The sequence below is a fragment of the Gopherus flavomarginatus genome, chromosome 5 (assembly GCF_025201925.1).
Source record: "Gopherus flavomarginatus isolate rGopFla2 chromosome 5, rGopFla2.mat.asm, whole genome shotgun sequence".
NCBI classification, from domain to species: Eukaryota; Metazoa; Chordata; order Testudines; family Testudinidae; genus Gopherus; species Gopherus flavomarginatus.
This window is the reverse complement of record NC_066621.1, coordinates 58,769,977-58,891,872: the sequence shown is the minus strand read 5'-3', so window position 1 is coordinate 58,891,872 and position 121,896 is coordinate 58,769,977. Positions and strand designations below refer to the sequence as shown.

At 40.3% G+C, this 121,896-nt stretch overlaps 1 protein-coding gene across 7 annotated transcripts; it reads left to right on the top strand.

Moving 5' to 3' along the window:
- The first annotated feature begins 436 nt into the window (after window positions 1-436).
- On the top strand, window positions 437-92,195 carry STK33 (serine/threonine kinase 33). 7 transcript variants are annotated; one of them, XM_050954551.1, is made up of 15 exons: window positions 437-485; window positions 33,624-33,711; window positions 45,784-46,061; window positions 51,551-51,667; window positions 53,512-53,625; window positions 55,111-55,215; window positions 56,315-56,453; window positions 57,927-58,015; window positions 65,072-65,156; window positions 68,673-68,748; window positions 72,207-72,319; window positions 72,588-72,673; window positions 88,251-88,496; window positions 90,040-90,123; window positions 91,364-92,195. In XM_050954551.1, the coding sequence occupies exons 3-15, from the start codon at window positions 45,852-45,854 to the stop codon at window positions 91,529-91,531; spliced, it is 1,632 nt and encodes a 543-aa protein (XP_050810508.1). In that variant the 5' UTR covers window positions 437-485; window positions 33,624-33,711; window positions 45,784-45,851; the 3' UTR covers window positions 91,532-92,195. The 7 variants fall into 7 exon arrangements, with proteins under 7 accessions (XP_050810508.1, XP_050810507.1, XP_050810505.1 ...); XM_050954550.1 differs by lacking the exon at window positions 437-485 and adding an exon at window positions 866-929; XM_050954548.1 differs by lacking the exon at window positions 437-485 and adding an exon at window positions 1,131-1,143.
- Window positions 92,196-121,896: the final 29,701 nt, after the last annotated feature.

Sequence of the window (121,896 nt, the reverse complement as noted above, 5' to 3'; positions counted from 1 at the left end):
TGTGTGTATGTGTATATATAATGATTCATTAATTCATACAAAGGCAGTACAGCAAATGCCAAATATACACATTTTTGTTCTATAAGAAAGTGCTTTTGGACATAGAAAATAGAATCCAAGACAAGTTTACTTTCTTACAGTGCTTTAATAAATGTCTAATATTTCAGGACTCTTGAAATATGCTGATAATTCAGTCTAATGTACACCTCTTTTACTTTTAAAAACTAGATTGTTTGATAATGTACTAAACTAATACAGATTACACTGTAAGGATGACCCTACAATTTCTGCTTAAGTGTCCAGTCACCTCACCTTTGATAAGATTGTGTGTGTGACTTCCTGTTACAACATCAGGAATTTGCACAAGTTCTCAAACACAGCACCGGCACGTATTGCATTTGCTAAGCAAAAGCAAGTATTGCAAGGTGTTCAGCACCGGGAGCTGGCTCACACCGATCTGGCGGCCAGATCTGACGCTAGGACAGGTGGGGCCTGGTCTCAAACTCTTAAGAGTTTTAGAGTTTTGACAGTGACTTGAATTAGGCCGAATCAAGCTCATAATGTCAATTTCGGATGCATTTTAGGAATTAACTTCGTACAGCTGGGGGGGGTCAGTACCGGGGGGGGGGGGGGCTCCAGTCCTTCCCAGGAGTGCGGGGCTGGGAGGGGGCAGTAGCTATGCGGGGAGTTCCCCTGGCTCCACAGTCTGGGGGGGGGGTGTCTGTGGCTCCGAGGGGGTCTCTCCTCCCTCCCCACCCCGCCGCGAGGCGCTGTCCGGCCCCGGTGGGGGAGGTGCGGCTCCGCGCTCTGTTGCGGCTGTCCCCGCGCGGCCCCTGTACCCTGCGCAGTTCCCAGGCAGGGGGCCGGGGCGAAAAGTTTCTGAAGTGTCTGTGCGGCGCGGCCCGAGGGCAGGCGAACGGGGCCGGCGGGTAAGTGTCCGGCCCAGGTCTGCGGCCAGGGCCGAGTTCCCCGCGGCTGGAGCCGCCAGTGCCGCAGCTCGCAAGTTGTCTGGTTGCTATGGCAACGCGACGCAGGCGGAGGCGGGCCCAGCCCCCTGCAGCGCCCCGGTCCCTGCCCGGGCGGCACCCGCCTGCCAGCGCGGGGGCAGCTGCACCTGAGCCCCGACGGTGCGTGCGCGGAGAGGTAAGCGCAGCTCGGGCTCGCTCAGGCTCGCGCCCTTTCCCGCCCGCACCACAGCAGCTGGCCGAGGGGTTTCCACCCCCGCCCGCGCAGTGTGGGCTAGAAAGCGGCGTGCGGGCCCCGCTCTGGGATCGGATCGCAGCGGCCTCCTCTGCCCGCGGGGCTCTGCTCCGTCCGGCGGCCGCGGCTGCCTGGGCACGTCCGCGAGGCATGTGGCCGAGACTCGCGCTCGGGGTCGTGTGGTCCAGCCGGGCTCGGGTGCGGCGCCGCCTCCTCTCGGGAGTTCGGCAGCGCCCGGGCAATGCTCGGCCCGCGGCGCGGTCTGCCCCCATCGGCGCGGGGAGCGGGGGTCCGCGAGAGAGCCTTATTCCCTGTTTGTGCCGTTAACTTTTTGGGGGCGGCTGTTTTCAGTTAACCGGCGCTAGTTGTGGGAAGCGGGACTGCGATTTCCTGGCTTGATCGTAATCTGTAAACCTAGAAAGTGAGGTTGGTTTTGGCACGTCCCTCTCCTTAGTGCTGTGTTTTTAAATGGGGATACACCTGTAGTCTTCGTAGTTAAAAGTTAGTCTGCATTAAAAATGCAGCTCGGGAAGCACCATTGCTTCATTCTGGTTGTTGGGAGTGACTGACAGTGTTGTTGCCAGTGCAGTCCTGCGTCTGTACAGGTATTGTGAAGGGCAAATCATCAGCTTCCCGCTCTTAACTCATTTACCTTCAGCTCCTTCTACCAATAAAATTGGTAAATTCCATTGCACTATTAAAACTATTTTTAAGTGATCTGGAAAGCAGACTTCAAAACAGATATAAGTGCTGAAGATGATACTGCCGTCACCTGGAGGTATTGGGAAATCAGTTGAGTGGTATAAAGACTATTACTCGGTATCTGTTTTGAAATAAGGTTAACGTAAAAAAAATCGTGAAAGCAGTGTACTCAGCTGAGAGATGTGCAATATTTTAATTATGCTAGAAGTCATCTTCAAAACAGTTGTGCAGAATGCATAATAAGTCTTCAGAGAAACGAGGCAAGTATATTGTATGTTAAAGGGACACTTGAAAGTTTTGTGCAAAATGGCCCTTCCTTAAAAGAACTTAATGGAGCAAATCATCTGTTTTATAAATATCTAATTTAAAATCTGCCATTCTTTTGTCATTGAACTAAAAACAAAGATACCCCCCCAAATCTAATTGACTGTGAAGCCATAAAGTTTTGTGCTCTTCTGCAAACTCACTTAACTGTCAAAAACAGCAGAGCTATGTTGAGCTCCCAGATGTTGTGAAAACTCCTTCACTAGCAAGACACAGTGCAGAGAGTTATATTGTTAAAGGAGGATTGCGGTAAGAGACAAAAATCTAAACTTGCAAATTTTTGCTGATGTAAAGCGTTATAGGAACTTTTAAACATACTCTTAGCAAAAATAATTCCTTTCAGTTTTTCACGGTGAGTCTCCTCCCACCATCCCTCCACATCAAAGAAACACTATTTCTGTTGTCACCCTAGTAGCAGCAAAGAGGCTAAGGATTGAGTTAGCATGGAGACTTTTTAGACATGGTATAGGCCAAGGCTAGGACACATTGATAAATTGATCTGGTAAACTATTGCTGCCGTTGCTTTACCTGTTTGTGAGGGATATCATTTTCCAGAATTCAATCTAGTATCTTAGGCAAACACTAAATTCAGTTAAATATACTAAAAACATTTATTGCTGATTTAAAACAGACATTTGAAATATTTCCTAAAGCTGTAAAAATTCAGCTAAGGCTACAATGGGAGTGAAGGCTTGCATGTGTGTGTTTTATGCCACCAAGACTGTAGCAGGATCCTCAAAATTGAAATAATTTTTCTAAAATTCATCATTCAAAAAACACAGAGATTAGTGAATTTTAAGTGGTAGTTATTATGTAAACAAAAATAGCTATTAATTTCTGATCCTTACCAAAAAAGAATTAGTTGGAAAAGGACAAATTCAATAGAAGTTAGAAAATGTCCTGGTTGCCAAGATGATGGGCAGTTCAAAAGCAATTAAATGAAGTTGGTATAGTTAGTAGGTGTTTGTAAAATTAAAGTTACATTTGAAAATGACTGCCTTCCAGCAGGGCTCACTAGTCTGCAGTTTTTTGACTTTGTCCCACCCACCCCAAGATCATCTCTTCCTCATCCTTTTTCTGTTTAATTTGAAATGCTTGTTTACATGTGCCTTGGTCAGCATGCCATTTGGTTATTGTAGACAACCTGGAAGTTGTACTCGCCTATTACACTAGTTGAGTACAGCTTTCCTCCAGCAATTTATTGAACTGTGTAACTCTGATTATTAAATCCTTTCTGAAATATTAAATTAAAATAATTTCATAACTGCAGTTTTAGAACGTAAGGGACAATAAAGTAATATAATTAATTATTATATCATTGCTGTAGAATAATTAACTAATTTTTTTCCTAATTTTCAATTACTTATTTTATATCTCACAGGTAATACAGCATTGTATAAAAAGGCAACAAGAAAGAATCAACTAGAAACAAATAGTATACAAATAGTATATTTAGCTGTTGTTTCATAATTTTAAGGGTGTGTGCAAAATATGTTCTAGTATTATGAAGGCATTGGTTGTGACTTCCTAGTTAAATTTATTTGAATTTTTCACTTAACGTGGGGATCCAAATTCTTCGTTTTGTATGAAGAATACATTGTATTTCCCCAGATTTACACAATGTATTATGTTCTTAAAGATGGAATTTTTGGAACATTTTCAAGTACATTTTGTTTGGGTTAAACCTAATCAGAAATAGGCCCTATAAGAAGGCCCCTCTTTTTTAAAACTCATCTGGGGGAAAAGACAGTCCCACAATTACTAAAATTCACTTAACCATCATTCTGAGAATCTGTCCCACCCAAGCCACTTTTCATATTTTCAAAATATCTTTAATGAATCATTTCCAATTACATTTTATAATGGAAAGTTTGTGCGCTAGCAGAGACTGGCGAATAGAATGCTTTTTTACAGAAACTCCACCATTGTTCTTGATAGGACATAGACCACAGTCTCCCCTCAATTAAGGCCTGGTCTACACTGGGGGTGAGTGGATGGAAATCGATCTAAATTGTGCAACTTCAGATACGTGAATAACGTGGCTGAAGTCGACGTACTTAGATCTACTTACTGGGATATCTTCACTGTGGTAAGTCGAGTGCTGACGCTCCCCCGTCGACTCTGCCTGCACCTCTTGTGGAGTACCGGAGTCGAAGGGAGAGCGCTTGGCGGTCAATTTATCGCGTCTTTACTAGACGCGATAAATTGACTCCTGCTGGATCGATCGCTCCAGAGGTAAGTGTAGACATGCCCTAAGCTAGCTGCCCTCTCCCTATAGCCTTTGCAGATGAACTTTTAGGTTACCTGTAGTAAAGTTGGCCAATACCTCCTATTGTTCCCAATAGGAGTGAATCCATGCTGTCCTTCTGTTTTTAGGAGGCAGGGAGGGACCCCATGAGGAGCCGGTGAATATGAGGAAGGAACAGTGTGGTAAGCAGGTTAATAGGCAGATAAGGAGGCTAAGGGAACAGGGATGATCAAATAAGGAGGCTGTGGAGATGTAGGTGAATGTGGAGGGATATGAGGGAGAAGTAGGTGTGCTATGCAGTAGGAGAGAGAAATTGATAAGAAGGGGAAAGCCAATATTTGGGGCTGTTGAGAGGCAGGAGATGATAGAACAGAGAAAGGAACAGGAAGGGTCAGATGGTGGCAGCAGGATAGCGATAGTTACTAATCAACTATCCCCCTCTTCTACTCTAGGTTTTAATAGAGGGGAAGTGGAGTACTCTTTCAAGCAGCCAGTTGGAAGGCTTATATGTTTGTGCATTCAAAGTTGAATTTTGAACAAGAAATGACTGCATACAAATTGAAGCCGGGCAGTTTCTCCGTAATGGCTCAAACATCAGATGTCAGATGGAAAATAATGTAGACTTACTTATTGCTCTTAAGTAACATGATTTTAAAATGTCTCATTTCTTGAGCTCTGATTCATGATTTTTGAACCTTTGTGGTTGGCAATACTCCTTCCTCTGTTCCCCAATGCAATCTCATTTTTCCTGACCTGGTATCTCCCATCCTTAGAAGGCAAATCAATGGCAGTCTTTGGACCAGCAAACTTCTCATGGTTTGTTGCAGAGGATCTTCTGCCACGATGAACCATGGGAACCCTGGGGCTGTCCCAGGAACGCTGCTCAGAGCTCATCTTGTCAGGAGTTCTCACTGTTGTTTTCTTCTCCATGTCTCAGTCTCTAAAAGCTATAAGTCAGAGAACTAACTGGGAGGAGAACTAACTCACTCCCCCTGCCAAACAGAGTTCTGAGCTGTCTTCCAGTGCTTAACCAGCTCTTGTGTCTGATCATGATTCAACACACAAGGAAAGCCACTTCGATAAACTGGTGAAAATTAGTTGGCCCAAGATTGCCTCTAGCCACATTCTGAGCTGAGGGGAACCTAGGAGAAGAGAGAAACAGATTTGCATGTGTGTGACATCAAATGCTTAAAACATTAAAAAAATACCTATAAAAATATGCAGTTGTCAATATTGCTCCACACAGAATATGTTGAGAGAATGTAGCATTAGATAGCTTAACTATTCGTAGATTTGCTTTTGTGCCAGTTATGTTGTAATATAGCAACTTTAACTGGTGCACAAGAAAACTTTTTGTGTATGAATTCATATTTTGATTTATTGTACGTTACTTGACCTGATCATCTGGTGTCAAATGCCCTTTCTGGAATTTAAGAATAGCCTAAAAGATTTGACTAACTTTCTGATCTCAATGTTTTGTTGAACATAGTTAAAAGTTATGAAGAGTTGGTATGTATCTCAATGCAATGCTTGTCTGAAATGACACTGATAGCCTGCTGTGAGGAAAATCAATTTGCAATCAAAAAACTCAGTGTACTTGATGTTCAATTTAGTTCACCCTAAGTATTTCACATTCTCTCTCTATAGTAAACCAAAAGGATCTTAAGAATTAATTAAAGTGTTAGCATCTGCTCTTTGCAGCTTTGCTCAAATACTCAGTGGAATAGTACAGTTAAAGCCTGCCTGAGAAGGAGTGTGAAATTTCTACTGCCACTTTTCGTTATGCAAATAGTTTTCAAATGGCAAACTTTTTTTTTCTTTCACTCCTACACCTACCTTGTTGGTGTTCATGGCAGTTTGTGTTTTCCTCTTTGTACAGAATATGCAACTGTGGATATAAAAATTAAAAGTACGATAGCTTCCAAATTATTTCTATTGAGCCTCTTTTCTGAGATGCGTATTTATGGTGTCTATTTTTTACTCTGCAGTGGAACCTCAGTTACCTAAACCCTTTAATCAAAAATCTTCATTTAAAACAACATTGAAGCTTTTTGTGGGTCACTAGAGAATTGAGTCATTCTTTGAGATTATAATTAAATTTGCATTAGGCTTCCTGATGTTGAATCCTCTGTTAATATCAATACAACCTCCCCCTCCCCAATCCTTTAACTGTTTCTTTTTTAAACTATTTTTTAAACTTAATATTTATATTACAGTAGAACCGCAAAGTTACAAACACCTCGGGAATAGAGGTTGTTCATAACTCTGAACAAAACATTATGGTTGTTCTTTCAGAAGTTTATAACTGGACATTGACTTAATACAGCTTTGAAACTTTACTATGCAGAAGAAAAAGGTTGCTTTAAACCATCCTAATTTAAATGAAACAAGCACAGAAACAGTTTCCTTATCTTGTCAAATCTTTTTTTAAACGTTCCCTTTTATTTTTAAGTAGTTTATGTTTAATGTAATACTTTACTGCATTTGGTTTGTTTGATTTTTTGTCTCTGCTGTTGCCTAACTGAGTGCTTCCAGCTCCAAAGGAGGTGTGTGGTTGACTGGTCAGTTTGTTACTCTGGTTTGTAACTCTGAGATTCTACTGTATGTTAGTTCCATTATGTGAGGCTGGACTAGGGTTTTGTATTTTGAAATTTGTATTGTTTTGATCTAATGCAGTAGTTGAGGAAAGTAAATCCCCGTTCACTTCAATAGGAGTAGGATGAGATTATGTATTAGGTTTCTGGTTTGGTAGTTTCTCTCTGTCCAGGGACTCAAAGATAGCAAGTGTCTTTCCTGGATTGTCTTAAAAAAATTAGCTTTCCCCGATCACTAGAGAAACTAACCAAAATCGTAGGGTATGTCTGCGTTGCAAGTGAAGGTGTGATTGTAGCATGGCTAGGTGTACGCATACTAGTTTTACTCTAGCTAGAGTCAGTAACACTAGCAATGAAGACATGGTGGCATGGGCTTCCACTGGGGTTAGTTGCCCCTGTAAGTATCTGTTGGGGACCCTGGGTATGTACCTGGGTTGCTAGCCCACGCTGAAGCCTATGTCACCATGTCTTCTCTACTATTGTTACTCATGCTAGCTAGATTAAAGATAGCGTAGGGTACACTTACCTGTGCTACAATCGTACCTTCATTTTCACTGTACACATTCTGGAGTTTTGGTCTTGTCTGATGTTCTGGAGATGAGAATATGTCCATAGTGAGAAAAGGTGAGTGAGGTAATATCTTTTATTGGACCAACTTCTTCACCAACCACCTTGTCTTTCTAATATCCTGCGACCAACATGACTCCAACAATAGTACAGACAGAATATGTCCGGGCACATGAGCATATGGGCACTTTTCAAATTACTGCAGTGTTGAAGACAGTTGGTTCAGCCCTTATCTGTATTACAAAATTTCCCCCCACTTTGAAGGATTCCTGGAGCCATATTCAGTATAAATGGATTAGTATAAATGGATTCAATTCCATTGGAGGAATTAAGTTAGTCATTCTGAAATAGATTTTAGACTCTGTTTGTTGAACTTGCCTTTTATTGAAACCTTGTGGAAAACACTTCAGCTGGAGAGTTGGAAGTAGCATTATAGTTTTAGTTTTTAAAATAAATTATTATAATTCTGACTTGAGGAAAACTGATTTTAGTGAGATAAGAATGAAGTTTAAGAACTTGTTTGAAATAAATGCAAATGACTTGAATTTCTAAAATATCTTTATTGCCTATAAAACACATTTAGAGCTAAATTCTACACTAATACATGTCTTAAGTCAATATGGGAAAATGACAGTGAATATGTGGGAATTACTTCTGAATATTTGAAGGTGGATTATGGCCTTTGGCTCTCAGAAAATTTTCCCCTGGCCTTTATTAGTTAATAGATTTCTAGTGCATTTCAAATGAACTGGGTTATATTTCATTGGATTCATATGTGTAAGGAGAACAGGGACAAGTTTTATACCTTTTTCTCCAAAGACCATTCTTTTTTCCTTCATGAAGGCATCCGAGTGTTCTTTATGGTATCATTTGTTAATTTTCACATTTTTTTAGATATACAAAATTATCTTTAGTTTTAAGATTCAGTCCACGGTTTCCAGTAGGCAAATAATGTATCTGGCTCGTCTTCTTGTGATATAAATTAGTTGTTATCTACTACAAAACCTGTTTAACTCTTTAAATTGTGCAGAAAATTGAAGAAATGCTGGACACTATTCAGATGCAATTTGAAAATGGTCCAGTGTGCGTTTCATAGATTGGTATGTTTGTGATACCATCGTATCATATTAGGATGTTTAGTGCCCTCATTCTTTGCTTCTCTCCTCAACTGAAATTGTAGGTGAACAAGGAGTTGAAGGAGTGGGCCTTAGCATTCTAATGGGTGGAAAAACCTTTCTGTATCCTGTGGACAAGGCATTAAATTTAATCACAAATATACATATAATACAGTATTGGAAAGAATGTGTGGTTTTGATGATCTTCCATTCTGCAAAGTACAAGCATGTTCTTTAAACAATACCTACTCTGGAAAATACTTGGAAGGACTCTTGAGTATATGTAGAGAATTTTTATTAGTTAGCTAGTGAAGTAGAGAAATATGCATTGCAGTCTTCTGAAAGGATTCTCTCTCTCTTTCTCTTTTAAAAGAAAATAAAGCATATTTAATTTGGAAATAGTATAAATTATATCATTTATAATTGTGGACAAAATAATACCTTTTAATTATACCTCTTTGCATCCCCAGACCTCTCAAGTGTTTCACAGTGTAAGAATTGTTCCATGTCATTAACCAAAATATTTAACTGTTCCATCTAGGAAATGAACTTATCCTTCATAAATCAGAATGTCTGTTGATTTTGTTTATTTACTGTATTAAAATAGATTACCATTTTGAAATATTTCCAATAGTATCCTTTCTTTCTTTGTAAAATTAGCTGTCCTGGCCTGCTGCGGTATATTTAGTGTAACTGTTTGACTCAAAATCAGCAGGTTAAAAGAGGCCAGCATCCTTTTTGCACAGCTTTGTGGTGTTCTCTTTCTCTCGTCATTATAATTTTATTCATATTAGGAAAACAAGCAAGAAGTTGGGAAAATGTAGTCCCTCACTTATTAGTCGTCTTTATAAAAATAAAATGATCATTTACAAAGGTGATGTGGAATGCTCTCTGTACTTTTTAAGAACTTCTAGGCTTCCTTTGACAGGGAATGGTGGTAGGAGCAACATCTTAATGTTTTTCAAAAAGTTGTTGCTTCTCTTTGCATAGATACAGGCAAGACGTATAATATATGGTATAACAAAGTTAGAGGAGTAAATAACAATAACAGCATACTTGCCCATACTAGAATATATATCAAGATATGTGCTCTTCTCTCTTGGCATATTAAAAGTATTGCCTTGCAAGAAGGTAGAGTGCACTTCTAAATGCTGTATATAACATTTCAAAATCTACTTTTTATGTGAGACTTGGTTTGGAAATATGCAAAATTCTATATTTGTAGTTGTCATTAAGTAATAGATCTTTTCCCAAAGGAACAAAGATTTGCATGCAATATATGCTCTATGACTCAGATTTTACGTAGGGATGTGTTTAGTAAACTTTTATTATTATTATTTATTGACAGTCTCACAATCAGTACATTTGTCAGGAAAAGGCACATTTCTCAGTGCAACTTACTACATTCTCTCCTGGAACTGAAATACTTTAAAAATATTATAAAAATGTATTACCAGAGACAGATTTTTCTGGTGTATAGGTGCGTACTATGGGGAAGTCATAGCTGTAATAATACCTGGTCTATAATTTTTTAAAATAACTCTGACATTAGCAATCTGGGTAAGTAGTCTCTGTTAGCATTGGTGCCTTCTTTTGACCTCAAAAGACCTCATTCATCAATATTTTTACCGTGGATCTGTTTTTCAGAGAGCAACCATAACTCCTGTTGACTTCAGTTGGCATTGTGGGTGCTCAACATTTGTGAAAATCGAACCCCTAATATGTTCAAATTTATACATATACGCTCTACCATTAAACCACTGCATTTTCTGCATGGAATTCTAAAGAAGTCTGGTAAATAATGCATGTGCCTGTGATTTCTGATATGACTAGAGGAACTTAATCATGCTTTTGTTAATAATGTAACAATATACATTTTCTTATTCCAAATATAATTTACACTGTATGTATCATAATAAAAGCATGTGTCTTCAAAGGAACTGTTTTCAGAGTTTACTTCAGTTGATACTTCAGCAGCTGCAATGTTTGATGTGCAAGGAGAACCTCCTGTGTCTGCTGTTTGTGCCACTTGACGCATCTGGATAATGCGTTATGTGGCAACCTCAGGATTCTTCTTTTGTGATATGAAGAAAAAACCTAACTTCAGTACAAGGTAAAGCTGCTGGTTACCCAAAACTACTCATTCTTGTGCTAAACTAGAGCCTTGAGATGTCGTAATGGGGAATACAGATGCAAACAAACTTTTATGCTGCAAATGCTTTGCCTCTAGCCTGGAATGTATTCCTAGTAGATGAGAAATGGTGAAACTTGTTCACCAGTGCATGGTGAGAAATAATTCACATTTGCCTTAATATATTCAACTCAAGAAAATTGGTGGTGCAAGGAAGAAGAAAGCTACCTGATGTAAAATTAAGCTATGCTTGTAGCTAAAATGATATAGAAAGTAACTGAAGACACCAGGTTTGTGAAAGAAGTTCCTTCAAACTCTAGAACTAATATTTTTGATAATCTGTGTCGAGAATTGCTCTGGTTTGCTCATTTGACACTCCTGTTTATTTATTCATAAGTTCTTTTTACATTCCTGCTGGTGCAGTTCCTTTTTTCATGCAGTGTCCTTTTGTCAAGCTGTGAACTGAAGATCATGTTCTGGATTAGCTTTCATTATGTACTGTATAACTAATGTTGGTGGACAGAGGTTTTGTATATTTTACATTAGAGAAGCAGATGGCTTGACCTTTGTGCTTAATACAAAGGAGTGTAAATGATATGTGAATCATAGGAATCCAAATATATTACAGATAGTAAACAGGCCATTTAAAAAAGATTTTAGAACTTAGAGTTTCCAGAAATTCAGAATATTCCTTGCTGTATTCTGCGGCAGTGGTTCTCAAACTCTTTTTTTTTTTTCCCACGGACCACTTGAAAATTGCTGGGGGTCTCGGAAGACCATTTAATGATCTTTCCAAATGTTGTTTGTACCATTAGCTAAGTATTGTAAAGCACTTTGGATAAAAGCGCTATATTAAAAAAACCCTTAATAATTAACTTTTTTTGTTCTACAAATAAAAGCGCACAGCTCATATTTCCATATCAGTAGTTTTACCTTTCTAATGCGACGGATGTATCCTCTTCCCCGCTGCAGCAGCCCCCAAGCTGGGGCTGGGAAAGAAGGCCGTCTCTCATCGGCAGCCACAGACCTGGAGCTGGGGAAAGTTGCCTCTTTCTCTGGCTGCTGCAGCCCTACGTGTCCCAAATTTCCCCACCCCCTCTTCTCACCCCACTACCCCCTCCCACCTACCCCATATTCCCCCCAAGGCCACCACCTCAACGTACATGTGTGTCTTCTTCAGGCACCTAATTAGTGCCCAGGCGCGCACCTTAGAGGGAACAATGTGGACCACTTGAATGTAACTCGTGGACCACTGGTGGTCCACTGACCACAGTTTGAGAACCTCTGTTCTGTGGAGTTAATGCAGAAAAGCCAGGTTGTAGGAGAGTGAAATTTCATTATAGGAGGAGTGAAAATCCACTGAAATGTACTGAAGTAATTCAAGACCATCAAGTATCTGTATCAGAAACAAGAAAAAGGCATGCAGTCCAACATGCATGTCAAATGTGAATTTACGTTAAGCCCACCATCCTGGGTTTTTTTTCACTATTCTTTTCTACCCAGTCCTTTTCCAGAAAAAACAGAGCACCTCAAGCCTGCCATCTCTTGGATTTAAAATTTAAATACATGATTTTTAAGGTAAATCTTACACAAACATGTAGGTTTTTAATGACAGAATATCCAAAGAGCTTATTTCTTCAGCCACTTAGAAAGCAGTTTGCCTTTTCACATTTAGTAGTTAAATAGAAATGGAGAAATTTTGAGATTAAAGTCGTAACTTGCAAATTGGTTCATTTCTGAAATGTGGAATCAGTAAGTGATTTTTAGATATAATTTTAGAGATAATTGCTAACTGCTGAATATAAACTCTGATTTATGTCCTTATAAATTGACCTCCAAGAACAATTTTTGTTTGAGGAGAGACAGTATTTTTTTTTATAAATAATAGGTCAATTCCATCCATGCTGTTATAGAAAGAAAATGTGGAACAAAGATGCCACCTTGTGGGAGATAATTTAGTTGGTATTGTTGGCTGCTTGTTAAGTTTTATGTTGTTTTCATCGTAAGCACTTATAGTTGCATTTCAGTTTTATTTTACACTCAGCTTTTTGGATGATGTATCTCTATATAATAACTGCAGTTGTGTCTTTCTGGTCTCATATATTACATGAATGACCAAAATCTTTAAATGTAATTTCTTCTGTGCTCCCTGCTCACCACATAATTTTGGCATCAAAATCCTTAAGCTTTTGCTTTTCTGTGTTAAACTGCAATTGTCTGACTTCTTCATATTATCTGTTTTATAAATGTTTAGAAAGTATAGGCCAACAGAGAGTTGTGCTCCAAGTTAAACACATCAGGGCTTTCAGATAAAGGCATGAATTCTACTTGCATGTCCTAAACCTGGAGTTTGGGAATAGCCCTTAAGTCTTTGAGCCTTTTATTTATTAATTTAAAATAGAACGAAGTGGTCCCAGCGAATTTGGAATAGCATGTATTGGGAGAATAGGGGGCTATCTGTTTCTTTCACTTGCTGAGAAACACAGGTAGGCAGTGAGGGTCCATGCAAGGGAAAATTTGTGGAAAAGCCTGTCAAACTGTCCGGAGTGGCTCACAAATGTGGGTGCCAACCTCATGGAAGACTGTCAAGAAGCAAGGTATGAACTCCAAATTGATTGTATGTTCTATAATTAGATTTCACTAACCAAGTGGCAAAAGTGAACTCCATAAGCGCTATAACAGTTTTACCATGGAACCCTGTCTGGAAACAGACCATCTACTTGGCCACTCCGGTCTGTCTTGCCATCCAGGCAAGCCTGCCTTTGTGATAGATGGTCCCTTACACCAAAAATCACAACAATGTTCTGGTTATTCCCAGTCCCAAAGGACCAGTCACTTACCCCAGGTCAGTTGCACGCTAAGTCTCTCACTGCAGACAATTCTTGCAGCCAGTCCTGTAATAAGCTAAAGGTTTATCTTAAAAAAAGAGATGAGAGTTATTTACAAGGTTAGAGCAGGTAACATGCACACACAAATGAATTACAGTCTTAGATTCCAAAAGATAATAGAATCTTCTATAATAAGCAAACTCCATATGTCCTTTAGGGCGAACCCAGGAAAAACAATTGGGGACCTTTAGCTTATGTTTGGTGATTCTTGCCCCTGTAGAGTCCATGCAGAAAAAAGAACCCAGTTTCTTCTTCCCAGAGTCCAAGCTGATGTGATGAGTTCATGTGCACATTTCCTTTTCCTGGAATGGGTGAGGAATGCAATTAACAAGTCTTTGGGTGTGAGACATCAAGGAACAATGTGGACACAAGAACAAATGGATATAAACTGGCCATCAGGAAGTTTAGACTTGAAATTAGACAAAGATTTCTAACCATCAGAGGAGTAAAGTTCTGGAATAGCCTTCCAAGGGGTGCAGTGGAGGCAAAAGATATATCTGGCTTCAAGACTAAGCTTGATAGAATGGTATGATGAGAGAACCTAATTTTGGCAATTAATTGATCTTTGACTATTAGCAGTAAATATGCCCAGTGGCCTGGGATGGGGATAGGGTGGGATCTGAGTTACTACAGAGAATTCTTTCCTGGGTGTCTGGCTGGTGAGTCTTGCCCACATGCTCAGGGTTTATCTGATTGCCATATTTGAGGCCGGGAAGGAATTTTCCTCCAGAGCAGATTGGCAGAGGCCCTATGGAGTTTTCGCCTTCCTCTGCAGCATGGGGCATGGGTCACTTGCTGGAGGATTCTCTGCACCTTGAAGTCTTTAAACCATGATTTGAGGACTTCAGTAGCTCAGACATATAGGTTAGGGGTTTGATACAGGCGTCGGTGGGTGAGATTCTGTGGCCTGCGTTGTGCAGGAGGTCAGACTAGAAGATCATCATGGTCCCTTCTGACCTTAAAGTCTATGAGTCTATGTCTCAGTTGGTTTCAAAGGTCTTCTGGTTGAGCAGGATGACCTAGCATCTTCTCTAATGAAAATGCAGACTTCTTACAGAAGGCTTCTCTTCTGTTTGATGAGTTACGGAGGTTTACAATATAAAAATTCAATGTAACCTTATGCCATGGGCTACAGATATTATAAGTGAGATCAATACATGCAGCATCATAAAATCATTTAATCAAGTCTAAACACATTCTTATCAACTTAACATCTGTTTTAACAATGCTGACACACAGATGAACCAGACAGGTTTCCAGCTATGCATTTGTCAGTGCTCAGTAAGGCCTAGAGGCTTTGGCATAAGCTGGCATCTGGTCTGCCAGTATCACAAAACCCTCTCCCTCTTCCCTCACATGCTGTTTACCCAAGGGAATAGAACAGTAGCAGAGATGCTCCATGGAAATAACTGCAGCCTTAGCATCCAACTCCTAGATGGGATGGAGTCAAAGTGAAATGGCACCAGTATTGCTAACACCAAAAATTGAGAGTCGAACCCTCAAAAACCTTTATATTGGCCCCCAAATCATGATACTGAGTTTTTATGGTCTGCCTTCTGACTTCTGAACTCCCCATGCTCGCTACCCCAATGAGAGTTAGTAATACCATAATTGTCACACTCACTCAAATATTTAGTGAATAATATGACTTTGAGCTGTCATAAACAGATAAGTAAGAGTTAATAGAACAAAAGTGCTTCATAACCCTTTCCAGGCAAAAGAGATAACAAGAACAGTGAGCCTGGCTGTCACCTGAGTAGAGGACCAATCAGAGGACAGGATACTTTCAAATCTTGAGAGAGGGAAGTTTTTGTGTGTGCTGTTAGTGTTTGGTTGTTGTTTACTCTGAGGGCTCAGAGGGACTAGACGTGCAACCAGGTTTCTCTCCAATCTCCCTGATACTGGTTCTTATAGATCCAGAATAGTGAGTACTAGGTAGATAAAGCGAGTTAGGCTTATGGTTGTTTTCTTTATTTGCAAATGTGTATTTGGTTGGAAGGAGTTCAAATGTGTATTTGTCTGAAAGGAGTTCAAATTGGTATTTTGCTGAAAAGATTTTAATTTGTACTTGTATACTTAGGCTGGGAGGGTATTCCCAGTGGCTATAGCTGAAAGACCCTGTACCTATTCCATTTTTTAAATTTACAAAGATAATTTTTACTGTTTTTCTCTCTTTAATTAAAAGCTTTTCTTGTTTAAGAACCTGATTGTTTTTTTTAAATTCTGGTGAGACCCCAGGGGACTGGGTCTGGATCCACCAGGGAATTGGTGGGGAGAAAGGAGGGAAGGGGGAGAGAGAGGTTAATTTTCTCTCTGTGTTAGGATTACTTTCTCTCTCAGGGAGAATCTGGGAGGGGGAGAGAGAAAGAGGGGGGAAGGTGAATTTTCCTCTCTGTTTTAAGATTCAAGGAGATTGAATCACAGTGATCTTCCAGGGTAACCCAGGGAGGGGAAGCCTGGGAGAGGCAATGGTGAGGGAAAGGGTTTCCTTTCCTTGTGTTAAGATCCAGAGGGACTGGGTCTTGGGGTCCTCGGGCAAGGTTTTGAGGGGACCAGAGTGTACCAGGCACTGGAATTCCTGGTTGGCGGCAGCACTACAAGTACTAAGCTGGTAATTGAGCTTAGAGGAATTCATGCTGGTACCCCATCTTTTGGATGCTAAGGTTCAGAGTGGGGAATTATACCATGACATGAGCCTACAAACTTTTAGGTTCACAGATGGACGACATCATTACTAGTTTCTAACTCTCTTCTTCAAGTTTGCATCTGCCTCCAGAATTTCCAGAAACATTGGGAGCCACAAGATGTAATGTGAGGTGGGAGTGGAGAAATGCATGCTTTTTCCCTAAATAGGTAACTTTGTTTGTAATGTGCAGCAACGCTATCTTATGGTGTGATCCCATCAAATCTCACAAGTTCAGTAGAGTGGGCCAGATCAGTATTTCAATAATTGAACTATGCACTAACGTTGGGTAGGCCAATACTAAATAGTGTTATAGTAGGTGACAGCCTTAGAAAGTTAATCTTAGTCCTTTAGTTCAAAAGGTCGCTTTTCTCGCTTTTGCCCTTGAAAACTGAAGCACAGTGTCAGAGAAATCCAAAGACTGGCCAAAAGCATTTTCAAGTGTTAAAATAGCAAGCAAGGTCAGTTTCTTATTGACCACTATCAATCAAAGATATGTTTTTAATGAGCCTGAGCTTCAAAAAGCTGTGCTCATGACTGTGACAGACAGTGTGAGCAGAATCCTCAAAGCTATCCACACATTAGGAAGAGTGTCCTTCAGCTCTACCTCATGACTGAATGAATTGGAGAACTTGGAATGGATTGTGCTTCCCGTATTGTAAAATATGACCTGCTGTCCAATTCGACATAAAGGTCTTTATCATTAACATTTGAACATTCCCTGTGTGTCAACACCCAGCGAAGGTCTATACAATTGTTCAAGTGCCAGCAGTTTACTAAGGTCATATAAAAAAACAAGTCTTGTGGTGCTTCATTTGTCCAAACCTTTCTTCAATGGACACTTGAGCAGTGTCAATAAGCGAGCAAAAAAACCTCTCTTGAATTTTTCTTCCAAGCTTCTCATCACCTGAACTCTTTCCTCGTAACCAAACTGTCTTTTCTTCCAATTAATATGAGCTTCCTTGAAAAGAAGCTCAACTCCTAAGTTTTCTGCCATTTCTTTGGCAGCAGTGATGTTATCTTCAAATCTGTTGTCTCTGTAGGCCACAATGAAATCGAGGCAGCTTCTCATCAAAGTAGCATGGTAGTGATGTCCATTGACTGAGTTTGTAATGCGTTGCTTACAATGTTTACTTGGAAAAGGATACGTGCCAATCCACAACTGAGACCGTACGTTTGACATCAATGATCTGGTTTGCCAGGCTTTGTGTCTCCTGTCGGAATCTGGCCTCAGCTTTACTCAAGTGCAACAGTTCAATCAGGACATTGTAAACTTCAGTCACTTGGTATCTAACTGACCTTACGCTATTAATGCGGCTCTTCCAGTGAGTGTCCTTTAATGGCTTCACAGCCAGATTTGTAACATTGTCCATGAGGATCTTCCACCTGGTAGTTGATGCTGAAAACAGAATGTATATCCTTTGCAGTACTCCGGACAGCACTCTGGGCCTGGTGCCCCCCAAGCCCGTCAGCCCAGGTGGCTGCCTGAATTGCTTGCCCTGAAATCCAGCCCTATCACATGCATCCGATGAAGTGGGTATTCACCCACGTAAGTTCATGCTCCAATACGTCTGTTAGTTTATAAGGTGCCACAGGACTCTTTGCTGCTCTTGAAGTGATGTTGGTGATTCACAGTAAGGGGTTGTTCTTTTCTCTGAGTCACTATTAAACACAGTTCTTTTGTCTTTTGGATGAGGTATTAAATTGAGGTTGTCATGATGTGTTATAAATCACATGGGAATATGTATAAGAGCAGAGGTGGGAACCTGGGTATCCTGGCCAAATTCCAACTCGGTATGTAGAATGTAATTCACCAAAATTCCCGTTGCAGTTTCAGTTAGAAATTGACTGTCAGTTCCTTTCCTAAACTATTATGTGGTGTTTACTATTTAAATAGTTTCTATTGCTTCAACTCTTTATATAGTTTGTAAAGCACTTTGGGATGAAAGGCTCCATATAAAATGTAAGCTATGCTTATTGTGTCCAACTTGCCTGAACATATCGTGAATCCCTTGTCTCTTCGTTCTGTCATTGGTTCTTGGGAATTGATTCATTTGAGGTCTATTGTTTTGGAAAAAGGCATGCTGTTCCGTAAATACAGGGCCTTTGAGTTTATTTGACTCCACCTATGATAAACTCTTTTTTTAGTATATGCTTACTTAGTTTTTAGTGTTTGTGCTAGATTATTGCCTGCATCATCTTGGGTCTTTTTGTGCTTCCACTGGAGGGGGAGTGTCTTCTTACCTTGGTTGTAAATGTGATTTTAAAAAAAGTAATTGTATAGATAAACATTTCAACAATATACATTCTTTTATATTTTACACTATTGTAGCTTTTCAAAGGAATGATGAGAGCTTTGATTAACTTGCCTTTGAGGGAGAAAGATAATCCTTAGGGAGGTAGAGAAGTCCCAGTTTTTGTATGTGTAGCTGGGAATTTGCTCTTTCCTGCAATTTGATATTCCACCTTCAAACGAATATTTGCATCACTGTGACCTAGGTAAACAAACTGATATACAAACTGTCATCAAGGGATAGGTGTTTTTCTGTTTTCTCTGTCATTCTGTCTGGAGTGGCTCATGATCATGAGTGTCAAAAACAGGGTAGCCACCTCAGATTGGTGGTGCGTTCTACCATTAGATTTCACCAATCCACTAACAAATGTGAACTCCTGGATCACTATATCAGTGCGAATATAGAGCCACAGACAGTCCCCTTGGACTCTCCAGTCTATCTTACGACCCAGGCAAGCTGGACTTAGTGATAAATGGTCACTTACACCAAAAATCACACAATATTCAGGGTGATTGCAGTCCCAACAGGCCAGTCGCTTGCCTCAGATCAATCGGTATCCTAGATCTCATACCAAAGACAACTCCTGTAGCCAATTCTGTAATAAACTAACTGAAGGTTTATTAACTAGGAAAGAAATACAAGAGTAATTTACATGTTAAAGTAAGCAAGCATATAACACAAACATATTGCAATTTAAATCCAAAGAGTGACAAAGTTGTAGTGATCTGTCCATTCAAAAAGTATTTCAGTGCAAACCCAGGGATAATCCATATGCATAGCTTCTTTTTATAAAACAAAGCTGAAAGTCCCGTCATGGATGGGAGAGAATAATGTACTTTGAGACTTTGATCTCACAGGCAATGACCATTTGCTTTCTATGCTCAGGAATTAGCATTTTCCTGTTACAGTTCATTATTTGCACTACGCAAGGCTTCTTTTGATGGGTTACTTAGTTACAGGGGTATATACAATGCAAATGTTTGCTATTACTTTATAACAGGGGGTATAGCTGAGTGAGAACAGCACATGCAGCATCCTGTAAAGAACTACACACATTCTTTTTCACATTTAATATTTATTTTGATAATGCTAACACAGGTAAACAAGACTGCTTTCTAGCTATGCATTTATTTGTAAGTGTTCAGTGAGGCCTGGTGCCTGGACATGAGCTGGCACTGGTCTACCAGCGTCACACTGTACCCTGAATTATAAAAGAAAGAGACCAAGAATGACATCCCTTGATTTTTTTTCTGTAAATTCTATGACATTTTAAACAATTTTTTTAACTTACTCAGTGAAAATGATAAGTAATATATCACACTGTAAATGTTCACAGTACCATCTACTAGTAGGCTAGTGCCAAAAAGATATTAGGTTCTTGCCTTGACGAGTTTATAGTCTAAATGCACAAAGAAAAATAGTTTGCACAAGAACACAACATTTGACAGAGCGGGGTATGGCCCCTGCAGCTTCATGAAATAGACTGTTATTTAATTTTCATGAAGGATGTTGTACACTTTTTCTGCACTAGTCCTGTTAACTCTAAAGGTTTTATGTATTATGACCTAGACTCTTCTTCAAGTGAGATCTTGCCTTCCCAGTTAACCCCTGACCTTATACAGGTGCTCAAAATGGAAAAGCCAGTTTTCTCGTGGTTCTCCTTATGTTTGTCTTTCATCTCCTGCTATGCTCTGGTGTCCCTTTGCTGTTCAGGTGTGAATAATATGTTAAATAGCAGGCCAGTTTTCTAATACTGACATCCATAGATAATTAGCATTCACAACACAATTTTTAAATCTTCCGATAACCCAGTCAATGAGCAGTGCCATTCCACTCTAGAAAATTCTTGCCAATTACACTGCTCTACAGTCAAAATGCTTCTGAAATAAATGTAGTCCAACTTTACTAATGCTGGGTCAGTTAGAACGAAAATGATGCTTGAAATTGTTGATTGGCTCTAGTTTTCAAGATATGCTATTGGGTCAGTATATACGACCCTTGACTTGGGAATGGCGGAAGATAAGTGAGTTATAAAGGGAAAGGATCTCAATTTAAACCAGAAATGACTAAAATACATCTTTGTCTGGATCTATGAATAAATCTATGACTGGGTTTGGACAGTACTTGCTTTTTAGGCAAAACAATGAATGATGCAATCTGAAGCTAGTATTGCGTCATACATGATATGAATTGCATCATGTTATTCCTTGACGTCATGGATGATGCAATCATAACGAAGCTTACATCACTCTGTTGAACAAATTGCCCTATATCAGCTCTAGAAATCATACAGTGTCGTGCTCTCTTCTTTGTCAGTGTTTGATTTTGCAAAGGGACACATTTCTGTTTAGCCAGAGTGAGCAGAGATGCCTCGTACTTGTGTGAATAGTGCAGACAACTTCTGCTATGTTTGTGGTGAAGTGACTTTTGCATCACAAAAGCGCTGTATAACCACTATGGTTAAGAGAGCCTATCACCTATATTTTGGCTGCAAAATTGGAGATCAGGACAAGAGGTGGGCCCCACACATCTGCTGCAACACTTGTGCAACAAATCTTCGCCAGTGGTTGAAGAGGAAAAGGAGGAAATCTATGCCTTTTGCAGTGCCAATGATTTGGAGAGAGCCAACAGATCATACCAGCAATTGTTACTTCTGCATGGTGCCTCCAGTTGGGAAAGGTGTGTCAAAGAAGAAAAAGTGGACTGTGCATTATCCAAACATTCCATCAGCTTATCCAAACATTCCATCAGCTATACGCCCAATACCCCACGGAGAAGGACTGCCGATTCCTGATGCACCAGAATCATTCTCACTTGAGTCAGATGAGGAAGAGGAAGAGGATGAAACTTCTGGTCCTGAACCATCAATGTCACAGGACCCACATTTTCTCCCATCCTTCTCCTCTGAACCACACCTCATAACACAAGGTGAACTGAATGACCTTGTCAGGGATTTGGAACTACCCACGAGTAAGGCAGAGCTGTTGGTCTCCAGACTACAGCAGTGGAATCTCCTGGCAGGCTATCAGGGCAAATGGAGCCCATCAATGCTTGCAGACTATTGCTGGACAGTGACAAGAGATTCTCCATTTAATGAATACAAGAGACAAGCCAAGAAGCGCCGAGTAGACACTGAATAGGACTAAACTATGTACAGAATAGTTTTTTGCCTTTTGTTTCATAATAAATTTATTTATGTAACCCTTTTGCTAATTTTTAAAGTGTCACATAAACAGGACAGGTGAAATATTATCATGTAAAGCAACCATAAACACATGAAAAGACCTAGGTTTACAATTTATGACTAAAACTCTACTATCTACACAATATACATAGACATAAAATGTAAAAACTTAAATATCTTAGAAACAGTAGCTAATCAGTTGTTTTAATTGTCATATTTGAATTCAGCACATCAAAATACATAATAAATATCACATTTTATCTCTGAAGCAGATGACTTCTCAAAAATTGTAGACCAGTGTTTCCAGTGGTGAGGAATTAACCAGAAAGAACCCAGTCTGACTTTAGGATCCCAGGTTGAGCTTGCAGGGCTGGCAGTTGGTACTGAAGAGTTAATTTTTTTAATCCAAGTGTATGAGTGAATATACAATTTTTGTTTTCCTCCTAGGTTTAATTTGGATTTAAAACCCAAAATCTGAAATTCTTTTCAGATGCTAGTCTTAGAATAGGTGGATTCCTTGTTTCTTTGACTGTAATGATGCCTGGGATTCTATATGCAATATTAAATGTACTATATACATCTGTAACTGGACCATCAGTCATCCTGAAGGCTAGGGCTGTGGGCTCTTTAGGTCAAGTACCTAACAAAAAAATGAATTAAAATCAAATTCCAGGCTCAGCCAAAGGAAAATGAAACAGTCGTGGGGCTGCATCCTTTAGCCACAGCTCCAAATAAAACAAAACTAGCACAGGGTAGCTTCTTTCCACCTAGATGTAGTGCCACAAATCACATAATGCCACAAGCCACTAATCCAGTTCTTACTGTGATTAGTTTTTGAGTGTCAGTAAAATCCTTAATTTAAGTGATGGAAATAATTTCCCCATTTTCTCCTTTCCCTTAGCTGGGTCTTCATTCAGGAGTCTTCTGGGTTAGGCAGAAAGCTATCTTATCCACCCAATCTATTTTCTTTGTATGACTTGCCTGACTTAGGAGGCAAGGAGACTTAGCAGTCTATTCCACCTCTCAACAGCCTAACCAGCCATGCTGCCAGCTGCTTTCTCCATGTCTGGCAGCTCAGAAAGTCTTTTTAAAGACCAATTTCCACTTTTCTGTGCCATGAAGGGGTTTAACCTGTTTGCCTGATACAGAGTATAAACACCCTGTTCACAATATCTAATAATTACTGTCCTGAATGGTGGTTCATGACCTATATTGTTGCACTGCATATGTGCAAAGTGGCAGGATAACATTGCTGTAGGAACCTTGTGTCCAGTACTACTCTTGCATGTGCATGTAATCCCCTTTGACTATAACAGAAGTTGTGTGAATGTATGGTATCTGAGAGCCACAATTTAAGAATGTGGCTTTCTTTGTATTTGGATTTGCACAATCATTAAGTGTGCTGTCGTCTTTTTTATAGTCCACTGTACATGGTGGTCTTTGGTTCTATGTTCCTTGCACATATTTAAAACATTTAATAAATACAGCAAGACAAATTTACAATTATAGTTATACCTTATTTCTTGATTTAAAATGTTCAGTTGTGTGTATCTGTTTTTGAAGGCATATGTGAATGTGTTTGGTATTTGGCTTTACTATTGAAGCTTGGTATTCTATGCTTACTACTTCTCTAGACCCTGCTCAGAAGTAACACGATATGGGAAGTGTACTCTGAAAAGTCATTCAGAGCTTCAAAGCTTATTATGTCCAGGGAGAGACAGATTTAAGATTGCTGCTTGAAGTACTTCTGCTTGAAGTACTTCGAACAGAGATCTGTTTGTGTCAAAATCACTTTGGAGAAGAAAGGCAACGAAGGCTCCACAGGGATAGTGCTTGTGGTCTGTTACAGACATCCCCTTCCCCCACCAGGATCCGATTTGGATATTGATAAGAGACCTCTTTAGTATTTTTAGTGAAATAAATACTACTGGGAATTGTGCGATTAGGGGAGACTTTAAGTTCCCAGATACAGATTGGAGGACAAGTACTACTAATAATGATAGGGACCAGATAGTTCTGGTTGTGATACCTGACAGATTTCTTAACCAAATAGTCACTGAACCAACAAGAGGTGATATCATTTTAGATTTAATACTAGTAAGCAATGAGGACCTCACGGAAGAACTGGTTGTCGACAACAATCTTGGTTTGAGACTGAATGATAGTAAATTAATTCAGTTAAATTGAATGGAAGGATAAACAAAAATAGGTCCTTGATTCCAAAAGAGCAAACTTAAAAAAATTAACGGAATTAGTTAGGGAAGGGGATTGAACTGAGGAATTCAAGGACCTGAATGTGGAGGAGGTCTGGAATTACAAAATTGCAGAAACTGTCTGAAGCCTGCATCCCAAGCAAGGGGAAAAAAATTGTAGGGAAGGGTTGCAGACCAAATTGGATTAGCAAGCATCTCAATCAGGTTATCCAGAGAAAGAAGAGAGCTCAAAAGGAAGGGATGGGTCAGAGAGTGTAGGGGAAAAGTGAGAACTGTGAAAGCCAAGCAGAGTTGTACCTTACAAAGGAAACTAAAATAGTAAAAGGTTGTTTAGCCATATATATAAAAAGAAAACAAGGGAAGAAGAAGTGGGACTGCTAAACACCTGAGGATGAGGTGGAGATTAAAGACATCTAGGCATGGCCCAACATGTTACTTTGCCCCAGTTTTTAATAACAGTAATGAGGAGCTTGGGGACAGTGGCATGTAGCTAATGAGAACAAGGATATGGAAATAAAAAGTACCACATTGAAAGTGGAAATCAAACTCAGACAGCTTAATGGACCAAACTGGGGGTCCTGGATTATCTCCATCAAAAAATATTAAAGGAACTGGCACATTAAATTGCAGGCTGAATAGCAAGAATATTTTAATGAATCTGTGAATTTAGGGGTCATACCCTGTGGCTGAAGGATTGCAAATATAGTACCTATATTTAAGAAAGGGTAGAAAAGTGATCTGGGAAACTGCAGGCTCTTTTGTTTGAACTCAGTTGTTTGCAAACTCTTAGAATAAATTTTGAAAGATGTAAATGGTAACTGGGGTAAAATACAGTATGGTTTTACAAAAGTCTAGATTTTGCTAGACCAACTTGATCTCTTTCTTTGAGAAGATAACCAATTTTCTTGACAAAGGAAATGCAATAGATCTAATCTGCCTGGATTTCAGTAAGACGGTTGATGCAGCTCCACGTGGGAGAAGATGGAGATTAGCACAAAAATCAAAAGGTGGGTATGGAACTGATATAGAGAGAGACTGCAATGGCTCATGCTGCACCATGAACTGTCAGGCTGGAGGCAAGTTACTAATGGAGTTCCTCAGGGATTGGTCTTGGGGCCAGTGTTATTTAACAGTGTCATTAATGACCTTGGCACAAAAAATGGGAGTGTGCTAATCAAAACTGCAGATGACACAAAATTGAGAGGTAATTGCTAATACAGAGAAGGCCCAGAATATCATACAAGATAATTTGGATGACACTGAAAACTGGAGTAATAGAAAAGGGATGAAGTTTACTAGTCAAAATGACAGGTCATGTACTTAGGGACGAACAACACAAATATTACTATAAACTATGGATATATCACTTGGAAGGGACAGAGGAGAAGAAAGACCTGGGTGTATGGTCGATCACAGGATGAATGTGAGCTGCCAATGGGATGCAGCCATGAAAAAGGGTAGTGCATAGGATGCATCAGGTAGGTATTTCTAGTTAAGATATGGAAGTGTTATTACCACGATAAAAGGCACAGGTAATGGTAATACTCATCTGAAATATGTGTGAAGTTCTAGTCTCTCAAGTTTAGGAAAGATTATTTCAAACTGGAACAGGTGCAGAGAAGGGCTACTAGGACGATGAGAGGAATGGAGAAGCTACCTTACAAGAGGAGACTTGAGGAGTCTCAGCTTGTTTAGCCTAACCAAACAAAGACACGGAGGAGATCGGATTGCTTTCTACAAATAAGGGAGAGTGAGGAGTTATTTAAGTGAAGGGCCAATGTTGGCACAAGAACAAATGTACATAAACTGGCCATCAATAAGTTAAGGCTTAAAATTAGACAAAGGTTTCTAATTATCAGAAGAATGAGGTTCTGAAACAACCTTCCAAGGGGAGTACTGGGAGCAAAAACCATATTGTTTTTTCATGACTATGCTTGATAAGTTTATGGAGTGGATGGTATGATGAGATTGCCTACCATGGCATATGGCTTATCTGTGACTGATATTCACAAATATCCCTAGCAGCTGAAGTTAGAACACTAGATGGGGAGGGCCGAATATCCTTTTTACAGGCTCATGTGATTTTAGTTAAACACAGAATACATTCCATGAATATTATAATGTCAAACCTTGGGATGTGAGTTTGCAATAATGAGGCAGGAAGCCAGTGTTTAGTCTCAGCCTGAGGTTAAGGCATTCTGGTTAATCAGTGCACCAAGTTTTTTTAAGCACTAGTCTGTACTAGGCAGTAAGTAAGTACATTTCAGTTGTCCAGGCTGGGTATTTTTTGTTATCCTTGGCTGCCAAACAATAGGATTCTTTCATGTTCTAACATGATTCTATTAGTTTGTTGCCTATTCCCTTGGGAGTATGTGCTTTTGTGTTTTTTAATATGCTTCACTGATTATTTCTAATGTGTTGGTTAGTAGCCACTAAGGATGTTATTGTTATTGTCTGATACTGTTTTAATGTCATAATAACTTTTTCTTCATAGATACAAGTTTATGCTCTGATTTTTAAGAATAAGAGGGTTGCTTTAACATTTACTTTGGTTTGAGTGCCTACTCTATGTGCACACCAAAACTGAGGGTGTGGCCAGATAGAGATGTGTGAAAGTAGCCACGCATCTTAGACATCCCTGCGAAAAAAGCAGCCCTTTGTGTCTGTGCCTTCATAGTAGGGCACTTTCTGATTTGACTCACTGTTGCTAAATTTTGTGAGAATGGGAAAGTGCATATTATATATCTTGAATTCATCTTGTGTTTATATAATTTGAATTTGATGAACTACATGTTTTAAATAACTTTTAATAAACATCTCTGTGAGCATTATCCTGCTTGCTTTGATAGTTGATTAACTCTTCATTATACAAATTTTTAGCTGTTCGTTCTTCTGTTCTCTAGAACATTAAAATAACTGCAATAACTGGAATTTTCACTACTATGTATATGTTACAATATTGGCACCTGCTTTTGTGTTTTTGTAGTCAACATTCAATTGTAAACCTTTTATTTTTTTTAAGATATTATAATTATAACTGAACTATAAAATATTGCCGTGGGCAAAATACATGTTTAAATTTGTTAGGCTTTCTTTTTTAAACACATTCAAAAATCAAAAGTATGGCTGTTTAAGTAACACTGATGGAAAAAATATACATTTCAGGTGCTTTTGGTAATAACTCATTTTTAAATATTGCTAACGGGTAGCTCATCAAGTGAAGTAGGATAAAAAATACTGTATTTCCCCCCGCCATACAAACACTATGCTCATCACAATTCTGATACTACTGTACAGAGTGACAGTAAACCAGTTCAGTAAATAATACATCTATTAAAATGGCTTTAATACATAGTCCATAATAAAACATTACTGAAGAGGGAAATGACCAGAGAGAAGGGTTCAAAGATCCAGACTAATGTGGGCTCAACACAGGGGAAATACTGACTTTTTTGCAGCAATTCTGTCACATTTGAGGAAAGACAGGAAACTAATGCTGGAGGAGTGGAGTGGATGTATGTAAGACTGGGAAGTCAGATTGAACAACTTGATATAAAGATTTGAAAACCAGGGGGAAATTTTGAATTGAATTCAGAGCTGGCTAGGAAGTTGTGAATACAGTTGTAAGTGGTCTTGTCTAATTGCCTGGAACAAGAGTATTATCTGGCCACAGCATCCTAGACCTTTGAAATTTAGAGAGTTAGGATTTAGGAGGATCAGAGAAAAGGGAATTGCATTAGTCAAAATATGAAAATATTAGAATGTGAGTAAGGTTTTCTAAGGAAAGGACAATTTCTAGCAATGCTTTAGTGAAGGTTTCGTGTCAAGAGAGTTAGAAGGAAAAGAAAGTTTGATGTGAAGAATGACCTCCAAGGAGTCTGGGCTTGGTTAGGTCTGAATTAATGTTGTTATATATGAATGTAAAAGTTGATTAAAAAAATCGTGACGGTCATCTTCAAAATAAGATTGGCTTCCCAGGCTTGGTACCGGAAACGGCCCTGGAATCTTCAGCTCTTCTCTTAGCCCAGAGTCTGGTCTCAAGATCACAACCTGTATAGTTGGAGTGGGAAACAGTGAATATTCTATGTGTGCCACCAGCCACTTCACCTGGTTCACTGGCCGTGTTGGACTTGCTCCTCCTGACTGAGCTGGAATTCATGAGAGAGGCGGAGATCTCTATCAAAATAACCTTTAGCTTAGAGGAGCTTGGAGTCAGGAAACCATGACTTAAAATCACACCTCTTTCGCTCATTTTTGTTTACTCATTACATACTCTACATCACCCATATTATTGATCAAGGCTTCATACCTAACTTTAGGAAATAAGTTGATTGAGAGGTTGCACATGGTCACTTCTGCTGAAATAGGGAATAAAAATCATGTCTAATTTGGCAGACTAAGTTTTAGCCACACAGCATTTCAAACTGTGCGATCTATGAGCTTGTCTATCCTAGCTATAACTACTACTCTAAGTCACTTGCATTTCAGGAGTCAGGAACAGAAAGTAGGAATCTTTATCCCCAAGATTCTATTGCAGTTTAACAAAAATTGGTGTAAGCAACCGGCTAAGTACATGTCATGGCCCCTTCTAGTATTTGCTCCACACAATAGATAAATTACTCCTTTAGTTTAGTTTATGTGGTAGGTTCATACCCTGCCAAAATCCACATATGTCCCAGTGATTACACATGATAGAATTTTTTGTTTCTCCAGTTTTCCCTGTAAATAACACAAACAAAACAAAACAAAACTAGTTTCTTTGATTCACACAGTGAGACTATGTAACGACATACATTTTTTAGTTAAAAGCCATTATAATTTGTTAATTACAGTGCAACAAAAAATAAAATCCAATTGTTCTCAGGGTGTATTTGATTTAAATCAAATTGATTTAAATCCATGATTTAAATCACTAGTCAGGAAAACTCGATTTAATTATGGATTACTTGTGTTCTTGTTGGTTGTTATAACCTTAATACATATTCTTCACAACTCAGAGATAGATGTAGGTTTCATTTTTAGAAGGTGTACACTATACATTTTTAAGTGATTTATTTTGAAAACTTTTCAGATTAGTTTTACAGCTATATCAGAAAATGAATGATTGTTTGATTATTTCATTTACGAAAGGTAATTGAAGCACGTATTTATTAAGTTATTGGGAGGTGAATTATCTCCAGTTCAACAGGCTAATCATAAATATTTGGAGGATTTTCTTGCCATGCTGTATTAGGAGGAGAACATCACCAGAGAGACATGTAAATTGTTTTATTTAACTAAAACAACATTATGTATTTTGAATTTTTTTCTTCAACACAAACATATAATATTTTAACAAAACAAGCATATGAATTTTTGAATTTAGTTAAACATTCAAGTTTTTTAAAATCAAGTTTGTTTTTTGTTAAAATTGTTTTTAACTAAAATAGTTAAATGAAATATATTTTTTAAAAAACAAAAATTAAATTGACTATGTCAGCCAGGTCAACATAAGAAACTTAAAAAATTGGCTTCTGAGGCTAACTCAGTCATCTTCACCTTCATTCTCGTGTTTGTTCATAATCTGGAAAAGAAAAACAAGCTTTCCTGCTTTTTCAGGTCCCAAATGATTTCTCAAGTTGGAATGAATTAGTCCAAAGGAAGGAAATATTGTTTCTACATCAGCAGAAGAAGCTACCGGTGTTAAGTGAGATTATCACTTCAAGAATCTCTGAATCCAAGTGCTTAAGTGACTTCCACCAGCTCACTGGTGTGACTTTCTTTAAAACATCATCAGCAAACATATATTTTTTGAATGGTTCACCCTTAGCTCTGAAGTTTATTATAGTTGGCATTATGGAGGGATGATTGCTGGATGTCCATGCATAGCCAACTCCTCTTCTTCAGCAGTTAAGTTTGACCCTGGTACTGACTATTGAGAATATTTGCCAAAAAATGAGCTGATGGTAGTGTTTGTCCCATTCGTTTTTTTAATGCTCGTTATTTAACTCTGTCATTGCATATTTCTCTTTTTAAGATCTCACTCAGTTCCTTCCAGATGTCAGCAGCGTCAGCAATAAAACAGCTATTCCCCTGCATTTTGTTCATGGCTACAGAAATAGGCTTCAGGGTATTTGGCATGTATTCAACTTTTCACTTAAGCCCAATGTTGAGAACTTTGACTGTGACAGTGTCATCTATTTTTTCATGATTTTGTTCACAAATGGTCATCAGATTAGGCCAGTTCTTGATATAGTGCTCAAAACAGTCCACCACTGAGTTCCATCGCGTGTCTTGTGGGAGAGTTAGCTTGGTTCCGCCCACTTTTTTCAGAGCAGCTGCTGCAAAGTGGTTGTTAGGAAGTGTTTTGCAATTTCAACATTAGCCTTTATTTCTGGAACACTGAAGTCTTTGGCTAGGAGGTGCATCAAATGACCACTGCAACCGAATATTATTAGCTTGGGACTCTCTTCTAAATAATTTCTTCTCATCTTGGATACATTTGCAGCATTGTCTATGACTAAGATGAGTACTAGACATTTAATTTTTTTTTCAGTTTGTTATAGCTTTTATTGCTGCTACTTGTAAGTATTCTGCTGTGTGTTCATTTCCTGATATCTAAATTGTTTCTGTAATGAAGACATTCCCTTCTCCTGTTGTCACAGCAGCACATACAACTGGATCATTGTGGACATTGCTCCACCCATCAAGACTCAGATTAACAATTTCACCCACTAGACCTTTTGCACACTGATCAATTTCTCTTTCATACACTTCATCCAGCAATTTGCCTGTGATATCTGTTCTGTTGGGTGGACTGTCTCCTGGTCTTAATGACTGAACCATGTTAATGAAGTGTGGGTTCTCAATCATACGGAAAGGAGAGTTTGTTGCAAACAAACTGGGAAATTTTTTCATCAGTTACTTCTTTTTGTAATCTGCTGGTTCTTCTCAGAAACTTATCTATGGTTGTTTCTGGATGATGGAGATTTTTTTTTTCTTTTTGCTACAGGTAATATACTGTGGCTATGTGACATACATGATGTGACTGAAACACTATCATTGGCAGGTAACTCTGAAATTATAAAAGCAGCAAAGAATCCTGTGGCACCTTATAGACTAACAGACGTTTTGGAGCATGAGCTTTCGTGGGTGAATACCCATTTCATCAGATGTCATGCATCTGACGAAGTGGGTATTCACCCACGAAAGCTCATGCTCCAAAATGTCTGTTAGTCTATAAGGTGCCACAGGATTCTTTGCTGCTTTTACAGATCCAGACTAACGCGGCTACCCCTCTGATATCTGAAATTATAGAAAATGATGGTGATCTTGAAGGTGGATAGTCTTCAGAATCCTGTATGTTGAGGATGGATTCTCCTAAATAAAATAAGTCAATGCAGATATTTAATTATTATTACCATACTGCTCATTTAGTATTACTCATTGCATTCACTGACACTCAGTACTACTTTAAAGGTGAAATTGTAAAAGGAAGATCTGCCAATTTCAGCTATTTATTTTTGATCACAACTACATCTCAAATGATAGTACCATAGAATAACAAGGATATATTTTGCTCAAACATGAGAATTCAAGAATAATCCAGAAGGAAGACAGGCAGTCCTTAAGAAAGAAGTGTGAAATAAAAAAGCTTACCAACCTGAAGATCCTATATGTTCCTTTCATCATCTTCAGCGCAGCTTCCTCATGAGAAGGAACACTTCTCATAATGGTGTTTCATTCGGGCAACCAGGCCTTGCATTTCTTTGTTGCACTGTTTGCATTATGCATGCATGCCTGTCTTATCCACAAGGAGAGGAACTTCATTAAAATATTCCCAAACTGGGTCTCTTTTATGGCCTGCTGCCATTATAGGTTTTCCATTCTAGTGAGAGAATGGTATGGTAGATCTCAAATCAATGAATGCTACACTCAGAAAGACCTCAAGACTTCTGGAATATGCTGCTCAAACAGTTTCACTTTTGTTTCTATTGCCTGTCCCTCCCTTCTCATATTTATCTCCAGACTTCTTTTCCTTGTCCAGATCTATTCTGCCCTCAACAATCTTCTATTCATTGAACTTTTTGAAACTTTGCATTTTTAGTGAGAGGTAAGGGATTGACTCTGTGAACACAAATTTGCGGAGTGACAATAGGGTTGAGGTCTGTTATTTCTCACCTCTATATATTATTTATTTATTTAAAATATTTTTGCTGTTAGCAAGCATGTTATCTCTGGAGACACAAATCTGCAGTTTGAGAACTTCAAAACTAAGCATCTCTGATGGTATCTTCTAGACTGAGCGCTGAGTGCCATTGGGTAGATAGAAAGATTAATCTATACAGAAGCCCCTGGCACCCCATAAGATTGGGTCCCTAATCCATGAACTACTGGAGCTCATTTACAAAACTTTTCATAAACATTACATGAATATATTGTCTTATACTATAGAATTAGGATTTATAATTCCTATTCCATAATGAGATATCTTTGAGCTGCAATGTATCTTTATTAAAACTATCTTTTTAGATAGGTTTTTTCATCTAAAATCATTTTATCAAAAAATCCAATTTTTAAAATTTTTTTTTTAAATCATCAATTTTTATCCACCCTAGTTGTTCCATATTTTGGTCAATTTTCATGTATTGGTTGCTTGTGCTGAATAGCAGCGGGTAAGAAGATTTAGAGATATGTATAAATTCTACGGAAGACAATGGAAAATGACAGACAACTTTATGAGGGGCAGCCTTACTTGGAGGAAGGGAGGTTTTATTGAAATCGTGGCCATGTTTCCTGAGAGTAGCTAGTGACTTTAGGTCTACCACAAGAATGGGATATGGTACCATCTTTATTAAGGGCTTACTACCCTTCTCCCTCAGCAAAATCTTTACTGAGGATATAAGTAGATTCAAGCTTACTAGGTCACTTCAGTACCAATGTAAGCTATGGGAAATGGTGGCCTTTTTGAGTAAGGGAAAATGGTGAATATAAGGGAAATAAACTATTATTAATTTTAACTGCATCCTAATGTCTACAAATGTGCATAAATCACTAGTTAGCAATGAGTTTTAACTATATGGAAAGTATGAATAGTAATGAATCACTCATTAGTAAGCAGCGGAATTCTGCAAAAGGTGAGACAACTGAGAAAGTTATCTTAAAGGGCTCATTTTAAATTAATTTTAACTTATAAACTAAATTACGTTATATTTTCGAGGAAATGTCTTTAGCCATAGATTGTGCTGTAAATATACACTGTATTCCTCATGCAAAACAAAGAGGTTGAAACCCCATTTCAGTGCAAAAACAAGACCTAATCTCAATATATAGCCACTGTTCTACTTCTGTAATAAGTCCATTACTCTTTACTCAGTCAAAACTCTACTAAAATCAGAGTGAGCAACATGATATTTGACTTATTATCACTGAGAAATGTAAATAAAATCATGGACACTGTTTCTATGGGATGCACTAAAACAATGCTTTGTCTTTTGTCAGTTGCCTCAGCAAAACCTATTAACAGTTACCACACCTGTGATGGTATTATCAATGTTGCTGGTTTCTGTGGATATTTTTGCATGATAAGGTACTGTACTTTATTCTTAAACAAAAATCCCTTGTCAGCTATATTCTAACCACAGTTAAAAAAGAAAATGTTTTTGGGGGGAAATACAGGGAGAAAATGTTATTGTCAAGCTCCTTAGAAACAAAGGACAGAACTTTTTTAACTTTGAAGAAACGACACAATGGTGTCCTTTTTAATTGAGGAAGAAGATCCTTTGCCTGTGAAAAATGAAATTCTCCACACTTCTCAACTACCTTTTAAACCCTTCAACCTGTCAGTGAAATTGTGTAATCTAGTAATAGCATGCCTGAGGCTTCTTGCCTTTTCCTGGGCAAGGGTATCAGCAAATGATGCGCTCTACTAATTTTAATCATATTGGGCCAGACCTTAATTTTGGTTATGTTGATGTAAATCCAGAGTAATTCTATTGTCTTCAGTGCGGTTACTCTAGGTTTATATTAGTGTAAATGAAATCAGAATCTAGCTTCATTTTTTTATGGTTCCATTGTAAGATTTTTAGAAAGTCACCAAAGAAATTTATGGGTGAATTTTCACATCTTTTAATGAAAATCACTTATTGAATTAGCATTCCTCTTTGGGTAATGGTTAAAATTGTCATGTAGCTATCAGCATTTTGGTAGAGAGGATTCAAGGTCATTGCTGTGCTAAATGCACACAGTAGTTGATTTTTCATTACATCATAACCAATCTTAGTTGCTTGTCGTTTCTTGGACTTTGTTACTAGAATTTCTGATTATTCATTAGCTGTAGTGCTGAATTTAGAGTCAGTTTGAATCAGATACCAACATATTTTACATGTATTTGAATATGTAGACTAATTGGAAGCGATCTAGGGTTATGGCTACACTTAGAGCTGCACAGTGCTGCCGCGGGAGCGCTTTGAAATGTGAGTGTGGTCGCAGCGCCAGCGCTGGGAGAGAGTTCTTCTAGCGCTGCACGTACTCCACCTCCCTGTGGGCATTAGTTTACAGCGCTAGGAGCTGTGCTCCCAGTGCTGGGGCACTGTTTACACTGGCACTTTGCAGCGCTGTAACTTGCTGCGCTCAGGGGGGTGTTTTTTCACACCCTTGAGCGAGAAAGTTGCAGCGCTGTAAAGCGTCAGTGTAGCCAAGCCCTTAAATACAGTTTATAAGTAACAAGACACAAGAATAAACTGTACTGAAACTTGGGGTGCAGTAATTCATATTGCAGTCAACAAAAGTTTTGCGTTTGTAGTTACTCCAGGATGGGTTTTTACAAACCATCAATTCAGTAATTTTGTGTTTACTAATCAACTCTGCTATGAATTAGTTATATCATCCTAATTGTTATGTGTATCAGAGGACTCTACCATGTCTGTGTAATGTAGATTTTTTTTCTCCAGTATAGTAAATTTGTTTTTGAAAACAGTTAGATACTCCAAAGTGTAACCAGCCAAAAACTTTCACCTGTAAATTATTATTTTTTTAATTGACTGAGATGAGAACTATTAAAACATGCCGTTAACTTGGTGCCATCCCTGAAATGTCTTTCCCTCTCTTAGTGTTGGTATTACAATGCTTGCCAATGTCAAATGCTTTCCCAAATTTGCAGAATGTGTGTAATCTGTAAAATATTCTTCAATTTTGTCCAGACATAGAATACAATTACCTAACTATAATCACTAAATAAAAATACTTTTGCTAAATAAATAGTTATGTTCTGAAATATAGTAATTTTTTGGTATTCTAGTTAAATATATCATACACTACTGTATCCCGATATGTGCGAATTACAAATAAAAGAAAATCTTATTGCATTACATTTATGAATATTGCTGTAATTTTGTAATCTAGGAACAGCATAGCTTCACTCTACATAATAGGGCTGTAATTCTAGTGAAGAATTCTGGTGACAAACTGAAAAAATAAGTGTGAGTGGTTTGATTTGGCAAACAGGATCCCTACATGGAAAAACGGCCTTAATTTATTAACATTTCGGGCTACATTTTTAAATATAACTCATGGATAAAGAAAAATAACCTATTTACATAGTTTGCCTCTTGCCCACTTTTTCCATATCTCAGTTTTCTTTTTTATTCTTCTTTCCCTACCTTTTCAATCCACTTCTGCCTAGTGAGGTTTGACAATTTGGTTTTTAAAGCTGTCCCTAAGATCATCTGATAAAAGTTCATGATGTACTTTTCTGAGATTATTTGCTTATGCATGTTTTCTGATGTTACTTTTTTATATCAGGAGGAAATAAACTCTCTATTTTTGTTTTTTACAAGAACTGTGTAGAAATCCATAGATTATAAAATGGCTTTATAAACCTTATTTGTTTTTTCCTGACAAAGTGACTGTAAATTTAATATTATATGAACAGCTTGAAGGCAGGATCCAAAGCCCCCTTAAATCAATACGTTTCCCTTTACTTCAGTGGGCTTTAGATCAGGCCTGCAGTAATTAATATTTAGTCTCCATTCTGCATTTTGAACCACTTAGGCTCAGTAGAATTGGGATTGAAGAGACATTTTTGAAAGTTGCTTTGCTCTGGCCTGTAGTATTTTGCCCACAGTCATTTGTCTATGCAAAACTCGAACTTGCACACACTAAGTGAATTGTTGGAATTTTGCAGATTGAAAAAATGCATTGGTGAAATTTCTGAGATAAATTTGGAGACCACTTGTGAAAATATGGCCAGAAGAAAAAAAGATGATTTACTGACTGCTAAGCAGTGACTGGGAACAATTTCACATTTGTGCCTTTGAAAATCTCTCCTTTTGGTTTTTTGAGATGCTTGAATAAAATGTACTACTGTACAAAAATGTAAAGTAGTTGTATATTCTAATAGTTTTGTGAATAAGTTGATCTTATTAATTTTGAATCCATCTTTAGAGGAGGGAGGGGCACCAGGGGAGGATAGCTGAGTGGTTTGAGCATTGGCCTACTAAACCCAGGATTGTGAGTTCAATCCTTGAGGGGGCCAGTTAAGCATCTGGGACAAAAAATCAGTACTTGATCCTGCTAGTTAAGGCAGAGGGCTGGACTCAATGACCTTTCAGAGTACCTTCCAGTTCTATGAGATAGGTATAACTCCATTTAAAAAACAAAACAAAAACAGAGATGTAAAACAAAGCAACAACAACAAAAGAGGGATAAAGAATAACTGCTTTTAAGTGCATTTTTATATTTAAAGTACCTTCTACTAAAACACTGTAACAAACTTTTAATGACAAACCCTTCCAGATTTGCATTGTTATAAACTTGTCCCTCAGTTCTATTTAATCTCCTTAATTTTCAGGCACTTAACAGTGACTGCGTAAAAACTGTTAATGTATGCAGTGTGGTTGTAGCTGTGTTGGCCCCCAAATATTAGAGAGACAAAGTGGATGAGGTAATATCTTTTATTAGACCAACTTCTGTTGGTGAGAGAGACAAGCTTTTGAACTTACACAGAGCTCTTCTTCAGGTCTGGGAAATGTACTCAAGAGTGTCACAGCTAAATACAAGGTAGAACAGATTGTTTAGCATAAGTAGTTAATACATATTTCAAGGAGCCATTCAAGGTGAAGTGTCCCGTTAACACTCTTCAAGTGGGGGGGGGCAGAAAGGGAGAGAAGTCAGCTGTAGGGGATTGTTAGTGGTTACAGGTTGTTGTAGTAAGCCATAAATCCAGTATCTAGTCAGTCCATGATTTTTAGTGTCTAGCAAAGTTATGAATTTAAGCTTCCAGGCTTGTCTTTTGAAAGTGTTGTGCAGGTTTCCTTTGAGGACAGAGACCGATAGGTCAGATATAGATATGTCTGTTCCACCTTGTATTTAGTTGTGATGCTCTGAGTATGTCTACACTGTAATTAAAAACCCACTGTTGGTCTGTGCCAGCTGACTCAGGTCTCAGGCGAAGAAGCTGTTTAATTTCAGTATAGATGTTTTGGCTTTGGCTGGAGCCTGAGCTCTAGGACCCTGTGAGATGGAAGAGTCCCAGAGCTCAGGCTGCTGTCCAGCTCAAAACCTACACTGCAGTTAAACAGCTCCTACACCCAAGCCTCATGAGTCCAAGTCGGCTGACATGGGTCAGCCGTGGGTGTCTAATTGCAGAGTAGACATACCCTCTGAGTATGTTTTCCAGACCTGAAGAAGAGCTCTGTGTAAGCTCAAAAGTTTTGTCTCTCTCACCAACAGAAACTAGTCCAATAAAAGATATTACCTCATCCACTTTGTCTCTCTAAAAACAATTAAATCTGCCCAGAAGAGACGGTCAGTTCTCTGTGTTGCTCTATTGTCTAGATGATGGCTTTCATTTTTGGCTGGACTGCCAGGTTATTCTTCTTCTCTGGATATTTAGGGAATGCTTAACATTGCACCCTAAAATGTTTGATCTCTGCAGACAAAAAATTGACATGATTATGCACTTTAAATAAAACTACAGACAGCAACACTTTATAGGAGAAAAGTTATTAGTTGAAGTCTCTGAGTTAATTATTCATTTGTGCCTGTGTGGTCGATCCACTCTATTGCTTTGTATGGCTGAGTGTTGCATTCTGTATATTTAAGTTTGAGTTAAAATATTGTCATTTTTGGACAGTAACAAGCACACTTGCAAGCATATTTAATAAGTAGGTGCTCAAGAGAAATATTTCCATATCTAGCATGTATGTGAAAAGTGGTACGCTAATAAGATAAAATTAGTTTCTGGTAGGTTTAGTTGTTTTGGCTTGCTGTGGCTAATCATTTCCCCCCTTTTTGGGTTTTCTTCTTTGTTTTTCTCTCTAGCTGTAGATGGTGAGGCCAATGATTTCCTTCTCCCCAAAGTGTTGGTCCTATCCCCTTCCATAATAGTATCGCCTATATTGTTAGGTTACTCACTACAGGAGGGTGGAATGCATAGCCTCTGCTAAGGCTGCGGATAATGCTGCTTCAGCAGTCATCTTGGGCTGCAGTTAATACTGCTTCAACAATCACTTTGTAAGCAGCACTTAGACAATGGTCTTTTGTCTTTTGAAATCCAAAGATATCATGGTCACAGAGACCAAGTGGTGGTGGCTTGTAAAGAAAACGGGGTGCTCCAGAAAAGAAAATAGATTTTTGTAATCTATTTCTATCTCACCATAGAGGAATGAACCAAAACCAAAATGTTCCCAGACACAACAAAGATTACCCTAAATAATGAAAAAGGGATCTTAGCCCAAAATAATTTCATGGCCACTAGTTAGCTCTGAACTAAAGCTTTTATTGCTAGTTTCCTTTCCCCAGGGCTAGTACCCCAGGGCTTGGCTGATATGGCTGTTCCAGTCATTAGCAACTTGACCAACAGCATTAGCTTTTACACAGGAGGATGTATTTGCCTATTTGCCATTTTTCCTTATTTTTTGAGAAGGAGAAGAGACGAACACTGCAGTGACTAATGAGAGAAAAAAACCCTGTCTGCATTGCACACTTCATATCACCCTCACACCACACAAAACAAAAAACAGGAAAGAACAGAATTCCAATGGGACAACATAAAAAAAGGGAGACTGTTAAAGAGCAAAACCATCCTGTCACGTACATCAACAATTTGCCTGGTTTCTCTGGTTTTGTGAACTTGGAGCCAAAGTGTTGCTCCCAAACCTAACCTTTTACTTGGCAGTACAGTGCATTTCATTTCAAAACCAGTCATACAGATTTGTGGGTGCAGCTACCTGAGCCACTTGTTTGGCTCAGTTAACAACTTTTTAAACAAAATTGTGATGACATCAAAATAGTCAAATTAACAACAAAGGGTTGCACTATAAGTAGACAATCTTCGCTTGCACTATAAGTAGACAATAAGTATATTACACTATAAGTAGACAATCTTCCAGTTCAAGAGTCATGTCCTGACTGTTTGTTACAGGTCAGGGGAATCAATGACAAGATTTGTCTGTGGTTATTTTTATTTGGCTTTTGTTGCCCTAGAAAAATTGGTTGTGAATAGTAACAGCACCTAAAAGGGCTTTGGCATATCTCTTAAGTATGATAATTTAACCTGCTTGATTAAAAAGATTGGATGGCCTACTTTCACCGGTTTTAATGGTATTTTTACACGTACTTTTACGGCTGTGAATTACTGATAGTGAACCTGTTTAAAGATTTTGTACAATGTAATATAGAAGTGCTTCATCTTCTTGGTCTAACATTCTACCTGTGCTGCCTACAAAGGAGCCAAGATGAAAGAGGAAAATTGCAAGCCTCTAAGAAAAATGGCTAGTAAGTAAGGGAGAAGTTACTTTGGTGTCTATTATAAAAATGCCACTTTCACATTTATTTTAAAACAGAGTTGGACAGTCTTTTCTGTAGGTGTACATACAGTGTGTGTCACTAGGCACCCCAATAGCTACTCATGAATGCAAATATTCCTCCATGCATGGTTATATATTACTTTTATTAATTGGCAGGATCAGCTATTGCAGTGCATGATAACACACTGATAAACAAATGCTACTAGATGCATTTTTTTTTCCAGTTCAGTGCTTCAGATAAGATTTTTGTCAACTTCCCTGTTGCCTTGGATCAGCCTGCTGAGAGAATGCTAGTTCTATGATTATTGCTAGCTTTATTTTGAACATCTGATAGGTTTTTCATTAGCAAGGGACAAGGATTCAGTTTTTCTCTTTTTAATGAATGCCCCAGTACCAGAGTTTAGAAAAATATATTGAACCTAAAAGTATTTGCAAGTTTACTAGAATGTGTCTTAGTAAGTACTTTGGGTTTCCTAGGTGCTGTCATATTACATTTAAAATAACAATAGCAGGTTAAAATAATAATATAGAGCACCAGTATTGTACTTTCTGTTTAAAGTATTTTGCAGACATTAACATTTACCAAACATTGACAACAACATAGTATGGGAAGTAGAATTATTTTAATTTAGCAGATAAAGAAAATGAGGCAGAGAAGTGAAATGACTTTCTTGAGGCCACAGAGGAAGTCAGTTATTGATGAGTTCACAGTTGTGAGGTTTAGAAGCAGATCTGCTCAGATTAGAGATTAATAAGCAATAACATTGAAAATCTCAGTTCTGAGTACCATAGCTGCTAAAATCATGTTTGAATTGAAGTAAAAGAAAATACATATTCATGAGACGCATATTTAAGATCCAATATTTCATGGCCTGTGAGAACTAGAAGTTAATACTTTTACCCACCAGAAAGCTGAAATTTCAAGTGTGTGAACATTCCTCTTTTCACAAACAGAAAAAGTGGCCATTAATATACCTGTGTCATAAACAGATGGTTAAGGGTTAATGTCTCTTTTACCTGTAAAGGGTTAAGAAGCTCAGTGAACCTGGCTGACACTTGACCAGAGGACCAATGGGGGGACAAGATACTTTCAAATCTTGGTGGAGGGAAGTCTTTGTGCTGTTCGTTTTGTTCGTTGTTTGCTCTTGGGGCTAAGAGGGACCAGACGTACACCCAGGTTTCCTCCAATCTTTCTGAATCAGTCTCTCATGTTTCAAAATAGTAAGCACTAGCCAGGAAAGGCGGATTAGTCTTATGTTTGTTTTCTTAACGTGTAAATGTGTATTTTGCTGGAAGGATTTTTACCTCTGTTTGCTGTAACTTTGAATCTCAGGCTAGTGGAGGGGAACTCCCTCTCGTCTATATGAATCTGAATACCCTGTAAGCATTTACCATCCTGATTTTACAGAGATAATTTTTACTTTTTCTTTCTTTAATTAAAAACTTTCTGTTTAAGAACCTGATTGATTTTTCCTTGTTTTGGAATCCAAGGGATTGAGTCTAAACTCACCAGGGATTGGTGGAGGGGAAAAGGAAGAGAATGGTTAATTTCTCTTTGTTTTAAGATCCAAGGAGTTTGGATCTGTATAGCTTCCCAAGGCAACCCAGGGAGGGGAAAGTCTAGAGGGGGAAAGGAGAGGGAATGGTTTATTTCTCCTTGTTTTAAGACCCAAGGGGTTTGGGTCTTGGGTTCCCCAGGGAAAGTTTTTGGGGTTACAGGAAGTGTGCCAAACACTATATTTTGGCTGGTGGCAGCCTACTAAATTTAAGCTAGTAATTTAAGCTTAAAAGTGATCATGCAGGTCCCCACTTTTTGGACGCTAAAGTTCAAAGTGGGGAAAAAACCTTGACGACCTGCCTTGTCAAATAACAATTGTATGTATCTCTGAGTTCCAGTCTCTCCTGGATCCCTCACAGTTGTTAACTTTGATCGAAAGCACTTAAAAACACTTTTGAGTTGTAAAGGAAAAGTAATTTCAGATTGTGCTTTGATCACACTTTTAATTCACAGTGGCAAAAATAGATGGCTACAAGTATGTGAGAAAAACATTCCTTATGCTTCTAGGTAGGGTGACCAGATAGCAACTGTGAAAAAACGGGACGGATGGGAGATAATAGGCGCCTACTTAAGAAAAAGTCCCAAAAAACGGAACTGTCCCTATAAAAATGGGACATCTGGTCACCCTACTTCTAGGTGCCCATTGCTAGCATACTCAAACATGAATTATTTACTTTTTCTTCTCCCTCTGCTGTTTCCCTGTTTGCACCACATGTACCCCATTGCCCTGCTATATTTTAAAAAAATACACCAAATTTCTCTCCTTGCTCCACAAAAACCTTTTCAGTTATATAAAACTTACATTTTTCATGATTTGATAGAAACAGGAGCGGATATTAATGCCAGGAATTGTGTGTTATAATATTTGAGGACTTGATTACATTATATTTTTAAATTAGGAGTTTGGATCTTAAATCCTCATGTTTTGTTTTTATTGGTAAGAGTAGAGAATAGATAAATCTAACAAATACCCTGTGTGACGGCTTGCCCACCTTCGAGATGCAACCTGATGTGACACAGATACTGAGATCAGCTCTGGGAAGACTCTGCTTTAGGGACTTGCCCCAGCACTCAGGTGTCCACCTCCCTTGGAATGCAGACCCAAAGATATATTATGAAATCTGCCTCCTCCCTCAGTGTGGAGGAAGGTATGCACAATTATGAATTGCACAAATGGGGTTATATTATAAACAAGAAATAAGTTTATTAACTACAAAAGGTGAATTTTAAGTGGTTAAAACAGAGGTGGGCAAACTATGGCCCGTGGGCCACATCCGGCCTGCGGGACTGTCCTGCCTGGGCCCTGAGCTCCTGTCTGGGGAGACTAGCCCCTGGCTCCTCCCCCGCAGCCTCAGCTCGCCCCACCACCGGCGCAATGCTCTGGGCGGTGGGGCTGCAAGCTGTTGCCCGGCCTGACCCGATGCTCAGTGCTGCGCAGTGGCATGGCTGGCTCCAGCTGGGCGGCGCTGCTGCCTGTCCTGGTGTTCTGGGAGGCACAGCTGTAGCGCCGCCAGCTGCTGATGCTCCAGGCAGCGTGGTAAGGGAGCAGGGGGCGTTGGATAGAGGGCAAGGGAGTTCGGTGTGGTGGTCAGGGGGCAGAGGTGTGGATAGGTGTCAAAGGGAGGGGAACAGGAGGGTTGAATGGGGGCACGAGTCTCAGAGGGCAGTCAGGAAGGAGGGGGGGGGTTGGATGGGGTGGTAGAGGGTCCAGGGACTGTCAGGGGACAGGGAGCAGGGGGACATGGATGGGGCAGGGGTCCTAGGGAGGCCCTCAGGGGACAGGGAACGGGGGGGTCAGATGGGGCAGAAATCCCAGGGGGACCATCAAGGGGTGAGAAGCGGGGTGGGGGTGGGATGGATAGGGGGTGGGAGCTGGACCACACCTGACTGTTTGTGGAGGCACAGCATCCCCTAACTGGCCCGCCATACAATGTTGGAAACTCAACATAGCCCTCAGGCCAAAAAGTTTGCCTGCCACTGGGTTAAAAGATAGCAAACAGAACAAAGCAGATTACTAAGCAAATAAAACAAAACACACACACTAAGCTTGTTTCACTAAAGAAATTGGTTACAAATAGTATTTTTTCATTCTAGATATTGTTGCAGGCAGATTACAGAAAGTCTTGAAAGGCAGCTGCACTGGTCTCCAGCTTGAGACTCCAGCTTGATACTTATAAGCTAGACACCCTTCCAGCTTGGGCTCAACCTTTCTCTCCCCAGTTCAGTTCTTGCTTCCAGGTATTTTTCAGGGTCTCTTTGGGTGGGGAGGCAGAGGAGAACCTCGATGATGTTACTCCCCTGTCATATATAGCTCTTGTGTAAGGCGGGAACCTTTTGTCTTCCAGTGGAAAAACACTGGCATTCCAAAAGAGGAAGAGAGGTATCCAGAACCAGGTGACTCGGACCTATGTCTCTGCAAGGCTGTGGCCACCGTTGCTCTTAGGGCTTGGCTACACCGGTGCTTTACAGCGCTGCAACTTTCTCGCTCAGGGGTGTGAAAAAACACCCCCCTGAGCGCAGCAATCACAGCCCTGCAAAGCACCAGTGTAAACACTGCCCCAGTGCTGGGAGCGCGGCTCCCAGTGCTGTAAGCTAATCCCCACAGGGAGGTACGTGCAGTGCTGGGAGAGCTCTCTCCCAGCGCTGGCACTGCGACCACACTCGCACTTCAAAGCGCTGCCGTGGCAGCGCTGTGCAGCTCTAAGTGTAGCCGTACCCTTGGGCTGTCTGGAGAGTCCACAGGAAGACTAAGTTCTCTTACAGTCAATTATCTCTGCTAATGGGCCATTAGCACTGTCTTGCTTTCTCATTGTGGTACCTGAAGGGCTAGTTGGGGGTGATGCCCAGAGTAGCCCATTTGAAATACAGATACATAGTCAATATTCCTAACTTTAGATGCAGAAATGATACAGGCATACAAATTGTATAATTGCATTCAGTAAATCATAACCTTTCCAATGATATCTTACATGAGCCATGTTGCATAAAATACACCTCAGTTACGTCATATCCATATCACAAGTATATTTTCATAAAGAATATGGAGTGTAATGTCATGCCCTGTCTCCACTAGAATTGCTGTCCTGTGGATTCCCCTTTCACCTTTTCTCATTTTTCTACTTGTGATAAATAACGTTCTCTGTCACTTATTGTTCATTCTCTAATTGGCTGATTAGATCCCCTGCAATCGCCTGGAGTTTAAGGAACTGATAAAGCATTGGAAACTTTCTGGGGCTGGCCTGTCTTAGCCTATTCTATTGATATCCTAAAGGCTGCATGGAAGGTCACAGGACTCTTAGAACATGATTAAAGTGTATTGAAAGACATGTCTGAAGCAAGAAGCCAATGTAGGATCAATGTTTTCCACCATTGGAAGTGCTTTGATTTACAGCAGCAGCAGGTCCTTTTCCTTTTTCTTTTTCTGTTCCACTTTTTAAACTATTTCCTCTGGTCTGTTTTGGCCAGATAGAAAGATCCATGAAGGTTTTGTAAAACCAAATCTCTCCTTTTCTGCATAGTTTAATTGATAATGTTAACCAGAAATTTATCTTTCAGTTCATTGATCAGCTGAGAAAGGACTCTTATCTGATAAGAACCATTCCACAGTTTGCCAGCTTGCAAAAACCTTGAATCAGGCAGGAAATGTAGGATAACATTTAAAGTTGGCCCTTTAAAAAAAAAAATTAGCAAAATATTTTTCTTTTAAGTGAGCAAAACTATTTTATGATCACTATTAAAGAACCTCCTTCTATTTTATGATCACTATTAAAGAACCTCCTTCATTTCCCTTTCCCCGCCATTAGTTACTCCTGAGGGAATTTTGTGCCAAAAAATTAAAAATTTTGCACACAATATTGGAAAATTCTGCATATTTATTTGTCAAAACAACAACATAATCATGCAAGTTACAATTATTTAGGTTTAATTAAATATTTTGAAGTATTTTAACAAATATGTTATATCCATTTATGAAAAAGAAACAACTAGAAAATAAATGTGGAAAACAACCTTGCATTGGTAATAAGCAGGAATTTATTTTTCCCATCTCCAATGTCTATGATTCCCTGATTGTGCTAGGCGTGGGTAGAAAAGCTGAAGGAAAATTTTCTTAACTACAACTTCTGTTTTTGCAGATCTGCTGTACGAACTGGTATACTTTGTTGTACCAGTTTAGTTCCTTGTCAGTGTGGCAGACATTGATAATCAGAACATAAGGGTTTTTTTTTTGTGCCACAGATTCACTAATTGTGACCTTCCCAGTCTTCTCCTCAGCTTTTTGTTCTTCCTTCAACAGTGGACACATTCCTGCCAGTCTTTGTGCTACCATTTAATTTGCACAGCAAGTTCTACAACACTGAACAGATGACTGATCTCAGCCAGAGCAAGAAAATCATAAAATGCACCAAGTGCTCCGCTTCATTTCAACCAAGCAATGTTGTATTTTTTTGCCCCAATTGCAACAAGGGTCCAATGTGCTCCGGAGGTGCTCTGCTAGAGACATCTGAGTTTTCAAGGTCCCATGATGACACCTTACCTCACCAGTCAGAGGAACAGATCTCTCTTGTAACAGAGGTGAGCAGACTGGGTTTAGAGATACCATTTCTTCCCACCCAAGTTTTATTTCATAATGACTAGTGCTCATTTCTGCTTAGAACAATAAGAACTATATTTCCCGGTGTGCCCTCATAAGTGTGTATAGTAGAACGGCCCAGATTCTAACTACATTCTAAAACATCTTCCCTATTCACAATGTTTTTGAAGCCTTGTACCTAATAATAATAATTCCTAGCTCTTATGTACTGCATGTAACAATCTGTAATGTTTTTTTAAAAATCCCTGGTTCTCTAGAAATTATGGATACCATGAGAAGAGTATGAAATAACAAGTTGTGCTTGACCATACCCATATAGGACCAATTATATGGAATAATCTGTTTCACTATTATAAAAAAATCTAATAATTTATTAGAACATGTACAGAACAAATTAAATTAATATATTAAAACATGTAAATTCCTGATTTTTTTCTTTTGAAAGAAATGTAGTGTTAATATCTTACCTCAAGAGACACGAAAACATTACATATTAAATGGATTTAATGTGATTAATTAGTTAATGCTTTGAAACTGCAAAGTGGTTTATAAGTGCTAAGTTATTCATGTACTATGATGTACATTTTACTTAGAGTGAAGATTATACCACGTGAATACAGAATTATATCATTTTTAACCTAAGTTTTAAACAAATGTTGAGTAAACCCTTGTTTCAGAGGACTTTTTTTGCTCCCTAAGAGCTAGGCCAAGGAGTTGTAGTACTCTGAGACAAATTATATTGTAGCCCTAAGAAATATGTGTGTCAGACTATATAGTGCAATTAACTGTAAATGAGGTGCTGGTAATACATGTAGTAAACAATCTAGGAAACTCTATATGTAGGTCCCCTTGACCCCATTCAGTAACGCGTATGTTGAAATACTTTGCTAAAGGATGGTTTGTTGAATCATGTCCTGAACAAGGACTGATTTAGGCACATGCTTAATAGCTTTTGCTGAAGCAAAGCTTTAAATGGAAGTGGTCTAATTTTCAGAAGAACTGAGTACTCACAAATTCCCTTGAAGTCAATAGAACTGTTGTGTTTGGCACATTTGAAAATCAGGCTTTTGATTTAGGAATCTTTAGGCATCCAGGTTTGAATATGTTGGTCAGTTTATTTTCCCCTCTAATATCTTTCAATTATAGTTATCTTAAATGTTTTAATAGTACATCATAATAATTGTATGCTATATAATAGTAGGTAAAAAATTTCAGACAAAAGTATGTTTTTTAAGTTGACTATCTGTCTTTAATTTCTTTTTAGGCCACTCTTATTGATGTACAGAGTTTCTTTTTTTAAGTATTGTTCCTGCAGTAGTTAATGCATTGATTGGGGACATATTTATCTCAGAACATAATCTCTCTAATATTGAAGGTTCTAAAATTGTACAATTGGAAGTGTTAAAAGTTTTTATTGGAGGAGTGTGTATTAAATAAATATATATCTGAAAAGAATAAAATGAAAAAAGCACTTTAAATTGAATGCCAGAAGAAAATCCATCATTTGGGATATATTAACATAAATGAGTCCCCTTTTAAAGAAGCACTTCTAAATTGATGGACGCAAACTCAATATCCTCTTAAGTGAGTCATATCTGAATATACCATAAGTGACTTATTTTGCAGCATTTCTGTATGTGGGGGGACAAAACAGGAAATGCATTTAGCAAAGAAAGCTAAAATACATTCAGCCTCAGTTATTCCCTCACTATGTAAATAGTTTAGAGTATCTGATAATATTGTAGAATAATCTCTGTTAGTAATAGCAGTTCTATGTATGGTAAACCTGTAGCTGACTATTTGGCCACTGTTATATAGGAAATATCCAATGCTAGACCTACCAGGAGATATGTGGTGCTTGAAAATAAATGAGGACATTGCATTAGAATGGCGATCATCTTCTAAAATATAAAAAACCCTTTCTATTATTTAATTCAGTGTCAGATTCACATAGCATTTGTCATAGTATAATTCCCCAATCTGAACCTTAGAGTCCAAAAGATGGGGTACCAGCATGAATTCCTCTAAGCTTAATTACCAGCTTAGATCTGATAAGCTGCCACCACCCAAAAATATAGTGTTTTGGGGCACTCTGGTCCCCCCAAAAACCTTCCCTGGGGACCCCAAGACCCAAATTCCTTGAGTCTCACAACAAAGGGAAATAAACCATTTCCCTTCCCCCTCCTTTCTTTCTCCCAGATCTTTCCCGCCCTGGGTACGCTAGGAGATCACCGTGATTCAAACTCCTTGAATCACAACACAGAGAAATCAGGTTTTTTCTCCCCCTTTCCTCTCCCTCCCAGGCTTTCCCTCCCTGGGCTATCCTGGAGAGATAGACAGATTCAAGCTCTGTGAATCTAAAACAAAGGGATTCCACCTTTTCCCCCCTCCCTTCTCTCTCCCGGTCTCCCACCAATTCCCTAGTAAGTACAGACTCAATTCCCTTGAGCCTCAACAAGGGGAAAAAAATCAAACAGCTCTTAAAAAGCAAAACTTTTAATAAAAAGAAAGGAAAAAAAAAGTAAAAGTTGTCTCTGTAATTTAGATGGTAAAAGTTACAGGGTCTTTCAGCTTATAGACACTAGAGAGAAGCCTCCCTCCAGCAAAAATACAATTTAAAATACTTCCAGCAAAATACACATTTGCAAATACAGAAAACAATCAAAAGACTATAACCGCCTTTTCTACTTAATAAAATTAGAACAGAAGAGATTTTTTTCAGAAAGATTGGAGGAATCTGCTTACATGTCTGGTCCCTCTCAGAATCCAGAGAGAACAAAGCAAAACCCAAAAAGCACAAACAAAGGCTTCCTTCCACCAAGATTTGAAAGTATCTTGTCTCCTGATTGGTCCTCTGGTCAGGTGTTTTAGGTTTACTGTTTGTTAACCCTTTACAGGTAAAAGAGACATTAACCCTTAACTATCTATTTATGACAGCATTAGTTTACTTCAAACAATTTTGTAACATATCTCATCAACTGAAAGCATATTTTTCTTATCAGGCATAATTATTGCAGATAATTATTTATTTTATTTATGACAAGCGTTTATATAGTGTCCATCACATTAGTATGTGAGTAAAATGAATTCCTTCTAGAGTTATTACCACTTGAAGCTGTTTCTGTAGGTCAGTCTGTGACCAGGAAAGTCAAGGGCACTTGTTCGCCCATTCCTACTAAGGCCAGCATTTATCCCTATTTTCCTTCTATTCAGTCACCAGCTCTATATGAAGAATTTTTGTGTCCCCAGCCAGGGCTGTCCTTGGGCATACACAGCATACATGGCTGCGTAGGGCACCTGAATATTTGGCCTGCCTCTTCCTATCCCTGTTCTGACCCTTCCTACAGGCTCCCACCACAGCTGGCTGCCGCAGCCTGGTGAGTCTTCCTCCAGAGTGGATCTAGTAACTTAAAAATGAAAAAGCCCTCTAGCCTGCCAGATCTATTAGCACAACATTGAAACTGTTAAAGAGCAATTCAAGTGCTGGTGTAGCCATTTAATAGGCATTTGCCAACCCCCAGGTATATACTGTCAGTTTCTTAATTTACTGACAAAAACAGTTGTGCATTACTGTAATATTTACTCAGAACATGTTAGTCTACAGGACCTTAGTTTAAAATTTGCTTTAAAAATATTTCATTAGTGTATTGCTGAAGATTATAAAATCGCATCTCTAAAAAATCATTCCATAGATTTTTAAAAATGCACAATCTGAGTATTCATCTTTAGTCTTAAATGCTTGGATCTTCAGACATACAGTTTTTAAAATAAATCCTTCAAAAGACCACCCTTAAAATACACGTGCGAGCCCAGGCTGCTGTCAGGCATAAGGGTACCAGTTCAATAATACTGCATCGGGCCCCATAAATCCTACGGAAAGCACTGTACCCAACACACAATAATTTTTAAACACAATTAGAACTCCTCTGATTAAGAGTATTATGACCTCTTCATTCAGGTCCCAATTTAGCAAAGCACATAGGCAAATGTTTAACTTTGTGCACATGAGTAAGGACTTGCCTCCAAGCATGTGAATAGTATGATTGACATCAATAAATGTCTACAGCTAAGTACTTAAATGCTTTGCTCAATGGGGTCTTGGTCATTAATTTTGGCTAATGGCTGTAATGTTTACCTCCACAAAAGATTAAAATGTGTCTGTGGCACTGCCGTACTCTACCATGCAAGAAATTAAATGTTTGAGAATCAGACTGCTAGGCTCTAGAACTGGACAGGAAATGGTTTGCTCATTCCATTAACTTCTTTGAGATTTCAGAAATTTTCCTATTTGGTACTGGGAGGAAACCAAGACCTTTTGAAGGTTTTTCAAAGAAGAGAGAATGCATCATCCTGGAATATGTTGATTCAGACCAGGGACTTGAGCGTGGATCTTCCACATCCCAGATGTAAACCCTACCCACCAGACTATTTGGTTTTCTGAGGTGGGTCTTTCTCAATCTCTCCTATTGGAGCTGTCCCACTTTGTATAAATAATTAAATATTTATTGGAACAGGAACTTGAATCCAGATTTACTGCATCCTAGGTGAGTGCTCTAACCACAGGGCTATAGTCAGTCTCTCTCCCTTTTTCTCTCTGGCCCAATGAATATTTTATTTATACAAAGTGGAATAGCTGTAACAGGAGAGATTGAGAGATCCAATTATAATAGCCAATAGATTCAGACTAGGAACTTTGAATCTGGGTCTCCCACATCCTAAGTGAGTGCCTGACCCATTTTGGTTTCTCTCCCCCCGGCCCCCAACCTTCCTTTTAGTTTTGACTAGAAAGTTCACCCTAGACCTGCGAAACCATTTCCTGATGAAAGTTTTGTCGAAATTGGTACATTCCCACAAAAAGTTTTGGTTTTGACACACATGTATTTTCTGACAAAAACCTGGTTAGTTAAAAATTTTCTGACCAGCTTCACTAGGAACTCTAGCGTGATCATTTTGTTTGTGTGTGAGAAAAATTCAAAAACACACATTAAAATTGGCAGTGTAGGACCATATGATGTTTCCATAATATATTGGCACCACTTTGAACAGCCCAGTAAAGTAAATTGTGTCTAAAGATGCCGTGTTACTAAATGTGGTTATTATGATCAAGTTTTTGAGCCACTTCCTGTCCAGTTAAGCCCCTCTGTAAGCAGATACAAGTCTGCTGCCCTTAATGGAATAGTTCCATTTACACTAACACAGAATGTAGCCCATTGAATACAAGCAATAGAGACCTGCAAAAGACAAAACATATTCTTGTTTTTTACGCAATTCTGGATAGATATCTTCAATTTATTGATTATTAATCTTAGGCTATATGGAATCCTGTAATTGATTTTTAAATCTTGTTAATCTTTTAAACAGTTACATACTGTGATTTAGTGTATTCTATATCTTACAATACTGAAATTTCTAAGAATTTTTAAAATAGTGAATTGTAGTTTAATTTCATGCTTCATATTTTTGTATAAAGATGCCAAAATCAGAGCTAATAGAATCTTATAGAAAAATGCTCACCCAGTCAGCTCGCAGCAGTAGTGCAGAAAGCAAAGTTCCTCACACACGAATAGATGATGGAGCTGCTATTCAGGTATGTAGCAACTTTTATCATTAATAATATCCTACTGAACCTTAGGTTTAACTGTTTTGCGTCAGCAGATACAGACTTTTAGCTTTGTTTGTATAACATTTTAATCATTTCTGGGAATTTGAGCTTCCCTTTTTTCCCAAAAAAGAACAATTTGATATTTCAGCACCTTATTCCTAAAATAGATTGCAGCTGTTTTTCATCCAAGGGAACCTGAGTCCTGATTTTCCGTCTTAAGGCTCCTGTTGACTATGTTTAGCTAACAAGGAGCTAGACTCCTCTGTTCAGGAGTCCAGATCCTTTCCCTGCTACCACTGTACAGCTATGAGACCTTTTGAAAAAGCCAATACCAAAAGTCTTTCTCCTCCTGTTTAAGTGAGAGGATATCTCTTTTTTTTTTAAACAAGTACCAAAATAAAAGGGGTATTCCTGCTATTTTTGAATCCTATTCTTCCTGCTCATTTATCTCACACTTAAAAGAAGAAAACCCCTAATGAGAGACAGAAACACCTATCATCTGACTTCAAAATGCTTGGTTAATGAAGATTTGTTTTCTCCATGAATTTTGCTTCAAAGAGGCAGAAACCAGAGCTCTAAAATGACCTGCTGTGTGTGGTTAGAAGTGCAGCACTTCATTTGCAGTCCATTCTGTGTCTCAGGATATTAATTTGTTAGAGCAATGAATTTACTCTTAACTAAGAGAACATCCCTGCCCCCTACCCCTCTATGAAAAGGAACAGACCCAAATAAACAGTTCATTGATTGGGCCTATATGCCAGTGCAGAAAAGTTAACCAAAAGATCCATCTGTAGGTGTGCTGAGAAGTCTGTAAAGGGTTCACAACACACATTTGTTGTTCTCTTGTATTTGTTTCTGTTACTTTTTGGAAATGTGTTGAAATTAACATAACTGGACCTTAATACATTAGAAATATCTTGTCTTAGAAATCGTATCTTTGTAATAGAAATAAAACTGGAGCACAAACCCAGTAGTTTCCTTTGTTGCTCACGTTTAAAGTACTAAGCTTTTGCTTAAAAGGAAAAAAATGTTTAAGATCTCATTGGCCTGCTAAACCTAGGGTTGTGAGTTCAATCCTTGAGAGGGCCATTTAGGGAACTGGGGTAAAAATCTGTCTGGGGATTGGTCCTGCTTTGAGCAGGGAGTTGGACTAGATGATCTCCTGAGGTCCCTTCCAACTCTGACAGTCTATGATTCTATGATTCTAACTTGATCCCAATCACCATTGAAGTTGTTGAAAGGCTTCCAGCAATTGCAATAGGCATTTAATGAGAACCTATCATATTATTTACATACAAGTTTACAAATCACAGATACACAGGAAACTTAAATTTGCCTCTTGTAAGTATAGAAGAATTGTGATTTTTGTGTATTTTGTTTCACAGCATATTTGAATGCTGCTGTTCTAAGGCTAAACTACCATGAACATGCTTGGGGTCTTGCCTGTGTTAGGTGTGCATAATGTTTGTTTAACCTACATTATCTATTATTCTTTTGTAACTGTGTCCAGCACTCTAATTTGTGGATAATAAATAGTCAGATGATGAAACAAAATTCTTTATTGATTTGCCCACAGAATTTTCAGATGGAGAATTCATACTGAGATCTACATAACTCATCACAGTCTAGCCTCTTATATCAACTGGTATTGACAATTGGAACAGGTGTTCTCTTAAAAATGAATCTTGGTGTACATGAGCAGGATTCATCATCTCCTGTTAAAGAGATCTTTTAAACATTCCAATTCAGATACTTTTAACAATGACAACTATATTTTGCCACCAAAGTTTTTAAAACAAAATCTCTTTTTCTGGTTTCTGTTTCCTTAGCAAATCTATTGTTTCGGAAGAAAATTAGGACAAGGCAGCTTTGGGGTAGTAATTGAAGTAAAACACAAGGAAACCGGCAAAAAATGGGCAATAAAAAAAGTTAATAGGGAAAAGGTAAATATTATGTAGATCTCTGATTTATTTTAAACCTGTCTTACTTTTTCCTTTGATTTTCTATCCAATCAGTTTCTGCAGTATCTTTGTGCCTCTCCTCAATATCTTTGTGTATCCAAAACTCACATTGCAATAAGTGCATGTATTTACTCTCACTGTTTAGTTGATATTCTCATTATCTCTTCCTTGTAGCAGAAAGTGAGACACATCAAGTTTTAAATATTAAAAATGTAATATAAAAATGGAAATTGGGGTTTTTACTCCTACATGGAGTCACAATTGAAGAAAAAGTTTGCCGGATCAGACCCTTAATTATCCAAATCTATTTAGAGAACATTGGATGTTAAGTGAATACCATTTAAAGTTTATTTCTTTTTTGCTAAATAATTTTTTAAAATCCTAAATAAAACAAAATATTAGCTTAACTGATTTTAATGATGATTTACATTAAAAAAAACTATGTGAACATAGTCTGAGAGCTTACATGCCAAATTTCAGCCACCAACTAACTTTTTTTTATGGCTGAATGACAGACCTTGAAAAGGTGCAATACTGTTAAAAATTAATATTAGTAGCCCCTGTTATTTTGGTGTGTGACAGGCTACTAGCTGTTCCAGATTTAGAGCTATTGTTGTATTACTGCTCATAGTTTTACCATTATCAAACATTGCTAAACTGACAATGATTAATTCTCCTTAATTAAGTTACTGCAAACAGGTTAGGAAAATATGGTTCTAATAATCATGTCTTATCATATGACAAGAATAGTAAGCTTAGGTCTGATCATATTTGGATGGGAGACCTCCAGGACGAATAGATTGTACTCTTCCATCTAAGTTGGTACTAAGCCAAAGCCCAGTGTGGTGTTAAGAGGTGCTGTTCTGTCTGTTACTTTCTAATGAACAAGACAAAAATCATTTACGTTCATTTGAGATCCCCTTGCAAATGTTCACAGGATTAGAGATGTTAGCTCCAGTGAGCTGGCCAGCTTCCAACTTGAGTAATTACGTTTTGTTTATCTGCATTCCCCTGATATTCTTCTTCATTTTCTGTCTTGAATGTTTGTGTAGTGTTGCTGTGTATGTTAAACAGTGGTCATGTTCTTTCCATGTTTTTGTGTCTCTCACACATATGTGTGTTCTCACATTTTTCCCATCTTAGGAAAAGTAATTACTATTTTCTCTCTCACATGTATGCACGTGTATAAACCTGCACACAATTTTATGAAGTGCTTCAGAAAGGTTTATGATGGAAAGACTGTATATAAATGTAAGACATTATTAGTTGAAAAGCTAAAATATAATGGTAGCAACCCCAAAGTACAATAGGATTTATTTTGTAACTCTTTTTCTAAATGTAAGACGTGTTCATTTGTTTAACACGTTCTGTAGATTTCTTTAACAGAAATTACCATTGTGGAATATATATGGTCATATCATGAATATTGTCATGCTCTGTAAAATACATTTTCCATCTAAAATTAAGGCTGGAAGCTCTGCTGTGAAGCTACTTGAACGGGAGGTGAGCATCTTAAAAAGAGTGAACCATGAGCACATAATACATTTAGAAGAGGTGTTTGAGACCCCGAAGGTAAGGGTTCATTAATTGCAATATTCTGAATGCTATTAATATTTAATGAAAGATGCAGAGATCAATAGATGCTTTCTTTTCTGCATTCTGAGATAATTCCTCTTGCTTTCTTGTACACTCCCCTCTCTTATAGGACATTTCTCCTCACCTAGTGACTAGAAAATTGTGGAGAAATGTACATTTTAATTCTTCCTAATTTTTTCCTAGGCTGTTCTAGGCAGTAAATATAAATCCTTCTGCCAGCAGTTGAAAAGATAATCAAAGTCCATGTGTTGTCATTTCTTGTTTAAAGGAATTAGCTTGCTGGGCCTACTTATGTGCCTGTCTCTAACAGGAGCAGATAACTCTTCTGTTTGGCCAGCATAGATTTGGCCTTGGTTTTTACATTTTTTTTTCTTTTGTAAATTCACAACCCAATTATTTCTTTTCTTTCAGGATTAGCTAGTTTATAGTCTGGTACTGTCATAGTGAAGTTTATTTTTTTTCTCGTCATGTTTGTTGTAGCACTGTGTAAGGGGGAAGTCCGCTGGTTGCAGTGTGGCAGACAACACCTAGACGGAAGCTAGCTTTCCGTTTTGATTTGTCCCATTTTCTCAGAAATAGCTGGAAGACCAGAGCTTGATGGAAGCTTTTTTGAGAGTGAATTAGTGTCATTTTTTTTAGTCACTTACCTCACAGTTTGTGAAAGGGGGTTGGTTGTTGCTGTGTTGGACAGCACAAAGCTCAAGGACACTGTAGTGATGCCACTGTATGATGTCCATTACAGTGGCACAGATCGGTTTTGATGAACTGTAAGAATATATTTGATCTTTTCTATTTAACTAGTCAAAGCTTGCTCATGTGATATGTATTTATAGCTTTATTTGTAGTCATTAAAGAAGATCATGTTGTGCCTTTAGGCTTAGCGATGCTGCTATAAGATTCTCTTTTTTAAGAAGTTGACAATATGCTGAATGAACTCTTAGAACAGTCTTTAAAATCCATTTTTTAAATTTTTGTTGTACATGTTCTTGAAAATTTGAGAGTTCATTTTAGTACTCAAAATACTCAATCTTGTATATAAAAGAAAATCACTATTTTGGTTCTTTATTAATATTAGCGGATGTTCCTTGTAATGGAGCTGTGCGAGGATGGAGAACTTAAAGAAATTCTTCACAGGAAAGGATGCTTTACAGAGAACGAGACAAGGCACATAATTCAAAGCCTTGCATCAGCAATAGCGTATCTTCACAAAAAAGGCAAGGATGTTCATTTCTTGCATTTATTAATTGACTCTGAATGTCAGTTTTTTGTTTAAGAGTAACAGTGAGCTCTGTTTATAAATATATATTATTTATGTCCTAGAGTACTGGTGTCCCTGTGACCTAGAAGTGAAGAATCCTACATTAGTGCTTTCCCCCTAATATTTAAACTGTTAACATTTCCTTTTGCTTCTTTGTTCCAGCACCATCCATCTGACAATAACATGAATTTCTTCTTAAGTCTCAACCACTTTGCATTACAGCGTTAACATTTTTCAGCTGCTAAGTAAATAGTCTTATTACAGCAGAGAGAAAGAAGCAGGCATGGAGTGCTCTAGATATTCCTTAATTGTCTGTCTTCCACTTGGTGAGATGCAGTCAACATCAGCATTTTAATTCACCCCAGAGAAGCATTAAAATCTTACACAGTCCATGACAGAGTTAACCAATTCAGCCAGAAAACTAGAGTTCAGTGTATCCAGTTATTTTTCCCTATATTGTAGGAGTATGAAGATTTGTATTTGAATAACACAGAAAATTTTATTCATCTCTATATTTTGGAATTAGTTGGAGGAATTAGCAGCTCCTCTTTTTCTCCCACCCAAACATATGATTCCTTGTCTGTGGAATGGCCCCTTCTTTAAGGCAAGTACCGCTTTGGTCTTCTCTCTCTTTTTGCTGATACAGACTAACACGGCTACCACTCTGAAACCAAAATTAATGAGGAGTCCTTGTGACACTTTAGAGACTAATAAATTTATTTGGGCATAAGCTTACATGGGCTAAAACCCAAAGTGCCCAAATAAATTTGTTAGTCTCTAAGGTGCCACAAGTACTCCTTGTTCTTTTTTATTTATTTTTGGTGGGGAGAGAAAGGGGAATAAAGAAATCTACAGTCCCATCCCCTTTGGTCTCTTGGATATGAAATGAGATCATATTTATGAAAATACACCTCTACCCTGTTATAACACTTCCCGATATAACACGAATTCGGATATAACGCGGTAAAGCAGTGCTCCAGGGGTGCAGGGCTGTGCACTCCGGTGGATCAAATCAAGTTCGATATAACACTGTTTCACCTATAACGCAGTAAGATTTTTTTGGCTTCTGAGGATAGTGTTATATCGAAGTAGAGGTGTATATGCACATTTTGTAAATCTGTAATCCACTATTTTTTTTCTATAAGATGTTCACAGGTCTGCTACTGTATAACACAGAGCAATGCAAACTGTTTTTCTTATTACAGATCATCGGGAAGATGGATCCAAATTTGATCCAGATTTGGAATCTTCATATAAGACTCCTTGGATCAAAGGGCAAATACTCCTTCCTTTTAAGTAATGGAAAGCTAAATGCATTGAAACTGAAACTCATTTGAATGAGTAATTTCCACAAGATAAAAATATTTGTCAGAATATTTTGACTACAAGTGATAAATACATTTTTATTTATTGTTCTCTTCCTTGACAGATATTGTTCATAGAGATCTAAAACTGGAAAACATTTTAGTTAAAAGCAGTGAAACTGATGAAGAAAATGAAATGAAATTAAATATAAAGGTAGGACTAGAAATTGTAGCAACTCTTTGCTTTGAGCAATGGTTTAGATACCCAGGTATCCAAGTCAGCCCCCCAATAATACCTGTTTGTAGCTTTTGAATAGAGCCACTATATTGTGTTTTAAGAACTCTAACCCTGCCCAGCCTAATGCAAATATTATTGAAATGAATCATTTTGGAAGGTAAGTGCCACTGCTGAAAGATACTTTTTTGGGGGGTCAGATATTGGTGGTATAACTTTAGTTCAGTTGAAACAAACCTTAAAGAAAGCATACCTTATTAATCTACCTCTACCTTAGGATAGTTCCAGACTCTTAGTAACAGTAAGTTAGCAGGAATTCTAAGCTATAATTTTTAAATTATGTGTATTGCCTGTGTAATGTAAGTGTGTTAGTAATTTAGAAAAAAGCACATCTAGTCGAAACCCTTGATTTAAATATAAATTATATACCATTCTAGGCTTTGTTGGATATTACTAAGTATTTACTAACTAAACACAATTAATGTACCATGTACTTATCTATAGAATTTAATTGTAATAATTGGTCCTTGAAGGCTAATAAATCATATGTTAGATCATATACTAGCTGTTCCCCATTTTAATAGCAGCTGCTGTGTGTTATTACAACCTCGCAGAATTGAAGTGTTGGATTGCTGATCTGCTCCAGTAGATAAAGTTGTATGAGAGAACATACTGCTTATCTGTATAAACATAAACACAATATAGAACATACTGATTTATCTATGTCATATCTCATACATTGTATAATACCAATGCTTTTATAAAATGCTCTGGAAAATTCCACAGTACAAAATCCAGCCTACATGTACCTTGGTCTCCACTTTGCATAACTTATTTTCATTCTGAGAAACATAGAATTCTGGATCTTGATCTCTTCATCCAGTGTGGGACATGTGGGCTGCACCACTCTTCCTGCAAATAAGAGGCACTTCAGACTTATCATGAGTCAGAACACCCATTCTGTTCTTAATGTCCAGTTCTCTGCCTCCAGCAGTGCAAATAGAGCAGTGATTCAGTCCTCCTGGCTTATCCAGTGACAGTCTTGCTTTTATACCTCAGTTTAGAATTGCAGCAAGCAAGATCTTTCTTCTTCTTCTGTCTCTCTCTCACTCTCCTGTCCCTCAGATTTTTCTAGGCTCCATTCTTTAATAGGACTATCTACAGAGATCTTTCCCTCTGTTTACCTTATCCTCCTCATGGTAGAAGAGGTCTGATGGAACAATCTGAAGACCAAGGGAGAAAATGAGAGAGTGGGCTGTGGAGATCTTTTCATAGTTAGTGGCAGTAGAAGTGGTTGCAGGATAGGGGAGCCACAGAGACCAGGGAAGAACAGCTCCCCTGTTTTGCAGGAATTATGTATATGCAAGTACGTGGCTTATAAAAACCTTGCTCCTCATTTTCCCTTTGTCCTCTCAATCATAACCTTCCTCACCCTTTTCCTTCTCTCTCTCATCCCCTTCAACATCAATTACTGCCATTGCTGCCTCTTCCCCCACAAAAGTAATTAATTGCCCCTCACCCAACAAAATCAGCTACAGCTGCTGTCAACCATCATCTTTCTGTGGGACCCTCATGCTGTTGCTCCTGTTCCTCTCCTGAGATTTTTACATGCTTCCTTCAGCCCACTGCCTGAAGTGGGAGAATTGCTGTGATCTATACTCTGCCTCTACTCATCACCAGGCTTTCAAGACTTGTGAGTATGGATGCTGGGATCTTCACTTCCCTCTCTCTAGCCCTGAGGAATGGTGTCTGCCTGAACCTTCACTATTCCTTTGACACTAGACGGAACAGTAACATCTATGGAAGGAGTGTGGAGGCTTATTGCAGCAGCCAGGAGACAGATGCTTCTTGGTGAAGGAAGAGGTTCTGCTCAGTGTATGGTATATGCCTGCACAAGGCAGAGTCCCACACACCCCTGGGTTTAGAGAGAGTCCTGAGTATAAGGATAGAAACTCCCTTTCATTCCTGTCCACCACAAAATATGAAAGGAGGAGCTCTGCTGGGTAAAAGTTCCCAGGGTAAAACTTGGGCCAAGGACACCAGGAGAAAGGCCAGACCCAGGAATAGGACCAATCCCTCTTTCCATTCCAAACTGCAGCTGGACTTGCATCCATCCAGAAATAGCACTAGAGGGCAGGATATTCCTTCTCCTGGCAACTTCAGACATATGAACACTGGGGATAAGGCAGTATGCTGTGAAGATAGGTGCTCTTACACAACCTTGGAGAAAAAAGAAAAAAATGTCAAATCATTCTGAAGGCATTTAATAGGTTTTAGGACTAGGAATAGAGAATCTGTCCCTCAAGACACAAGGTGCACAGGAATCTACACCATATAGTAAGAAAAAGATCAGGAAAAGTTTGGTCTGAACTGGCAGGCATATAAGCATCAGGCCTTCTCATTGTCAGTCACTAATACAAAACATTACCTTTCATTCTGTCTGCATCCCCAAGAGTGTCTATGAAAGAACTGGCAGTGATATTATCCACGGAGGAGTCTAGGAACTTATCCTCTGATGGCATACTTGACAGAATGTCAGCACCAGGCACCTTGTGAGAAGGAACTACTTAGTATCTCTCCATGCTACGGATAAACAAGTTTGTAATATGAAGAATTCTCTAATCCCCCTCTTGGAAGATTGCCAATCTGGGGGTTGAGAGATACACAAGGAGAGCCAGTCTTCCTTACGCAACTCAGCAACATTCAAGCACCAATGTTTAAGGTGATTCAGAGCCAAGAGTTACCAAGGCATCCTTACATGCATCTTCTACAGTCTTACGTGGAGATTCCTGTATGGATATTGTGACATAGTTCCTCCTCCACCTTGGTGGGTCCTGCGCTTATTGGCAGATTTGCTCACCTCAGTGATCTCCCCCACAGCCTCGATCAACTCCTCCTGTGTCTGATCAGGAGTTGGGAGGTTTAGGGGGAACCCAGGCCCGCCCTCTACTCCGGGTTCCAGCCCAGGGCCCTATGGATTTGCAGCTGTCTATAGTTCCTCTTGTGACAGCTGTGTGACAGCTACACCTCCCTGGGCTACTTCCCCAAGGCCTCCTCCAAACACCTTCTTTATCCTCACCACAGGACCTTCCTCCTGGTGCCTGATAATGCTTGTACTCCTTAGTCCTCCAGCAGCACACCCTCAGTCTCAGCTCCTTGTGTCTCTTGCTCCCAGCTCCTCCTCACACACACTTCCTCTCCTCTGGCTCCTCCCCCATCTGACTGGAGAGAGCTCCTTTTAAAACCCAGGTGCTCTGATTACCCTGCCTTGATTGGCTGCAGGTGTTCTAATCAGCCTGTTTGCCTTAATTGGTTCTTGCAAGTTCCTGACTACTCTAGTGCAGACCCTGCTCTGGTCACTCAGGGAACAGAAAACTATTCACCCAGTGACCAGTATATTTGCCCTCTACCAGATTCCTGCACCCCACTTGCCTGGGTCTGTCACAATATGAATTAACGAGAGAACTTCAGGGATTAATTTTAGAGGCCAGAATCTGTCTACAAGAGACACAAAGGAAAGTAAAGATACCATCCAGAGTGATGCAGTCCCTCAGTTGGTGGGCTTATGTACATGAAGCCCATGTAATGTAAGATCCTTCCTTCACAATCCAGATACTGAACTAGCTTGTTCATCCTTTACAAAACATTTTGGCTTCACTTTTAATTCTCCACAGTCTCATTCTTGGGCAGAAAGTTGCTCTAGGTGATGATCCTGTAGTAGATAAATACTGCTAATTTTAGGGAAGAAGGAACCTTCTTTCTGTCCTACATATCTTCTCCTCCCTGTAATTTTCTCTACTCTTCTCTGTATTGCCAAATGTCTCCCGTTAGGGGAGAGATGAGGATCCAGAATGGAAAACAATTTACCAGATGATTTACTTTCTGATACTGACCTATCCCACTGGGTTATTTTTGTGATGGTCTCTCCTTGGGTCACTGTGTATAACTATCATAGTTGTATTGTGGTGTTACTGTCAGGAGTTTTACATCTATCAACTAGTAGAAATTAAATATTTCAGTATACCTTGGAGGTGCTTGTTTTCACAGATCCTAGCAGGTGCCACCCACTGCTATGAGGGGAGTCCAAGCTTTTATGCTCTAGATTCCCAGGGGTGTGTTAGAGTTTGGTGCCTGAATGGAGTTCAGCCACTGCCCCGATCTAGGAGTCCTTACGCATGCTCTCAGGGTGAAGACCTTGTATCTGGCATCCTTCCTTTGGCGTGTTGGAACTCATTCTCCACCTACTTAGCCTCTCTGGGCAGAGCACTGACCCTTCAGGCTACCCAATACTTAAACATGCCCCTTTCCCAGAACTCCATCCAACAGGTGCGAAGCTTGTGGTTTATGGTGTAACTCTCAGGGTCACACCGTAGTTGTGATACCACACACAAACACACACACACTCTCACTCTCTGTTCAGTCTGTCAACTTTATGCTCTTTATATTTTATCATGGTAAGCACAGGAGAGTGCAGATCACACAAAACAATAAAACACTATAAACACAATGTCCCTCACTAGCTTACCCTTCCCTTGGGAATTTTTGGGGGATCATCTGTGTTCTGGTAGACAGGGTCTTTCACCTCATTGCCTACCCTGGCCTAGCAACATCCTCCCTTATCTTACTGGGGTGCAAGATGGCTCTCTCCCACTTCCCCTTCTCTGTGAGTCCCTTTATAAACAACTTATGGGGTCACCTGCTTCTTTTGTTCTGCCTTCTGTTTTCTCCACTTCTCCACTTCAAAGCCCCCTCCCTTAAGACAAATAGAGGAAGTGTCTTCTCCCTGCTACAATAAAGCCATTAGCCCAAGATGTTTTACTTTGAATAGATGATAGTTGAGTGCTGATCACTCCCCATTGTCTTTGGCCTGGGAGAGACATGATGCAGCCTGCTAATTCCTGATGGATTCACATCCGTGTAGGCTTTCCATGACACAGTAATTTCATGATATAATTTCATAAAATTATCAGCAATTCAGAAGTGGTACAGACAGATCCTCAAATCATCACACTTAACTCAGGGATGAAGGATACGGCCAGTTCCCAAAGTCCACTGGACAAGTCTGAACTGCCCCCCATATTTCCAGCACAGTCCACATCTCTCTGACAGAGAGAGGTCACTCACAGAAAAGAAATCATCAAGTAACAAATATTCCATTTGTGATTTTACTGAATTAGATGATGCCCCAAGGATGCTAGAGATGATATATGGAAAACAGAAATTGCTGCACTTTTTATAACAAATTAAAAAAAAAAGCTGTAGTGTGCCGCCTTTGCTGTGCTGTCGCATCCTGATGTGCAGAGGTGACAGGAGCCTCGCACAGCCCAGCACACCTTCTCTGCGGTATGCAGCATGGCCCCAGTATTCAAAGGAAACCTTCCCTGTTCTCAGGGATGTCACATTATGGCTGTGCTGTGAAAGAAGGGACTTCTTGCACCCTCTCCCCACAGCAAATCATTGCAGAGGGTTTGACCCCCATTTTATGTCATTTGTATAGCTCGGAAATATTGTGTGTGAGGAGGTAAAGGGACAGAATATAATGTTACCCTTTCAGTATTTAACGTAAAGTTGTGAAAATGATTCCCAGTATTAAACACTCGGAATGCAAAAGAGCAAACAGCTAAGTTTAAAGAAATAAAAGGAAATGCTTGTTAAAATTAAAAAGTTGCTCACTGCAAACATCTCATGAGATACATCTCTCATTCCCATGAGAGTCCAGAGCAGTTAGCAGAGATAAATGTAACCTCAGGTGTACTTCGGAACCACAAAATATAATGCCGCTTACTCCCTAAAATAAACAGTAGTGAAGAGTCTCCATGTTAGTTCACTTTGTATTAGAGAGACTTTCTAAAGTGTGGTTAATAGCTTCTCTTTTTGTAACCTACTCACACTCACTAGTTTCCTATAGAATACACCTCTAATTTGTTTTTTTAAACAATAACTAACTAACTAAATAAAAAAAAGGTGTTTGGGGTTTTTCCAGACCAATTTTCCCAGCTTCTGTCTTCATTTCTTGGTTCAAGGAGCTGCTGGGATCCCCCTCTGAGGTCTCGATCAGACCAACAGAACGTTGCCCACAGAGCTTCCTGTAAAATTATTTTTCCATCCCCTGCCATTTTTTGTTAAAGAGCCATCCTGTGAGGTTAAGGGAGCCACCAGTGACTTAATAGGCAAGCATAAACACATTGAGTACAGTGCAGAATGTGTTAAGCAAAGCAGAGTGCAGTGGACCCAAGCTGCAGACCAACCAGGCAACTATTTCTGAAGAGCTACAGAAGAGCCTTTACCCTCTTTTTTCTGGTTCAGGCAGCTGAAGTGTGCTTTCAACAGCCCCTCTCCCCTGCTGCTGCCTCCTCCCTTTCAACTTTCCTACTGCTGTGCAAGGAACATGCAATCATTGCGAGGAGTGGACCCACATGGGAGCATGCTCTAGTCACTGCTAGAGAAAGGAGTTGTTTTTTGCAACAGTCCAAACTCTGTGCTGCTCTTAATAAACAGCTCTTTGATTTTCCAGAAGTTGGTTTTGCTTCACTTGACTTTCCTTCCAGACTTCTGGCCTTCTCCCTACTTACCCGCACCATGGACTGTATCTGATTATTGCCTCTACTATCTGTACTAGATTTTAGGTTAGCCTCCCAGCCTGCCCTATCAACAAGGAAAGCAAAATGGTTAACAGGAATTTGTCCATTGTCCGTGGTGTATTCCTTTTTGATGACCTCTGGTTCTAAGGTTACCTTTAATATCAGGAAAAACCTTTTAAATATCTTAGGCTTAGATAGTGGAACAGGTTGCCTAGCAAGTTATGTAACAAACATTAGCAGTGTTTGATACAAAGTAACAGACGTATGAAAGGAATGGGGTAGAGTCCTTCCTGCTTGAGGTAGGAGATTGAGTGGGATGATTTGAGAGGTCCAGTCAAACACCATTATCTCTGACTACAGCAGTTTTGCCACAAACAATGAACTCTAAGCTGAACAGAAGAACTTCAGCTTCATGTCAGTATGGATAGTTTCACTACTGTGTTGTTTCCTGTAGGTGACTGATTTTGGTTTAGCTGTACAGAAAGCAGGTGGTAGCGAAAGCATGTTTCAGTCTACGTGTGGGACTCCTACCTACATGGGTAAGTTCAGCAGTTCATACAATTTATGAATGTTTGTTTATTCTTATCACAGGAAGAAATGCAATTATAACTCTGTGTTCTTTCTTGCTCACAAATAGCCATGGAGAGGTGCCTATTTCTAAGCTCCTTTTGTCAGGTGCTTCCCCTTCCCTTATAGGAAACAGCATACTAGATCAGGCTAGTCTAGTCCAGAGGTGGGCAAACTATGGCCCGCGGGCCACTTCTGGCCTGCGAGACCGTCCTGCCCGGCCCTTGAGCTCCCAGCTGGGGAGACTAGCCCCTAACCCCTCCCCTGCTGTCCCCCCCCCTCCTTGCTGTCCCAGCTCGCCGTGCTGCCAGCGGTCTTGGCAGCAGGGCTGCGAGCTCCTGCCGGGCAGTATGTGGCGTGGCTAGCTCTGGCCGGGTGGTAAGGAGATGGAGAGCGGGGGGGTTGGATAAGGGGCAGCGGGTCCCAGGGGGCAGTCAGGGGATGGGGAGCAGGGGGGTTGGATGGGTCAGGGGCTCTGAGGGGGGCAGTCAGGGGGTGGGAAGTGAGAGGGGACAGATGGGGGCAGGGGCCAAGCTGTTTGGGAAAGCACAGCCTTCCCTACCCAGCCCTCCATACAGTTTTGGAACGCTGATGTGGCCCTCAGGCCAAAAAGTTTGCCCACCCCTGGTCTAGTCTGATATCCTGTCTCTGAAGTCTGTACCATATGCTTCAGAGAGAGGTGCAAGTAACTATAATGGATAATAATAATAATAGGGGAGAAGTTTCTTTCTAACCCTTGGCAGTTATAGTGACCAACTTTGTGTCCTGAAGCATGAGGCTTAATATTCCTTAAAAACTTCGTATCCTATTTTGTGTAATGTGAATGTTCACAGTATCCATATAAATGTTTAATTCATTTTTTTTAATCCTACTAAGTTCGTGGCTTCTCCTGTAGCGCTGGATTCCACAGGCTAGAAATGCATTTTGTTGAATTTTTGCACCCAGTGTAACAAGGGTAACACAGCTGTTGGATACTAACAGATTACATGACTAATGTTTGTTCAGACGTCCTTCCTCTCTCCAGTCAGCTGGAGAGCAGGCTAGAAAGGTCTGAGGTCTTGCAGAGAGAGCTCACACTGTGGATCTAAGGGAAAGAGGCATTGACTTATCCCCCATTCCCACAAAAGCAGAATCCCAACCCTTACTCAGGCCTTCAGCATGCTCATTACTTGTTACAAATTAAAGGTCCTAACTAGAAACAGGAAACTTGTGCTTCTAAAATTTCACATACATCACCACCACCCCAAACCTCCCTCAGATAAAATGGGAGGACATGGAGACCCTAGTCTTCCTAAACTATGCAAAGGAAAAAAGAGGATTAAACACTGAGGCTATGGCTATACTTCAACTGCTACAGCAGCACAGCTGCAGCACTGAAGCTGTACCGCTGCAGCACTTTAGTGTCAACATTCACTAGGGAGTTGAGAAGGGTTCTCCTGTTGCTGTAGTTAATTTGTCTCCCCAAGAGATGCTAGCTACATCAATGGAAGAATTCTCTGTCAACTTAGCGCTGTCTACACTGGGACTTAGGTCAACATAGCTATGTTGATCAATGTATACGTTTCTCACATCCCTGAGTGATATAACTGGTTTGACTTACCTTATTAATGTAGACGTGGCCTAATATTGCTTCACATAGGAACTACCTTATGAGTGGTTCTGTCTCTGACAGTGGCGGGTATCTCTGACAGTGGCGGGTGCTTCGGAAGACGTTGAAAGAAATATTGAAGTTGGTAATTATGGAGTAACATGCCCATAGGTCAAATTTGTTAAAACTCCCTTCCTCCTCCCAAATCAGTTAGCAGATGTCTTATGACCGTCTAAACATTTTTTTAATCTTGTATATTGTGGATGTCCTCATCATCCAATATCTAATTCTGTTTCAAATCCTACTGAGCTCTTTGCCTCAATGATACATTGAGGCAGTGAGTTTCACAGATCGATTGCTGACTGTGGATTGTTTAACAAAGTAAAAACAGATCTCCTTCTGGGAAAGATAATGAAGAATAAAAAATTTAGCCCCACAGGCATTTCAACCTACAAAAAAATGGTATCTCAAAATATTTTTTAAAAAGAGGGTTCTGTGTACGATGACATTACTTTGTGATCAGTAGCTAACCCTTATAGCTAATCTAGAAATAGCTGTTCTTCCTATTCAGTGTGTGTAACCAAGTACAAGCTAGGCACTTAGAAATGCTTTGGGCCACATCCTCTGGTGATGTTATTTCATTGCCTTTGTTGGAGTTACACCAGCGAAGAATTTGCCTCTCTATATTTTATTCTCTTGGAGACATGAAACTGTATGAATTCTCCAGCTCTTGCACTTTGCAATGTAGCGATCTTTTCTCTGCTTTTAATAGAATAGATTAATGGTAGTATTAAAATATTCTTAAAGTATAATAGATTAGCTAATATAATAAGGATGAGATGATATTTTGATTTATAGCTTTTGATAAATTTGGCAAATACTGACAATGGAAATACTCCTTTTAACATTTTGTGTACCAGTTGTGATGATATGACAGTATTTTAAAGTACATTCTGTAGCTTGATATCTTCAAAGCAAGAGGCAAAGGCTTTGAAAAGGAGACTTTAAATGACAACAGAATGTTAAATAGTATATTAAAATGTTATTGAGGTTGAGATAGTTGATCAGACTTTGTTGAAATGGTGGGAGAACAGCTTCTAAGGCAGCCAGTGTCAATTTGCTTCAGTGCTGCATAGGTTGGAGTACTAATGCATGAAACATTTAGCTTTCCTTTCTCTTCTGGGCCAAAACATGTCATCTTCACTGATTCTGGGAATGAAGATCTCAAGTCTTGCAGTGAACTCATGACCTTCAGTCCCATGGTGTAGTAGATAAACTACCACCAATTTGGCTCCAAAGCAGCATTTTTTAAAAACATACGGCTATATCGACGTAAAAATGATTAGTGAATAGGTTACAGTGTATGCATTTTGTAATCTAGTACACACTGAAATAAAGATATAAAGCCATTTAAGTATTCAAAAACATTTTTATTTTCAGAATTGTTAATTTTACAGTTTTTTGTACACTGTACACAATATATGTTAGACAATATGTGCTACCAAAAAACTCTTATGCCTTATGAAGAAAATGTGACTATTCTTATATATTACACTTATTTTTCAGAAAGGAAACATGTTTATGTGGTATCATGCAGTACTTTAAATCAGTATTTTATAAATAATGTTTTAACAATTTACGACTTGAAAAACAATACCACATTTAGTCACAAGTTAATGTCACAATGTCACAATCCTGTTAGCAGCTAAATGATAAAAGTGAGGACACATCAACATGAATTGTTAAAGCCTGTACATTATTCATTTAAATATCTGCTGTTGGTTCTTTTTTTCATAGGGGAATAAATTATAACACATCAGCACATTTTTCATGTTTGTGTTTAAGCATTTAAAAGTAATTTTTTCTATTATTAATATTATTTTTTCTGCTTGGTTGGTAGCCCCAGAAGTTATCAGTGCCCATGACTATAGCCAACAGTGTGACATTTGGAGCATAGGCGTCATTATGTACATGCTGTAAGTAGTTTGTAAAATCAATATAAATCTGCTGTCCCTTTATAATAAAACTGCTTATGAATTTTCATTAAAATAAAAAGTAAACTTAATTTTTTTTTACTTTGCAACTAACTCACCTTTGTTTTTTCTGCAACATAATGAAGGCCTCATCGTAGTTTTTATTACCTGTATTCTTATTTTAATTTCTCATGTGTATTGTGTTATGTGAACTTTTTTATGTTTATGCATCATCAGTTTTATAGTCCTACTTTAGGGTGTTAATGTTGGCATGGCAGTAGTTATAGTTGCACAACTTAGTACGATAGAATATATTCTAAAATGGGCATTAGAAATTGGGTGATTTGATTGGTTAATAAGAATTCTGAGCTGTGTCTGCCATCAGCACAATCCACTGCTCAGAACTTGTAAAATTCAGAACAGTGAATTGTGTTGATAACAGTCACAGCTCACAACTTCTGACCTTATTCCTTAATTAGCAATATAAATATTTTTAAATTAGCATTTTATAATCACAACGTTAGACCAATGTAGCATTAATTCACACCTAGTTGTGTTGGCAGCACAAGATCAAACATACTGTACGTGAGTTAATAGAATCCATTTCACATTTCTTTTTATTGCTTAATTTGAAAATAGTTTTAGAGAAAGCAGTAGGATATTCTTCTGTTAACTCTGTTTTTGCTAGTGGCACCTCCCTGTCCCTCATGGCACAAGTTTCTGGTCTTTCCTTAATGGGTTTAAAGACGCTATTACACCTATTACTGCCACTATTACAACTTTGACCCTTCTAGGCTGCTATTAATGCCTCCCTTTGACATGTTCCATCCTGACACCAAGTGTACTATTGCCACGACAGGCTTGGTCTCTACTTATCTGGGGGGAATAAGGTGACTCATGAACTCAGTTTTCATGAATGATGATGCACAGGACTGTCTCTGAATAATGGGACAATGCCCGCATGATGCATTTTTATATATAATTTAAGCGGAGATGTACTTTAAACTTTCCGTTTCATTTCTATTTTAACATGTAGTGATAGAATCAGGTACAACAGTAATCAATGAGGAGAGTCCATTAACGTGTAGAAATATGTTAGTTTATTGATGAATAAAGGTTTTTTGTTGCTCAGTATGCTAAGTGTATGCCTAAATCCAGTTGTGTACTGGGTAGGGGTAAAGATTTTATTTCCTATCTGCACTCAGCACTGCTTTGCAGCAGTTCAGAGGGTGCTAATATAGACAGCTAGCTAACATGTTACCCTATAGGTAAGGCTTTTACATAAGGAGGCAAATCTAGCCTCCCTCCTTCCCTCATCCATGCCCTGTGGATAGTGTATACATTGCTCATAGCTAACCAATAGCTGACAGCAGATATGGGGTACACAAACCCTGTCACTATCCAGTACTTATAGCATCATAGATTAAAATGAAGTCATGCTTAAAATTCTTTCTTTTCTTGAAATTGAGTTCCATGTGGATAAGTGCTGGGGAAGGGAGAGGAAAAAACAGTGAAGGATAAAAGAGAACACAGCAGTTTTTGTTGAAAGTGATTTTGAGATTAAATCTTTAGTGGAGGAAAAAGTGCTAAAATATTAATTTTATGTTTTACCTTAACAAAATTAAAAATTAAAACAAAGTAAAAAAAAAACCCTGGATAATAATTCTATACTTTGATACAAAGTGACAGACATCCTTCATTAGGAGATGCCAACTACATTTCAGTTGCTATTTCTGTGTTTTGAGATAGAGCTAAAAACTTAATTTATGGCAAATAATTTATTTGATGAATTTAGGCTTTATTTCTCTTTTCAAATAGTCCACGAGCAGAATTTAATCACTATTTGAAATTATTTGCCATGTAAATCTTTGTCTGTAGATTGTTCACAAGCAACTTGTTATGAATATTTGAAATTTAATTTCTCGTTGTTAGTTTTTATTCAAAACATAGGTCATATATTTCTGCTATCTGATTTGGTCATCATTCTGTAGACTCTAGTTTCCATGGTAAATCTTTCACATTTACAAGTCCAAAATTTACTTTCCATGAAAATTATATTGTGATCCCTTAGAATTTGGTGTTTCTGTGAACAGTCCCGCGGGTGAATTAGATTGTTCACAGAAACCAAACACAAAAGGGTCAAGAACATAGGCAAAGGAAATTCATTTTTTTTAATCTTTGCACAAATGTTTTCATACTATTTGCCAAGCTTTGTTCTGAATGTGTTCATTTGTTTGTTTCTTTCCACATTAGTCAGTATATAATGAATATAAAAGATAAAAATAACACAATGTAGTAATACTGTATTGTATTATTTCCTTTAAGTGTAAACTGAATTGGCAGAGATGAAGTCCAATACCATGTAGTCCAGTCATTTGTTTTAATACTGTGCTTACTCTACTATCAAGCAAGTTGTTATATAATTTATTTGATGCAGAGAAATGCCAGGGATGTCTGTATTCACAAATTATTTACACTCATGCGCGCGCACACACATACATATTTTTCTGACACTTTTGTAGATTTATTTTCTTAAATCACTTTTCTGTTGACACATTAGTTTAGATTATCCACATTCTGTAGCTCAATAAAGTGTCTAGATATGACTACATATAGTAAATGTCAAATTTAAAAAGATCAAAGTTACTTAATTTCCTATAGTGCAGTTCTTTCCTGAAAATTGACTTTGCTCAAACTGCATCATGAATTTTCATTTTTCTCTCTCTCAATGACTTTTGTCAATTTTTTTCAATTTAGAGATTTAAAAAAAATGTTTTAACTGCTAGTGCCACAAACTCAACCTGGGCTCTGAGAACTGAACTAGGCTCTTTCTGACTCATGCATTTTGGGGGCTGAGACTGTGTTAATCACTGTTTGAACAATCCCGTGCAAAATAATTTATTAGGTTTAAAGGTCTGAAGGGACCATGATAGTCATCTAGTCCGACCACCTGCATAACATAGACCACAGAAGAATAATTCCTAAATTTAGCCCAATGACTTGTGGTTGAACAAGAGCATATCTCTTAGAAAAACATCCAGTCTTGATTTAAAGACTTTAACTGATAGAGAATCAATCACGTGTCTTGGTCAATTATTTCAATAGTGTATTATCGTTGTTAAAAATTTGTACCTTATTTCCAGTTTGAATTTTTCTAACTTCAGTTTCCAGCCATTGGATTTTGTTACACCGTTGTCTGCCAGGTTAAAAATCTATGAGATATTAGTCATCTTCTCCCTTTGTGGATTGTGACTGAGACTGTGATTAAATTACCTCTTAACCTGCTCTTTGATAAACCCCTTAATCTCGCCTAGTAAAATATATTTTTCAGCTCTTGAAACATTCTTGTAGATCCCTTCTGAACCTTCTCCAGTCATACTGGTCTGTTTTATCTTGAGTATCTGTTATTCCGTCAGGGGACAATGGTAAGAATCTATTAATTGACCTTACTTTTGTTGTAGATTATGTGGTGACCCACCCTTTATAGCAAGCTCAGAAGAAAAACTTTTTGAACTAATAAAGAAAGGAGAACTGCACTTTATTAATCCAATCTGGCAAACAGTTAGTGAGGCTGGTAAGTACTAAACTATCTGACAAAACAAACACCAATAATACAAGAACGAACTCAGCAAACAATTACAGTATTTTGGATCTCCTTAACTAATTTTCTCGTAAAAGTGAGTCTAAGAAAAAAAATTAACTTAAATGATTTCATGAGCTAACTTCATCTCATTATAAGTAAGATATTCTCTACTGAATTAAAGCACTCAGAGACATTTGGGAGATATGTTGGGTTTGTTATAATTAACAGAAATGAGATTTATCAAAGTGTCTTTTTTTAGCTAAACATGTACTGCAGCTACTTCTGAGAGTAGATCCTGCCCACCGAATCACAGCTAATGAATTGCTTGATAACCTGTGGATAACAGTAAGTTTTGAGTTTTTTCTAACTGAATTTTGACGTTCCAGCCATGCCTGCTGTATCACCTCTGTCCTTTCCAATAAATAAACAGACATAGCCTCCTGTTTAGGTCTGATCCAATTCCCAATGAAGTCAGTAGGAGTATATCCACTGACTCCAGTGGGCTTTGGATAAGGCCCTTAGTTTCTTACCAGAGCCTGAGACTGCGTTTCTTACCCAGGCAAATTTATGCTGACTTCAAAGGGTGTTTTATCTCCATAAGGAAGTACAGCATCAGGTCCTGGCTGATTAAATCTCACAACATTCGTGTAATGTTGGTCAATATAATTATACCTGTTTTTTAGATGGGCAAATTGAGCCACAAAACAAAAGTGACTTTCCCTAGATAAATGAGTTACAGAGCCAGGAAGAAAACCTAGGAGTTCCAAACCTCTAAGTTCTGTTATCACTGCACTATGATGCAGAAGATCTACACTATGAGAATATTAAACACTGAGGTGGTTATCAAAACACATGCACACCATTATGCAGCTCATTGGAAGGTCAGGCAGAAGGGATGGAGATGGGGAGATAGCAACAGAATAGTAGTGGTAGCTATCTTTATTTGCTCTTGTAGCTGGGCTCAATGCTAAGGGGACACAGAGGCACCTGAGGCTTATCAAGAATCATTGGCTCTGTAGGGGAAGTAGAACACCTCTATATGTTACTCAGAATGAGCTACCAGTTCCTCATCACTCCTTCAGCCACAACAGAGCCACTCCAGCAGCAATAAAATGGCCCTGCTCTAGCTGAACAGGGAGATCTCAGAGGAGACAATCAACTGCTGTCACGTGAATTCTTGCGGCAGGGCCATGGCTGACCCTGACACTCTCTCAGTGGCCTGTGAAATGTGATGACACCTATATTAATTCTGCCTTGACATACCAAGAGAACCTCTCTGTTCTGTGCATCAGTAAACTGTGGACCTGGAAATCTGCTTTCATTGTTGGTTTGTGGCTCACCAAACTGTACATTAGTGGAGTTCTAGTGTAAATCATGTATAGGAGCTACAAAATTCAAACAGAACATTCCTCTAATTCATAATAAACCTTTCCTTTTCATACTATATATTTCTTGAACACTAGACTTAATTTACTATGTTCTTTTTCATTTAAAAAGTAGGCAGGAGACTAGTTTTTCTCAGATCTAGCTATGCATTTTCCACAAACAAGCCCCACGTAAATTATTTTTATAATTACTGGTAGTAATTATGTGTCCAACACCTGCAAATTTAGTTTCAGCACAAGGCAGTAACCCAGATTCTCTGTCAAGTTTGGATTTTTATAGATGATGGGATGGATTTTTAGCCCAAGATCATATTGGCTTCTGCTATCACAGACCTTGACAACAACCTCCCACCTGAAGGAAGTCCGCTGGTCAGGGGAGTGTAGTTACAGAAGGCATCTGCAATCACTCCTCTGTCCTCTGTGTACTGAAAAGTAGGGACCAGGGGATGTGCTGATTTAAGAGAACCCCAGGTTCAAGGTTCCAAGCATAATGTAAAACTGTTCTCTCATGACAAAACTCTCTGGAGCCAGTAGTGCTGCAGACAGCAATCTCTCTCCTACCACCTCTTATAAATTAAGCTGTGGGAATGCATAACTGACCTCTAAGAAAATACCCATGTTAACTGACTCTGTTTAAAGAATGGGTGCATTTAACATGGCTGTTTCCCTAAACTTAGATGGGACTTCTGTTGAATATATGTGTTTAGACCTGAGTCCTGCAACTGTTTTTTATTAGTAAACTGTTTATTTAATTTGCCCCAAACATTTGTTGTCTTGTACATGAGACTCTGATATTGTGACATTAGAAGAGGAGTAGTTAAATGTTTTTCAGTTTCCAATAAGAAACTCGCTAGATTTGCTAAGGAGTGTAGAGTGAGGAAGTGAGGACTTTCAGTGATAAGTGATACTGCTTATGTGTTGTCTTCAGTGTTCCTTAAGATGTCTGAGGGATCTGTAGCTCCTGTTTAACTTCAGTGGGAGTTGTAGGTGCTCAGTGCTGAAAATCAGGCCACTAGTTTCTACTTCATGCTTGTGCTTTGATAGCATTTTTGATTTTTGAAGTGTCCAGATGGGTAACATGAAAGTGCAATATCATGTAGAGATTTGTAGTGCATAAAAAAATTAAAAATTAACCCCTCGGTGCCAAGTGACACATGAGTTCCTGCATAAGAGTTAATGCATTTGGCATTACAATTTCCCACCAGAAAATCTCAACCACCTGTACCCAGAAGTTATACAGTCACAAGTTAGCCTGCATAACAGAAAGAGACATGTCAAAGATAATTGTGGCAAAATAATAAACAAAATTCACTGTAGAATTACATTGCATTTACAGGTAAATCAGCAAACCTCAAAACCAATTTTAGATAGTAATTATCACAGAAGTTTTTCTGTTGTCTGTTTCAGACGATATGTAGTTTGGCTTCGGGCTGTGCAAAGGATTGCTGATTAATTATTTACAAATACTTATTAAAACAATTTTATTTCTAGTTTTGATTATTTTTTATATACATCATTTTGCTGCTTTTCCCAACCCTTTTCACTTTCCCTTTTCATCATCTGAAAAAATAGGCAAAAAAGAGACCGGAGTAGAGGACTCTTGTTAAGGTTAGATGAAGGAGAATAGTTGTATGGCAACTAAGATGTTGTTGTGTTTAAAGGATCTGCTGGTACATTATATTTTGCACATGGTTGATATAATTCTCTTTAGGAATTTTTAGAACCAATATAGTTTATTATTATGTGCATAGTTTAGTGCAATCCTATAATTTCCTATCAACTGTTCAACCTTAATACTTTCACATAACCTATATTCCATTTCCTTTCTATCTAGTACTGTGTATTTTAAGCTTGAAGGTGCTACATCTCTTTTTTGCTTCACCGTCCACTGTGAGAATGTCTGATGTGTTTTCTCAGCGCTGAGACTGGCAGAGGGTGCTGTTTCCTTTCAGACAAGGGGTTTGGATTTTCCCCTGCTATTAATGTTTTTTTCCTTGGTACAGTCTGTGAGCACTGTTGAAGGTGAACTCTTCCACAGTTTGGATGTTTTATCATTTTCTGGTACTGTGATACAATTTTTCTGTGATGAAATTACCAGTACATTATCTAGCTTGACGCGGAACCAGGAGGTACAGCATTTTTCTGAGTATAAACTTCCACACACAGAATGAGATTTTTTATTTCTTTTGGCTACAAACTTCTCAAAATCAACCTTCATTAAAAAAATCTCTGCTGTCTAATATATGGCCCCAATTCTGCAAAACATTTAATCACATGCTTAAACCCATCCCTATTCTGCAGATTACATAAAGGTGTGCCTCACTCCCATTTAAGTCAATGGCATTGAAGCATGTTCCTAAAGTTGTACAATGCCATAAAGCCCAGATTTTTAAATATATTTAGGCATTGCCTCAGAAAGGAAGCTAAAGGATCAGGTTGTAACTGATTAACTCGTACAACATTCCTGTAAAGTAGATTGGTATTATTTATATCTATTATATAGATGGGCAAATTGAACCACAGAGAAATTGTGGCTTTCTCATGGCAATTAATCCATTTAACTGCCTTAGGAGCCTAACTGTGAGCTTCTAAAGTGATTTAGGAGCCTATAGTCTCCAAAATCAGCTAGTTTTTGCAACACTGAGCAGAACAATGACTAAACGAGTTTTTTAAATAGTTTAGGTACAAAATAATCCCGACAATAATATTGGTCCATGGAAATGGTAGATTTATAAATAATAATACAGAAAATGCAGAGTTGTTCAATAAATATTCCTGTTCTTTATTTGGGAAGAAACAGATGATATAGTCTCATCATACGGTGATAACACTTTTTCCATTCCACTAGTATCTCTGGAGGATGTTAAACAGAAGCTACTAAAGCTTCTAAGCTTTCTGAATCAGCAGGTCCAGATTCAAGAGTTTTAAAAGAGCTAGCTGAGGAGCTCAGAAGACCATTAATACTGATTTTCTATAAATCATGGAGTACTGGGGAAGTTTCAGAAGACTGTAAAAAAGCTAATGGTGTGCCAAATTTTAAAAAGGGTAAATGGGATGACCAGGGTAATTATAGGCCTGTCAGCCTGGCATTGATCCAGGCAAAATAATGGAGTTACTTATATGAGACTAAATTAGTAAAGAATTAAAGAAGGGTAATGTAATTAATGTAAATCACCATGGGTTTATGGAAAATAGATCCTCTCAATCTAACATGATATTTTTTTATGAGATTATACATTTGGTTGCTAAAGATAATAGTGTTGATGTAGTATATTTAGACTTCTATAAGGCATTTGACTTCACAACATTTTCATTAAAAAACAGGAAGGATATATAATTAACCTGATGCACATTTAGTGAATTAAAAACTGGCTAACTGATAGGTTTCAAAATTAATTGTAAAGGAGGAATTGTCACCAAGCAGGTCTTTTTCTAGTGGGTCGCACAGGGATTGTTTCTTGGCCCTATCCTTAACATTTTAATCAATGACCTGAAAGAACACACATCATCATCACGGATAAAGTTTTCAGGTGACCCAAAAATTGGGGGAGTGGTAAATAATTAAGATGACAGGTCACTGATTCAGAGCCATCTGGGTCACTTGGTAAACTGGGCACAAGCAAACAGTATGTGCTTTAATAAGGCTAAATGCAAATATATACATTTAGGAACAAAGAATATTGGTCACACTTCCAGCACAATGGACTCTATCTTGGGAAACTGTGAATCTGAAAAAGATTTGGTGATTGTGGTGAATAGTCAGCCGAACATGAGCTCCCGATGTTACAATGTGGCCAAAAGAACTAATGCAATTCTGGGATGCAAAAACAGGAGAATCTCGAATAGGAGTAGAGAGGTTATTTTACCTCTGTATTTACACTGGTGCAATCATTGCTGGAATAGTGTGTTCAATTCTGATGCCCACAATTCAAGAAGGATGTTGATAAATTGGAAACGGTTCAGAGAAGAGCCACAAGAATGATTAAAGGATTAGAAAACATCCTTTATTGTGGTAGGCTCAAGGTGCTCAATCATTTGGTTTAAAAGAGAAGGTTAAGAGGCGACCCGATTACAGTCTATAAGTACCTACTTGGGGAACAAATATTTAAAAATGGGCTCTTCAGTCTAGCAGAGAAAGATATAACATGAACCAATGACTAGTAGTTGAAGCTGAACAAATTCAGACTGGAAGTAAGGCATACACTTTTAACATGAGAGTAATTAACCAATGGGACAGTTTACCAAGGGTTCATCCCTGCAATTTTAAAATCAAGATTGAATGTTATTCCCTAGGAATTATTTTGGGGCTATTTTATGGCCTGTATTATTTAGGAGATAGACTGGAGGCTCACAGTGGTCCCTTCTGGCCTGGGAATGCATGAATATATACCTTTAAAATTCCATGCTAAGTGCTTAGCTAAATAGGGAAGGACTGCTGAATCAGGGCCCTACAGAGAAGTCACTCCCTTCATTAAATAACCAAAGGAAAAACATTAGTGTTTTATTGTCCTTAATCCTGTCTTCCTCCCCATGTGTCGCAGCTGCAGACCGCCCTGAACACATTTGGAACCTGTGTGCTTCTGTTGCACAGGAAACAGGATGTGGAGGCACCACAGAAGGCCCACCTTGCTTCTGTGCCACAAAGCACAACTCTCTGTGGATTTCCTTCTGGTGTGTGGGAGTGGCAGAGAGATGAAATGTGGAAATGGTAGCGAGATTACCTAGAGCCACTGGAAAAATCCCCAGTGGGAAAGGGATGGTAAATAGCTGAGGTTGGAAAGATGGAAAATGTATAGCCCAAGTGGAAAGGCCACCTCTGAAGACATAGACATAAAGGCACAAAGGCTTCCATAGCTAAGAAAGAAAGAACAGTGTCTGCAGTTAGAACAGATGTTAACGTCCTAACAGAGTTTAAGATGATGAAAACAGACAATTATATCAAATAAACAGCAGATCAGAAGGAGGTGACAAAATGCCGAGTTTAAAAAAAAAAACCCTCTCCCTATATATGAAATGGATGCTAGACAGATGAACAGAGACCAATAAAGAATTACATAATACTTAAAGAGAACATAACAAAAAGTGAAGTGGGAAAACTTAAATAATAAAACAGCTTACCTTATGGGACAGATTACCAAGGGAGTTGGTGGAATTGCCATTATTACTGATACTCACTACTAGATTTGATCCATCTCTATCAGGAATAATGATCATGATATTATCAGTTCTGGAAAAATGCAAAGGAGTGATGTGACAGGGTAAAATGTCCAGGAAAGGGATAAGGACTACCTGTCTGTCACATAGCCCAACCAGGTATTTAAGGAAAAGGTATGTCCTTTTTCTGGGGGCTGAGAGAGGCCAGGGGAAACACTCTGGGGACTGCATCCTGTGTTGGTCAGAGAAATTGCTTTGTTTTAGTGTTACGAGTTTTGTGTTTGAACAATAAATTGTGCCCGGAAGCAGACGCCTGCAATAGACTCAGGCATGGCACAAGTTCTTTCCTGGGATGGTGAGATAGCACACCAGCTTACAGAGAGACTAAATGACCCATTTCACAATAATTTTAACCCTATGACTTCTGTGATTCTATAGAGCATGCATTTGAAAAGAGTGATGAAGGTCAAAGCATTTAAAACGGAGATGGGACTTGGTGTCTCATAGACATCTTTTATGCTACAACTGAGTTCAGAACTTGGTTTCCACATTTTTCCACTAGACACAAAATAATGTATTTTATTAATAACACATTTCAAGAAGAGAAGCAGTTTTACAGTGCTCTCTACAATAATTTTTTCCAGTTACTTTCCCTTCTGCTTTTATGAACTACGTTTGCTAGTTGATTTTACTGCTTTCCTTGCAAGTTTATCCCATGTTAGTTATTTTATGTTTATATTGCATTTGCAGTGGGTGAGAAGCTCCTGCTTCCTTTTTAATGAACATATCTCTTATATATTGACAGATGTAGTCAGAGTTCTCTTAGCTAATCATTGTCTCTCACTTCACTCTGAATGGAAAATCATAAAAATGAGTGTTTTTGTCATATTAAGTATGTATGAGGCAACATGCTTGCTCTCCCATGCTTGGTTATACAGTTATTCTGTTAGTTATTTAAAAAAAAATGCTCCATAGCTTCTTAACCATAAAATTCCTCAGGGTTCACCACATTTATCAGTCTATTTAAAGTTTTTAGCTGCCTCTGTCAACTTTCCTCATGGTGTCAGTAGCATTTAGACATCTTTTTCTTCAACTTACTACATCTCCAACCTGATTTGAAGACTCCACTGTTATTTCTATAATGTTTCTCAACAGCTGACAGGAGTTTGCTACCCTGGCAATATACAGTTTGTTTCCTTATAGAGACTTAGTCATGACTTCCCCCATATTTTCATCCAAAGAAGTGCTGCCCTGTGTTAACTCCTAATGACTTGAAGTCTTATAGGAATGGAGGGAACTCAGCACTTGCAGCAGATATGTGGCACTTTTTATCATCAGAGGGTCAGAGCCTATATTTTGAACTATGGAGTTCCCTTCTGCCATTGCCTTTTCTTGTGCCCAGTTCTGTTGCCCTTATTGTGTGCAGAAGTGTATTTTTCAATGTTTTCATTGTTTTTGTGGGGAGTTTTTGTTCTTTTTAAATCTCAGGTTCTTCTTCGAGTGATTGCTCACATCCATTCCAGTTAGGTGTGCGCGCCGCGCGTGCACGTTCGTCGGAAACTTTTTACCCTAGCAACTCCAGTGGGCCGGCAGGTCGCCCCCTGGAGTGGCGCCGCCATGGCGCCCAATATATATCCCTGCCGGCCCACCCGCTCCTCAGTTCCTTCTTACCGCCGTGTCGGTCGTTGGAACTGTGGAGCGCGGCATAGCTGTCCTCCACGTCCCTAGCTCTCCTTGTTTTTCTATCGTTATCTCTATTGTAGTTGTTAATTAGACTGTTAGTTAGATAGTAGTAGTTAAGTGTTAAGTAGTTGTAAATAGTTTTTCGCCGGGGGCTTAGCCCTTCCCGGCACCCGGCACCGGGCTCATGCCTGGTTCGCCGGGCTTCAAGCAGTGTGCGGCCTGCAAGAAGCCTATGCCCACGAGCGACCCCCACGACGCGTGCCTGAAGTGCCTGGGGGAATCGCATAGATCCGACAAGTGCCGCATCTGCAAGGCTTTTAAGCCAAGGACTAAGAAGGAGAGGGATCAAAGGCTCCGGACTCTCCTCCTGGAGGCGGCACTTGACCCGGCGGCTTCGCAGGCCGTGATGTCGGCGCCGGCACCGGATCGCACCGGCACCGAGAAGACTCCCCGGCACCGACCTTCTCCGGCACCGGGGACAGAGCCTAGGCCGTCGAAGTCCACTACTCCGGCCAGGCACACCCGAGTGGAGCGCCCGGCCTCAGCATCGGCCGCGGCGCCGCCGGCACCGTCGACTCCGGGCCCGGCGGGTCCGTCGAGTCCGGTGCCGCCAAGCTCCCCCATGACATCTGGGGTCGAGATAGTGGTGCCATCTACACCAGAGACCTTCGCCTCGGCACGGGACCTCATAGCCATGACCGAGCCCACTCAGCTACCACCCCCGGTACCTCCGGTGCGGGTTGTGTCCAGAGGCAAGCCTATGATGTCGGCACCGTCCCGGGACTCTCGTTCTCGCTCCAGGTCCCGACGTCAAGGTCGCTCCAGATCCCGCCGCCGCTCGCAGTCCCGGCACCGCTCCCCTCAGCGGTACCGGTCGTACTCGCGGCGCCGGTCGACACCGAGACGGTCGCGGTCAGAGTCCAGCCGTCGTTACCGGCACCGCGAGTCCAGGAGCCGATCCAGACGTTCGCCGCACCGGTCGACCTCCCGGCGCCGAGCTGGTGGCAGGTCCCGGTCCCGGTCGACCTCCCGGTACCGAACCGGTGGCAGGTCCCGATCCCGGCACCGAAGCGGCGCCCGGTACCGATCCAGATCCCGGCACCGTGGCAGAACTCGGTCCCGCTCCCGGCACCGTTACGACTCCCGGCACCGGTCCCCGGCACCGAGAAGATCGCCCGTGCCGGCCCGCGCGGACCATTACCATCCAGGGTCCGCTCCGCCATGGCCCTCGAGGCAGCCGTCCGTGTCTTCGCTGGCGGACAGTGGGTACGCGCTGGGCACCGACCGGCAGGCGGCGCTGTTCAGCGAGCCTCCACAGCAGGACGCAGCCCCACAGCAATGGGGTTTCTGGACACCCTGGGCGTATCATCAAGCCCAGGGCCCCCAACAGCTCCCTGCTAGGCCGGCGACTGCAGAGCGCAGGGCACCTGAGGCCTCGTTGTCTCGCCCCCCTCCCTCCCCGGATGGGGAGGAAGGATCCAAGCAACAGGACTCCACTTTGGCTCCTGAGGCAGAGGCGAGGGCCGAGGGAGACCCCCCTTTAGACACCTTCTTGCCGGGGGTCTCCTCATCTTCTTCCCCTGATGAAGCGGTGGCTGGGACCTCCTCCAACAGCCCCCCCCCGCTGGACCTCAGGGCGCACCAGGACCTCCTCCGGCGAGTAGCCCAAAACCTGAGTCTACAAGCCGAGGAGGTCTCGGAGGTAGAGGACCCTATTGTCACCATCCTCTCCGCAGACGCTCCCACCAGGGTCGCCCTGCCGTTCATACGGACCATCCAGGCCAACGCCACCACCATCTGGCAGTCCCCGGCCTCCATTCCTCCCACTGCGAAGGGCGTCGAGAGGAAGTACATGGCTCCTTCTAAGGGCTACGAGTACCTCCACGTACACCCGACTCCGTGTTCCCTGGTGGTCCAATCCGTCAATGATAAGGAGCGTCATGGTCAGGAGGCTCCAGCCCCCAAATCCAGGGAGGCTAGGCGGATGGACCTCCTCGGCCGTAAGGTGTACTCGGCGGGGGCGCTGCAACTCAGGGTCTCCAACCAACAGGCCCTGTTAAGTAGATACGCCTTTAACTCCTGGGTGGCAGCAGACAAATTCAAGGAGCTGTTGCCACAAGACGCTCGTCAGGAGTTTGCGGCCATCTTAGAGGAAGGCAAGAAGGTCGCACGCACGTCCTTGCAAGCCTCTCTGGACGCTGCGGATTCGGCTGCCCGTACCCTCGCGTCGGGTGTAACAATGCGTCGCCTCTCCTGGCTGCAGGTTTCCGGCCTTCCGCCGGAGCTCCAGCACACAATACAGGACCTTCCTTTTGAAGGCCAAGGGCTGTTTTCGGATAAGACAGACCCTAGACTAAAGAATCTAAAAGACAACCGCGTCATCATGAGGTCACTGGGGATGCACACTCCAGTGACGCAGCGCAGACCCTTCCGGCCGCAGCAACAGCAACAACAGCGCAGGCCGTATCTCCAGTTCCGCCAGCGGCAGGACCTTAACAGGCGCCGCGGCAGGAACGGAAGGCGCAGGCACTCGGGGAACCAAGGGGGCCAAAACCAAGGCTCCTCTAAGCCCCCGCCTGGTCCCAAGCCTTCATTTTGAAGGTGCGCCCGAGGGCGCAGTAACAGTTTCCCCATTGGATCCTTTCCCCCCGTTTTCCAACCGCCTTTCTTTTTTCCTCCCGGCGTGGTCCCTAATAACATCAGACCGCTGGGTCTTACGCACGGTGCAGTCGGGATACCGCCTGCAGTTTGTTTCATTTCCTCCTCCCCGCCCCCCTTCCTCGTCCCTCTTCAGGGACCCCTCTCACGAGCAATTCCTTCGGCAGGAGGTGCAGACGCTCCTCCGCAAAGGAGCTATAGAGGCGGTGCCGGAGAACGAGAAAGGCAAGGGGTTTTATTCCCGCTACTTTCTGATCCCCAAGGCCAAGGGAGGCCTCAGGCCCATCCTCGACCTGCGAGAGCTCAACAAGTACCTGGTGAAGTTGAAGTTCCGCATGGTTTCCTTGGGGACCATTATCCCATCCCTGGATCCGGGAGACTGGTACGCCGCCCTCGACATGCAGGACGCGTATTTCCACATTGCTATCTGGCCACCCCACAGACGTTTCCTTCGCTTCGTTGTGGGGTCTCTGCATTACCAATTTGCAGTCCTCCCATTTGGCTTGTCCACGGCCCCGAGAGTGTTTACGAAATGCATGGCAGTTGTTGTGGCGCAGCTTCGGCGCAGTCGTATCCACGTGTTCCCGTATCTGGACGATTGGTTGATTCGGGGCACGTCGGAACAACAAGTCTGCAGCCATGTCCGTGTGATCACCGACATGTTCGCCACTCTGGGCCTCTTGGTGAACACAGACAAGTCCACCCTGGCCCCCACACAAAGGGTGGAATTCATCGGGGCCGTCCTGGACGCCACTGTGGGCAGGGCCTTGCTGCCATTGCAGCGGTTCCAGGCCTTGTCGGCAATCGTGCAACGACTACAGACAGCCCCCCTGACGTCAGTGAGGACGTGTCTAACCCTGTTAGGCCACATGGCGGCCTGTACTTTCGTGACCAATTACGCTCGGCTCCGCATGAGGCCACTCCAGCTGTGGCTCATCAGTCATTACAGGCCGACAAGACAGCCACTAGATATGTTAATCACGATCCCCCAGAGGGTCTTAGATTCTCTCGGCTGGTGGCTGGACCAGTCAGTGTTGTGTGCGGGTCTCCCCTTCCACCCATCTCAGCCCTCGGTGTCCCTAACAACAGATGCCTCAGATCTCGGCTGGGGGGCCCACGCAGGGACCCTGAGGACGCAGGGCCTGTGGTCCCAGGAGGAGGTGCGGCTACACATCAACATGCGGGAGTTGAGAGCGGTCCGTCTTGCTTGTCAAACGTTCTGTCATCAGCTCCAGGGTCGTTGTGTCGCGGTGTTCACCGACAACACGACGACCATGTATTATATCAACAAGCAGGGCGGCACCAGATCCTCCTCCCTGTGCCACGAGGCGATACGACTCTGGGACTTTTGTGTAGCCCACTCCATTCACCTCATGGCTTCCTTCCTCCCCGGAGTACGGAACACGCTGGCGGATCGATTGAGCAGATCCTTCCTGTCACACGAGTGGTCCCTTCGCCCGGACGTCGCCCTCTCCATCTTCCGGAGGTGGGGTTATCCCCGGGTGGACCTCTTCGCGGCCAAGGGGAACAGGAAGTGCCAAGCGTTCTGCTCCTTTCAGGGCAGGGAACCCGGGTCGATAGCGGATGCCTTCCTCATCCAGTGGTCGACCCACCTGTACTATGCATTTCCCCCATTCCCGTTGGTCCACAGGGTCCTTCTGAAGGTGCGCAGGGACAGGGCTCATGTGATCATGGTAGCCCCGGCGTGGCCCAGACAGCACTGGTACCCCATGCTGCTGGACCTGGCCATAGCCGACCCAGTTCCCCTGCCCCTTCATCCGGACCTGATTACCCAGGAGCACGGGACCCTCTGTCACCCGGACCTGCAGTCGCTGCACCTAGCGGCGTGGCTCCTGCGTGGCTGACTGGCTCTGAGCTGCGCTGTTCCACGCCGGTGAGGGAAGTGCTCTTGGGCAGCAGAAAGCCGTCCACAAGAGCGACATATTTGGCCAAATGGAAGCGCTTCTCCTATTGGTGCGTGGAGAGAAATCTCCGCCCTATGGAAGTTTCAGTAGCCAACATCTTAGACTACATTTGGTCCCTCAAAGGGCAAGGTCTGGCCATATCGTCGTTACGAGTCCACCTAGCGGCTATCTCCACCTTTCACCCGGGTGCGGATGGTAACTCTGTTTTTTCCCACCCGACGGTGTCTAGATTCCTTAAGGGGCTGGAACGTTTATACCCTAACGTCCGTCCCCCTGCTCCAACCTGGGATCTTAACCTGGTGTTGTCCCGACTCATGGGGCCCCCCTTTGAGCCGTTAGCTACTTGCTCCCTGCTTTACCTCTCTTGGAAGACGGCCTTTCTAGTAGCTATCACCTCAGCTAGACGGGTGTCGGAACTCCGGGCTCTTGTGGTAGACCCCCCATACACGGTCTTCCACAAGGACAAGGTGCAGCTGAGACCACACCCTGCTTTTCTCCCCAAGGTGGTCTCAGCCTTCCACGTCAACCAAGAGATATTCCTCCCGGTTTTTTTCCCGAAACCTCACTCCTCAGGCAGGGAGCAGCAGCTCCACTCGCTTGATGTCCGTAGGGCTCTCGCGTTCTACGTGGAGAGGACCAAGCCCTTCCGCAAATCCCCCCAGCTTTTCGTGGCAGTAGCGGACCGCATGAAAGGGCTTCCTATCTCCTCCCAGAGGTTATCCTCTTGGGTAACGTCCTGCATCAGGACCTGCTATGACTTGGCCCACGTCCCTACGGGCCGTGTGACTGCGCATTCTACCAGGGCGCAGGCGTCGTCGCTGGCTTTCCTCGCCCGCGTGCCCATCCAGGAAATCTGTCGGGCAGCGACCTGGTCATCGGTCCACACCTTTGCTTCCCACTACGCCCTGGTCCAGCAGTCTAGAGAGGATGCGGCCTTCGGATCTGCAGTGCTCCATGCCGCGACTTCTCGCTCCGACCCCACCGCCTAGGTATGGCTTGGGATTCACCTAACTGGAATGGATGTGAGCAATCACTCGAAGAAGAAAAGACGGTTACTCACCTTTGTAACTGTTGTTCTTCGAGATGTGTTGCTCACATCCATTCCACACCCGCCCTCCTTCCCCACTGTCGGAGTCGCCGGCAAGAAGGAACTGAGGAGCGGGTGGGCCGGCAGGGATATATATTGGGCGCCATGGCGGCGCCACTCCAGGGGGCGACCTGCCGGCCCACTGGAGTTGCTAGGGTAAAAAGTTTCCGACGAACGTGCACGCGCGGCGCGCACACCTAACTGGAATGGATGTGAGCAACACATCTCGAAGAACAACAGTTACAAAGGTGAGTAACCGTCTTTTCACAGAACCAGTTAAACTGAAAAGCATTTAGTGAAATTGTTAGTCCTGGTTATATCCGTGACTCATTCTTTTTACTGTAACCCAGATTTTATCTCCCACTGTGGTTTCTGATCAACATTCTCCAGACCTCTCTGCTTCCTCTTGAAAATTCTCACTGATGAGCTTTTCGTTTTCCTGAGTTTTCTGTAGTGGGGCAAGTTGGCTTTTAAGATCAGCAGTCTAGTGGTGCTCACTAAGCTGAAACCGTGTGTCCTTCTAGATATGTGCTGGGTGTCTTCCTGGAAGATATACCGCATCTTACATTATTCACAAGTAACTGGACATCTCTTCATTTTGTGTCTTGAATCTTACTGAAACACACGCTCTTAAAACCCGAACAGAAAAGGCTGAAAAGGAAGACAAAAGAAAATGAAACAATGTAAAGACAGCCAATTAGTAATCTACGACTCTCTTTACCCACAATTAGCACCAGATGCTAGCCAATTAAACTCAACAGGTGTTCAAATGAGCCAACACAGACAATTAACTTAAATGATTCCACTTTCTTAAAAATTGTCAGAATACAAACTCCCACTTCTCTTTATGTGCTCTTTATAATTATCTGGAGCTCTTTAAGGCCTAGATTTTTTTTTAAAAGGCCTAAACTCAGCCTGATTTTGTGGGTACAATTCAATGTACTTACATATTTAACTGCCTGATTGTGCCTGCAAATGAGGTAGTTAGTTTAGTGTCTGTGCTATCCATTTTGCCCACATTTAATTGCAGATTTAAGTAAATGAATCCATTTCTAGTTTACTCTGCACATGTGCCCTATTTCACACAAAAGAAATTCATTCCAGGCACTATCACTCAAGTGTAAAAAGATAAAGTCTTAGTCAGAACTCTTAATTGACATATTGTGTCTAGCAATTAGATCGAGGACTTGGAGTAAGGATTCATGCATTCTACTTCTTACTCTGCCATTGATTCACTATATGACTTTGGACAAATCACATGCTATGTGCCTCAGTTTACCTATCTGTTCAGAGGAGATAATTAAACTACAGAACAACTTTGTATTTCCAATTAATGCTAGTAAAACTGAGATTCTTAAAAGACAGGTGGTATATGTACAGAGTATTATTTATTATTAGAACTCCTTTCAAAAACTCAACAGAAAGACAAATTTTACTGTTCAAAGCAAACCTGCCTTGCACACATCATACATTTGAACTTCTCTCCAAACTTTCAGAATCACAACACAGAGAGAGGGAACGTATGAATGAATGGTATAGGCTTTACAAAGTTGCACAAGCAAGGTGAAGTGATGGTAAATAGAATAATTATTTAGGTTTCTATAGTCTCCTCTGCCTGCCTGAGCAGAGGGAACAAGAACCTGATGGATCTAAAAAGGGGCAGTGCTGCCTCCACAGCACTGTTTCCTCTGACCCCATAGAAGTTCCCCCACTCTTTGTGGAGGTTCCATAGGAGTTCAGGCTCTACTGTTTGTTTCTGGTCCTAATATTTTGCTTGCATTGGGGTGGGTGAGGTTCAAACCATACCCCTCTCTTGAGAAAACAGTGCCATAGTATTAAATAGAGGACATTCTGGCATTTATTTACTGTATTTGGGATCTCGGTCAGGTAGAAAGCAGTATAAAAACACATATTTTCAGATATAAAGCTTACAGCAAATAGGCAAGTTACTTTGGTGTTAAATTTTCTAATGTTGTGTATTCTAGAGTCAATAAGTGAAAAAAAAAACACAACCAATTGTTATCATGTAGGGTGAAACACATATTGTCCAGAGACCATTTAATGTCCTAGAGCTGATGAAGGAATGGAATAACAATATGGACATTGGTGAAGTTTGCAATGTGGAAGAACAACTGAATAGTCCATCTACTGCATTGAATCAGGATAACATGATTGAAGAGCTGGAAAGTCCTGTTAGCAGCAATGGCAACTCAGATGTTGGTGCAGAAGCTGAAAAAGAGAGTGGGAGCAGTAAACCCTGTACACCAACAAAACAGGTATATGTGCAATACTCTGAACAAATAAAACACTATATAAGTGCTAAGTATTATTAGGGGGCAATACATCGGTAAGGTAAGGAATGGTGAACATGACCTAGTGCCATAGAGGATCGCTGGAACCTAGTGAAAGATTTATACATAGAGTACAAGAATCTGAATAAATACAAGGATACAGGATGAGCTGTGTACTGTACAATTACCCTCTGAAGAGAAACAAAACCAGACTGACCCAGAATACCAATTCCTTAAGAATCTATTGCTCCTGTTCACTCCCTTAAGCTGGCGTGTATGCAGAAACTTAACAGAAAAGGAATAGGATATTAAGAAACTGATATTATGGGCAGATGAGGAAAAATCTCTGATGAACACTCTATTCTTTTCTTCCACATTCCTTCTGCATTCTGTAAGTCGGAGTCACAAGAAACCATCCTGGGGGAAGTAAGGTAAACAATAGTTCGCAAGCAACACATGTATAAACCACTAATGACATAGTGAAACCCAAGGTATACTGCTTATAATAGGCATTGCTTTGACTTCTCAGATGACTTGTTGCTTAAAATATTGAATTTTCATAGTATGCAGCTGAATCCCTGGCCTGAAGAGACTAACAGCCATAATGCAAATGCTGGTGGTTTTGCATTAGCTATGACCTCTGTCTCTTAGATTTATTGATCAAAATGCAGACTGTTCCTGTGCAACACGTTGAAGTCTTCACTGTTATACAGGATGGTTCCTGCTCTGGAAACGGTTCCACTTAGCAGAGACTCAGCCTTGAATATGGAGCTGCAATGCTGTGACTATATCAGAATAGAATATTCTTATTTGAATTAGAAGCTCCTCCACCCCCCTAAATAACTGGACTTTGCATAGGTAGTTCCATAGGGATATGGGGAAGAAATGCTCTCCTCACTCAAACTGCAGAGCTGCTCCTCAGCTGCAACTGTAGCCTTGGTGCTGTGGTAGCTCCTACTGCTACTTCGCCCCTGCTGCAGTGGAGGAAGAGGGTGGTGGCAATGCCTTGTGGATCTGAGGAGTACACACTCCTCAAGATCACCATGTTCCTCCAGACCAACTGCCTAGAGACACATACACAAGCTATGCAGAACTGGGCTCCCCAAATGCTAACCCCCTCTTGTCCATACAGTGGAACTATTCCCAAAACCATTTGATCTGGGGTCCCCACTGGAGGAAGGAGCTGGATTTTGCCAGAAGGGAAAGGTGTGCTTAACGCACATACACAAGAGCTGAGCTGTGTATGAAGTTTACTGATGGTAAACTTGCAAGTAAAAAATGTATATAAAAATAAATGGGTCTAACTTTTGTCAGTTAAATATTTAATCAATCTATCTGGCTCTCAAAAGAGCTGTGTTTGAGGCTATTCAGTATGTCTACGCTACAATTAAAAAGTGCGTGGCACCAGTCTCAGAGCCCAGGCTCCAGCCCAGGTCTTTTATCACAGTGTAGACATATTGTAGGCCTTTTGCTAGCCTCCTAAGTATACTTGGTTTATTACTCCAACCACTTGATTTTTCTTTCACAGGTCAACAAGAAAAAAAATAACTCAAATGCTTTACCAAATGGGACACTTAAAAAAAAGAGTATAACCCCCAAGCCATCCATTGCTGTAAGTGTTCTCTCAGAAACACTTTTTTCCAATTTTCTTCAGTTTTACTTAGTTTGTTTTCTTTGCTGACATTTTATTTTAAGACACTTTTAGAATAAGAGAAAAAATAGTGTTTAACTAGGGACAGGTGAGTTCTTATTCACTTTTTAAAATAGTGTTTTGCAATACAATTTATAATTGATTTCTCTTATGAAACAAAAATGCTTGAAGACCTACCATCTCCCATTGAGATCAGTGGTAGTTTGGTTGCCTGACATCTTGGAAAATCAGGCCACTTGTTTTAGGTTCCTAGGTATGGATTCCTAAAGAAGCACCTAGTTTTTAAAATTTTTGTGGTAAATCCTATGTTATCTATGTTAAAGTGTCTGTGACTTAAAAAGGGTACAGCGCAAGTGAGTGAAGGATGAGATTTTTGCAGAAAAACAATTAAACTTTATAAAGATTAACATTAAGGGCTAGTTCCTCAGCTGGTGTAAATTGGCATCATTCCGTTGAAGTCATCAGCTGATTCATACTAGCCGAGACTGTGGCCCAAGGAATGCTCTTACAATAGTTAACTGCACTTTGTCAGAAAGTAAAAATAAAATGATTGCGATTTATGGGATGGCTGTTGACTGCTTTATCGGTTTAGCCGGTTTTTAAAAAAATCAGTTCTAGTTAGATGAGAAACCTGGAAATTAGAGAATAAAACTTGGTGAACTAAGGAGTATTGGTACGCTCCTGCGTTGGCCAAGTTTTAATCAAAACCCAGAAAAGAAAAAATAGTCCTAGTTGCACATTTATAAAGGATAAAGGTAAGACCTTTAAAATGTATTTGGATTGTTATGATAATTGAATAACAATAATAGTGATTATTATATTCCTTAAAATCATAAATCTTGGTACAGAAGTCTGGCTAATGAAGACTAATATCAGATAATTACAGTTGGATGTAAGTAGTCCTAAACAGGTATTAGGAATGTAGTGTTGTCCCCAAAGCATGGGATTTTAGATTGGTAGAATAAAAGCTGTGCAAATATACCATGGAAGAAGATAAGAATTGCATTTTTCATAGATCAGCTTCTCTTGCACTTTATAATGTCCTTTACTGTCTTTAACTGCTCTTTTATAACTTAAATTGCTGTAGAATAGTACTGGCATGGTACCACTACATAACTCATCTGCTTTTTGTACTATGATGTCTACCATTATTTTGTTAACATAAAAACACATATATATTAAACTTCTTTTTTAATTATAGTCCTCTGCAGGTAGGTCAGTATCTCCAGTGTCAAATTCAAGGCGAAATCAGGACAGTCAAGAAAGGAGGGGGGAGACAGAAAAGCCCTCTGTGTCTTCAAGCCAAGGAATGGGAAATAAAAACATACCAAAACCCGCTACCACACTTAGAACCAACAAGAAATCATAGGGTTTCCATCAACTTTGAACAACATACAAATGGGGCAACTTACTTGTGCCAAAGTGAGGACACTGCATAAAAATGGACAAGTACATCCTAAACTGTTAACCTTTATGCTCTCCTGAGCCCTGTAATCAACAGAAAGCTCTGGCTTTCCTCCAGCACTGAAGAAGATTCCAAAGCAGTGTGAACTCCTAACCTGTAAGAGGATATCCACTGATAGTATTGTTGTCAGACTGCAGATTATCAAATTGTCTAAATAGGTATGTAACTTATTTGTTCTACACTAGCAGGCACTGTGCATGTGAGTAGCTCACTAATATGAATCCACTTGCTATGTTTTACTTTAGATTATTTAGTTTTGTCACAAACATATATGGCGAAAAAATGAGAGGCCAGAATCTGTAATGGGGGGTTCCTAATAACATCGTGCCCTTTGCACTATAAGAATTTTCTAGGAAACGGCTTATAAAGTTGCTCTAGGCGTTACAGCACAAATACTTGGGTCAATGAAATTTGTTACTGCTATTTTAGGTCACTGTAGATTGCTTACAAAACTTATTTTAAACTTGACAGGTGGGAGATGTATTTTTGAAATATGATTAAATTGCTGTGGTTCTTGCTGATAAACTTCTGATGTGTTGATGAAATACTTAAATAAAAGCAGATGTTAAAATAATGGCCTTTACATGGTAATTTATCTTAATGTTCAAAAGGACAGTGAAGTGTGCTGTTAAGCTAAGGCTTGTTGTGCATTTGTGTAAAATAAGAATGTATTCTATTGTTCAAAAATCAGTGCCTCTCTCTGAAGGTAAGACTCACCTGTAGACCTTCACATTGTTCCACTGGGGGAGCAAACTATACAAATTCTTGGTTAGTTAAAACTTTATATTACAAGTTATTCAATCACTTATGCTCAGGACGTTCACTGTGTATTGGGGGACCAAATAGATTTTTTTTCTCTTATTTCCCACAAAAATACTTGAGTTCTTTTGTTCTTGTCAGAACCTAGATGTCACACTTTTTCACCTGTTTCTATTTGGGTCATAAATAATCTTATAAAATTCAAACAGATTGTGCAGGAATCTGGACATTTAAAAAAACATTTTATGATAAATCCGTTAAAATCTCTTGAATCATTCAATATCAACACAATGAAAAACCACTCAAATTCTCTCTGAAGCCTATAGATAGATCCTGCTTGTTTAAGTACCTTATATGGAGTGTTAATCTTCTGGTTGTTGTTTTTATCTTACGACATAGAATGAGTTCAAGGATGTAAATTCTCCAGACTGTACTAAATTTGATAAGAGTATAAATTTCTATATTCATCAGAATATCACTTTAACCAAGCCGTCCTTCCAGTATTTTTCCTATGCTGTCTTGGTTGTCTCAGCAAAGCCCTGTTCCACATACTGGATCTAACAGTCTCTCTGTTTTTATTTGAAGCGAACAAAGCCTCTTACAAAGTCCATCCGGATTTCTGAGTTTCATGGCACCAGCGTGTTAGTTTTTTAGGCCACAATCTGACCTATCTCTTGTTGGCTATTAACTCGCATTGCTCATTCTTTTCCTTTAGCGAGACAGTCACTTGAAGGGCATGTCGGAACCCACTCTGTTAGAGCTGTGGCTGCATCATTAGCCAACCTCAGGTCAGTCCTACCTGATCACAGTAATTGCATAGCTGCAAAATGAAGTTCTTTCATTGACTTGTACAGTGTCGAGGGTGCCTGTGTTCTGTGTTCAAATAAGCCCTTTTATAGCATATACAGAATTTTGAGAAGCCCAGCAGACATGCTGACAGTCTGCCACCGCTGCTCTTTTGAACCATGGGAACCTGAAAATTTACTGCCCCACATCAAAGGAGTATATCATTTTTACAGTGCTGGCACTGTACAATAAGTAACATTTACCTTTAAAGTCAGGAGAATTATTTACTTCCCACTCTCCTGAGAAATTACATAGGTACCCAATTCTGTAGAGCTCAGTGGTTCCCAGCCTTTTTGATTTGAACGTACCTGTTTGGCAGATCAGTGCTGGGCCCCCCCTACACAAACTCTGCCTTGTCCTGGTATGCTGTGCTTTGTTGCAGTTGCCATATCTCATCTGTTCGTAGTCCATTCTCTCTCATTTTCCTAGTGGTGTCTCGATCTTTTTCCATCCTGTATGTATAGTTCTGGTTTTCTTTTAAATTGTTATTGCTTTCTCTGTCCTCCAATGTTCTTTCCTTTCTTCTTGTCCTTCCTTAGATTAGAGGTAGTATTTGCCTTCCTTAGCAGTAGTGGAAGGGGAGACAGAATGGTATTGTCCCCCTGGTCGCAGAGCAGGTGGGGACAGGGCTTACAAGCTGCATTACTGCTGCTCCTGTTTCAGCACTCCTTCTTATCTCACAAAGAGGAAGCTGGCACACGTGCAGTAGTGCTAGTGGAGGACGTCACTGGTACCTCCATGCACATAGGAAGCAGCACTTGCTGCAGGGATGCACCTGTTCTCTACCCACTCCACCCTACAGGCTGGGCAACACTGGTGCAGCTCCTTGAGCAGCACTTCTCATGTGTATGCTAACAAATAATCAAGTTTGTGGTATGGCTTGGGGGTGGGGGTTTCATCCCACAGGCCTTGGAAAGATTGTTGTGAGTTTTGGCCTCTCCTTTCTGCCTGGCAAGCTTACTTGCTCATCATTGAGAGGTGATAACAACCCCTGCCTTCTTGACACACCTGATAAAATTTCCAAGTTTACCTGTCAGATTTTCTGGGTGAAATATAGCATCCAATTTGGTGTGCAGGGATTGGAAAGGGCTTGTGACTCCACCCTTGTTAGGATCCCAAAGACTGGAGCAGCTTCTATTAAATCAGTAAGTGCCAGGGTTTGATCAGACAAACCTATTCTTAAACTACAAATACCCCTTACTGTAGCTCCATGCATTCTTTTACCTTGTTCCTTGCTTTTGTCTTTTCTTCATTCCTTTTTGGTGTCCACATTTTCCCTCAGTTGAATTTTTACTTCTTTAAAAGATTTATTTTTCTTTCTCAAGCCTCCCTTTCATTCCTTCTTTGATGTGTTCTTTCCTCTTTTTCCCCCTCTGTATCTTGAGTGCTTGCTGTCCTCCTCTCCCCAGATCTTTCTGCATCACTGCTTACCCGCTCCACTGAGCTCAATAGCTTGCAAGGAACTTTGCCCATTTCCCTTCTGTTTCCCCCTTTTTCCACTGCCTGTTTCTCCCCTCTCCTACTCTCTCTTGCTTCCCATTCCATCCTACTTATATCCACTTGACCAGCCTCCAGTACTATGCTCTCTTCCTCTGCTCCTCCATCCTGGTATGTGTGTCTCTCCCTTACACCCCTCTTCCTAGTGTTTTTTTTTAATTCTTTCTCCTTACCATCTGCCTGTCACTGTGTCATCAAGATGAAAGATGAGTCAATGGTAACATTTAGATCAACATATTATGTGTCTCTCAGACTTACACCTCAACCTTTCCTGCTACTGCTAACTTTTGCGCTGCATCTCCATTGACATTTTCCTTCCAATTTGCTGCTAGTGGTAGTAAAGCTGGAGGAGTTGATGCAAGCTGTCTATCAGCATTTTAACCACAGTCTTGTCTATCTCCTATGCAGAGCTGGTCTAAATGACACAGGAGTTTAAATGTTGGTGGCTGCTGGCAGCCTGTCTACACTAGTGCTCCCACTGTTTCTACCATCAATGGAACTGCAGCAGTGGGAAATTTGAAATACTAATGTAGACAAGGCTTTAATCAACAGTAACCTGATCCTTTAAAAATGCAACACCAGTTCATTTATTTCTCATTCCACACATACAATTTTAATAGGTACAATCACCCTTAAGAATGTTTCAAATATTAATATTATGTACAATTACAAAGCAGAATCCCTTTTCTGTATGAAATGATCAGCGTCTTTGAACTGAGCACATAGTTTGCTGTGTGAACATCAAGTTTACTATAAATCAGAAACTTACTCGTCGTTGTATTAGACCTAATTAAGTGCAGAGCAATGTCAGGCTTTTTTGTCTTACTTTTCTCAGAAGAGGCTGACGAGTGAATTTTTGCCACCCCTTCAGATGTATAAAGTTTGCCTGTAAAATGTTTAAAAATAGGTGAGGCACATGATGGAGCCAAAACAGCTGACCTGTTGATTTCAGGACACCCAAAGAGAAGAATTTTTCTTACAGAATGGTTGCATGATGGCACTTGTCATATTTTGCCCCATTGAATTATTAGCAAGAGTTCACTGTTTTTTTTTTCATGTTGGGACACCTGAGTGCTTGTTAAATCTCCTCCTCTGAAAAGCTTTGTTGTGAAATTCTGTACTTGTTTTCAGGCATATTACGCTTTCTGTGAGCAGCAACAAAATATGTTTGAAAATATTTAACATTGTTCTTTACCCCAAAGGTTCACCTGAGAGAGAGGAAGTGACATTAGAAGTCTCATACAGTAAATAGATTTCACAACCCATGAATGAAAAGACATAAAGTATCTTCCTTTTCAGATTTGAACTGTAAAGCCAAATCTGGAAGGGTGCATATACTGTTGATACGGGAGTATGCACTGGTAGAGTGATGTTTTATAAGAAAAGTGTCATTTCAATTTTGGGTCAGAGAAGATTTAAGAATCACTGTAATGTTTTATTTTCCTTTATTTCCATCAGAGTGTTAGCTCTTGCTGTGTGTTGGTGAATATGTATCCAGAGGATGATATGCAGGTATCCTTTTCTTTTTCTACTACAGTCCTATATTATTCACTCTCTAACAGTAGCCCTTTACACCGACTATCCTTTTAAACAGACAGTATCTTGAATGTAAGTATTTAAGGGAATGAGAAGCATTTCCTAATTGGTTTTGAAGGAGATTAAAAGTACAACATAGTTTGTTTCCTCTCCTTTGTGAAACAACCAATGCTATTTCTCCAGTGACACCTTTTATGGAACTTCCTTGTACTCTTTCCCTGTTACTTTTCTACCTCAGAGTTTGTGTGCGTGTGCGCGTGTGTGCATGCATTTAAAATTTGCTGTTTGGTAACCCCTGCCATGGTTTTCTGTAATTCATAACATTCAGATGGTTTAGCAAAGGATCAGTTAACTACTCTCCACTTGTCTGGGTTTTAAATTTGGTCCATACGTAAGCATAACCCCAACTCTGATTCCAGGAACACGTTACCTGAGATAATGTTCAGGCTTACTTAAAAAGAGTACCGGTGGTAGGCATCATTTGTACCTAGGTCCTGGCATTATATATTATATGAATGTCTGATTATTTTTGTCTACCTGCTTCATGTCCATTGGATAAAAAATGTCAGTTACAACAGGTTCAAGGATCCATCTGTTTCCTGTCTTTCTCATCTATCTGTATTAAACAGTTTTTAGACAATAAAATGGTCTACCAGCACTCACTCTCTCTGTCTCTGTCTCTCTCTGAAGGTTAAATGCAAAAACTATCACTTTCAGCCAGTTTGATGGAGTACCAGTGGTAGATTACAGTGGGATCCTTGGATTCTGAACATCATGGTCAGAGATGCTGTGGACAAAGCAGTAAGTTTAGGGCCAAGCTGTAGGTTGAGATTGAATAGGAATCTGAATGCTGCTGGTCAGCTGCTTGCTATGGGTATCTGACCTGCCTTGCTTAAGAGGAAGTTCAGGTAGTAAGGGGTGGCTGGAAGGAAGTCTGTCTAGGAAGTAGGCCTGGGATAGAAATCTGAATGACCTAAAGAGGAAGGAGGGTGGGAACTAGAAGTAAGACCCTGCTAGTGAGCCCAAAATGTTGATGAATACAGGCACTGGTTAGCCTTATTTCACCCTTGTGTAGCAGTCTGCTATTAATTGACCAAAAGAGCCCAGGCAGGATGATTCTGTAATCTAGATGCCAGAAATCTGATCATCCCAGGAGAGTAACTCACAACTTCTGTTGACTGGCTAGGAGATGTGTGTGCACATCTCCAGGGATGATCTGGCCTTAGGAATATTGTTCTCTGTATTAAGGAACAGGATGGGAGTTACCCTTAAAAAATAGTGTAGATGGGGGATGCAGTGCTTGGGTGAGTAGTTAGCTATGTAGAGTACTTACCCAGCAGGTTCAGGTGTGTCTTTACTCACCTAAGCACTCCCTGCTCCCCCATCTACACTGCTGTTTATACCTGTGCTGGGCAGGGGCACGTAGTCTGTGTACTCTATACACTGCTGAAAAGAGTATGCATTGGAGACGTACCGTAAGTGCCTAGCCTGTTTCCCCCTCGACATAAGCAGGAGGGAGCTGGAAAGTTACAGTTTTCATAACTGCTTGAATGCTAAGATCTGGCTACCTCACATCTTTCAGCATTGTTCACTTATCTACACCAAGTATGATCTCTGAACCAGAACAATGAATTAATTTGCCTTTCCACCCCAATCAAAACAAATGTCTATTAGGAAGCCACATATATGATGTAAAATTACTTTGAACCAATATTCTTGGCTGGTATAATTTGAATTTAATAATAGGAGTGAAGTTTAATTAAAAAGTATGCTAGAAGTGAATTTATCATTCATATTAATGCTATGTAATATAACAGTATAGCATAGCTTATCATGCATCTGTTTATAATCTGCACAAAAAGCAGAAAAGCACTGTAAGCATCAATGTATCCATTTTGGGAGTCTGTTAATAAAATAAAAGATTGCAATAAAAATGACTCCTTTTCCTTAAGTATCTGGTTTGCTAATTATCCAAAAAAATATATGGACAGGGTAGTCCATAATACTAGGATAATCTAAATTATTACACTGTCTGCCAGAGAATGCACTAGGGAGTTAGTGCAGGGTTCTCACCATTAAAACTAAGAAATGTTTTTAAAAAGATTGTGCATTGTTGTGTATGATCAAAGAAAAGGAGAGATTGTATGAGTGAGAGAAGGTGGTAAAAAATCAGCAGCACCAAGGTTCCAGCTATTGCAAATGACTGCTGAGGAAAAATTTCTCCACATAACTTTTAATAAAGAGAAGTTAAAGCACTTGTCAGAGACAAAAAGAACAGTCAGTTACCCTTTCCCTGTTTACTTTTCATGAATTTTAGTGCTCAAAAAGTGCCTGATTGACCACTTTGAACCCTGATGTCCTTGGTTTATTACAATAGGAGACAGTACAGGCAACTACAGTCCAAGCTTCCCTAGACTGTTCTGCTATTTATGCCCCTAACCTGACCTATAGGGACCACCTCTAGCAGTAATGTGGTACTTCAGTTCGTATGTACTATTCGGTTGTTGGCGCCTCTGCTGAGATTGCCAGCAGACTGTGGTGATGTGGACACTTTGGAGTTAGACTGAGAGACCAAACTCATTTCACAAGGACATTAGATGATCATGAGTTTCAGCTGCTACCAATCTAGATTTGCATCTATTATGTAAAGATGAGTGGATCCATTTTGTACTCCCAGTTCCTGTGGCCATTACTCCCTCATCCTGTCAATTGCTAGTAAGTCACTGTCATAAACAGATAAGTAAGAGTTAATAGAACAGAAATACTTCATGTCTCTTTTGCCTGTAAAGGGTTAATAAGATCAGTGAGCCTGGCTGTCACCTTACCAGAGGACCAATCGGGACAGGATACTTTCAGATCTTGAGGGAGGGAAGCTTTTGTGTGTGCTGTTAGTGTTTGGTGGTAGTTCTCTCTGGGTTCTGAGAGCGACTAGACGTGCAACCAGGTTTCTCTCCAATCTCTCTGATACAGGCTCTTATGTGCTCAGAATAGTAATTACTAGGTAGATAAGGCGAGTTAGGCTTATGTTTGTTTTCTTTATTTGCAAATGTGTATTTGGCTGGAAGGAGTTCAAATTTGTATTTTGCTGAAAGGATTTTAATTTGTACTTGTATACTTAGGCTGAGAGGGTATTCCCAGTGTCTATAGCTGAAAGACCCTGTAACATATTCCATCTTAAATTTACAAAGATAATTTTTACTGTTTTTTCTTTCTTTAATTAAAAGCTTTTCTTGTTTAAGAACCTGATTGTTTTTTTTATTCTGGTGTGAGATCCCAGGGGATGGGGTCTGGATTCACCAGGGAATTGGTGGGGAGAAAGGAGGGAAGGGTGGAGAGAGAGGTTAATTTCTCTCTGTGTTAGGATTACTTTCTCTCTCAGGGAGAGTCTGGGAGGGGGAGAGAGAAGGAGGGGGGAAAGTGAATTTTCCTCTCTGTTTTAAGATTCAAGGAGTTTGAATCACAGTAATCTTCCAGGGTAACCCAGGGAGGGGAAACCTGGGAGAGGCAACGGTGAGGGAAAGGGTTTACTTTCCTTGTGTTAAGATCCAGAGGGTCTGGGTCTTGGGGGGTCCCCGTGCAAGGTTTTAGGGGGACCAAAGTGTACCAGGCACTGGAATTCCTGGTTGGTGGCAGCGCTACAGGTTCTAAGCTGGTAATTGAGCTTAGAGGAATTCATGCTGGTACCCCATCTTTTGGACGCTAAGGTTCAGAGTGGGGGATTATACCATGACAGTCACAATGACCTAACTTATCGGTGGATTGTTTTTCTCCTGACACATGATAACCAGTGGCTGGAAGAAATTTGATCAGAAGAAAGACTCTTCTTAGTGGTCTGGGAGAAAGAATGCACAATAGGATGATGAAAATAGCTGATTTATTAGAAAGATTGTTGGTGTGGAGAAGTTCAGTGGCAATCAGAAGGACTTGAATAAGCTTCTGCGTAGAAAGGTAATGCTATAGAGCAGTGTTTCCCAAACTTGGGACGCCACATATGTAGGGAAAGCACCTGGCGGGCCGGGCCGGTTTGTTTACCTGCCATGTCCGCAGGTTCGGCCGATCGCGGCTCCCACTGGCCACAGTTCGCTGCTCCACGCCAATGGGAGCTGCTGGAAGCGGCACAGGGCTTGCAGTGAGTCATCAGCATCTCCTTGTGGGATTCCCACACCCGGTAACAGGGTGGGTCAACAGAAGAACCCTTTGACAGGTTCTGTTGCAGATGAGTAGGCAGAGTGCTGGTGGGGGCAGGAAGGGAAAGACACTAGGGACACAGAATAAGGGTAGAGACACATGACCTCCACATAGATAACCCAGGACTCCAACTGACCCTTAGAATTCATGCTGGGTTTGTGGTCTGTTCTTGTGTTTGTCCCTCCTCCGCCCCTTGAAATGACTGCAGTGAAAAAACTCAGCAAGGAAACATTACTGAGAGATCCTCTCCTGTAGCTTAGAGAAGGGAGTGATAGGGCCCACTGCTATTAATTGACCGATCTATATTATTTGGTGTATGTATGATTATGGTATTTTCCATATTTAAAATTAAGCATGGGGCAGACCATAGTTGAACAGAAAACAAGTATTGAACACGATGGCCTAACGGGACTTTTTCATGCCTAACATAGGTTATAATGAAATGTTTATAATAAACATTAAACGCTTTGGCCTGAATTCTGTCCTCCCATGCTTCCACATGGGTTGCACAGATGAAACGGGGGGCAAAATTTGGAACTAGTGTTGGCAGTCTTTAATGTGCTATTTTTAGATCTACTGATTTTCTGCTGTAACATTCAGGTTAAGGAAATAAGTGGTGAAAGCAAATTTTTATATAGCAAAAAGGTCTTGATTTTTAAATCTCACTGCTGTATATTTTCAAGAAGTTAAGATATTTGGCACATAAGGGGTCTATAAACTTGAAATAATATCAAATTACTGAAATTCCAAATTTGACCTACCTTAAAAACATCCTAATGTGATCAGGAATGTCCTCTGGCTTCTAAATATTAAACAGGCCAGCATTCTCTGACTGAGAAATTAAAAAATAGCAAATTGCACATCATATCTTGCCATATGTGAGCTTCTCCCCTGGGCTCTGCTCTACAGCAGCGTTAATTGACTCATGCAAACCTCCTCTCCTGAGTTGTGGCCGTGTGAAATAATAAACAATGCTGATGAACAAACAAGCATAAAAAACTAAGAGCCATGTTAATTTCAGCTCCATTAAAAACAAAATCAATTTTTGGAAAATGGAAAGAAAAAAAAAGCAATAGCTAAGGACATTTAATTGAATTAAGAAGTCAAACCTATATAAATGGGACAGCTTAAATTTTCAGAGGTGACTGGTGATTTTGGTTCTCTCCGTTTTTGGGTGTCCAACTTGAGATGTATTAAGGAGGCCTGATTTTTCCAAGAGTATCTGCTCAGCATTTTCTCAAAATCAGTGCCTTTTAAGGTGTCTCAAATTGGGCACCCAAAATCACACGTCACTTTAGAAAACGTAGATCATTGTATTCATGTATGTTTGACTCTCCTTAACCAGACATGGACTAGGATACACAAAGTTGGGAAATAGAGCTGCAAGCTGTGGAGAAAGGCCGTTAATTTTATTGTGCAACTTATTCATTTAATAAAATGCCATGTTACAATTATACTAGTTTAGTTCATAGTAAATATATAACAAAGTTAATAGGTTAACAGTAGGTTAATGACCGTAGTTTTTGACCTTGCACTTATGTACTTATCTGTCCTGTGGACCTCAAAGAAATACTACATTAAATCTTCACAACCCTCCAGACCCACCACTTCAAGTGCAAGACAGACATTAACTTTGTCTTCACAAATTCACAGTCCATTTTGGTCAATTTCACGGCCATAAGATTTTAAAAATCGTAAATTTCATGATTTCAGCTATTTAAATCTGAAATTTCATGGTGTTGTAATTTTAGGGGTCCTGACCCCAAAAAAGTTGTGTGTATGGGAGGTTTGGGGGGGGGTTGGTACTGCTACCCTTACTTCTGCGTTGCTGCTGGTGGCGACACTGCCTTAGGAACTGGGCAGCTGGAGAGCGGCGGCTGCTGGCCGGGAGCCCAGCTCTGAAGGCAGAGCTGCTGCCAGCAGCCATGCAGAAGTAAGGATGGCAGGGTATGGTATTGCCACTCTTACTTCTGCACGGTTGCCTGCAGAGCTGAGCCCTCAGTCACAGCCACCACTTTCTGGCCACCCAGCTCTGCAGGCAGCAGCACAGAAGTAAGAGTGGCATGGTATGGTATTGCCACCCCTACTTTGGCACTGCCTTCATAACTGTGGTCCTGGCCAACAGCCACGACTCTCTGGCTGCCCAGTTCTGAAGGCAGCATGGAAATAAGGGTGGCAATACCGCCCCCCCGCCCCCCCCCCCCCGCAAAATAACCTTGAGATCCCCCTGCAAAATAATCTTGAGATCCCCCTGCCTTTTGGGTCAGGACCTCCAATTTGAGAAACCTGGTCTCCCTCGTGAAAACTGTATAGTATAGGGTAAAAGCACACAAAAGACCAGATTTCATGGGAGATGACCAGATTTCACGATCTGTGACCTGTTTTTCATTGCCATGAATTTGGGTAGGGCCCTACTAATATTACATCTAAAGAAACGACATTAAAAGAATATTAGGGTTGCAAAATCAAGCACTCAAAAGTTAGGAAATACCTGAATTAAGGTTGCCTGTGCAATCTTAATTTGCCCCCTTTTGTGCATATGCACTATGATTCAGATTTTAATTACACAATCATGTACTTTTTTTTCCACAGGACTCCTGCCTCATTCAGTGCACAGAATGGATGGTGCTAACAGGGTTGCTAGTCAATATATATATTTTCATCATCCAATGTGTGGGTCCCGTGCTATTTTTGCTGCACATCGTCCCAACCCTGCACTGAATACAGAATTATTAATGTCCTCACCTGCTTTTCTACGATGCTCTTGTCTCTTAGTGTTTTGCATACATTAAAGAAATTATCTTCACAACTTACCTGTGAGGTGAAGTGGTATTATTCCTTTTTTACGCACGAGGAACTGATGCACAGACATTAAAGTCAAAAATTTTCAAACGTGTCCACTAATTTTACGTGTCCAATTTGAGGAGTTTAGGGCCTGTTTTTTCAGAATACTTTGCATTTTATAGCACTTCATATGTTCAGTGCAAAGCTCCCATTGACCTCAGTTGCCGCTGTGAGTGCTCAGCACTTCTGCAGATCAGACCGCAGGAGTTTCAAATTGAGTACTCAGAAACTAAGAGACACATATTGGCCACCTGTAGAAAGTATAGTGTAAGTGACTTGACTAGCATCACATAGGAACCCAGGCAGAGACAGGAATAGAATCCAGTTCTCCAGAGCAGCATTCTAACTGCCTTACCTATGAGACCATCCTTGCGCTTCCTGATGTTCCCTGCCCCAGGAATAGTGGGTTCAGTTCCAGATTCAGTGGAGGGGGGGGTGTTCTCTAATGGTTTTGGACCATTCAGCCCTTGTCCTTTCCAGCCTCTTCCTCTTCCCTTCTATTCCTGTCTTCTTTAGAGAATAGAATACTAGAGGTGCTCTGGCTTCATGGTATTCAGCAAGAACACCTAAAATACAGCCCCCCCATTGGCATCTGTCCTGGATTTGGATACTCGCTTCCACTAACATGGATTTCAAATATCAGCAAATAAATTCCAGAGGCCAAGTCCTGAAAACTAGTGCAAAGACAAAAGGTACAATAGCTTTGCCTTGGGGAAACAGCACTGAAGCACAACAGGGAGCTGAGAATTCCTTGCCTTAACCAGCGCAGGCTTTAGGGCCTTCTATGCCACACAGTGGATGGACAGGTGCACCTCTCTGCTCCTGTCCAGTGTGGAATTTGTCCTGGGTTGACCCACTGTAAATGCCCCCAAACACACTCAGTTCCTCCCCCTATTGAAATAGAAGCATAGCACTGTGTGGTCCTGGTGTGGAAATGTGTTCATTTGTTAGTAGTCCTTATAAAAAAGGTTCTCCTGTGAGCTCCCACAGCAAAGCCTCCTAGTGCTTTGTTATGGCAGGCCTGCCAGTTCTCAGGGTTTTCTGAAGAGTGTTTTCAGCTCTTGCCACAGGTCTGCTGGGAATGTCCATCTGTCCATGTGAAACACATTCTTCATGTGTCTGTTGACAGAGCAGGACTTTATTTCTGTACATACTGATTTGGTGAGGAGGTGGGGACATAGTTATGTCTCTGGTGGGATAGTGCTTATTTATGTCTGTGCTGTGGAGAGGGTTGAGAAGTATTGCCATGAACCGGTGTTTGTGCTTTTGGCTCTCTATCACATCCTAAGGCTCCAGCAGTGCATGTAAGTATGTATAAATGAGTGTCATATTATGTACATTCATGTAAATGGATGTTCTGTTGTTTTGCCACAAGAGGCTGGCAGAGATGAACTGGTGACCCCGAGACATAGGCTGTCTGGGTGCAGGACACAAGTAGCCTATTAACTTTCTTGATATGAAAGCCCGGTCCAGCTTTCTCACCACCTCCTCACAGGTCCCTTGTTTTCTAATCCTGAAAACCTAAGAATTTTGCTTTCTTCACATGTTCAGGGTCTTCATAGCTTTGTTTATAAGGCAAAACTAATCTCAGTTTTTTTCTGCTACTTATGCTTTTGGTGGTTATTTACCACTTACTTGGTTGCACAGAATCATAGAACTGGAAGGGACCTCGAGAGGTCATCTAGTCCAGTCCCTGCACTCATGCAGGACTAAGTATTTGATCATCCCTGACAGGTGTTTGTCCAACCTACTCTTAAAAATCCCCAATGATGGAAATTCTACCACCTCCCTAGGCAATTCATTCTACTGCTTAACCACTCTGACAGTTAGGAAGTTTTCCTAATGTCCAGCTTTACTGCCCTTGCTGCAATTTAAGCCCATTGCTTCTTGTCCTGTCCTCAGAAGTTAGGAACAATTTTTCTCCCTCCTCCTTGTAAAAACCTTTTCTGTACTTGAAAACTGTTATCGTGTTCCCTCTCAATCTTCTCTTCTTCAGACTAAACAAACCCAATTTTTTCAATCTTTTAATAATTTTTATTGCTCTTCTCTGGACTTTCTCCAATTTGTCCATATCTTTCCTGAAATGTGGCATCCAAAACTGGACACAATACTCCAGTTGAGGCCTAATCAACATGGAGTAAAGCAGAATTACTTCTCGTGTCTTGCTTACAACACTCCTGCTAATACATCGCAGAATGATGTTTGCTTTTCTTGCAACAGTGTTACACTGTTGACTCATATTTAGCTTGTGATCCTCTATGACCCCATTTCCTCAGTACTCCTTCCTAAGCAGTCACTTAGGAATTGATCCAAAACCCTTTGAAGTGATTGGGAATCGTTCCTTTGATTTCAAAGGGTTACCAGATGAGTTCATTAAGACCTATGACCTTTATTTATTAAATGCCCAAAGACCTCCCCCCCCCCCCGCCATCGCTGTCTCCCTTCCAATGACTTATAAGTATCTCAGGGACTCACTCGCAGCCCCAGCAGTGGGCTCTGTTTCCCATTGTCCAGGGTAATGCGCTTAAAACATGAGGGTGAACAGAATGATGCTCCCAGGTTTATGATGCACCTGCCCACTACCTGCTTTTAGCATGAAACGGGCTCGTTTGTGCCTGCTGCAGCTCAGCTCCCCAAAATCCACAGCTTCTGGCAACCCAGCCTGTCTGGGTCCTCACAGACACAGATTTTTAAAGAATCCAAAAAACAAACAATAAAACCAAAACAAATTCAAACCACATTGGACTACAAAGTTTCCCTCCAAGGTTCTGCTGCAAGATTTGCATCATGTCTTTGCAGTTCCCCACTTCACACCCAACCACTTCAGAGATGGGAATAGCTTTTGTGTAGTGTGTGGACCATCTGACAGAGGGAACGTGACACATGCTTTGCCAGAGGGTTACACAAGTATTTGGTAGTCATCAGTAGAACATTTGTGATCAGGACTCTGGGCTCCTATTGCTGGCTCTGGTCAGGGCCGGCTCCAGCTTTTTTGCCCCGCAACAAGTGGCAAAGAAAAAAAAAGATAAAGCAGCAATCTGCGGCACTTCGGCGGCAGCTCTACCGCGCCGCTTCATTCTTCAGCAACAATTTGGCGGCCAGTCCTTCCCTTCAAGAGGGACTGACGGACCTGCCACCGAATTGCTGCCGAAGACCCGGATGTGCCGCCCCTTTCCATTGTCCGTCCCAAGCACCTGGTTCCTGCGCTGGCCCTGGCTCTGGTGTCGTGTAGTGGTTAGCAACCTGAGAACCAAAAACAGATATCTGATGCTTTCAAGTAGTGGAACTGAATAGCTAAGACTTGGGCTTTCCGTGTTGGAGACCCTGGTTCCATTCCCCTTTTTGATTTCAGTGATCTCGTGCCACTTCTTTGTTAACTTTTTTGTAAAATGGGAAGCAAAGGTGTCCAATACTTGATTGCCTTCTAGGTCTGGGAACACACTGTCTTGGTCAGTGATAAGGGTGCATCTTGCAAAGGGTCACAGACAAACTGGGAAGTGTATCTAAGGAAAAGAAAATACCCAAAGACCAAAAATTAATCATTAATTCTTTCACCAGTACAGACTCCAATGAGTCCAGGGGCTCGGTGTTTCATTGGCAATAAGTGATTCAGCAAGCAGGCAAATTTGTGAGAAACAGGGCTTTATTAAGCTTAAGTCATAGTAACATTAAGCTATGGGCTTGATGCAAACATTATTGGGTGATGTTCTATGGCTTGGGTTATGCAAGAGGTTAGACTATGTGATCATAATGTCTCTTCTGATCTTTATCTCTATAAATCTATGAAAGTAGTGAGAAACCAGATTTATATGCCGAGACTCTATTTGTCACCAACCTGCTCCTTGGAGCAAACCCCAGCTTTGCATTTCTGAGCCTCCAGTCCCACACCAACATATGTTCCACCTGAAACCTCATCTGCTTTCTACAGTTGCATGCATCATACTACACTGAGGGGTAAGAGAATGTAAAGAAGCCTAAATGATGAAAAAGATTACTGAGGAAAATAATACTCCAATGTCACATTTTTGAATATTGTTTCTAAAAGCGGTGGACACACATCAGTGAGTCAGCATGCATAGCCTAGAAAACTCTCTTGTGATTTTTATCACAATCCTTGTGATTTTTGTTGTTTTTCTTAACGTTCCAGCTCCTGGAGTTGTGTGGTTATTCGAGAATCTCATTTCAAAAAAGAAATAGTTTCTAGCTATCATGGTTGCAGAGAAAAGTCTGAAAACATAAAACCAAAAAGAGTTCAGAAACCACAAGGCAAATAAAAAGAATACAAATTGGAGATAGTCCAAAGGAGAACAGCAAAAAATGATAAAAGGTTTAGAAAACTTGACCTATGAGAAAAGGTTTAAAAAACTGGACATGTTTAGTTTTGAGAAAAGAAGACTGAGGGGGGACTTGATCACAGTCTACAAATGTCTTAAGGGCTGTTTCAAAAAGGACAGTGAGCAATTGTTCTCCATGTCTGCTGAAGATAGGACAAGAAGTAATGGCCTTAATCAGCAGGAAGAGAGATTTAGGTTAGATATTAGGAAAAAGCTTTCTAACTATAAAGGTAATTAAGTTCTGGAATAGGTTACCACGGGAGGTTGTGTAATCCCCATTATTGGGGGTTATTAAAAGTAGGTTATACAAAGACCTGTCAGGGATGGTCTACGTATACTTGGTTCTGCCTCAGCACAAGAGGCTGGACTAGATGACTTCTCAATGTCCTTTCCAGCCCTCCATTTGTATGATTCTAAGAACGCAGCATTTATTATTCTTAATAATCTCGTGATTTCTTGGGTTCTGAGTCACGACTTTCAAACTTTCAGGGTTGAACACTTAAAAACGCAGCACAGTTGTGCAGACTTATTTCAAGGTTCCTTACATATGTCCTACAATTATTTGTTGTATCTCTGAATACAGATGTGAAATCAGAATAAAGCTAATTTTAATAGCATTTTTTTCCCCAGGTAAGGTCTATCAAGTTTTTATCATGACATTTGTTAGTTTAAAGTACTTTGTATGCAGGATATTTGCAGTTGCAGTGAATGAGTTCATTTAAACATAAAATCAATCAGTATTTTCACTAGAGGAAATTTTTTAAGTACCAATTAAGAACGAAAAAGTGATCTACATCCTCTAATACAACATTAATGTACTGTGATGGGTGATTCCCAACTGCACAGTGAAAACATTCAGCTGTGCAGATGCTTACATTAGAAAAAGTGGGTATTTCTGTCATTTACTATAATTTTATGAATTAGAAGTGGTTCTTTTATTGCTCTTAATGAATGGAAACCCCATCAAATTCAAAGGCACCAAACACATAGGGCACTACTGTTTAATTAAAAGCACAGGAGAGTTTAGGAGCAATAATGGAGGAGAGGAGTACTCAGTACAGTGGATGGACTGCACTTGCAACCTTTCAACAATGCCTGGACCAGAGCTGTGAATCATGGATAGGATTTTCAAAGGAGTTTGGACTTTGGGTGCCTAACTTCCTTATGCCTCTTTGAAAATGCCAGGCTGTTTACGATGAGATAGTTCTTAAAATTACAGGAGCATGGGAAAATACTGTACTTATTTGGGAGAAAATTGTATACTTAGCTTTATCAGAGTGTGAAATGACCTCCCAAAGAAAGCAATGGGAGCCCCGTGAGGATGGGAATTTAAAACTAGACTGGCCATAGCAAGTGAAAACATAATGTAGGGAACAATCCTGCATGGAGTGGGATTAGATGATATAATAGGTCATATCCACTTCTAGTAGCTGCAATTCTATTTTGTACTTGCTTTCTTGCTTAGAAATAAAAGGAGCAGCAGCCCAAGAAGTGATCAGTGGGTAAAAACCAAAGGCAGAAGCAAGTGTTAGGGTAAATACAGCTATGGAGATGAGCTCAGGAAGGTTGTACCACACATGATGAGGACGTGTGGCAGGGGCAATTGTGCGAGAAGCTGACAAGGAGTGGAGGAGGGAACATTTATTTTCAAATAACAAAACACAGTTTAAACTAGATTGGGGTCTGCTAACAATTTAATGTAACTTTCTTCCTTTGTTTTGCCTTGTCCCTAACATTCTCCTGTGCTTTATCTGCTGGGGACTTCACTGAACAGTAAGGTACTGACCTCAGCTTGTAAAACTGACATAAAAAACACATTTTCTTTAAGTTGTGTTTGAACTTGTCTGTGCTCGGAAATATCTTTATGGCTAGACACCTTGGGGAACATCTGAAAAAGGGGGGAAAAAGGAAAAAAGAAAAGAACCTAAAGTTGAATTGTTGAACTAAAGATTACCCAGGCTCTCCAAGGATTTCATTAGAGACTCTTTTGTGAAGTGTTTCCAGATGCCTAGTTACATCAAATTTGACTTCTTTTGTTCTTAGTGCCTATCTCACATTAATTTCTATAAATGCCTCTTTTATAAGTGTTCTACACAATGAACAAGTGAACAGATGAAACGATTGTTGCTCTAAGCTTGTACTGGGTTGAACTAATGGTTTACAATTATATTCTTTGAGAATTTAGCCTATGTTTGGAGCTTGTTGGTCAAATGTGAGCTGATCCTGTTTCTCCTTAAATATAGCCATTATTGGTAACAGTTGCAGAATAGTTTGGACATACAAGGCCAGATCCAATGGAGCCATGCTGATTTACAGCAGCTGAGAATCAGGCCAACATTCCGGATTTTTTTGTGAAATGTTCACTTGTAGTTATTTGCTATGTGTAATTCATGTTGTATGGATGGTCCCTAAGTCACGAGGTTTTGTTTCTGCTCCCTGATTGGATGACTGAAGTAGTTTAAATAATAAGCATCTGGTTTCAATTTTTTAACTTCTTATCATTTGTGCTAAAATTCACAATGCTTTCATGATTTGTGAATATCTTCATAAATACTTAGTACCTGTGCGAAGTGTTCGAGTATTGAACAATAGGTATGTCTACATAGAGATAAAACACCTGCGGCTGACTCAGCCTTGCAGGGCTGGGACTCCAGGGCTGACCAGAATTTGAGCTCTAGCCTGAGCCTCAATGTCTACACAGAGATTTTTAGCCCCACAACCTAGGCCCCGTGAGCCAGAGTCAGCTGACTGGGCCAGCCAAAGCTGTGCTACAAGGCTTTTATCCCCATATAGATGTACTCAAAATGACTCTGTAATGAATAACAAATTGAATTGAATGCTTTTAGTCATGAAGATGAACTTTTGCTAATTGATCAGTGTTATTCTTAGCTGTACGCCACATAATCTTCTGTCTGATACACCATGCAGTGAGGGAGTGTTGTTCAAGATACCACAAAAACAGGCTAAAAAAACCACATAAATGAAGCTGCCCCCTGAAGGCAGAAGCATGTCTGTTCTCCCAGATTTCTGCAGAAGACAGAGTTGGGGGGTGTGGTTAGTGGGGAAGTAGGTGGAGTCATGTGGGGAAATATTCATGCCATATAATCCTTCTCCAACCCTGTGGATGTTATATTAAAAACTCAGTGTAAGCTAATGCTTCCTGAGGCAGGATTCACTTGTAATATGTAGGAACTGCATATCGCTAATGACCTAGTTAACATGAAAACCAGCTTGTGTAGAATGGTAACTTAACAGATGTGAGTAGAGAACAATTGCTACCTGTCCCTTGCCAGACATGCTATTAGGAGCACAAGTCCAGAAATTCTCTCAACCCACGTAAGCAGCAGTAAGGTGGGCTGCGGGACTGGCCATGCAACAGCCACACTAGTTCAGATCACATGGCTGGTTTTATGACATCAGAGGCTGTACTAGATGTTTTGCTACCATGTTTGTGGCCTAGGGTGACCAGATGTCCCAATTTTATAGGGACAGTCCCAATTTTTGTGACTTTTTCTTATATAGGCTCCTATTACCCCCCCAACCCCGTCCTAATTTTTCACATTTCCTGTCTGGTCACCCTATTCTGGCCCCATTCCTCTCTCTCTCTGACATGCTGATGCTGGTATGCAACATCAGGCCCACTGGGGCGAGATCCCCAGCTGACAGAAATTGGTGTTACTCTAATGACTTCAGTGCCCCTGATCGCTAAAAGTATTGCTACATTAGTAAACTCCTTGTGCTCTTTTTTTGCACAAGAGAAACATACATGTCCCTGTCACCCATGGGCGTGTACCCACATAACAAAACTCCTGCATGCTCTGGCAGTCTTGCGCAGGAGTTCCTGAGATAACATTCCGCTGGGGATTGGAGTCCTTTTCTTTCCTGGAGTGTTCTAAACTGGTATCTCTTTCCTCCACTGGGATGCTGTAGTGCAAAGAGGCACCAGCAGCACCTACTGCTCAATTATGGTACTTTCCCCACACAGTGGACCATATACTGGCCACTCCCCTTCCTCCAACCCCTCAAGCATGAGTAAATGAGCCTTATATGGTAGATCTAAGTAAGCTCTGACAGGAATGGACTCCTTTCCACCCACCCAGTGGCATGTCTGAGGACAGCTTTGCCTCTGCTGCATAGCCGCTTATTGTTGTCCATGAGCTATAGTAATGCCTCAGCCTCTCTGTGCGGGCATTAGTTCGGTGGGTGTGCATAGCTCATGAACTCACTGTGTCATGCTCCTGCTCTGCTCCCAGCTCCCCTCTGTGGATCCAGGGAGAAAGCCACAATGAAGTGACACTCTCCAGTGTGCAGGATATTACCTCCCGCTATTCCACCCCCACACTGAAACCATTGTGGTTCTTCTGACGTTAGGCCTTGGGAACCCATGTGACTGGGATACGGGTGGCAGCTTTTGTCAGTCTGTTTAGTAGCTATTTCAGTTCATTTGTATCACTATTGGTAAATTAACTGTACAACTGCCTTTCCATTTTCATTGTAACATTAATATATTCTTAGGATAAAACAAAATGAAGCTTCACTAGGGCTCTCTTCTGGAGGATCAAGAACTAGAGTACAGCAAGGGAGGGAGTTAGAAATGGCTCCCCAAAGACAAATGCTAATGGTGGGGCGAGCTGTGCAATCCTTACTCAGGCAGAGCTGCCACTGACTTAAAAGTGCATATTGCAAAGCGTGTTTTGTCTAAGTAGGGGCTCAAGATGTACAGTTACAATGTTTTAAAGACTATAAAACGTATTTTCCTTCGTGTGATCTGAGTCATACAATTCATGGGATGGCACTGTTGCTTCTTTAGTTACAGCAAAGAGGCAGCAAACTGCCATTTTCAGATTAAGGACTGTAAAATATCCAGAGTATCCATTTGTGATCCCTTAGAATTGCCTTTGACATACAGAGGAGAAGTGGCCTTTTTGTGTGTCGTAGTTGGGATGAGTATTGCTGCAGTGCACGCTGTGTCTCTCAAGAACATGTACCCACAATGGTTGTGTGGGCAAGCGGAGGTAATATGTAGCATTAGTGGGAATCCAAGAAATTCCTCTAGCTTGCACCAGGTCCCATTCTCCTTTCAGTGAACATGGATAATTCAAATTAATGCTAATGGGTGTTATGCACAGAGGAGAGGATGATAGGCACCATTCTGCTCACCGGGAAATGCAATTTAAAGCTTTCCTGAGGCATCTTTAAATTAGATTCCTAAGAGTGTCTATCCTGTCATTGTTTCACATGTACAACTCCTGTTGAACTCAGCAGGACGTATGCACAGATCAATGGCAGGAGAGGTCCCAGTTGTTTCTCTTTATTTTTAAAAAGTATAGAAGAGCCATAAATTGCTCTTTCTTATGGTACACACACATATACCACTGTGTGTGGTACTGATTTGCTTTGGAGCACAAACGCTTATCTCAATTTTACCTGTAATGAATGCCATGAGACCGAAAAGCAACACATTTAAAACCAATAAAGGAAATACTTTTTTCTGCTAAGGGCAGTTAGCCTGTGGAACTCATTGCCACAAGGTATCACTGAAATTGAAAGATTATCAAGATTCAGAAAAGGAATTGGATGTTTATCTGGTTAACCAGGAAATCTAAAGTTGTTGTGATGATCAAAACAAAAACCCAAGAGCTCTGGAAGATAAATAAAACCTCATGCTTCAGGGCTATTAGGAAATTTACCTGGTGATAGGTTATTCTATGACAACCTACTGCAAGGTTTCTAGTACCTTCCTCTGATAGTGATCAATGTCAGAGACAGGATACTGGACCAGATGGACCTCTTGCCTCATCCAGTCTGGCAATTGCTATGTTCCTATTTAACCCTATTGACATAAAAATGGCTGCATGCATGTAACTGAAGATAGAAAATTGCTTGTAACATTACCATAACTATACTGTCTATTTTAGAACACAGAATCCTTACACCACGTTACTTAGCTGATGATGACATTACATGACTTGCATTGGTGAAACTGCATTACAAGTTGAGCTAAGGAGCAAAGCCCAAATGATGCCCTAAATAGGATGCTGGTGTCTGCAATACCAAGTTGCTGTTTTTCACTGTTACCTTTAAAAAAAAAAACACAAGGAGAATTAAAAAAGAATATCTATCTCCTGAACAGCCTTTCAAAACCAGTGGGGGTTAATTAAAAACTAAATATGGAATCTACAAACACCCAGAAATTATTTACTGGTGTTAATTTGTTCTTTAATATTCATAACTGTTTTCTGTTAATTAAGAAGAGAGAGAGAACATGAAGAAAGGCTCCAAACAAAAGCAGTCTGCATACAGATAAGGGGTTTGGTTTTCAAAGAAATGAACTAATGCATACTGTCAAAACTAAGTGAAGAATTTTTATATGCAGCAAATATGTATTGTAGCTGCAAAGCTGGCTAGATGTATGTCTGAATTTCACTATAGCAGTGTTTTGCATGATAATTTTATCACTAGTTTTGCCAAATAACTCTGTTTTCTAGCATTGTATTTCCTGCAACTATGTGGCTTTTGAATTGGCTTTTTGACTGGGGGGTGTTGAGGGTTTCTGCAAATGGCAGGAGTTTTGAAAACAAGCCTTAACAGATAAAAAATAGGATTCTATACATTTTTATATTGCGGAAATTGTGACCCAGTACTAATCTGATATTTTACCATCGTTTTTCCAGCAATATTAACTAAATTATTATTATTATTATTGTAGTACCTAGAGGCCCCAATCAAGATCAGGGCTCCATTGTGCAATGCACCATACTAACACGTATTAAAAGACAGAAGGGTTTAAAACCTAAATAGACAAAGCATTTATTATCCCCATTTTACAGATGAGAAACCAAATTACAGCGTGATTGTGGTTTGCTCCATGTCACACAGGGAACCAGTGGCAGAGCCAGGAATTGAACCCAGAATTTTTGAGTCCCAATCCAGTGCTTTAATCTACAGAACCTCTGTTCTTCTCTTCTGCTCTCAGTAACACTAGTGCAGCCCCCCCCTAAAGTAAATGTATTGCCCCACTGTGTTAAACATATCCTGTAGTATAAATTCATTAAATGTGTATCGCTTTGAATAACAGCCTAATATGAACTGGGCTGATATATCCAATTAATTTCACATTGTATGCTCAGGGCTTGTCATCACAACTAGAATTGGCCAAACAGTAAATAATTTATTTGTGAATATGTTCATGAATAAAATCACTATTTTTTATTGCTGTGATTCCTGGGCTTGTGTTATTCCTGGATATGTGGGCAACTGCTGGGTATTTGTGAACATGTTTGGAATCCTGAATGTTTCATGAATTTTAGCATGAGCGTTTATTCATCCAGGCTGTGATTTTCAAAGGGGACTCAGAGTGTTTGACTTTTAATAGGAGTTAAGTGTCTATGGATACTGGATGCTTAATTCACTTTAAAACCCTTTGAAAATCCTAATCTAAAACAATCAGTTATTTGCAATTCACTTGCTTTAAAAGTTTAATTAATCCAAGCAGGGTATAGAAACAATTCTGTGCTGCTTACGGTTTGTCTACACAAGCACTCCAAGGTGTAAATCTACCATGCACTCCAGGTGCTGCTGCAGCACACTAACCATTCCTTAGTGCACTTTGATCTACCCCTCTTTGAAATGGGAGTATATCAAAGTGGACTAGAGGAAGTGTAAGAAGCAGGCTAGCGAGGGGTAGATTTACATAACTGCTTGTCACAAACTCAGTGTTTGTGTGGACAAGCCCTTAGGTGGCCAACTACAAAACACAAATACGAATATCAGATGACTGATGGAGACAGTTCAGGAACAACCAAGAATCTGAACTATTCAATGAGCACTTCCAAAAATGAGTATCGTCCAAGAAAATTGTGCTTAGTTTGTGAAAATTGTGCTCTCCACAATTGAAGACTAAAATTGTCATCTTTAATAACAAATATTTCACCCAGATCTAGCAACTAGTTGTGAATTGGGGACAAACTGGTAGAAGTGAAAAGCTCTGTGTATTCTATTATCAACCCCCGATCAACCAGTTACCTGTTTCATTGTATTTTGAAAACAGTGTTTTTTATACTCATAGCATGACTAGACTTGCAGTGAAGAGATGGAGATGGATAAAGTCATGTGAATGGAAAGAAGGACCCAATTCTACGCAAACTGGAGTCAGAGGCAAAATGCCCATTGACCTCATTAAGACCAGGAAATAGACCTATCTATACACGCTCCCGAAGAAGAGAGCATGGTTTTAAAAGATTTGGGATTGTTCACTTTTGTTGAAGAAGACTGGTACATAGGCATGGAATATGAGAGGAAAATGAAGCTACAGTATTATAGACATCAGTTAATGGGTACAAGTCAGGATAGTTCAGGTTTCCTCATCCATAAGTGTAGTCCAATGGTAGAACTGTGTGGAGATCTGATCAGATGCCTTATTTATATGACATTGTTTATGGGTGAAATTCACCCTTGTTAAGGGCCTGTGCACCACTGAATTCCCACCCGAGCACCAAGGGTTAAGTTAGTGGTCAATTTCACTCAAGGCTATTAGGTCTAAACATTCACCTTCCTTGAGAGTGATCCCATTTAGAAGGTGTTACTTTAAAGATTCAAAACACAATTTTCCCCTTGCATCTAATTTTTTCTGTGAGCAGGAACTAGAACAATCACCCAGCTTTCTATGCGACTCTCTGTAAACAGTCCATGTAGGATATCTCTGACTGTAATGCACATAGATCCACTCTTGTTTGCAATCTGAAGGAGAGATCTTCCAAAGGGGGCTACTATAGGGTGACCAGACAGCAAATGTGAAAAATCGAGACAGGGTAGGGGGGTAATAGGAGCCTATGTAAGAAAAAGTTCCAAAAATCGGGACTGTCCCTATAAAATCGGGACATCTGGTCACCCTATTCTACTATCAGGAAAGGCTCACTTTCAGGGTTAAAAAATTGATATTTCCCTGATAACTCTTTAAAAAAAATCTCCCCCTCAATGCCATAATCTCAAGAAACTTTAATGGTAAATTGTTTGGAGACTGGAAAACAAGGAAACAGTCGGTTTTGAATGAATGAGAAATAGGATGGAAGAATATGCTTTCTGCTGCAGATCAAAGATGACAACAATTTTCTGTGAGGGTATAGAATCCAGGAAGGAGGCAGGAAAAGCCCAGTGGGAGAAAGAGAAAACAAGTCTCCTTGAGTTCCAAATGAGAAGATTTAAATGATCTGAACCTCAAAAAGCTCATCATATTTAAGGATGTAAGTAACTGCTGGATCAGGTTAAAGTTACAGTAAAAATTATCCCAGGAAAGCTTTATGGTACAGTACCAGTGAGAACATATAGTAGTGTGGAGATTAGGAACAAACTTCAATCTTTAGCAGCATGAACGTGCAATAGAGCCCTAAGAGAGATCTGAGAAAGCTATACGAACAAGTAGACATGTATAATCTTTATGATATGAAAAAGATCACAAATTGCATCTGAAAACACAAAGTCAACATTAGCAGGGATACCTTGAGGGAGAGAGCAGCTACAGTAAGATCTGAAGACAGCTGGTAATGGGGCAAGAGCAGATTTTCTCCCATTAGGGACAGTGATGGAACAGTAATTACTGAGAAGGCCAGCAACCTGCAGAGTATAGGAGTGTCTTGCTTGCAGTTCCAGATATGCTGAACTATGGCATGTGTAGGATTTGGGATATGATCACTGAACAACTGAAGCAATTGGTGGCATGCAGGTAAGAACAAAGGCGGGATATGGAAGGAAACGAGGAGATGAACCCTCCAAAACCTCTTACTTGAATAATTAACAGAATATATGTGTCTTCTAAAGATAAATTTGCTAGTGAAATTGCATCTTCCTATGCCAAATTATGCCTTAAATCACATCCATGAAAAGGGACACATAGGTGTAAATAGACACACAGTTTTGGTCCAAAGTATTTTCCTGATAATGCATTACTCCTTGTCATACCTGCATTCGCCCTAGGTCACCTCCCAACTCATATTGCTTGGTAAGTACCTTGTAGTGATTCACATGGAAACTTTAACCCTTGCTGGTGTCTGACTTACAGTTTGCATGATATACCCAGCCTGTAGCCTGAATCACTGATGTGCCGTACTGGACAGTACTGAGGCTGGTGATGGATTATTAGAGATGTGTATGACAATCAGATATTTAACTATACTTTCAGCCATGTATTAAAAGAAAAAGGTATTGGCCTAAATTTTCTAAAGTGACTGGTGATTTTGGGTGCTTTGGCGTTTGAGCGTGATGTTAAAGGAGCCTGCTATTCAGAGGGTGAGTGCTCAGCAGTTACTGAAAATCAGGCCCCTTTATGGTGTCTCACGTTGGGCACCAAAAAATGGAGGCATTCAGAATCGCTAGTCACTTTTGAAAATGCAGGGTTTTATATTTGAACAGAAAGTCTTGACACAACAGCTCAATGGTGAGTGACTGGTAAATGAAACTTCTGTAATGTATAGGAAGCACTTTATTTTATACTGATATTGGCACGTGGAATTGCTTGCCAGTGGCTCCTTTGCTACCCAGAAATTCTCTTTTTATCTTTTTTTCAAGAACTAAATTCCATATTTTTATTTCTTTGGTTTTTGAGCTGTTTATTTCTCTCATTCTTCAGGAACCTGCAGTTCATTAGAGGTCAGTGGAAAGCTGTGAGTTTTCCATTTGTCCAGCAGCTTCTCTTTAGAATTGCTAGAGTCCCAGTAAGTGTAACTGCCTGACACATAACCCTGCACTTGTACACAGCTGTCTGCAGTCCTCAGTTACTCAAGTTAGGACAAGAGAAAGACACAACATTTAGAAAATTGAGAGGACAGTATTGGCATGAAGAGAAAGTGAGATAAATATCTCCTGTCTGTGTGTTCCATTCTGTGCATCTGAAGAAGTGAGCTGTAGCTCACGAAACCTCATGCTGAAATAAATTTGTTAGTCTCTAAGGTGCCACAAGTACTCTTGTTCTTTTTGCGGATACAGACTAACACGGCTGCTGCTCAGAAAGTGAGATGTGTCTCTCCCTTCAGTTTTCAGATGATGATTCTGAGCTGTAGATTCAAATATTTCCATTATACTTTACAATACATTGAGGCAGTTCGATTTGATTTGTAACTTATAGCATTGTATGTAAATGTGTATACAAGTAAACATTCCTCTGATTTCAAAACAAAGATTAAACAAATGTTAATGAAAGGAAATTTGAATAAAAAATCCCACATATATGAATTAATACTGTCCTTTGTTCATGGTCAATAGCAACCTGATAGGATCAGCAGAAGCTGGTTGGGGGACACAAAAGGGTTCAAATGCATATGTTCAAAAGGGTTCAAATGCATATCCTTTGGGGGATCTCAGAAAGCAGAAGTAAAACATGTTTAATTGCAGAGAAGAATTTAAATACAGCAGAGTTAAAAATCATTGCCGGAATTCCAGAGAAGTTGAGCACCTGAAATCACTTCTTCATCCTTTGGCTAAAGTCAAGAGCTATTTAATATCCAGTGTCTTCTGTCCAGGGACTATGCCTCCATGTGCATTTGGGTTTAACCCTACGAGCTAATATAGAATTTTCACTTTCTACCCACGGTTAGCCTAAATGTTGGGCAGCTTTGAGGATTCTGATATGATATGGGATTTTTGGCAGAGATCATCTAACATGTAGCACTAACCACAAGCCAATATACAACACAGGAAACAATGACCATGCAGTCCCATGGACTCAGGTTTAGGTGTGCTAGTGGTGTTAGTCTTTCTCAATAATTGTGTCAATAGGGCCTAATCTAGAGGCTGTTGAAGTAAATAAGTCTTTCCAGTGACTTTTTTGGGCTTTGGATCAGGCCCTTAATTCATACTTCAAAAACATGTTAAAAAAATCTGTATATTAGGTATAATGTAGATCAGTTGAAATATCTACAGTTGCTCCGGTCTCTTGGATGAGTAGTTACTTTGGCTTAAGTAAATACACTAATGATGTATTTGTGCTTCCATCCTATGCATACAGCATGTATTTTGGTATATTATGTGTATTTACGGCTACATATTAATTTCCCAGAAGACAACTGTATAATGGTGACAGTAAAATAGAAAGATTTCTCCTGCTCCAGTTAAATATGCACATTGGCATGTTTACTCATTTTAAAATTAATCCTATGATGGGTATTGTTTTTTTGGAACTGTTGATACATATCAAGTTGAAACATGGCCAAGATTATATATTAGACACAAAAGGAAAGTTTCACGTTTAATCTGCTACATGCAGTATTGGAAATCTGCCTCTGGGTTCATGAGCTAAATCTTGATGAAATTTGGGTTGAACAGATTTATTGTGCATGGGCATTAGCCAACTTTTCAATCTCAATATCTCAACAGTTTTAAATGTGAAAACTTCAACTGTGCTGTAGACTACTCAGTGACCAAATGTTATTTTAAAAAAGCTCAGCTGTTCTGAGTTTATACAAGAGCAAAAATGTCCCAGAAACAGGTGAATGTCTGGTTCAGTTAGAACATGAAAATCATTCCAGCAATTTTTTTTTCAAAAATACTAAGAAAATATTTGCTTTCAACCTTAGACTTTCGAAACCAAGTTCCATTCTGGAGATATGTTTATGGTTGTGCTTTAAATCCCTGAAAATACAGGGTGTCCAGGGAGAGTACTAAAATACCCTTACTGGAGAAAATGTGAAGTGCCGCTATAATTAAGATTGATGGCGGCAGAAAGAGAATTTAAATTATGGCCACCTGTAGCTAAAGTGATCTTTAGATTCATTGGAAATGGAATTCCGCTGTCAAAATACTCAGCCTGTAAAAAATGAATGAGATTTTAGTTCACTCATTCTGCAAGTTTCTTGTTCATAGGCCCATTCAGATCAGGAAGAAACAGGGAAGAGTTCTGCTTTAATGACCACTGTAAAATCCTGGATTAGAGATTAGAAACTGGTTTAAATATATTGGGCCAGAGCCTTAGCTAGTATAAATCAGTGAGGCTCCATTGACTTCAATGCAGATATACACTGGCCAAGGAGCTATCATCTGTACCTATAGTGTAAATAACATAATTACTGTTATATTCTTTAGCTTCAGTTCACTGAGCTGGCAGTGAACACATTTTTGGCAGTGGTGTTTTTGTTTGGTTTGTCTGTTTATTGGGTGGTGTGACAAAGTTCCTCCTCTACTTTGGTGGGTCCTGCGCTTATTGGCAGGTTTGCTCACCTCAGTGATCTCCCCCACAGTCTGGATCAACTCATCCTGTGTCTGATCAGGAGTTGGGAGGTTTGGGGGGAACCTGGGCCCACCCTCTACTCCAGGTTCCAGCCCAGGGCCCTATGGATTTGCAGCTGTCTATAGTGCCTCTTGTAACAGCTGTGTGACAGCTACACCTCCCACGGCTACTTCCCCAAGGCCTTCTCCAAACACCTCTTTTATCCTCACCACAGGACCTTCCTCCTGGTGTCTGATAACGCTTGTACTCCTTAGTCCTCCAGCAGCACACCCTCTCACTCTCAGCTCCTTGTGTGTCCTGCTCCCAGCTACTCACACGCACTTCCTCTCCTCTGGCTCCTCCTCATCTGACTGGAGAGAGCTCCTTTTAAAACCCAGGTGCCCTAATTAGCCTGCCTTGATTGGCTGCAGGTGTTCTAAACAGCCTGTCTGCCTTAATTGGTTCTAGCAAGTTCCTGACTACTCTAGTGCAGACCCTGCTCTGGTTACTCAGGGAACAGAAAACTGCTCACCTAGTGACCAGTATATTTGCCCTCTACCAGACTCCTGCACCCCACTGGCCTGGGTCTGTCACATATTCCGCCCCCCTGCTCAACAGCAAGGGGTTGGGCAGCTTGGGAAGCCAGACAGTGCACACGTGACAAGCCATCGGCATTGCCTTGACGGCTCCCTGCTCTGTGTTGCACACGGAACTGGAAAGGTTGGAGGGATAAGAACCACCTGGTTACCCTTGTGTTCTTCTCCTTGTTCCGCTGCATCCATTGGAGAGGGGCATGGTTGGTCACGAGGACAAATCTGCGCCCAAGCAAGTAGTAGCGCAATGCTTCCATGGCCCATTTTACAGCAAGGCACTCCCTCTCCACCACTGCATATTTTTGTTCCCTCAGAAGGAGTTTCTTACTGAGGTAGAGAATTGGGTGTTCCTCCTCCCCGACCATCTGTGATAGAACGGCCCCCAACCCTACTTCTGATGCATCCGTCTGCAGGATAAATTCCTTGGTGAAATCAGGGGCTATTAGGACAGGGTTACTGCAGAGGGCAGTCCTTAGG

Coding starts and splice junctions, on each gene's coding strand:
- STK33 (XM_050954551.1), top strand. CDS start 45,852: ATGACTGATCTCAGCCAGAGCAAGAAAATCATAAAATGCACCAAGTGC. Junction 55,216..56,314: donor AGGTGTTTGAGACCCCGAAG/GTAAGGGTTCAT, acceptor TATTAATATTAG/CGGATGTTCCTTGTAATGGA. Junction 72,320..72,587: donor GCAAACAGTTAGTGAGGCTG/GTAAGTACTAAA, acceptor GTCTTTTTTTAG/CTAAACATGTACTGCAGCTA.